Source organism: Cuculus canorus, chromosome 2 (genome assembly GCF_017976375.1).
Source record: "Cuculus canorus isolate bCucCan1 chromosome 2, bCucCan1.pri, whole genome shotgun sequence".
NCBI lineage: Eukaryota > Metazoa > Chordata > Aves > Cuculiformes > Cuculidae > Cuculus > Cuculus canorus.
In genome coordinates this window covers 107,143,914-107,265,809 of record NC_071402.1, presented here as the reverse complement: position 1 = coordinate 107,265,809, position 121,896 = coordinate 107,143,914, and the positions used below count along the sequence as shown (strand labels likewise).

Here is a 121,896-nt window from a genome sequence, read left to right as displayed (position 1 = left end):
TGCAATAGCTCAAATATCATGGCGAAACAGCCCTTGAGCTCACTGGAGCATTTCATTTATAAGGAATCAAAACAGCTTTCCTGCTCAGTGCAGTAAAGAAGGGATAAATGAACAATATACCCAAGATTGTGTATTAGCCACTGCAAATCAGCTGCTACAGAGAGAGGCAGTACTTCTTACAGGGGAAGCTTGACATATGCTGACTATTCTCTGCTCTGCAAAGCTCCTATGCTCTGTTATTTCATCTACTGCATGTTCATAAATAATCTATAGCATTTTTTTTTCTTCACCTGTCTGTATTATCACAATAGAATATTATTGCTGTTTTTGAGATCTGTCATTTTAATGAAAATTTTGCCTTCTGTAACCACGCAGAGTAAATGGTAGTATTTCTAAAACACTTAAAATGTTATTCCAGTACTGTATCTACACAGTTGATAAATAAAAATCACAGACTAGATTGCTAGACCAACTCAGACAGCTGCTCAGAGGATATAAAAAAAATACAATGAAATTACATAAAGTAGATATCCAGCTTTCTACGATATAGATTATTTATGTAGGAGTAAGGTCCAGGAGAACTTAGAGGTGTTTAATTTTTCCGGTTTTACAGGTACACTGCAGCATTACTAGAACGTTGTTTCAAAACTTATATTAACTACTTGCTTGAACCTTACAACTCGATGATGAAAGAATATATTTCTACTTTCAAGCTCCAGTTACTAATAAGAAGAAAAATGTCTTGGGAGTTACGGAAAATTACTTTTCTTAGGGAAAAGATGCTTATATAAACTTTCATCAAAGAACATTATAAAGAGATTACATTATTGTAAAGACATTCTGAAAGATCACCTCCTTTGGATTTCAACACAACACTGTTGGAATCGAAAATAAATATATTTTTTGTTAGCATCTAAATAGAGTTAATTTAGCTCTTGAATTGCTAAGGCCAATAGAAACTCCTGGAGATCTTACCTTTGAAAGGTCAGATGCTTTCTTTTTTTTCTGGTACTTAAAGTCATACACTAGAACCACAATTACAAATTAAGTGTGAAGACCTACTGCTAATATTTAACAATAAAGTTTCTAGATGAGCTTAACATGAGGAAATCCCACCTTAATCTACTGCAATGTGAAGAACAATTGATAAAATAAGCAGTTGATAACAAACTATGAATAAGTAACCATACAACCCAAGTAAATTGCCAATGTATGGAATTAACAGTTAACGACTTTGTTATTTTAATGTATGATTCAGCATAAGCCAGCTTCAAGTAGTGAGGGTGTCAGGCTCTTCATGGGTCTCAAGTTAAACAGTTCACTAACAGATTAAATCAGGACGAAAGTAGTTTGGTGAGCTGAATTCACAGTAAATCATCTTTCCTTACAATATATAACCATGAACCTGATATAGCTCCAAATGGTAAAGCACACCAGCTGGCACCAAGAACAAATCTACAAACTGTTTTTTTTTTAATTCCCATTTTATTTCTCTTTTCTGTTTCAGAGTTAAGTAACAAGCCGAGCAAAGGAACAGTGAAATACGAATTGCATAACAAAGACTTACGAGACAGATTTTCACATTTCCTCTTTCCCAATAATGCTCAACAACCTGGATAATTTATAGAAACCAGTTTTAAATCACAATCACAATTATATACAGAAATGATGACTAAGAGAAATTGCAGTGGGTCTGTATCATCCTAACAGAGTTGGTGTTGCAGACTAGCTTGGAGAACTAGGGGACTGCTACTTCTTCATCTCCAGGATCGCGCTTCCTGGCCCTCGGTGTTTGGCACTGCATATGTTGCAGAACTGGACAGGAGATACCTAAAAATTCAAAGAAAACAAGAGTCTCTCAGAGAGATGTACCCAGGTTAGAATGCAGGAAGATGAATGAGAAATGCCTTTCTTGATGGTAACAGTCAGGCTGTTCCCTATAGATGCTTTCATGGCTAGGTGCTGGAAGGAGACATAGCAGAACATGGTAAAGCAGGCTATTCTATACTCAGAGTGCAGTACACCGCACCACTCACTCCAGTTGTATTGCCACTACCCTCTGGTAAAGTGAGGTCAAGTTGCCTCCATAACAAAAAAGAAAAACACAGTCAAAAATATCACTGATTATCTTCATACATATGGAAGACAGTAAGTCACTTGGTTGTCTCCACTGAACACTAGATGTCTTGGACACAGCTCTGTCTTTGGATAGCACTCTACAAATCTCCAATGGCTAGGAATGCAGCCTGAAACTCTTCATTTGATATTAAATATGTGTTTATTGTTTATCTCTGTGCAATGCTTTATGTATGCACTCCTTTCCTTCCAGTATGTCACCAGTAACTAAATATCAGTAACAGATCTGGTTACCCAAGGCAAAGAAATACTGTAGCAGTGAAGAATTTGGCTCAGATATACACAGATACCTGTTTGCCCATACATACTATAGAATAACATCATGTAATATTGACGTCACATTTAGAAAATCCCATCTGATAAGTTAAGCTGTTCCACTCTTGCCCCAGCAAATTAAGAGTGCTAGATAAATCTTGGATTATTTGTGTATACATGCTGTACCATGTGGCTAAGAGCACTTTGCTTGGTTACTTGCAGATTACGTGATTCACCAAAGTTATTTTTCCATTAGATGTTCATTTTCAGAGATAGCTACTGAACCAGAAAAGCTTAAATTCCATTTTCTTTGTGATTTTGTTACTATTTTGATGCTCTCATTCCCAAATTTGAAACTGGCTATATTTAGAAGTTACTTTTTTGGTTTGTTTTCATTGGATGAGGGGAAGAATTCCCTGATGAAGAAAGAAACATATTCTGAGCATAAAGATAATTACAAAAATATTTAAATATGATATTTAAATATTCCCTCTGAAATGAGTGGGTTTTTTTTCTCCAGATCATAATAATTTAGTATGCTTCACTTCAGAAAATATCTTTATTTCTCTCTTTATTAAACATACTCAAAATGAGACCTGCAACAGAATAGAATTAATAATAAAATTAAATAGGTCACATTCTCTGTATGCCTCAAAGCCGCACTGCATATTCAAATTCCAGAAAGTGATAAAATATTTCTCAAAGAGTGGCAATTTCTTTCTAAATTAGATGTACTTTACTTGCAGGTGCCCTAAACGCTCTTTCCCTAGTCACATACTACTACGGGGTATTATCACAAATAATTACTGTAATCATATTGTAATTCCATGCCCTTCTCCACAGTCGATAAAAGGAAACAATTTGTCTTTTATCCTTGGCAAAGATGTCAGAGAGATTAAGCTAGTTTCTTACTGTGTTAGATACCGGCAGGCACTCTTTGTGAAACATATGTCTGCAGTGGAACACTACCACGTTGAACGACTTGGATGCATCTGGGAAAGAGAAAAGTAAATTCTTTACAACAGGTCGCTGAAACAGATGATTCAGTGGCTACAGCAATATAAGCTCGTATTCCATTATGCACAGAGACATAAAGTAATATCTTTCTATCAGATTAATTTCCAAATTATCCTTGTTCATTTATAGAAACTAAGCAGAGTGATGTTTTCAAGTAATGTATCCCAATGGTGGAGTTGCAAAACAACTTTATTCTGGGGCTTAAATACCGTATACCTTTTCAACAAAAATTTCTTCATGTCATTATATGCTAAATTTGGGGAGGGAGAGGAGTAAACTACCACCAAATACTTCAGCCATTTTGAAGAAAAGCTAGCAAAACAATTCGTGCGCTAGCGTGGAAAGAATCAGAACATTAAGCAGTTCTGGCGCCTACACTCCACACCACAATCTTGAAATTTGGCAAGAAGCTGCTAAGTACGCAACATGTCTTTTGATTCCCACATGAATATTTTGCCCAATTAAAAGCCTACATACAACAGCCACATATCCAAAGAATAATCATCTCACCCATCAGCATCATCCCAATTCAATTCCTTGGCTCCCTTTCCTTCAACACGCATACCTCAAGACGTTAAGACGTTCAGCTCTGCCAGGTTTTCTATCAACCATGTGACTGTTGTGCTCTGCATATCGGTACATGTAATTGTAATACGTCTGTCTATTTATTTCTTTATTTATTTGTGCAAAAAACCGGTAGAAACCAGATTAAAAAGCTGTATGAGAGTCTATTAGGCTACGCATACTCAGCAAACAAAAAAGTAGGTCCATACGTATACTTTCTTGCACATATTTTTGTTTGAAGAAGCCATGACAGATACTCATTTGGTAAAACTATTTCTTATTAAGATGTTGAGCAATTATATTGGCATTTCTGAACTATAGTTGCCTTGCAGAATGTACCTCTTCAAAACAATATCCAGAATTTCTAGTTTCAAGAGTAACTTCAGAAGATGTTTCAAGGTGACAGTTTGTTATAGGTTGTTTCAAATATGACAGCAGTGACCGAAGCTAAGTTTTCCAATACTCAGATAAAAGGTTTATTCCATAAATAATCTTTATAATCTACAGGTTCAGCCTAAACAACAAAGTTGGACATGATCTGGTGGCAACAGCTTAGTTTTGTGACTCCAATAATCTTTGGGAATACCTATACTGGTGGAATTAAAAGTTGTGATCCATTCCATGTATTTCAAAACAGAACCTAATAAAGTCAAAGATGAATAAAAGAGAAGAAAGAAAATTTGGGTTTACTGCAACAAAAAATGTTAAAATTAGACTCCACTCCCATGTCAGAATTCGTAAGCAAGCAGAGAAGACTGACATTTATACAGTGATTGCCAAGGGAGACTACCACACATTCCTATGAATAAAAGCAAACAGTAGTTCTTCTAAAAATAAAAATAAATAGACAACCTCTTTCTCTCCCAGAAAAGCATCCTACCTGAAGGAAGTATTGGAGACAGGCATGATTCACAAATATTCTCCTCTGGAAAAACAAAACAAAACAAACTTGTAACAGCTTTGTTAACAAACTCCATGTTTACTCTTTTATAAAGCAGGCATGAACATACTGCTGTTAAAGAAATGGAGCTTGGTCTTAAAGTATTCACTGAAGATGCCTAACAGCACCTATTAAAAATTGAAGAGCAATACTGAAGCAGCATTTCTATTAACAGCATAAGAAATGTTTAGATGTTCTGACTCTGATGATGGCAGAACTGCAGGAGTGAGGCTTTTTAGGGTCAGTGCTGCAGAGGCACTGAAAAGGCAAACTGAAAAAAAGGATCATAGGATGGGTACTTGATTTCTCTGCAGCATTTTGTAGTAGCAGCTCTGATCCTCTGTCCTTACTCCAGCTTTTGCCTCTTGGTATTAATATTTAGCTGGTGTGAATTACAGCACTGCCCACATGCACCATGAGCACCTTACAAAATACTATTTCTGAAAACTATCTTGTAGCTTTTGCCCTGGTTGCACATTATTGTTATCTGACTATCTGTGTTGGCACTGAACAGCACTTTCCACCTTTACAAACAAACTGCAGGACACAATATGTGGCTGGCTAATAAAAGACTGTTCAGGAGGAAAAGCTGCATGCTGGATCTTTTAGCTTCCGAGATGCAAGTGCTTCCTTTGCAAAGGGGAAAGCAGCTAGCATTCTACTACACTCTACAAATAGGGTATGATATTAAGGCTTTTGGGCAGTTTCCAAAATAGATCATCATATGGCTTGGCTCTATAAAACAAGCAAAAGACTTCAAAACCTTGACAGTCACCACATTTCCTCTGTACTCACCGTCTACCAGAACACCCCTCATCTGAGTTCGATGCATTTTCTTCAACAAAGAAAGAGAATCAGCAACAAGTATCTTCTTGCAACCCTCGCGCAGCAAGATCTGTTGTGCAAAGAACACAAAATACAGTGGTTGTTAAATAGATGGGCATATTAACTACCTTGACAAGACTCCACTAGGTTTGTGCTGCCATAGAGAGCACAAGGGACAATTTAACACTTGTCAAGCTATTCTAAAGGAGTGAAAGGAGGAAACTTCTGTTACCACCACATTTAAAAATCCACAAGATTAAAAAAAAGAAAAATCAACAAAGAACCCACTCCAAAAAAGCAAATTTTTTACAAATATTCTCCTGTAATAAATTATGATCTTCTTCCTATAAGCTTGTGTTCACAAAATACAATAGATAGGGATTTTTACAGTGTCCCTTAAAATCGCTTTCCAAACCATTTCAAAACTTCTTCCACCCATATCTTTCCTGTCTACTTTAGGAAAGGCATCTGATAATCATAAAACCTCAGTAAACACAGCAGCAGTCCAAATCTTTTCTTTTATTTTGTTCAAACATATTTCCTGCTGAGGTGTCATTTAGTAAGCAGTCCATGCAACTAATCAAAGATCCAGAGTTCATTCCTCTTTAGCAAAAGTCTCAGCCCTCTTTCTACTTATTTAATGTTTTCCATTAGACTGATGTGCCATTGACTGACAAGATCATGAAACAAAAAGGAGTACAAGGTGTCAAAATTATACATTCTTATTACACTTTAAGTAATGAAGCAAGTATGAAAATGTAAAAAACCCAAATAAGTGAAATTCTTCTTCTTCCTCCTAAACTGATGTTTGGAAATTCATTTTCCAAAACAACAACTCCTCTGAAAAGTGCTTTCAAAATAGGCTCTCAATCAATTTTAAGCTGACCAACTCTACCAAGAAAGTGCTAAAAAGAGGCAATGTCCATTCCTTTCTCCTGATTATTTGCATTACAGGAGATATTGTGCATTCTAAAATTCTCCAAGATGCAGCTTATGCAAATACCTAAAAAGAAATTTAATAACAGAGACTACAGACAGGTGAACGCTGTCCAAAACCCTATATTTTCACATACACATCCTGAAGTAATTAGGATGCACTGCCAAGAACGACATGCAGTTAAGATGGCGAATCTGAAATACATTAAAAAAAACCCCATAGAATAACACTTTAAACATTTCAAACCAGGCACAGCAGTGGGTAAATGACATTCTCCAGTATTAGACACATTGAGCAATAAAACATTTCAGAGCATCAGAAACCAAATGCAACTCAACAAGACAAACATTTTCATTTGTTATAATCTCAGGAACTATCTGACTATATTCTTCATCTTCCAACTTTATTCAAGAGAAACGGAGAATGATAAATTGTGTTTTAAATATAGAAAAATGTCACTAGTTTTGAAGACTTTACTATAAACTTTTATTTTTCAAGGAAAACACATCAGATTATCTTCAGAATGATTATTTGTCTGATTTGAAATATTCTTAATCAGAAAATTATATCCCAAAGATAGGTAAATAACTTAGAGCAGGTGAGGTCTTGTCTATACGCTGGAGTCTTTGCAGCCTAAGCAGATAAGAAATCCTACAAACATAAGTAAAAGGAACAAAGTAAACTTTGTTTACTTTTTAAATGAGAAGGGTAGAATAGCAATACAAGGGGAAGAAGTGAGCATAATACAAGATGCCACCCGCCCCTTTGTGCCTTCATGGTGTCTCAACAGCAGTTTATTCATGTTCAGGAGCAAAAGCCAACAATTTTTCCAGATGCTGCTCCAAGCAGCATTCATTAGTTTATCACTGGGGTCCATTAATTCATAACCTCTGTAATGAATGCATGGATGTGAATGCTCTGAGTGGATGAACCTCTGCTATCCATCAGAGTTACTGCAGGTTCAACTGAAGTTTAAACTAATAAGTCAACATACGAGTAAAATGGCTAATCTATAAAACCTAGAGGTAATGCAACTAAACAAATTGCTTTTATATTCTAAAGCTAGGGAAAAAATCTTAGAACGCCAAAATCTTTTGAAGTCCTCTAACAATTGTCATATAAGGGTGAGAAATTAGGTGTTTGTTTCTGAAATCAGGGAGGTATTTCAATCTCTTTTAAGCTGAAAAGACATCTATGTTTATACATTTGGAAAGTGTAATAGGCTCATAACTAACTCACAAGTGCACAAATAAGGCGATCATCCTATCAGACTTCTCTGTGAAATGTGTGATAGATACAATGCTTTTGAAACCTCGACCATGATCACATGATTTATTTAAGAAAGGCTCCCGCATTCCTCATTCATGAGTTAAGACCAGTGTGTAATCAGATCCCAGAAACTTAAACATTTGTGAACCTTTTTGTATTTTTTTCAATTTGTTTTCCAGATGACTGAATATAGAAGGCAAATACGAAGTTCAAGGGCACATTCCAGAAAGGCCTTTGTTAAGATCAAACCATTGTACAACTGCACAAAGAACTTGTATAAAAACATCAGCAGTAATAGTTTCACTGAAAAATATAATAGTTTGCATAGCAATACTACAATTTTCAAATAAGAGCATCACTGTCCTAATTGTGTCGACTAAGGGATTTGGGATTTTTTTTTTTAAGAATAACTACACTAGTGAACTTCTAATGGAAACGAAGTTCTGTCTAAGCCTCAGAGAATCAATGTTTACGTTGGAAACCAAATTCAAGTCACACGACCACTAACTTTTCAACTGTATGGATGTAAAGTTAAGTTTTGATTCTGTGTCTTTGATAATACTTTTAAAGGCAAGCAGTAAGGATGAAAACTATTAAAATTTTGTCAGGGTATCAATATGACTTGGCTCAATTTGGTTAGCCTGCCACAGATTGTAACTGTATTTAGTTATGTTGAGAACGTTGACTGAAGAATGGTGATTTATCTGCCATTAAATAAAAAAATGTGGTAGGAATGTGTCATTTCTAAAAAATAAGCAGGTTCCTCCTTGAGACAAAATATCTTCAGGAGCTTATAAATACAAAGGAAGCAGTTTGTGGTCTGCTTTATCCAAAAATTTATGACATTGAAGAACTAGATTTTGGGAGTTAGATATAAAATATAAAATAAAAGTTTTAGACTACACTCTCCTTGATATATATACTCCTGTTAAATTTCAGACAACTATAACTGTGTGTCTATATCTTCATAATTTTGTTGCCTATGAATGTCACTGTATAGTAACACTAAAAGCAGAATGATTTCAGCAGTAAATAAACTTTCATCACTACAACAAATCAATTATCCACTATGTTTTCAAAACATTAACTGAGATGATGACAAAGAGAAAACTTTATAATAAATGATTCTCAGGAGGGAAAAACCAAACACAACCATTCACTTGAAGTATTAATCTAATTTCAGAAAACCACTTAAATTAGTACTTAAATCTTTTCTTGTTTAGTAAAACTACTTAAGTGGCTCCTCAGCTTTAAGTTTACAGCAGAACTGCATTTCCTGAAGCTGGAAAATAAAAATGGGTATTCTCCAAGAATAATAAGGCAGCTTAATAGATCTCTACTCACAAAACAGAGCTGCAACATCAGAGCAAAGGTAAATTAGCAGTACTCAATTGAAGTTGTAGCCTAAGAATGAAGTCTCGTGAAATCTACATTTTATTTTTAGCCAACGGAATACCTAATCCTGTCTTAGTGCCACGTGTGGTTGGTGGCAAACAGACTAATCCCTTTTCAAAGGTAAAAGTTACTCGCCCAACTTCAAAGCTGAAGTGAGCTTAAAGTAGCACATACAACACTTGCAGTAGTTTGTCTAATGGGTGGCAATTTGTTAAAATGAAGCAATGAGTCTGCGATATGCCAACATTAACAGAAATTTAAATTATTCAGGGAAGATCCCAGATTAAAAAAAAAAAAAAAACCAACAATTTTTTTTTACATTAGTAGACTTCCTGGCTGGATTCGCTAATGCACACTGTAAGCCACATATGGCATGCTTTGGCAGCCACTCAATTTGATTCAGTTGGTTTTGATGGGACCTAAAAAATTGTTTTCAAAAAGATAAGTCTGTCAACGATGCTGCTTTTTAGCTCCTACCCATATTTTAAATCACATCTAATATAAAGTTTACTGCTATGGAAATTTTGGTGCATAACAGGAAATTTGCATCTACATACTTCCATAAGCATAAAACAATCTTATCAGCGGTTGGAAAAGGAGGCCACAATTAAATAATATAACAGCACAGCTGTAGTGCCTTTTTGAGACTCAATGCTCTGAAAAGATCAGCACAGTTTTTGTTTTAGGTAGTGACTTACAAGCCAAGCAACAGGTTCTAACTTCACTTGTATGCTTCCTTTGTGGATTTGGCACAAGATTTTCTTTTTTGCCTTTGAAAACAGTAACAATAAAATTTAACTGCATACAGCGCTTGAGATCTGAAGAGATAAAATTACAGAAAGTCCTTGCCAATGAAATCTGGATTTCTGCATGAGTTCAAGGTGTCTGGTACGTTAGGTGATACAAATCAGGAAGTTTTTTACCAAAATCCAAAGAGCTGTGCCAGGCCAGAATAAAGGACACAGACTTCTCACCCTGAAACTACAAAGTATGATGTGAAGGTGTAACCAAGTGTCACACAAACATACCAAAGCTAGCTTTCAAACAGCTAGTTTGAAGCAGCAGTGACGAAGCTACGGCAGAATTGCCCTCAGCAATGACTGACATTTACTTGAGGTCCCAGCCACATCCTGAAACAAATGGAGAATGCACAAACAGTCCCACTATAAAAAATTGAGCTTGCCAATCTAAGGCTACTTAGGTGAGTGCGCAAAAGCTGTGATCACATCTCTAAATCTCAGTGTAGACACACCATCTGTTCATAAACAGTGCATTTTACATTGCCTGTAACACTTCAGGAACAGCCTTATTTTAAGCTATGGCTTACATTTCTCTTAAGAAAAACAGTCCCCATTTTTTTCTATTACATTTTTTTTCTGTTGCACAAGCAAGCTAAGCACAAATTACATTAAGGTTCCCTAATTTCCGTTACTCCTACAGATCTAAATTTTAGCTCTAGAGCTATCCAAATCTACTTCAAAATGAATTAATTTGAAATGCATGAAGCATTTCAATGCTAACAGCAAATAATTTTAGATATCGCTCTGAAGGTTAAATACATCCTTTTAATCCCAAAGTAATTTTGTTAAAAGGTATTTGAAGACAAAATGATTCTTCTCTCCCCAAAACGTGACCACATGATGTCATCAGCTATGTCTGAAGCCACTCAATATACTTTGCATACGTGTAAAGCTGCAGCTATGTACACAGCACTTTCTCAGTCTGTCTACAGACACTCAAAAAAATTACTTTAGATTTCAATGGAATGCAGGAACCAGAGGATCAGCAGTGCAAGCAGCAGGGTACTGGCAGCAGCAAGATTAACATGCAACTGTTTAAATGCACCATGCTATTTAGTATTATTTTGGAAGGATATTAGTATCTCATGAAGTCAATTAAAAACTGGAAGTATTACAACATGCATTATAAGCAAACATGTAGCTGTTTATCTGAGGCTCCTCTTTGCACATAACAAGTATCAAGAGAATAAGGCACATAAAACGCTTCTTTGAATTACTGAAAGTCATAATTTAAAGCCCATATGATAATAAAATAAAGGAAAAACTTTGGATGGGCTTAAACCCTGACTTTTTAAAAGGCTTTCTGACATCGCTGAACACTAGCATATACAGACTTTATCTGGCCTGGTAAGAGACCAGCTGCGACCTTACTGAAAACTGTCAAGCCCATCTATTTGCTGCAGGTGTCCAAAGACTAATAGCAAGTGGGAAAAAAATGTTCATGAGCTTCCGAAAATTGGAGTTTCAGCTGCTTGCTAGGCTATGTTTTCTTGGACCCCACATACACACACCAGAGGCATTCTAACCACTTTGTATGCAATGTCTCTCAGTAGTAAGGCGCAGAGCAGTGTTCAATACAACTCAAGTTTGGGTCTCCTCTGGTAGAACAGAGCTTTTAAGTATGCAATGAAACTCCCTTTGTTGTTACTTTCAGGAACATAGAGGGATACACTGCTGCTAAATTCTTACAAACATGCATCAGTAACCAGCCATGTAGGGAACCGCACATATCTGTATAATTATGCTAGGATATGAACTCTCATAATCCAATAAGCAGTGCTTTTTTTTTTTTTTTTGTGCATAGATAGCAACACATTCTGCAAAAGAGACATGAATTTGCTTTTAAAAGTTTACCTTTATTTAGTACGACACTTTACATTCAGCTGTAATAAATACCTGGTGAATGTTTTAGCGAGTGAACACCATGTTCTGCCTCCTCATATATGAAACAGAATGAAAAGAGCTGGTCATAAGATTTTCCAACACTGGACAGTTGGGCAGTATAAAACAGTCTGAATCACCCAAGATCCTTCCAGTTCTACTCACCCACCAGGCTTATGACAGCATGAGAGAGATTTAGAAGTGCTAGAAGCCATCAAGAGAAGAGGCTATTTGTCTTGACAAATTTCTACCTTTTACTCATAGTATTGTACCAACTTACAGCGTCAATGACAAGATGTCTGAACAAAATCAACAAACCTTCATGTCAGCCATCCCTTGTGCTGTTTAGTAGCAAAGTGATTTTGCTGTCTCTCTGAAAATGAGTATCACAGGAAGAATGCAACATTTACCTGCAAGTTGTAGTCCTGAAGAATTTTCACTAGCGAATCTCTCAAATTAGGAATCTCCATGCCTTCCTTAATGCGGTGGATCAGAAGAATGGGATCCACATGGGTTCCAATATTGTTCAACAAACCAGTAATAAAAGCTGCGAAAATCAACAGGCAAGGAAATTAAGAAAACCAAAATCCAGCAAAATACCTGATTATGGGATGCTTTGGTGTCAAGCTACGGGCCTTGGCTGATTCTGTGACAGTTTGCCACTAAGAGATAACAATAAGCCTCTTTATATAGCCTTCTTATATCTCTTGCAACTCTATTTACTCCTATACAGGCCCTTGGGTAAGAGAAGATACAGTTTGGCAATTCATAGATCTTCTAGGATATGTAGAAAAGGGGTAACAGAGTATCCATCACAGAGCCACAAGTAAATAATGCAATTCAAGTCAATAGAAGGGCACTCAAGCAAACAGAGCCACAAAATTAACTGCATGATGCCACTATTCCATTTCCAGTTTCAGGGTTTATAAACAAATTTTCAAGCATTTAGCCTAACTGGGATGTTTTCCTAAAGGCTGGTGAGAGTGACACAAAAAATTCTTTAGCTTTTTGAATTGCACCTGGCTAAAAAAAATGCTAGAACCTCAAAGACGTATGCCTTCTTCAACCCTCAAGACTGAGCAATATCATGGGAGTTAGTTGCTCTGCATATGCGCAGCTGGACCTGAAAGAATTCTACATGCTTTGAATCCCATCTGCTATAAAGACGACGCTGGCTGTAGCATCTTCTTTAGTGATTAAATACATTGAAGTACGGGTAACTTGAGAATGCCATTCTTCTAAAGGAATAACAGATTTTGGTTGTTTCTTCCTGTCAGAATTAGTGGCCAAGAGATTAAAAGACATGTATTTTGACACTAATTCCACAGGATATTAAATCCTTTGGAAAAGAGATCCCAAGAGAAACTTGAAAGCCTTGATTTAAAGCTGCCAAAGAAGTTGCAAAACTAATGGAGTAGATAGTTAAAAAAATCTCTACTTTCTCAGTCATATGAAATTCTCTGATCTGCCTCCTGAACAAAACTGATGTTACTTATGAGACTGACAGTTTCGGATCCCATCTAAACTTTAAACTTGAGTAGCTCTTCATATAATGGATGAAAGGCAAAATGCAGTCATTCAGAGCCTACCTTTGTGGCACAGAAACAAAACTAATTACTTATTCTGCTGAGAGGCAGAAAGGCATAGGTTCTTCAATTTCAGAATTTTAAAGGGAAGCAACTGCAATAAGCACACTATACAGCATCCTCATCACGCCTGCAGACTCTGTTTTGAGGCTGTCTAAAACTAAAGCTTCATTCAGCCAAATTAAGATTATCATTCTCCCTTTAATTCGTCATTAAGGACATAACTACGCAAAGCTTAGTCACATGTTAAATCCCTCAGTACTCATTCTGTAGCATGCCCACTGGAAATTTATATGCACAGTAGGACAGCTATGTTGTGCTCCACAAACCTGAACACCTGCCTAGCCATCCATAAACACATTCTGTAACACACATGGGGATAATTCAATCCTTTAATTGCAACAGAATTCCACAAAAAATACACATACAAGGCTTCTGAGAAACTATCCTGCTTACGTGGTTTGTCAATGGAATATAAAATGAGGTCTTCCCAAAGTTCTCCATCATCTTGTTCCTTGGCAAATTCAATAGCTTTATCTACATCTTGCAATTCTTCCATAATCATCTTCAAGGCACTACGGCTATTTCCCATTCTGCCTAAAAGAAAAAAATAAGTAAAGAGATTATAAATCCTAAAAGTTTATAGATACTCAGTGTCTTAAGGAGCTCTTTCAATATGAATTTTGCAAGTGTGAAGTTGCCTCAGATGAATTCAACCAAGACCAAATCTAATCTACTTGAATGTAGGAATGCAAATCCCAGAGCAACTGGTATAACCTGAACACGTGCTTGGAGCACTTTGCTGGACTGGGACCAGGAGCCTTTCTTGAGGATATGCTGGTCATATTAGGGGTTCTGAACTGCAGCAACATCTTATGTAAGGGGAGTGTGTATATGTGTATGTATTTAAAATATGACATGAAACTCACTTTTAAAGCCCTCATGGACACTCTTAATTTGCAGTAAGCAGAGCACAGTTTACACCCAAGGAAAATTACAGGAAGACTAAAGAAATCATAGAAACATTGAACTACTCTTCAAATAAACCTGCAAGCTATTACTACTCTACTCTGAAACAGTTCACAAAACATTTTTCTTACTAAAACAAAGAATAACTAAAACCACTTTCTATCTCATTCATGACTAATACGTGAACATAAATAAAAATCTTAGTCTTACAATGCTTCCCATTCAGAGGTAAATTCCTTGGCCTGCTGAGGGACTTAATTTACAATTAATTTTACTAAAAATAAAAAAGAAAAAAAAAGAAAAAAAAGAAAAAAGAAGAAATAAAAGGAAAAAAAGAAAAAAAAAAGAGGCAACATAAGCAAATCTTCCACCCCAACAAAATATAATATTCTGAGATGTATTCTGAATAAAACTTTTATTTCCCCTCTCTCTTCAAACTGATAGTATTACTCTTCTCTTGATGGCTGTCTGAAAAATATCCCCCTACCCTAACCTGTACCTCACAGCCCTACAAAACCTCCAAACCCACAGGAAAATACTGAATCAGAAATGCAGTAACACAATATCTGGAGTTAAGATATCACTTGCATAACTCCAGTGCTTTTTTTTTTTTTTATTTCTAAATCACGTTATTTGGTCCTAGTGACTGTGTACCAACTTTGGCTCTGGGAAAGTGTGTTAAACAACATCAGACAATATATCATATATTTTCACAGCATGAACTCTGACAAGATTAAAAGCATGTTGTAATTTATCACACTGAGTGTTACTTACTCAGAAGGTAGACTGTTTCTTCCACAAAGTTCCTCTGTTGGCAGATCTCAAGAGCCTTGAATTTAAGGGAAGGAAGGAGGGAAAGAGAATACAGGGAACCATGTAACATGATATTGATCACAAATGCTGCAAGAGGCTTGAAGACACTTTTCCATGGCGTTGCATTACTCATTTTGACAGGAATACAGCTCCATTAATAGGCACTGTCAGGTCTTCTGGGATTAATTAAGAGGCAAAATTCTATGACTTTGTTTTTTATTTTTGTACAAGATTAAATAAGTCTGGGGATAGAACAGGTATTTCAGTTTGGATCATGCCAATCTCTACCCTTAAAATCTACTGGCAACTTCTTTCTCCCGCTTTAAAAAGTTGGTTAATCTGCTGCCAAGACTTGATTCCTGTGGGTGGGCTTACAAGGTCTCTAGTAACGGAGGTCTAATTGACATTCATTCATAAAGGCAGCATGTAGATCTCCTTGGGGTGAACAATTATATTGAGAGGTAAAGAGTGCCCTCCAAATTTTATAACAGTGACCTCTAAGAGGACAAGAAAAAAATAATCCAAACCAAGTATGAAAGAACGAGGAGGAAACATTTCTTGTAAATTTACTTTAAAGACTCAAAGGCTACATATCATGAGGAGTTACTGAATCTGTGTGTAGTTGATAAACACCGAGCAAAATTACTGAATTGATTACCAGTAAGTTTTTAGTAACAGAAGACTGGCAGGGCTGGTACGCCATAAACAATGCCATGCCTGTTTTCAATTTGGAAGCAGAAAGCAAACTCAAGATTCATGGCACTCCTGTGAAGAAAACAGTTCACCTATGAAGATTTTCACCCTTGGAAATCAAAACTATAAATGCATAAGATACAACTACAGCTAAAGGTGTAGGCAGGAATTAACTTTTCCTTCCATTCTCAAATCATTTCTGATGGGTTACTATGGAGATTAGAGATATGGACAATGAATTTCTGGGTAGAGATAAGTAACCAAATACTTCAGGGGAATGAAGGCATGCATAATCCAAATGAAATATAAACACAGCTGACAGCCTTTTTTCTCTCCACTTACAAGTTAAACTAAAAAGCACCAGGTATTCAGTATCTCTGGATGTTGCACATTTACTGACTGTCATGCTCCCTCTAGAGGAAAAAACGGAACATTCATTCCTCTTTCAGTTCATATAAAACATTTGCTAAACTGCACTTGAATTAAAAGTGGCCTACTTTTAAAGAACAAGAAATATTTCTTCCTGTCAGGTTTATAATTTCCTTAAAGCAATAATAAGGATGAATTTGTTCAAATATTTATTCAAATTTATACACTGCACTGGAATGTGCCTAACAGGAACTGAAAATACTGGTACCTGGGAAATTCTTGGTCCCCTTTTATTTCCTTAGAACAAAGATTTGCACATGGCAAAAAGTGTTATTATGTGATAAGTATGGTAAGAAATATAATTACAGAAGTAGAAGTGACAGTAAATTCAACTAAGTTTTATAAAGTGTTGGTATTTTTCCTATCTTGCTTAGCTTCCTACTGAAACACATTAACATTTTCCCACGGATGGAATGACACTTTTTCTAATGTCCTTTTCTCTCATTTTGGTGATTATTGGCACCACACCTTCCAAAAGCTCATGGCTCTCTGACATATTCTTGCTCACAGCCTATAACTTCTGCAAAGCAGCGCCAGCAATGGGTTTGCATCATTTATATAAAGCACTTTTCTACACTGCCCATCACTGAACACAGGCAGCACGATCTGCAATAACTAAAGCTAATTTGCAGGGCAGGTATGATTTTGTAGATTAAGCCATGATCACACAAATAGTAAGGCAATACTAAGAGAGAATCAGAGAGTTAAAACCAAATAAGCCACCATGGTAGAAAAAAATCTCTGGCTGGAAACCTCTCAGGCTCATTGCCTAAAAAAGACCGCTGAGACAACCCAGTTTCATGTGACAATTCCAACAAAGACCAAGTCTGCAACCCCAACAAAGTATTTCCCGGAGTTTCCTGCTGTTGCACAAAAATGTTGACAAATGCATGCAAAATAAGAGAGGTGCCAGGAACAATACTAGTTCTCTGCAGAATGTCAGCCATGTAAAATGCAATATTCAATATTACATTTAAAACTACTCCATTAGTGTCATCATGTAATTGCATACAAAGAAGCATCCTTTCACAGTCTGCTCTACTTGGTCACTAAAACAACAAATACAAATAATAAAACACTGACCTAACTAAAGAGAAAAACTTAAAATTTCCATGTGATTCACTTTAAGTCAATCAAGGGAAAACCCCAAGGCTGCCCTTTATTTATTTATTATTTTTTTAACAAGGAAGTGAAAGGTAACAAAAAGGTCAAAGAAAGTGGAAATAAGGTCCTCTGTAAAACCCCAAATACACTAGCAGAAGTACAAAGACAAAATACTTCTAGCTTTGCTAGTTGAGTAACCGTTATGTCGTGTATATTATTTGAAAATAATTTAGGACCTTAGAATACAAAGCTAGAAAAACTCCGGTTACAGCTACTCGTGGTTCAAGATCTAACAGTGACAAGTCCCAGATTAGGCAACATAATGTTGATTTCCTGCAACAACCACCTGCTGTTCAGTCAGACACTGATATGTCAATATGCTGTAGGTATGCATCAAATGTGAATTCAGAACTTCTGCAGTAGAAATCCCCACAGATTCCTGCCCCGTGAGCTGAGAGGAAGGTCTCAGTTGCCAGCCAGCTCTGCAAACCAAACTTCTGCAGGTGGTCACAAACTCGAAGGTTCTCTCTTTTTGGCAGTAGAGGGCAGTACCAGATATGGTTACAATTTCATAACCATACAAGCTACAGTCATAAAAATCGAGGACCTGTCATTAGATTTTGGGTGCTTACCTTCTCTAGTGGACAGTGCGTGCTGTCTCTGAGAAACGGTAGTAAATTTGGACGATCGTATTCAGCATAAAGGCTGATCTGTTTCTCATGATATCGCTGGCCTTTATGGTGGTCTCTTTTGAAAAGCTTGTGCAAATACTAGGGAACAAAAAAGAGCATATAAACTCAAATACACTTAGACGCTATTATTCATTATTCACTAAAAAAAAGCCCTAATTGTCTCAGGAATGTGCTGACACATACTAAAAGGCATAGAGATTAAATTCTGATACAAAAGATTAACTTTACATTTTTCTGAAGTACCGTCATCACAGCAATCTCCAAAACCAGCTCTGTAAAACAGTTTTTCAGCAACGCTTAAGTAACTGCCCTTTAACTTTAAAGGAAAGTATTGGATTTTGAATTTTATGAAAACTTTGGAAAAAGATATCAAATAAAACATTCTGGTTTACCTATATATGCTTGAACACTGTAGATAACTATAGATCAAATTTTACCACATGAAATGTTTAAACCAAAACACTGTCAAAGTATAGATACCGTGGCAAAGCTCCTTCCTCCTCTTCCTAGAGGAGCACAGAAAAGCCTTAAGAATAATCATGAGGGTCACTTTTATTCAAAGGGAAGGAGGCTTCACACTTTGAAAGTGGTGCATCCCTTCCATAAACTGACAGTCAGTCACCTTTACAAAGTTCTTGGTCTGTGGGCTGCACACTTCACAAAGCTGTTTCCTATAATCAGATCTCTAACACACAAACCTGCTCTCCACCAGATCGATGCCCTGAGCTTCACCTGTACACAGCAGCAAGTTAAACTTCCCCCTCTAATAGAGCCCAAGTCCATGGTTACACGTTATGTATTCCAATGACAGACATCCAAAGAGATGCTTTTGGAATAGCAATGTGGAGCCACAGCCTCAGTGATATTGTAATTCTGCACAACCAGAACAATCCTGCAGCATATGGAAGTTATAGCTCTAGAAAGACAAGCAGTTCACTATCTCTGTGGATTGGCAAAACATGCTTCTGAGCTGCACCCACCATCCAAGCCCATTTTTGTGTAGAGAAAGAGGAGGTACACAAGCAAGAAATAATTGACCAGAGAAGACAAGTGTCTGCAATGCCATAAGGAGCACCTGATGGTACATTAACAAGTAAGCAGTATGTTTTCAAGTTCTCACAGCAACACATTTTACTTTTATATCACTACTGCAAAAATGCTTTGGTCATGTTAGAATCACAGAAAGGTTTGAGTTGGAAGTGACCTTAAAGATCATATATTTCCTGCCACCCCCTGCCACGTTAAAAAATGGATTAGCAAAAGTAGCCACGTTGGCTCTGATGATTTATAACATTTTAGTGTCATGTTCACTTTGACAGGATAAACACATCTGTAAAGTGTGTGCCCAGCAAAGAGTTTATTCAGCTCAACCTGCAACCAAGAGATTACAGAAATATTTACCACATGCTGTAGCTCAGGCCTGTTTTCTAATTCTTCAACAACTCTGTCAATCTAAAAGAAAACAAATAAAATCCAACAGATTAGCAAACCTGTGATGAACATCACATTTACAGGACTGAAAGGACAGACAATACAAGGAAGCATTGGACTGTCATGTCACGAATTTGTTATACTCACAGAAATTTTATCTTCGTTATCCAAAAGCATGTCTACTGCTTTCTAAAATAAAGAAAGAGAAGACAGGTAAGAAACAGGTACACACATTTTCTCACACTCTTTATAGTATTATGCTTGTTCACTGATGTGTATCAGACATATATTGCAGAACTACTCTTTTCAACAACAGTAATTCAGAGAGCAGTTCGCATAACATCAGCATGTCTTGATAGCACAGCGTTACAAGAGAACACATCATGTATTCTTCCAGAATACTTTTCTTAAGTTTCCATGCTAATAGCAATCAATACTGCGCACTTATATTGCAGGTGAATTATGCCCATTGAATTGTGGGTCACAGAAAGCCACTGTCAAATGATGTAGAAATACTACTTGTCCCATTGCAAAAGGGAACTGCAGGGTGATGAATATATAGGGAACACATCACTCAACTTGCCTTACAACTGGATTCCTACAAACTATCTGCAGACTGATATAACACAAGCAGACAAGATCTTGTAAGCAGAGTAGCCACTGGGATTCTGGCTCTGCTTCCTCTTAGGAGAGCAAACTTCTCTTCACATTAAAAAAAACACAAAACCAGATTCCTGACACAATTTACTCAATTCAATAAAAATTCTTCCCCTCCCCCAGTTTAGAATGGGCATACCAGTGCTTAAACAAACAGTGCACTGAAAGAGCGGGTGTACTTGATTTCCCTCCCAAGAATCACACCAAAATTCATTTGCTGATATTTAATAGCCAGCTGGGAAGAAAGAAGACTGAATTCAGCCAAAACACATACTTCCTTTTTTTCTTTTAATTTAGGTTAATAACCTTGAAATCTTTCAGAAGCAAAACAATTTGTGAGCACAGGTTGTGTTTCCCTCAATTCTTCCTCTAATGAGGGGAGACTTTGGAAGAAAGAGAATGGCCCAGAATATCAAGACCTGACTCCAGGACTGATGCTTCCACCAAAAGTTTGGGTTTTTAAAACCATTGGAGAGCCTTCACGAGAGAAGGGATGCTGGGATTCACCAGTCCAAACAGGCAAAGCCTGTCTTTGGTTGTAAGGTGGCAGGACTGATGAAGAGAGCTTTAAGCTAGAATCGATGGGTTAAGGGGATACCAAAAGGATTGCAGTAGGTGAGCCAAGTGTTGGCATGGCATCCTCTGAGGGTGGTAATGCTCGTGGAAACACTTAAACTGCTCCTGGGAGCATGGAGAACTCAGGAGCACATCTGAAATGCTTGTGCATGCCCCCCTGCACTGTGTAAGAAACAAACAGGATTAACTGGAAGCTTTAGTGAGTTCACAGAGCTACTATGTCCCTAGTATTAGTAAGACCTGGTGGAATGAGTGCCATGACTGAAGTGCTGGAGGGCTAAAGGTTGTTCAGGAGTGACAGGCAGGGCAGGTGAGGTGGAAGCATCTCACTGTACATAAGGGAGAGGTTTGATTGTACAACCCTTACAGTTGGTAGTGATATGGTTGAGAGCCTTTGGTTGAGGATTCGGGGGCTGAAAAACAAAGGAGATGTTGTAGTGGGTGTCTACTATAGATTGCCCAGCCAGGATGTAAGCACTAATGCATTATTTGACAGGCAATTAGGAAAAAACTTCTGGATTGGTAGCCCTTGTCCTTACAGGAGATATCAACCTCCTAGACATGAACTGGGAATATCATACTGCTGTAACAAGGAAGTCTTGGAAATACATGAAGTTTGTTGGGGATAATTTCTTGTCACAGGTACTCAGTGAGGCAACCAGGAAAGATGACCTCCTTGACTTGCTGTTTATTAATAGAGAAGGACTCATGAGGGATGTGACGGTAGGTGGCTGCCTTGGCCACAGCGATCATTAAATGGTTGAGTTTAAAATTTTTAGTGTAATAAGAAAAAAGAACAGCAGAGTTGCTATCCTGTACTTCAGAAGAACAAACTTTAAGATGTTCAGGGAGCTATTTAGCAAAGGACCCTGGGAATCTGCTTAGAAATCCATGAGTGCCAGTCAGTGTTCAACAACCTTCATTTAGAAGCACAGGAAGCAGGCAACTCCACTGTGTCCTAAGTCAAGGAAAAGGGGCAGAAGACCAGCTTGGCTGAACAGTGAACTCCACTTGTAAGTCAGGAGGAAAAAGAAATTGTATGATCACTGGAAGCAAAGTCAAGCTTCGCAAGAAGAGTATAGAGCTGTGGTTTGTGTATACAGGGAGAAAACACAAAAGACCAGCTCATTTAAGGGTGGAAACTGGCCAGTGTTGTTTCGGACAACACGAAGGGCTTTCCTAAATATGTTAATAATTTCTAATATGTTAATAGCAAGAGGAGATATAAAAAAACATTGGATTGATACCTGTTGAATATGGTCAACTACTAATAGGGATGTGAAAAAGCAGAGGCATCCAAAGCATTTTTTGCATTAGTCTTCAATAATATTGACACATCTTGTGCTGCCTGCTCCCCTGAGTTGGAGGATGATGAGAGTGGAAACAGTGACTTTCCATTTGTGGACACTGTAATTGTAAAGGACCAGCTGAATGTCCACAAGTCCATGTGGCCTGATAGGATTCATCCCAAAGTACTGAAAGAGCTAGCAGATATTATGGCTGGACTCCTCTCAATCATCTACCAACGGTCTTGGGAGTCTGGAGAGGTTCTTTGCTGACTGGAAGCCAGTCAACATTATTCTAATCTTCAAAAAGCTCATGAGGGAAGACCCAGGCAAGATGCGTTAATCTATTTAATACAATACCTAGAAAAATTATGGAGATCATACCTGGTAGTATTAAAAGACTAATGCAATCATCAGCCACAGTCAACAAAGGCTCACAAAGCGAAAGTCCCGTTTAACCAATTTAATGTCCTTCTATACTAAGGTCACCCATCCAGTGGATGTAGGGAAGGTGGTGGTTATAGTTCCTCTGGATTTTATTAAGGCTTTTGATATTGTCCTTCAGAACACCCTGGATAGGTTGTCCAGCTGTGCAATGACAAGGTACACGGTGTGCTGGGTGAAGATCTGGCTGAAGGGCAGAGCACAAAGGATTGTAGAGAATGGGGCTACATCTGGCTGGTGGCCAGTCACCAATGGTGTTGCTCAGGGTTCAATTCTAGGGCCAGTTCTGCGGTATATATTTATCAACAATCTGTATTCTGGATGCATGGGGCGCATGTTTGCTGGTGACACTATACTAGAAACTGCAGTTGACTCCTTTGACGGACAAGAGGCCTTGCAGAGGGATTGGGACAGATTGGAGCATTGGACTATGAGTAATAGGATGAAACTGAACGAGTTGAAATGCTGGATTCTGTGCCTAGGAAAGAGTAATCCTGGACACAAGCCTAAACTGGAAAAGGAGTGACAGGAAAGCAGCCCTGCTGAAAGGCCTCTGGGGGTGCTGGTTTACAGGAGGCACAACAGGAGTCAGCAGTGTGCAAGGGCAGCCAAAAAGGGCAACCTGCATCCTGGGGTTTAAACACAACATAACCAGCCGGTCAAATGAGGTGATTATCATGCTGTATTTAGCATTGGTGCAGCCTTGCCTTGAGTATTTTACAGTTCTAGGCCCCACTATTCAAAAAGGATGTTAAGGTCCTTGAATGCATTCTGAGAAGGGCACCAACACTGGGGAAGGGCTGGAAGGCGTGTCCTCTGAGAACCTGCTGAGGACATGGGGTTTGTGTAGTTTGGAGAGAAGGAAGCTGAGGAGTGACCTCACCATTCTCTGCAGTTTCCTGAGCAGGGGCAAGGGAGAGGGAGGTGCTGATCTCTTCTCCCTTAGATCCAGAGCCAGATTGTGCAGGAATGGCTCAAAGCTGTGCCAAGGGATGTCCAGATGGGATGCTAGGAAGCATTTCTTAACTGAGGGAGTGGTCAAAACATTAGAACAGGCTTCCTGAAGAGATGTTTGATGCTTCAAGCCTGTCACTGTTTAAGAGGCATTTGGACAATGCCCTTAAAACCATGCTTTAACATGGTTAGCCCCGAGTTGGTCAAGCAGTTGGACTAGATGGTCATCATAGGTCCCTTCCGACTGAAAGTCTGGTCTAGTCTAGTCTATTAATTCACTGCAGCAAAAGAAAAGTGGCATGTACATTGAACATATGCCTCACAATAAATGTACTGCTTCCTTTATTTGGCTTATTAATAACACTATTTGATTAGAAATGAAGAAGTAATATGGTGAAAGTCTACTTGAGAATCACAACAATGATCTCTGATTTGGCACTGTAAGTGATACTCAAATTGAAACACAAAGGAAAAAGATCATCCTTGAGCCGATCATTTTGCAGTCTAGGCAAATATGTTCTTCCTTACCTCAGAATGTATGCATAAACAACAAACACACTCTGCCTCAATGCTGTCTGTAGCTCATTTAATTTTAATCTGCTAAAATATCTCTAGTGGAAAGCGAATATAAATCATTAAGATCACCATACCTCTGAATCAAAATCCATGAGCAGAACAATCTTGTCTCTGATAGAACTGAAAAGATTGTGCTTGTGGATCAACTGGAAGACGTCCTTATGCCTCAGAGTTAAGTAAATTTCTAGGGCTCTGCCATAGCGCTGGTCATAAGTATACCTGATAAAATATGATATAATACATGTGATCGTAGATATTGAAGTGTAGGAAAATTACCTATGTGGGAAAAATTATACTCTAGGATGTAAAGCCTGTTAGGATGTTACTTGATTTCATGAACATCTAAATGGCTGTGGTGGTGATTCACTTGTGGTAAAAGGAAATAAAACACTGGGCAACTCTGTTTATTTACATCAGTCATTGCATTTGTGTTCTGACCTCTGGTTCTCTGCATTTTCATTTTCCCATTTTCAAACGACAGGGGAAGCCACACAAAATGCTAGCTTTTCTATTTTTGGAAACTAATTGGAACTGTCTTCAGAGATTAAAAAAAACATTGTTCTCTTAAAATTTTGGGACAGACTGTAACATAGCAATAAACAGTAGCTCTGCTTTTTCAAAGCAGCAGTATGGAAAGAACTTAACACAGGAATCAGGCTGAGAAAACCAAAAGAGCTTTACGTCTGCATGAAGTAGCCTAGAACCAGATCAGTTCTGGCACATTCTCCAGTCAAATAAGTCCAGACAGACAGTAAACCTAAAAATACTACTTTTGAAATAGTGGGGGAAACCCAACATTTTGTTTTCCTGTGGGTAATTCTGAAATGCATACTTCACAAAAGAGGCTTCCTCTGACAGCATAAAGAGGAAAGCTAGCTGTTTGCTTTGTAAAGAGGAGCAGCAAATCCGGTCTTATACTAAAATCTCTGCTTTCACAATCAGCATACACTTCATAAGAAAGGGAAAAGAATGGCCAAGCTGTGCAGTCAGTAGAGAGGAAAGCAGAGAAATCCAATACTCTGTAAAATGCTGCAAAGAATATATTTCTGTTAAGAGAGTAAGGCAAATATTTATAAACTATATTACACTATTTCAAGCTTACTTTTTGTAACAGGAGATTAAAGTTGTACTCACAATTCTGCAAGTGTCTGTAGCAAAGTCCTGTTCTGTGGATCTTTCTTCAAGTGATCCACTACAGCTTGAACTATGATTGTGTTGTTGTAGAGATCTCCAGGCCACTCTTTTATCAGGGTTGCAAACCCCTAAAAGTATAAGAGATTGTAACAGAAATTGAAAGAACTGCCTAAGGAATGTTGCAAAACTTCAAAGCTTTGGCTAAGCCTCTGAGATGATACCTGCTGTGCTTCACCTCTAAGACACTTTCATGTGCCCGCAAACATAAAGAACATGGATTTTCCTTCTTAAGGCCATGTTATATCAATATTCATGAAGCACTCTTTCAGGTGCTGTAGGCTTTGTGCAGCACCTCAGCCACTTGTGCTACATTAAACAAACTAAAATATAACAGTATTTATAATCAGTAAGTGATCTCATGGTACCTGTGTGCTCTGAAGAACATTCTACCTATTCTATTAAAATCCAAACCCAAATTCACCTTCTTAATCTTTTCATTATCACTAAATTGTACATTGAAAATCTGTTGGAATACAACAGAAAACTCGCTATCACAATTCCATATTGCTATAGGTGTTTTGCTGGCAGTAATTATTACACAGGGGCACATCAGGCTGCAGTACCTCATAGTCACTCTCCAAAAACTCATGTAGGACCATTTCATAGATCAGAGGTTTCAAAACTGGATCCCGTCTGGGCAAGTAACGACTAATTGCCTATAGGAACAAAGAGAATAAAGCGTCAGAAGCGTAAAGACATATAATATCCTAGTACACTAGTGATAGAAAGAATTGTTGTGAAACGAAAAAAACAAAGCTACGTGCAAAATATGGTTCTTGATAAACACTGCAAGCACAGTATATTTGTATTTGTAACAGTATCCTAAAGTTATTTACGTTAAGATTGCACACATTGAAATTCTATTTCTTATCTGAAAGAATTTTCATTAGAAAGACAGTGGTAAGATACTAGTTAGAAAGGCAGAATCCACCAGTGCTCTTAGATCTCTAAGACTGAATATTTACTGCTAGTCGTTTAGAAAAAAAAAACCACAAAAGACCCCTGAGAAGAAGAAAGTTTTCAAAATCCATTTTCCAGTTTTCATCTTGTATGTTGTGAAAAGGTATAAGCATTCATTAGCTGAAAAATGTGTTCTTTTGATTTATGACTTACTGTGAATTCACTACAATTTATGAAGAATTCTGCTTTGCCAATTATTTTTATATATCCAAATGAAAATTAATTTGAAAATTCATCTCTCCATGAAAAGGGTGAAGGCATGTGATCTGTTGCTCTATACGAGGCATTAAGGAACCAGATTCTGGCAGGCAGGAGATGAGAACCTGCCAGACTCAATCCGCTCATACTCTGGAATTTCATCACAGCATCTTATTAACACTATTATTCCAAGCAACTAGAGGTCAAAGTTACTACTGCCTGCCAAAATAAACTCTACCATTGCCAGTTGTGTTGGGACTTTGGGGTTTGTAGCTGAAGGCCTAACACTGATGAAACTGCTCCGAACACTCAGAGAGGTTGCCTGTTGCCCAATCATGGCATACGGTGCAGTAGCATTTTGTTACTGAATTTGCATGAACAAAGCAGGAGAAATAACATATCACTACTTAATTTTTGTGCAGTTTTACAGAAAGCAATGACTATTCACAACAAATCCTCCCAGTATTTAAATCAAAACAATTGCATAAGTTACATATTCTATTAAAGTCTTCTACGTGTAGGTGAAAAAGGAGGTAAAAAGACCAATTACAAAAACCCCCATTGTTAATGACTTTGCAAAAATTAAAAGTTCATTGCTCACAGGAGACCTCTTCTACCCTCACACTGTTTGAGCTTGGCTAGTCTTTGAAATGTAGCGCACTGCCAACATCAGCTCCCACCGTCTGTCACAGCATTAACAACTAACTCAGGGCATGGCCTTGCCAGCTGCACTGGGGAACCACATTCCTGACTCCCCATCCTAAAAAAAGCCTCTTCCAAACATAAGAAAAGCAAGCTGTACATCAGCCAGAGACTCAAAGACAGAGGACATTCTCCAACAGCTGTTTTCATACAGCTTTCTACCTTCCTGCCAGCTCCTAGATGAACAGCCTTCCCTGACAGGCTATGCTGTAACTCTTGGCTGTGGTTTGCCCGCTCAACGCACTGTAGAGTGGTGCAGCTGCCTCCTTGCATGGGGGCCAGGCTGCCTTGGGAAGGAAATCTCTCCTGCTCCCAGTCCCACTACTTTGAAGGAAAAGCTCAACCACTTCCTGCACTTTGGGTCCTGGGCTCAGTATCCGAGTTATTTTTAAGCCTAGGCAGAAAGGTGAACTAAGACCCATGCTACAGGTTGCAAACTCTTCCTATTTTATTTTTAAGCAGTAGTTAAGCAGTGAAGTCAGACAAAAAAGGTCCAGAATCACAATGCCTTTGTATCAATTACAGAACCACACAGGGAAAGCAATTTTAAACGAAAAAAACGATATTATACAAAGAAGTATTTTCTTCCTTTGTTTCTCCTTAAGACCTGCTTTCAGACTTTAGATGAACAGATATAAGGACAGGGCATACAAAAAAAAGCCCATGTAAAAGTTGATATGAGATAGCCTAAAACATCTCACCAACAAGCCCAAACTACAATTATTTATTCATAAGAGGATACGATACCTATGAGATGAAAGAGGCTGTCTGGATAATGCTGCTCTACGCTATGTCCACCACAGTCAGGCGAAGTCTTTCATGTAGCTTCTAGCCAACATTTTGGTCATTAAAGCACTGCTGCCACCCGCACCCCCCTGCTGATCATCCTGCACCCCAGCTGAAAGTCATTGCTGTCAACAGAACAGAGGATATCCCTCATGCCACAATGGCCTCCACTCGCAGAGTTTGGCATCTTCCTTCAAATCCACCTTCCTCAGCTAAGACATTGGATCTTACAATAAAGTGACCTGAGCACAAGCACTTAATTCCACCAAACCACCACTGCTGGAGAGGAGAGGAGCAGATCATTGCAAGGCTCAAAAATCTTGAAACTGCCTAACAAGGTTTGATAAAGGACATTCAATGAAGACACAAGAGATGACAAGATACCCAAATGCAGCCTCTGGTAGCCAAAAGGGACCTTGAGCACAAGACACTCAAAAACACCCTCGGAAACGTCAGATTTCAGGCAACTGCTTATATGCAGTGCAAATTCTGTAAGAAAATCCCCTTTCAAAATATAATTTGTCTATAAATCTCAAAGAGATTCCCCTCATTAGGGCTTAAAGCCATTATAGCCCAGTTGCGCTATTGTGTTTAATACACACTAGTCAGGTAAATAGGTAAAAATTCCACATAGCATACACGTGAACCCAAGCATTTCAAGAATCGCTTCATTTAGATCTGGCTGAACTTAGTTAATCCTTTATGATATTCAGGTATCTTTAGGAACCTGAGACAAGTTATATGCAATTGAAATAGTAAAATAAGAAAAGCATCTTCTCAAACTGCAGCTTGAGGATGAGTAACGTAACAGACTACATCTTATGTTTTTCTAAGTCCTCTTTCTTTTCTTTTGGTTTGAAAACAACCAACTGTTTAGAAAGGCAGTAATTTAGCAGAGATGTTTTTGCAGCAAACCTGCAAATATTTTTATATTTTACAGTCTGTTGGATGACATAAGTGGAGACAAGAAAAACATCCATTCCAGACACTTGCATCTGAAAAACAAAATAAACCCAAGAGGACTAAGAAACTCAGTATCAAAATTTCACCTGTACTGGCACTCAGGTCCTTTATTGGATTGAAATAAAAAGACAGAAACATGACTTCTCATCTTTCAAGGTGACAGTGCACTGAAATACCAGGAACTCTTACAAAAGATAAGGCTGTTCTTGCACTGGCGTGGCTCTAAACCAAAAGCCAGACGCTTCTGAAAATTGTAATACTGAAACACTTTCGCTCGTTGAACAAAATTAAACAGCTTAAAACGAGGAACAGATTGCACACTGTGAGATCTTAATAATATGTCCTTTTTGGCTCATTGAGTATGAATAGGAAGACATAAAATTAAAAAACAAACGTACAGACATTACCAAAGGGAGTGTGCAATAACGTTTTCTACTGGTTTGGCAGTGACAGCACTATAGCCTTATGTCCTGGGCAATTTATTAACTGAGAATCTCACATTAAAAATGTTCTGTTATGGTAGCTAACCAGGGAAAACGCAAGACAGGGCAAACTGCTTCACTTTCTAGCACACTGCATAGATTTTTCCTGTCATTTTGCCATTTAACTATTCTTTGACACTTAAAGCAGTAGGTCTGTTGCAAGTGACTTGGACTTTGAGGAGAAGCTGGCACCTACAGAGGATATTTTCCTTAAAAGTAGGGGTAGGATATTTCAGGACATACTGGAATGGAGTGAAAAGTAAATGGGAAAGATGTACTTAATTGTGAGCATCTTTGAAAGCAAAGCCCTTGGGAGTGAGTCTGTTACTTGCAGGCTGTCAACAAGTTAAAAATAGGTAGCTGAGTACTTGGATGTGATATATCTTCAATTCTGTTTTGAAGGTTGTTAACATGCACACGTCAGTCTGAATGACAACTGTACAACTAGAGATCTAGTGTCAGAATTTCAAGTGCAGCGCTATGTCCTGCTCCCACACTAGTGTCATTAAATATCACCCTTTACATACTTGGTTAAAACATGCAGGAAATAATATAGCGTGCCAGTTACTTGAGTTCAGAGAATCAAATTAACTTACCTTAAGCTGACCTATTTCTTTAAACTTGTAAACTTCAAATTCCCAAAGTTCTGTGTTTTTGCCAAGAATTTTCTGGCACTTTCTGCAAGGAAGATCAAAGGAGAGAAAACAAAAGTAAGTATACAGAATAATACAAATGCGACAGCATTTACTGCAAGGATTCCTTTCTCCTTTTTTTCTCTCCATCAAGACACTTTCAAAGGTCACGTACTTTGGCAACTGTTGCTTCAAGCAGTGTATGCCAGGTACTCCCCCTTTCAGATCTTACAGTTTCTTTGCATCCAATAGGACTTGACTGCTTACTATGCATTCACCCTTATTGATTAGGGCCACATCAAATTTATGAATGAAATTTTTAAATCTTAGTTGAGTAAAAGTGAGCACTTAAAAGGATATGCTTACATACACACACACAAATACAAACTGTAGTTAATTTCTGATCCTTTAGATATCCAAATCTGACATTTTTGTTTACACCTAAGTAACTGCAATTTATTTTCCAATGGTTTTACATGTCATGACACACTAATAAACTTAAGATTATCTGCACCCATATCTAGTGTGACTGAAAGAAATCAAAGCTTAATTTAGAAAATACATATATCTCAATTCTACTTAAACTTTAGAAAGATTTCAGTAACTTTGAGGCCACTACAGGCAAGAAAATACAGAGCACAGCAACACATCTGCATGTTTTGAATCTTCAGAAACTCCAGAACACACAGAAAAATCAACATCACAAAATACTTCTGAATCAATTACTTGCTTTCACTTTTTCCTCACACAGATACATTTTAGCTAGCAAAGAAAATCTTTAATATGTTACCGAGCAGCCAGGTCATACTCTCCTTTCTCCACTAGGTGATTTATATAGGCTAAGCCAATGTCCTAAAGAAAATAAAAATAAGGAATTAGTTATAAATGTTTGCAAGTTAAATACTTGACTGCCACAATAACCATTATTCCAGCTATGTGCACCACTGTTAAGTCAAGCACCAGGCCCAAAGCGGATACCGTCAGTTCTCCTTTAGATGCAGGGTCCACATATCAGCAAACAAAAAAATACTTGCCTAGATCACTCATAGGTTCAAATTAAGATGCTCTCTTAGATAATTCTCATAACATTGACACTGGGAAGACGGTGCTACCTCTGCATACTACGGATTGTTCAAAACACACAGCTGATCAGTTAGTGCCTGCATTAGTTATCTCAAAAATAAAACCACTAGCCATTGTATGAGATACCTTCTTTGCCAACGCAAAGTTTGCAGGGCTGAAAAATGCTGAGGGAGAATATAAATCCTAGTGCTGCTCCATAACATAAAGGAATTACTGAGAATTTTGCAAGATTATTACATACTAAATTACCCTCTCCACAGGTCAGCTGTAAAATTATTTGGTAAGTATTCAATACACTAAAAATTGGTGAAACAATCATGCCTTCTGTATAATCTCAATGCAGGTGTCAAAGTATACACAGTCCAGTGTACCCACTGTGTAACTTAAGAAGCACACCACTAAAAGCACATTGTTTCCAGGAAAAAAAAAAAAGGATGTATAGTGGAAAAAAAAGTCTTTGCTTCTTACAAAAAGAAACCATTTGGGTCTTCAGAGGTACAACATAAAATTTTTGATCAAAATCAAGGCCAGCTCCCCAGTGAGCAACGCAGACAGTACACGGAAAGGAGCTCTATGTCTGTGGGTGTTTAGGACCCTTGCATTTTGCTCAAGAGGTGCAGAGGGGCAGTGATCATCACTGCAACCTAAAAAATCCGCAAGACTACTAAAATTATCAGGTAGTGTGAGTGGAGTATCGTTGGTCTGATTGCTGCTGGGCAGTGAGAGGATGAGTTATTTTAAATCCCTGTATAATCCTTCACTTAGAGCTTGATGTCAACATTTTTTCCCTCAACACATTCCATGGGTTTTGTGTTAGCGACTAAACACTCAACAGCTCTGCTTGTGTGTACCCCCACTGAATTTCATCCTAGTGGAGCAAATTTTTGAAAACCAAGAGAAAAGATTCTTTCCCTCCCTCTCCTCCCACCCCCTGCTTTTTTTTTGTCCTTTTGTATTGTCAGGACAAAAGAATTCTTTACATCTTTTGCAAGGGTCCCAGAGCAGCCATACTGATATACAGTGTGCATATTATAGCAGTAATCTGGCTAAAAATTAGCATTTTCTAATACTTAGTACTAAGATACAAACTTCCATTTAAAGCAGCAGCAGGTCTAATGAAATACCAAAGTATTCACACTGAGGTAAATTTAAACAAACAAAAGAGCTAAAACTAGCTATGCTTTTGTGGCTGTTACATTATGCCCCTTTTGTCTTAAACATCAATACGCTTTGTTGCTCTGTGTAGGGACTATAAATATGTGAAATACCTATACAGGAGAAAAGGAGCTTAACTATGTAAAATAATGAGCAAGCTAGATGTGAAACTGCAACTGAATTTCAACAGCATTTAGAAGGTCTTCCAACTGCACCTTTTAAGCTCCTGCCAAAACCCCATCACGTGTACAAGGTAATGTGTCACCCCCCACCCAATCTCTAATATTGTAATACTGTTTGTGACTTGAACAACAGAAAATTTAATACAAAAGTAAGACCAAACAAAAACACCAGAGAAGGGGAATTCTCTTCTTTTTAACGTCAATAGCACCTTCATAAAATCCAGCTTATTTCATATTTCACACACTATCATTCCTGTTCTGCAGCTGAAACCAAGAAATCGAATGCTAGTCGGAGAAGGCCTAATACATGTTGTCTGGTGCAATACAGAACAGAGAATATATTTGTAGCATCTCACAGCACTTTCAGAGGAATCAGAGACTTTGTTTTGAACAGAAGTTATGAGACTTACCAAAATCTTGTGCTTTTTTATGGTTTTTTGACTGATCTCAGCTGCCATCAAAGCTTCCTATATTCAAAAAGCAGAAAACAGAGATACTAGCCAAATACACAAACTTTCAATACAGAAAGTTCTAGAACTGCATAAATCAACTATTTTTCAGAGCAGGGTGTTTGAAGCACTAGAATTTTTAATGCCATGGTTGGATGAACAGCTTTGAATTCATACTCAAACAAAAGCAGTCAACCAAAGAGAAAACTACTTTTGTGTCCATCTGGGTTCACTCCACATTACTATATTAGGATCAAGTCACAAGATTACAATGAAACAGACAATGCAATCGCATTGGATCATTTTCAAATGAGAACCCTTCACTACCAAAACCCGTGAAACAATCATCAAGAAAGGGGGTGTGGGAAGGGCTACTTTTCCCTTCCCCAGCCCAAAAGTCATCTTCGGTCAGACTGATTTATATTTAAGTGTCATCTGGTGTCCTTCTACTTCTTTTAAATGTACAGAAACAAAGCTGGCACTTTTACAAACAAAATGAAACCTTTAACATATATCATAACACACAAGCCATCTACTACCTTGAATGGCTTTCATAAAGGCATACACACAGCTGTCACTTGCAAATTACTGGACTCTTCAGGGACCAAATGCTGTGATTTACATAAACTGCAAAACTGCACTCATCATTGGAGTTTGTTATTCAGATACAAATACATCCACAAGGATTTAAACAAATCTGCATAAGGAATATTATGACTGCATTAACAAAAGGAACGCGTGCTGAATAGCTTTCCCATGTTTTTTTTCTTATAACGGCTGTCCAACAAATAACACATAAATAAGAATTTGCAAGTTACTTTCTACATCATAGCAAGTGCTTTAAGTCATTAACTATGGGACATCAGAAGCCAGGGGTGCATGTTGAAATTGTCTGTAAGAACTTATTGCTTGAGATGTTTAGATATGCATGCTTAAACACAGCAGTATTTGCACAACCAAATACTGAGCTGCTTTTTTCCAGGGGAACTGTATACCCTTGTTTTTTAGTATTGTTTCTGCTTTTTTGTGAGTAACACTACTTTCAGCATCAATATCTAAAGTTTGAGCCCACGTGATTTTAGTTCTAAAAGCTTCAAAACTGAAGGTAAGTAACATGGAGCAAGGCACAGTACCCTAACACAACCTTTTTATTCTATAGTGGAAGCAATATAGAAGAGGAAAAATCTAATCTTGCCTACCAAGTCCACTTCCCTTTCCTCTTTAGTTGGGATATATCTAGAAAAATATCCATGTAGCTCATTAGTTAACTGTTCTGCTTCTTTAAAGCCAAACCCCAGATTTAATAATTTTCAGTGACAACTAATACATTTCAGATCTGATGCCGAAAGCAATATTCACAGCATCTAATTCAGCTACCTCACTTGGGTGCAATTCAGTTCAGTTGTTTCAGTAGGAAGATGATCTCTCCAGAGAGATGGAGAGATGTATAGTCAACTCCTACCCTTTACAAGCATTTAGTCAATGACTGTGGGAATAGAAACTATCCAATCCAAATCAATGAGTAAAGTTCATTGTCCCACCCAAATTTTTAACCAAGAAAGCCTGAAGGAAAGAATGTTGTAAGAATTACTTCGTATTTCTTCTTTTCAAGAAGCCAGTCAATGTGATCATCTTGGTCTCGCTCTTTAGCCACAACCACATCTCTTGGGCTGATGATATAAAAAAGCGATTCACCTTCCGAATACTCTGCAAATGCACACACAGTTTTATTATTATTATTTTTTCCTTAAGTAAAGCTCTGCTTTTTAGTACACCCTTGAGGGGAATTTAAAAAGAGGAGATGCAAGGAAGACAGCAAGGCTACTCCTGCAGAACATGCTTGTTTGGAAAGCTGTATTTTCCAATAAATTAAAACTGGTTTAAATGGCAAAATAGCTTTCAAAAAAAAAATCATTACAGCTTATTGCAAATTCTGATTCATCCACTATGTGTAAACTTTATGATGGTTTAGAACACATTATTATACTTTTAGAGGACTATTACACTACACAGCCTGCAATAAACTTATCCTCCCCATCAAGGTCAAGGCCATCAAGAGCATAAATGATAGATGCCATAACCCCTGGGGACACAGCACATCATTACAGCAATGCATTTGCAATGCTATAAGTTAAGGTTATATGTATAATGCATTTGCTTATACCATAAGCCTTTATTTTTGAGTAAGCTCGAAGTAAAAATGTACTTAAAGGTAAAATCAAACATAGAAGACGACAATTCAGAATAGTTATTATTTCCACAGAACCCATGAAGAAACACTATCAATATTTTGTAGGTGCAGGAAAAAAAAAATCCCTCATCCTTTATCTGTACCTATACACACATACAAATACATTTCTGAACTGCTAATTTACAATTCACACAATAATTCTTGTTGTAAAGCCATAAAAAAAATTAGACATGTCAGATTAACTAGAAATTCATTAAGCACAGAATTACAACTGTGGGCATCACCACTGTTCTGCTTAGGGACAGGTATAAAAAAATCCCAGTTCTGTTGATAGCTGCAGAGATGTTTTGGAGATCAGGAGGAGATATACTACATTTCTAGTGGCTTAAGTGCATTGATGTACACAAAGAGGCCCACCAAGCCTAAGATTTGAATCATGTTGCCAGAGATGATGCTTAAAAATCAGATTCATGGATTTTAAAAGCCAGAAGGCATGTTTCTGTATGACACAGCTATATAATCTTCACCAAGGAATTCTGCATCAACTTTGCGATACATCTTTCTGAACTACAATACATGTATCAGAAAACCATCCCATCTTATTTTAAAGAGTGGTATGTATTGTGCCAGGGCTTAATATCTCTCTGCCTGTTACATAATTAAACCTATCTACTACACTGAACTTGCTAAACTCCAGTTTGTATTCACTAAATTTTACTGTTCTGGGGTCTGTTCTATGCTGACAGCTCAGTCAGTACAGGGAAGCTAAATATCAGTGGCCCTTTTAAGTTGATCCAGGTGCATCTTGCTGTTGAAATGATATTTATTCCATTTTTGTCTCTAAGCAGCTTTTCCAGACACTGTATCACTCACTTTACTATTACTGAAGCTCTTGGGTGTCCAAAGAGACACAAGAGCTCCTAGGGATCACATCCTGAATATACCTCCATCAAAGATACTGCCTTCCATGATCCTGGATATTAAATGAGATCTATATTTCTGCCTTCCCCAGTATGTCGGACTAAATAGATGGCATTACAAATTATGGTGTTTAAAAATGCACATTTATTTTCTTTCATGAGACTCGTTCTTGTAGATTGCCATTTCACACTTCAGTGTCATAAGCAGTTATAGACAGTTATTCAAGGAGAACACATAAAACCAAAAAAGGACAGCGAGTCCTCCCAAATCAAGTCTGTTTTAACCAAGTTATGAAAATAAAACAAAACGGTATTAAGAACACCTACCTAAGTGATAATCTCTACATTCATTTTCCTGAAATCCTCGCACTGTTAGTGCATCAGAAGAGATCTCTTCACAGGACTCAGGTAGGGGTTGCACTATATCCAGTCTAGGCCTTGCACAACACTCCACTTCCTAGAAAAATGTAAACATCTTAGTTGCATCCTCCATGACTTACCTTAGCAATGCCAACTAATGGCCATTTACAAACAAGGCTGAAATTCAACAGCTGCAGACATTGTCAAAAGTCCAGTATGTTGCACTGGGTTGTGAAAAGTTGTGCTCCACAGAGTAGCTGTAACCTCATCTGAAACACAAAGGAAAGCTACTTCTGCTCTTGGCTTCCTTCCCCTGAATAGATCGGCACAGAGAAGGAGGTTTAGGCAAAACATGAGGTTTAGGCCTAACCCTTCCCCTGAGTTCATTCACTACTTCTCTGCTCTTGGTCACAGAAGTTTTCAGGGCTATTGCAAATGATCATGAATCATTGCACTCAACAAGCAACAGAATAATTTAAGACGTTCTCAGCTGGGCTCAGACCCTAAAGGACAGAACTGTATGAATCAATGATATTCTGGTACCTAGATGAACTTGGGTATTTTTTAGCTGGTGTTTAAGTCTGCACTTTTAAGTGTCCAGCAGCAGTAGGGAAAAAAAATAATCTAAGAATAATCTAAAAACCTTCCTGTGCATATAAACGTTCAAGTGCAATGCAGGTGGTTATGGTAAGACGACATCATGGATTTTCATTTTCTATCCAAAGGAAACTGCTGTCTTCAACTACCTGTACTTTTAATGAAGTCAAAGTCCAAGACAATCCCTTATTTTCTACTCATATCAAAATACTGAATGAAACAGTGAGGAGATATACAAAGTGGACTTATACAGCTCTATCCTACCCATTCAGCAGCAGCAACACTTGGGTTTTTTCTCAATTTAACTGTTCCAGTGCAAGTGGAAAAATAAAAGATAAAGAAAAGAAAAAATATCAAAACAAGTCATGAGTTCAATTCTGATCCAATTTGTAACAGGTAGGAAACTGTAGTTTGAAAGCTGTGAATTCAAGTGTAGGAAGAATAGTGTTCCTCAAAACCCAACAGCATTTGTAGCAAGCAGCATTTCTGTTTAAAGCTCAGCTCAGGCTCTGAAGTGTCAAGACACAAACAAAGGGGAATAATTCTGTTTCCTTACTAGAATTACCCAGAGGACTGAGAAGTTACCAAAGTCCAGCATTCAAAGTTTGTTTAAAAGGCTAATTAAAAGCAAATACATTAAAAAAAACCTCTTCCCTGTGTTTTATTACCACTATACCACCTGAAATTCTTTCATCTTTCTTTCCTGAAGCAGTCAGAACAACTTTATCAGTCACTTTCCAATGCTAATTCTTCATTAAGAGTGGCTTCCCAATTTCCTTGCTTCTTTGCATTTCAACCCATCTTTTCCTCCCCCTTCCTTATCCCATTTGTTCTTTCACTGATTCTCCTGCACTAGAGGACTACCAGCTCTCTTGGGAAACACTGCTGTGACAGTATTTTTCTCCTTAATATAAATAATAATCTTACATCCTGCAGCAGCGCTAAAAGCTAACCCTATTGATTGCAGCAGGCTTGAGCGTTTGTTTGAACCTACAGCATTTCATTGCCTAGCAACTTGTGCACCCAGTTGCTTAAGGTTACTATGGTGATGGTTTTCTGATGCAGACGTACTATCAAAGAGATGATCAAGAGCATCTGCCATTCTCACACTGCAACTTCAAGGATTTCCTCCATTGCCTCGCCTTTTATTTGGCAATATGAAATAAATGTCGGAGACAGACACAGCACTCACCCGTGTGCAGTAAAAACAGCTGACATGAATTCTAATTTCTACTCATCTACACACGTGCCTGGGTGTACACAACTAAAGGTCTTGGAAGCAAGGGAGAAAACGCCACTCGCTCGCAATCGTGCATCCCACCCCGCTCCTTTTAAGATGCAGTGTCATCAAGCCCCTCTTACAGCTTAAAAAGATTCTTTATTTCTTCTGTTGCAGAAGTAGCAGAAAGAGAGAGAGAAAAGAGAGAAAAAGAGAGAGGGGGACAAAAACAGAATTAGAAAGGAAAAAGAAAGACTATGTAAACCCTCCTCTGCTTCCTGCAAGAAAGAAAAGAACCCAGACAAGACTTCTGAAAGGTAAGTATATTAGTCTTCAACATCACCTTCACTAACCTTATTTTATAGGTCAGAGAAGTTTCAAGCACTGTTCACTACCAGCAGCCTGCAAATTTTTTAACAGATAATCAGATCTGTGTGTCTAGTTTAAGCCCCAGCTCACAGGGTAGTTTAGTGCTATGAGGAAACTGCAACATAAAAACAATTACCGTTTTTTCAGAAATCTCCTTTACGTATGAAAGTATAACAAGCTGGTCACAGAGAGGCGCAAGTCCACTGATATAGAATTCTGTGTCGAACTGGAAAACTGAAAAACAAGAAAGACAACAGATTGTTAAATAAATGAGTATGTACGAACTACTCCTTAAGAAAAACATGCAACTGATTTTCAGTGGCAATCAAGAGTGTGCTGTGGCACCTCAAAGAAATGAAGACTCAATACATATAACAAACCTATAGACTTCCCAGTTGGATTAGCGAGATGAAAAACTACATTTAACAGATTAAATTCTATTAAAGCTTGCAAGAAGAAATGCTTGTGCTCCAGGATGTGCTAGAGATGAAACATTTGAAATGAATGGTCAGTAATGACACTGAAAAAAAGGAAGCAAACTCAAAAAATTTAATAAAATATGTAATAAACAGAACATCCTCACTGCTTTCATATTTGCAGCAAGCTCATGTGGCCATAAGATAATCACAATTGTTACACCTATTGGTACGACACATGAAAATACAGGATCATTATTTATTTATCATCGGCTTAAACATCACAGGAAGATTTACAGATACTCTCATTACAAAGAAAACATATAATTAAATAGTCCCTTTTGTTGTTCATAAAAGTGGAAATGTAATTTCCTAAAACTAGTCTTGAAATCAGTTACATGGTGAGTATTTTGTGAAAGAAAAAGAAAGAGGGTGCTGAACTGTATTTACAAAAAAAAAGCTCATTAAAGCAGACCTCTGCTACAGAAATAGCTATTTAGTTTTATTCTGCTGGATTTACACTGCAGGCATTCAACGTCTCGGAAGCCTTTTTTGTGAGTCCCTCCCTCATGAGGCCCAACACACGAATCATACAAGTTGTTATATTAAAAAAGCTTTTACCTACATGCTTTAGCAAAAATATCAGATGCGTGACCATTTTCTCTCAAAACACAAGTAGGCAAAAAAAAAAGTTTCCTTGCTTACTGCTAGGCATGCTACATTACTAATATCCACTGTTTACTAAAATAGTTACTAATTATTTCAGCAAAGCAAACAGAAAATGTAGCATAATGACACTAAAAATAAAGCTAGTTTTCTTCAGCCAGGGTAATTAATAAGGAGCAGGAGAAATGATTGTCCTGCTTAAGGAGAGAAAAATGCTGCCAAATAAATTACAGATTTGTCACCTATCTCTCAATGAATAAACAAATACTGTCCTCACTTAATGACTGTTGACTCTTTGACATCACTGGAGGACCAATGCATGGCACAAGGCATTCAATCTCTTCTAGGAGAGAGGGTTCACAGTTGCAATCCTGTAGATAATTATTTTGTTCTAGTCTGCAAGACTGATGAGATCACTTTGACTGTGTCACATGTTGCTCTGAGTGATGATTTTAAATCACATCTACATAATATATTTCATTCCCAGTTTAAAATTTAGTATTTGGCATTTTAAAAGAATATGGAAGGTAGGAGAAAAAACATGGAAAAGAAAATACAAAGTTAAATCCATAATGCTGGCTAGAAGGACAAGCAAAGAAGCTTTTGTGTCAACTTTACAAAGTGACAAGAAAAGGCACATAGAATATTGTAGTTTGAATTTGCAGAGGAAAACAGTGTAGTGAATGGCACATTTATAAAGATTACGGCGACAGTTTTATAAAATCATGTGTATTTCTTTGACTTTCACTGGAACCTTAGTTCATCTGCCAATAAAAATGTTTGTAAAGTCATGTAATGGTGTATTTAGGATCAAGCAGTAGTACTGTTCTGTGAGACAGAAATAAATTAACAAGTAATAATAATCACTTCAAGTTTTGTTTTTAAATAGAGTTCAGTTTCCTTGGTCTCACTTTCAGCTTTCTCTCAGCTCATTCTCCTCAAGAGGCCTTACTGAAACACAATGCTCCGCTCTGCTGCTACAGACTTGAACAAAGAATAGCTGGCATAGGCAGTGCTTCTTGACCTGATAAAAACCTTTGATGCAGCTAATCAAAAATGTTTTACTGAAAAAAATTATAGAAGTTACAGCTGCACAGAACACTAATAGATTAATTTGTCTTGGTCTCTGGACACTTTTTTGTGATCAAGGGCAAAACCCCCAGAAAATCCAACACAAAGGTATTGCAGAAATGCTGTTAATTTGAAAAGTATCTAAAACAATTAAAACAAATGCAGTATTGAAGTAAATGGGAATGACCAAAGTACAGCCACGTGTCACATGTGTTTATGCCTGTCATAAGAGAAGACAAAAGACAGGCTGACAGTGGACCTACTCTCTGTTCAGCATCTATGTACAGCTGTCAAACAAATTACCACGAAGCAAAAAGAAGCCTGTAAATCATTTCTTGTTGTTCATTAAATGAAATGGATGACACACACCACATTACAGAAATAAAACCATATATACTATATTATTTACCCAAACCCTACAAAGCAACTTTCTCTGGAATTTAAAGATCCACACACATGTAGTGGATGAAACTAAAAGAAGTTTATTTTGTTTAATCAAATCTGACAAAAACACCCCTCATTCCCCTTCTTTTCCACTAAAAATTAAAAGAGTGAAATTCTAGTTACAGCCAGAGGCTTTTGCCACTGATTTCAATGGGGTCAAGGTTTCAACAGTGCCTTCTGAGAAAGCAAGCACGAAGCTGAACCAGAATGCAGTGAATTAAAGTGAAACTTAGCGTACAGAGAAAAATAATTTTTTTTCTGTTTTTTTAATTCCATATGATTTTATGAAAGACATGAAAAAGCCAATGCACAAGCTAATTTTTAGGTAGCCTACTCGTATATCAGCAGCAGCAGAGCCACAAAGCATCATGAACTGGCTCTGCTTACCTAGAACTCTGGTGCACTGTTAGCTGTTGGGATGATGCCATTACACATTCAAAAATTACCTTTTAACCAGCTACTTCAGGTGCACCTGCAAGATTTGCAGTCATTGCTGTACGTCACAGTACAACATACCCTTAACTGTTTTCAATATGGTATGTCCTCGATCAGTGCTTTTACTCAGCTAGGTTATTTACGCAGAAAAACCTCAGTATACCTTAGTATACATCATAGTTATGATCACATTCATGCAGCTGCATTTGATATAAAACAGAAAAAGACTTTTTTTTTCTTTTTGCTCACAGTATGCACATTCAGTTCCAGCTAGAGGACCAAAAAGTCCCATACAAGTACCACTTAAACTGTCTTTAGATGGATAGAAGCAAATCACAAAGCATAGATGTATACAGATAGTATATTTTTGTTGAAATGAAAGAAGATTCATATTTTTGGATGTACTATCCAACATAATCCTTGAAGAAAATACAAATCTCATTTTTTTTAACATTTGTATTTTTCTCTTAAATCCATCATGTACAAATATCTGTCCCAGCAGTTAAGTATCTCCTTACAAATGGTTTCTATCTCCCACAAGACTCCAAAAACAGCCTTCATACATTCGGCTTTCCAGGGCAGACCTACCTCTGCCAGAGCCCAAGCAGAAAGCTCAGGATCTGCCCACTTACAGAAATGTCAACCATGACTCAGAAGGAACTGTAAACTTCTGGGGAGGAGTGTGAAGTAACCCACATGAAGGTCCTTTACTTGGGCTCAAATATCCTTAGAACTATCTGCAAATTTTCTGCCTGTACTACTATCTGTGAAATCAATCAACCATCTACCTGATCACATACACTTCACGATGGCATTTTAATGGACTATTTTTCCTTGAATTTCAGTAGGAAGAGAAGTAGGTCAAGACTAAAATCAATGGCAGGTCCTATACATCAATGACTAGCAAAACTTGATGCTTCGAACTTGGAATTCACACACTCTACCATTTATTTATAATGAAAATGGTTGGAAAAGTCATATTTAAATTTAATTTTGTTCAAATGTTGAAGGTTCAGAAAAGCTTCAGAGAAAATTTTGCAACCACTAATCAACCATTCTATGTATAATATCAAATGCCACACAGCGAAGGGTATGAGCCTTTTCATTAAAGCAAAGCTGGGGAATGAAACTGATACTGTTAACTGACATAATCACTGAATAAAAATCCCCAGCTAGACTTAAACCCAAAACTCTGCAAAGCCTCTGTCACTGACAGCTATTGTCTAAATAATTGCTCCCAGTAACGAATGGAAAAGAGCAAGAATTTTGCAACAAAACAATTTATCTCACTTACAGTATCACACTAATCAGAAACACTAGGAAAAAAGCCCGCTACCTCATCATAGCAGCAATCACCCACCTCGTGAGGTCTAGTCTTTCAATTAAATTAGAAAAATGTTTTACCTACTGTAAGCACTGTTACAGTTTGCTATTCTACCTGCAGTCAAGTTGTGTAAAATATGTTACCGTGATGCTGAAATCATCCTACCCGTGTGCCATCTCACATAGCAATAAAAATCATCTTTAGAAACATGGAAATTGCCTTTCCAACTCTGTAGCTACAGACACACGCAACCATTAGAGAAATCCTGTGCAATCCTGATGACACCTGGAAAGTCATGAGCTTAAGTTTCAAGCTTCAAAGCTGATTTTCTGAAAAACTCTTTTGTCCATTACCAAGAACTAAGAGAAGTTTGATAACCAACAGTGAAAATATTCAGGAGCCAGATAGTCTTCACTAACTTTAGTAAGAAATTTTAAATGATTGGTTTGGCTTGTGGTAAAACAGGGTGAGCAAAAGTCTAAGCAGAATCAGCTATATAAATAAGCTGGATTTTTTCCTTTTTTTTTTTTTTCTGGCAATTTGCTTCTCAGAGCGTAGCAGGCTTGCTTCACTGAAATGGTTGCATAAATCAGCATATGAAGTTGATGATACTTAGTCACACAATTTCCTGCTCATCACATTCATTAATTAAACTTTAAGTTCTGTATATATAAAGAGAAAAATGCTGTTATGGTAGATTCCAGTATCATAATTTACCAAACAACAACAAAAAATATTCCCATGTTCTCTTTTTAGATCAAAATATGTACTCTCAATGCTTGATGGTAACTTGCCATGCAGTTATACAGCTATACCCTCGCAAAACAGACAGATGTGTTGTTAGAAGCTTATCCTCAAAACCATGTAATTATTAAACTGGAATTCTAATTTGTGGGCAATTGAGAGGAAAGCAGAGGAGAGACTAGAGCTCAAGAAGGATTGCCGGCTGGTTGGTTCCAGAAATTAAGCTGAGATTCCTCAGATAAAATTTGGGCTAAAATAAATCAAATAGGAAGTCTGTAATTGACATCAAGTCTTTTACTGACTTCCAGTGTTAGTCTTTATTTTCCACTATCATTAACAATTTGAGTGATGGAGGCAGAGATAAAGTACTTCTCCACGGAAGTACATAAAATCCCAAGCCACTGGACAAGACAACTGAAGACTAGATGACCCATTTCACCTTGAAAAGACAACGAGCAAATTTGTTCATTAGGAACCTGCCTTCTCTCAGGCTCCCATTTAGGAAGAGTTTCCTGTTCAGACCAGAAGTTGTCCGGCACTACAGCTTTGTGCATGCATCAGGAGTGAGCACAGAGGTCAAGCACTCTTTAAGAAGGATCACAATGGCATTTAGTCCATGTTAAGCCTGTAATTCAATACCAATACTTTCTAATCAATACACTACTTCACAGCAGTAGCTGACAGAGCTGAACTGATAGGATCTGCTCAGCTAACATACATTTAAACCTAAATAGAAACATTTCTCTGGAGTTTATCTTCAACACTGAATGAAGACCCACAGAGGCAATGAACTGTAACACACAGCCAGAGACAATGGAAAAAATTACCGAAGAAAAGCATCATTAACCTACTGAAAGATGTTAATAAAACTAGCAATGCCATACAGCTCTCAGTGCATGAGACCTGTATACTTCATCTGATTTCTCTTTCAGATACTCACAGCATTATCTTCTTTAAAATAAAACAGCTAGACACATTCCAGTGGCATAACTTTCCAATATTATAGGCTGTCTGGTTTAGCATAATGGTAGAAAAGGTAAATAAAAGTATTTATTTCCTGTCTCACAGTAAGTATAGCTATGCGTCAAGACAGAATCAGAAGATGAGTAGGACAGTGTTACACAGGATCCTATGTATCTAACTTGCAAGGCAGGAAATTCGCTGTTCCCTTATTCACTGGGCTGCAAACCACTAAAGAAACATTTATGATACAGTAATGCCATCACAGTTTACTATATAATACTGTGGGACTTTGAGGCCCTCAGAAGGGCTCTAAAAGAGCATAAAGCTGACACTGTTGAGACATGAGAAAACACTGTATTATCACAGACTACATGTGTATTACCCTGATGAGCAGAGAAGCCAGTATGAAGTTTCCTGCTCCACTCCTGGTTTGTTTTTTTTTTCTGGGTTCAGAAAGAAAAATCTCAAGCATGTCATTAACATTTTAAGTGAGATAAAACGCCAGTCATCAAGAGTAATGAGAAGATTTTAGCCTAAAAACTGTGAGATGAAAAAGTTACTTCCACAAAAATCTCTAACCTTCAGGTCTGCATCTAAATTATGTGATGATAGCTTTTTTTTTGTTTTCAAATGAAGTTCCAACAGACAGTTATGTGAGACTAGCTCCCTCCACGGAGACACATTATAACTGAACTAGAAGTTGCCTCTGTTCACTTGTCACACCATTTAATTATTTTCTGAAAGCTACTTACAGGTACAGACAAGATTATACAGAAGATCTGAGGCTAAAATTCAAGACTGAACTTCTTCTTGACAAAATTCTATAAAATATCATAGAATTCCACAGCTAATTATTCTAGTAGGGGCTACATAATCTTAAACAACAAATAGCTTTCAGGTCTCAGTTAACTGTCAGGCATGCCACAGTCTCTCAATATCCAGACACAGTTTAACAAGTCTCCTAGTTGATTTTCAGAAGCTATTTAAAAACAGTTCTTTTCTGAAATCAAAAGGCAGAGTACACACCTATGCCATGCACCTTCCTAATCTGACTTGAGTCAGTCAAAGCAGTCAGAATGTAAGCACCAAAGTTTACAGACGGTTGATGACTCTGGTCTGCAGCACCCTAAGAGGGTCTGTTTCTCTTCCCAGCACTATCTCTTCATAGGTATTTCCTTTCCCCAGAAGAAGCTTCTGGGGTCAACTGTGACGTTTTGCTTAGACCCCCCCCTCTTCCCTCCAAATTTCCTCTGAATCTCACTTTACTCTTTACTTAATACATGAGTTTTGTCAAGATATTTACTATTAATCAGCAATACCAAAATATATTCACACTACCTAAACTGATTATGAAAGCAAAAGAGAACAAAACATAAAGAAGCAAAAAAGGCAACAAAAAAAAATTCAAATCAATTTTTAGCACTATACCAAAGCGATAATTTTAAAAATAAAATAAATAAGAGTTATGAGCAGTGTAGTCAAACAACACATAATCGAATAAAGTAGCATCCATTTTCTCCTTACTACTGCACCAATCTTCATTTAGCCAAGATGAAAAAACAAGTTCTCTGTAGGAAACTGAGTGAAAGGAAAGTTAAGACACCTGTTCACACGAGGTTCTCTTATTTTAAATGATCACAGAATTGAAGACTCCCTAAAAACACAGTCCCCTCCCTGACAGCCTACGCAGGAGGACATCCTTACAACCTCATCAACTAAAAAGGTGGAAACTTTTCTATCATGAGTACATGTTGCCTTTGATCTGTAATAGTCTTTTCAGGCTAGAAAGCGAAAACAGACCTCTAAAGCTTATTTTATACTGAAGAAAAGCGCATTCATACAATCATACCTATTTCCACATAGCGGTTTGGAAGATCACGCATTTCACTGGCATGCCGTTCTTTTACCGAGCAAATCTAGGAAACAGAAATTTGGATCATTATGATGAAAAAAATGTAATTCATCCAATGAAACTAACTTTTACCAGAAACTCCTTTTTGAGTTGAGGCATTCTCAACACGCATTTCTGTATTTCGAAAACACAGGCTGTAAAACAGTGATGATGCATCACTGAAGAAGAAAAACAGACAGGGAAGTTCTAACTGTAGTCCACAGCCTTATAAATATGCTGGGAGAGGAGAAAGAAGACGGACCACAAGAGAGAAATCTGAAAACGTCTGCCCATCAGGATTTCTTCAGAGTAGCATATTTGTGAATTCAGTTTTGGTATTGTCTCATACTTTGTGTCTCATCATGTCACAATTTCAGTAAGAATACACTATTGCAACTCTCGGCAGCAGGAGGAGAGTATGTACATATAAAGAAATGCAAATACCAAATGTTGTGAAGGATACATAATACAAGGGGGAAGACAGATGCCAAACTTAGGACCAACATCTTCATTTGTAAAACTCTAAGTTTAATGCTCCAAAAGCTTTTTATGCTTCACCTACCTCACTTTATCCTCCCTTTCCATCTGCTCCTACAGAGCACTTTTAATTTCCCACTGTGCAGTGAGCAGTCTGTTATTAGAAAACAACTAACAGGTTTGTAACAAACTCATGTCAGGTGTTGGTATGATCAAATCAGTCAGTCTGCAGCACACAACTCAGAAATGCCAGTTCCCTGCTGAAAGCAGAAAAAAAACCCCCAAGAAGCTTGTCTCCCCACCCCTTTTCTTCCCATGGTTGACTGAAATAATCATGTCACAAGTTTCTCAGCCCCTCCAAAAATACCTCACAGTAAATTGTTCTTCCTTAATATTAATCAAAAGAAATGAATTCAAGAGCCCACTAAAAGCTTTCAAAAGAGGAAATCTCTCCAAGGCACAGAGGAGAAAAGTGTCCCTGAGGATTACATTCGCTGCATGCTCACACACAGAGATCTGTCTGACCGCTGGGTGTCTATCACTCCTCCTCCTCATGAGGGTCAGTCCAATGACATTTCTATGGCAGCAGGAGTTCTGCACACTGTAGTCAAACCAAATTCTATTTTTTTCGATTGTCTTTGCTTTTCAGAAATAATCCTCTGTTTGTCTGTGATAACAGCAAGCATTTATTACAAAGACAGGTAATTGCACCTTTACTGAATTTCCCCAGCCAATAATCAGCGTTAAGTTATCCTTCCAGCAAAGGCTGCAGGGATACATATCTGGGCGAAGGCTTATGTCGTCTCGAGGCACATTGGTAATTCTTTGCTTGGAGATCATGTCAAGTATCTTCACGCCCTGAAAGTTTAAACACAAGAGAACTTTATTCAGTTGACAAACTCCTACTCACTACATCTCACATTATTTTGTATGCCAAGGCAGCCATAGCAGCTTATGGCATATGTTTCAGGGTAGGACTGGGCGTGCCAACAGAAAAAGCTTTTGATATAAAGACCCATCTATAACCCAGGAGGTGACAGACGGAATGTAGGATTTAGAGTAAGTTAGATAATTTAAATTCATATGCCAAATGAAAGATAGAATAAGGTAATGAGTGACAGATTAGCAACTCCAGTCATGAACAAGTTCATCTGGTTGGGCTGGTGCTGCTGGAGAAATGAAAAAATCTCAGCTTTTCCATAAAAGCCCCTGTAGACAAGCAGAAATTTCCATCCTGGGAAAAGAACAGATGAAAAGCAACAGTTCATTAAGATAAATGAAGCCAACTTGTACTACTCCAGAAATGTATTTCTACTCATACACTGCAACAGAAAAGCAAGCATATTTAAATGATGTTTGGCTTTGCATGTTGTGATTTTTCACTGCCTCCACTAGATATCTCCTAAACTAACAGAATAAGAAGTTTAAAGTAAGGAAGATTAAAGTCATTTTTGAGGGAAAAAAAAAAAAAGCTATTAGTTTTCTGTGCCATTTAGAAAAGGTGAGCTATAACCTTTCCAATACCAAAATGGAGATTAATTTCATGTTAAGTAATGACTTGTTCTTAGTGATTTAAAACCAAAACTCCTCAAAAAAAAAAAAAAAGCATTTTAGTAGGTATTCCTTTGAGCTTAGTGAGCAGCAAAGGTAACTCTCATAATCACAGAAAAGGGGATGGAAGGGACCTTGAAAGGTCCAGGATGCCATTCCATGTTAAGATTTTTCTAGTGACACAACTGATTTAAAAGATTGTCCTGCCTGTTTCTGTTCCCCCCCCACTGTGAGTTTCTATGTCCCCAGCTGCACAGATTCAACTGTTTTAAAGTAAGAAAGTCTAAACACGGGGATCATGATCTAAGCCTTTTTTACTCCTTTTTTTTTTTTTAAAAATCACAAGGAGCTGTAAGTGATATAGGGGTGGGCTGGGATTTTTTTTTAGTGATCTTCGTCACTAAAGATCTATAAGCATGGAACACAATCCTACTGGCACGTCTCAGGTTAACAGCCATCAATGTTTCAGAAAAAACTTGCACCCAGCACCTGTAACTTACCCAGAACTCAGGGTAACATAAACAAGGAGGTTATGCTTATGTTTGCTATGCTCATCTGATAAAATTTGCAATCTTGCTTGAACTGCTTTTTTTAAAAAGTTGTCTTTTGTTAATCTACCATTTTGTCTTCGGGGATGATTTTGAGATAAAAGCGTCCTCCATCACACCTTCTGTTTTTCTACAATGTGGCAAATCCTATATGGGATAAACTAGCTTACGTTTAAAGCGCCTTTCAAAACAATAGAGTAGGATCCTCTATAATTAAAACTATTCCATTTGATTCATGAACCGAAACAACTTTCAGAGTCAACTCCCTATAATGAAGGAGCTTAAAACCTGTTCAGATGGGAGTTAGGCAGCCTGATGCCTCTAAGGATTTGGTTCTCAGGTGTCTCAGTTCATAAAACTTAATTCTTGGCCATGGAGGAAGAACAGGGCACACACCAAACATGGATTACCAGAGCATCAGACAAGCAGAATTAGACCTTGCCTAAACAACCTGAAGCCCATCTCAGGATGACATCCAGTGCCTAACAAGCTCACATACATTACGCCAAAAAACAAGTCATAAGAATAAGAGCTAGGTAGCCATGCACAGACAGTAAGGAAAAAGGCTATAAAAGATTTTCCTTGACTTTGAAAGAAAGAAAATGCAACACAAAGCCTTGCTAGAGGATGGAGAAATTTTTAAAAAGGTAAAGCGGGAAGGGAAAGGCCAATAACCAAATATATTAATCTTTTGGAGGGCAAGTGTCATTTCATTTTTCATTGAAAGATAGGCCCTGATCATGGCTTTTTGTCTCTGACAGATGGCTCTCAACATTTTATTAGTATTCTGTGTTCTGAAGTGGCACATGATCTCCAGGGATATCTCTCCTCAACTGTCCTATCTATTCCCAGCAGATTCACCTAGAATATATATTTTAATTGTATGGCTCTGAAAAGAACAAAGCCTTCAAAACAGGTAATGTTATGACAATCAAGCATTTGTTGAAGTTTCAATTCTAATGCAGTTATTAAAGGGTAGCAAAATAAACAGAAGTCTACCTCTAGCGATTTTATATCAAACTGGTTTTGAAAGGAATAGAAGAACAATGGCTTTAAAAATATGCTTCCCTTCAGGAGGCAAAAACAACAGAAGGAAAGGAGCTAATGTTTCAGAAGTTCTTTCACCACATTTTAAAAGACGACTTTGGAATTTAGACATGATACACGCTTAAAAAATATCCCTCACTGCTGAGCCTTAAAACATAGACCTTGACCTATGAATTAGATATACAGAGATAGGTGAAATGCAACACTCAGCATGAAAGCAACGGTTCCCTTTAAAATATGAATTACACTTAGAGTTAAAGGGCCTATTTTCTCCTAAGTCTAGCCTTTTCTAATGGTGTACTAAAATGAGAAATTATTACCACCATTTTTTACAATCTGCATCATTAGAAGTAAATATGATAATGTCACTTCAGAACAAATTACAAAATCCAGACAACTTTCATTTTTTTTCTGAGGGGGTAGTGGTTATGTTCTATTTTTTTCATACAAAGAAGAATTACATTGGCATTTCTTCCTCAGACAGTTTGCTTCAATAAATTAGACTGGTCAGAACTCTGCTATACAACAGTACACTGTAGTGACCACTCCCAATAGTCTTATATAGGGCTACTTTTCTTAATATATTAATTAATATATTAATTAATTAATACTTTTCTTAATATATTAATATTTCTTATATATATTATATTTCTCAATATATAAAAGTGGCAATTGCATGCAGAATGCTGACTGGCCAGCAGGAAACAGCAGAAGAAACATTTACGAAGAAATGGGATATAAACCACTGTTTTTCAATGCCTTTTGTACTCAATTCTTTAAATGTACCATTTTTCAACTCAATGTTTTGGAAATTAACATTTAAACATATAATGTATCAGTATAACGCAGCAGTATTTTTGTTTATTTAACAGAAGTGATAAGTACTTACCATATTATTGGCCCAAGCAATTAAATGTCCTCTCCATTTTACATTTCTGATATTTCCTTCCCCTTCATGTAAAACTGAAGGCTTCCATCTATTCATCCAGCCTCTTTCATATAACAGTAACTATGAAGAAGTACAAAAGAAATACTTCTGTCAAACAGTACTGCATGTAAACATGGGAGGTAGTTTTTCTTCATTATCAAGGGCAATTAAAAATACACACCTATCACAAAACACAAGCAAATAGAATCAAACATTTGTATATCATACATATACATTAAGAATACTGCATACTACAGAATTCAAGCTATTTAATTATAATATTAATAAGCAGCCCTTCCATCAAGTTTTTCCAGAGAACAGCAAGTATAATAATTTCCATTTTAAGGATAAAGTAATTAAGACATTTGAGAACCTAAGCCTACAGCACTAGTGATAACACTTCAGAAAACTGGTGAAGAAACCAGGCTACTTCACACCTATCCTGATCTGGCGATAGGCTCCTTCCCCCCAAAAAACAAGAGATAGGAAAAAGCATCCCATAGGCCTTGTGTTCCCAAAGAAAATTACCAAAAACTCCCAAGTCTTTGGTCTTTTGCTTTGTGCCATGTGGAACTACATGGTCTTCTACAGAGCTCTAGAGATGCTGCGTGTGAGTCCTATGTGCGTAAACTGCACTGTACCACAAGTGCTTCTGATGGTAATACTTGTGGGAATCTCAGGTTCTGCAAACAGATATTTCACAATATTTAAATGCATAGGAGATGTTACGAAACAGTTTGCAGCAACAAAGAAAAAACCAACTACATGCAGACAGTTTGCATGACATTCCAGCTCTTTTATCGCTTCCTGTATGGGCTTAGGAAGTTATTTAACAGCATTTTAACATGGAATCACTTTGAGCGAGATACAAAGTGCAGCGCTTAGAGGAACACCTAAGAAGCTGAAGCATCTACAAAGACCATAGTCCAAGGTTCCAGTTCTGCCAGTGCTTACATGACAACATCCACATACAGATACATGCACAATTTGAACTTGAGCTTACATGAGTGCACGATGACTGTTAGGAGGTGTAAAACTGCTCCCTGCAGACTTTTACCATACTAAAACTTAAATCGAAGCACCTATATTGCTAATATTTCCTAAGATCCAGCTGTATATGCTTTTTATTCATGTTTTCCTCCTCCCTGTATTTGCATAAACACATAAAATGCTAAGACTCTAATAGTTTTAAAAAAGCCGTCTAACAAAAGAATGGTATTTTAACATCAAAGCTGCTTCTCTCTCCTGAAGCCACAAGATGGCACCAAATGACAAGTATTTTCTCAAAAAAACTGAAAGCAGTTGCTATGTAGGATGGTTTGACGGAAACTTTCGCATGAAGTGCGCTCCAGATATCAAACTTTTCACTCAAGCATATCTTTCCACTTTAACCCCACCCAGAATGACTCTGTCCTTCACGAAGTTCACATAAGCGCCCACCTTTTAAATAGCTTAGGTTTAGCCTAAGCCTAGGTTTTTTTTTTCCACATATGGAAAGGCTATTCGACAAATCACGTAAAAACTATGTCATTAAAAACTAAGTGCTTTGCTGATCCAGACTTGAATTTTTTTTCCTAGTTCACAAATTCCTAAGGAGAGGCTTGATGGAAAGAGAACTGTCACTTGGATGCTTCTTTCAATACCATCCAATAAAGACAGTAGCATAATACATAGTATTTGAATGTACACTTAACTGGACAAGGCTGCAAAAACTGATGAGAAATGCTAAGACTGGCTGATGTCAATTATATTAACTGAACATTGAATCTTTTCTGTTTGTGACTGAATTGTGATTTCAGTTTATTTATTACACACGAGATACTGAGTGAGTTCGGAGTGAGGCTTGGCAGCTACTTTGTTACTGTTCATGGTTGGTGAACATCATGCTTTTTCATGACCCCCTACCTGCATAAGAAAATAAATGACCTGAGAAAGAACAAAAAAAAAAAAAAAAAATCTTGCTTCAGTCTATGCTCAACTCTAAGCACATGCTTAATTAAATTTTCAGACCAAAGCAGCAGAAGCAGCCTGTAATAAAGATGGAAAGTGAATCTGAATCACTGCAGCACTCAGAATTCCCCATTTCATATCAGCAACCACAACAGGTCTAACATTGAAGCCAAAGGACATTCAACATTATGGCTTCAAAACAAATTATTTTTTTCAAAATGTACTTTACTTATTTATCTACGATGCAATTATCCGCATTTTATTGATGTACATAATGTGATATATTTATTATTTCTTAGAGCAATGACACCTGGAAACTGAATTACTGAACCCAGAACTTAGCTGTGTGTTTTGGAACTACTATCCACTGAATGCATCTCTCTCCAAATAAGCAGCCTAATTTATTTCTCAGTCTTCCTTTATATCTTCACATTGAAATGTTTATCGCACCAGAAAGCCATTTACAACTTGAAGAGAAGTTAGACACATAACAAAAATCTGGAGAGGTTCCTCCCACCACCTCCCTCTCTCTTTTTCGTAGGGGAAAAATATTTTAGGGCTTTATTCCCCATAAATCCCACATTTTGGCAGTCAGCATTCACAGTACTTATATTTCAACAGCAATCACAGAAAACACTTCCTTGCCTTCTCTGCAATACACTTTGTATTTTCTCCTTTTTGATTTCCTTTGGTAAATCTTTCTAGTCCTTTGTTACAATACAGTTCTGCTTAAAACATGCTTCCAGCATCTCTTGCGTGTACTGTAACATGATAATATAGCTGAAATACAATAAAATTAAAATTAATTTGACTTCGAGGATCTCCAGTCACACTTCTTCATACTACACTGCAATCCGCTGATATTTCACTGCTTACTATTTTGCGAGTCTTCTTAACTGCTTATGCTTGTCCACTGGATCATTAAGAATAAAGACACACTGAAATGTGTGAGACAAGATGACAGTGCAGGACACTTTTTGTTTTTATAAACAAGTGGATATAATTCTCTTGGATTAGTAAATACATCTCTGAGTATCTTTCACTACCAGGAGATTAACCTCCTCCAAAAAGAGCTATTTTAGAGTGCATCCAATAAAGAGAATAGACTAGTACTTGGATTTAATGGACCCTATCATGCAATTAGCATTAACACTAATTACATGTAATCCCAGTCTTTAAACTGTGTACAGGAATTCTCAATCCTATGAACAAAGAGGCCAGTGATTGCAGCTTTGGTATTGTCAATATGGTGAAGAGATTCAATTCAGTTTAACCCCACTACTAAATACCACCTTCCAAACACTGAAATAAAAGATGTCTATTCTCACACAGGGAAAAGTTTTCAAAGGAAACACACTATTACTGAAGCATAGGGTCCTCACTATGTTTCAACATAGTATCTTCTCTGTAAAGACCCCCAGGAGTTTTACAGAAGAAAAAGGCTGTAGTTTGTAACTAGACTTCAGTTTGTAACTGAAGAGTCACCCTTCCCTACCCTACTGCAGTACTGTTGGATTAGTTTTTATTTCACAAAATAAAAGTTACAAAAGAAAACCCTCCCTGTATTTTTCTTGTCCTGTTCTTTGTTTGCCTGAATGTGAAGATGTGCCTACCTGTGACATTTGTTCTGGGTTTTTGCACCTTTGTCACCAATTCTCTCCTCATCCAGGTAAGATCACAAAAACCTAAAATGCTACTGCCATGGTTACAAGTGATCACTAAAGACAGTTATTGTTTTCAGCATAAAAACAACATTTACAGGCACAGCCAAGATTAACAGATATCTGAAAGTAACACAGAACAGCATGCCACATGAAGACTTACTGTTTAATCCTGCATCCCTAGGAAAATACATAGCAACAATAAAAAATTATCACTTCTGTTTGAAAAAGCAAAGGACTGGATGAGCTCAAACGAGGCAGAGAGTAATGTAAGCCTCAAGTTTTTAACTGAAGATGAGTTTTCAAAATACTATCACAAAACGCTGTTGTTTAAGGAGCTGGGGAGTGGCTGGAGGGGAGGGCAGGAGGTGCAGTCAAGGGAAATCAAGCAAGGAAGCAGTGGCAGGCAAGAACAGCACTGGGAGGTAAGTGATGGCAACGGTGAGATACAAAATAAAAGCTGCTGCTGAAGTTCATAGACAGAGAAGCTAGAAATTTGGAGAAGTTGAATCCAAACAAATGTCATAGGACTTTCACTAGGCTGTATTTTTAACAACTCAACTGCTGGATTCCAGTTGTCGCCTATTCACAAATAGCTACGGAATTAACACCTTGGAAAGCAAGTCCTGCAGTCTTGCAGGCAGAAACACAAGCTCTTACACATTTAATACATTTAGATCCTCTTTGCTTCCCACCTCAGGCAATGAAAAAAGTTTTCTACAGAGACATTTGCAAAAGACACAACTACAGATTACACACTATGATTTATTCTGTCTTTACAAAACCCAAATTTGTTTGGTACAGCAGAAGGAGAATGTTTTGTTTTTCAGGATAAAGATGAAATGCACATCCAAATAATAATAAAGAAGAAATGTAAGCCAAATAATCTGCTTATTAAGCAAAGACCACATCACTACATATCAAAGTCTCATCTAGTCAATAATATGGGCTACATCCAGGCATTATATATTGTGGCAAGCAAATTGCAGACCTGTACTCCTCGCTGCTACAGTTTGTTTCCTGCTTATGGTAAATTATTGAATGCATGGACAGAAATTGCCACAGTATTTACTCTTTCTTCACTTAAACCAGACCTTTGAGTATTTACTGACTGACATTTTATAGCTTACAAAGCAATCTGCCTTTCTTCTCTGGTACTCTTCTATCCAATGTAATGCCAAACAGCTGACTATCTGCTTTCTAAAAATGGACTGTGCTGCAAATAGCATCCTGACAATTTAATAATTTGTCAAAGTAGTCCAACCAGTTATTATGAAGTACATATCATGGGGTTCAGAGGTAAAGGTCATCTACTTACTCACAAAGCGGAGTGCATCTGCTGACACTAAAAAGCAGACAATTAAAAAAAAAATCTGAGATGTTCGCTGGCAGACTTGAGTTTAACATACAAATTCCACTACCCATTACAGCAGCTGCAGGTCCCCAAGAATGCTATTTATCTTCCTGCTTGTGCACTGTTCACAATTACTATCCTCTGCATATGACAATGTTCCATCTGGAGTGGAAAGGAATTTAGATTGACTTGTTTCATGTCTCCAGCAGGAGACACCATGGTCCAGCCCAGGACTCTGAAATTGTATTCTAGATTTTTTTTTCATATGTAATAATAAATTTGCCCCAGGTGACACTAAGTTCTCTCTGCTTTCATGGCATAGGCAAAGAGATGAAACTCTAATGTTTATGCATGGACACTGATATGCTCAGATGCTAATTCTGTGAGGATAAATAGGACAAACACATTTACACACATCTGTTTCAGAAAACCAGTTTTATTAGTGTATCTTCTTCAGCAGAAGAAATACTGACCCCATTAAAAATATGTTTCTATATCTTTTTCCACCATATAGATATATATAAGTATATTAAGTAGATATAGACAAAGATAGATATAAAGATGTGACTACAGCCAGTAGGTTTTCAGTTATATCTTGGTTCTCTAACCCTTAAAATGTTTCAGATTGGATACTCAAATCAAGACTTATTATACAAAATGTATGTCCTAGGCAAATGAGGAGCCAATTACTTTAAGATACTGAATATCTTACTCTATACTGGCTTCAGAAGTTATTTGCTGAAGTGTGCTGGGTCTCCACTACCATGCTGGGTAGAGAACCCCCTCAAAAAACCTTAATTACTACACACACAGCAATGATTCAATCAGTTCAGAGGATTCATTCTCCTAGGAATTTTACTACAAAAACCTTTGTGTCTGGTTACTGGCGTTAATCAAAACATGAAATAGGGAGTCTCATCAATGTCTCTGCCAGGAAAGAAACTTCAGGTTGTCCTGCTCTCCTAATTTATCTTTACATGAAATACAGTAGCTGATACCTTGACTTTGGAATGGAAATATCGTTCAGTCTGATCTTTTTGTTATTTCTGCCTCCTTACCGTTCAGGATACAATGGATACTCTAACTTTGCAATAACGTTCATTTAGTCAATGTGTTGAGAAAGACCAGTACTCTAATGGTTAAATAAAGAATACCTTGTTTTCAGCTTTACCACCCTCATTTAGTTGGCTTTTACTCTGTTATTTTTTAAGATTAGACCCTTTTTTAAAAGGTAGAAGGTTATGGCCTTCAATAGCACAGTAGTTGTCTTTTCCATTGCTTTGAAGCTCTACTCTCTGCTCTGGACAGGAATGCCCTGTTATTTACAATATATGGTATTATTATTTCAGGGTTACCATCATCTGCCAAGTCATCACAATGGTGCTGTAGTTAATTGCAGAGATAAGGGGAGGGGAACAGGGAAGTGCCTCTGTTTAGTGTGGTATCTATTGCTTCTCACTGCGATCCTGTCAATGTTTCCACAGTACCTGACTCATTTCTAGACATAGATAACATTCATTCATTGAAAAAGAAGGGGATTAAAAAACACTTTTCCACCCCAAAAAAAGAAGGCAATGATATTATCTGAAGTTCTTTGGTTTTAAAAACTAGTGCTTTAGTAAGCAAACAATTTAAACCCGTTAATACTCATAATACAATTTAGAGAAAACCACTCTTCAAGGACTCCAACATGCCTAGTTAATCAACTGTACAACCATATACATGGCAGAACTAAGGCTCCAACAATCTGCAATGATTTAAAAATTTACCCCAGGGAGCACTGCTCTTAAGTCAGCTTTAGGTGAGGCTGAGCTTCTAAGACGTGGCAAATCCTAGCTTCACACAGCAAAACTCACCCAAGTTCCAAACATCCACCTGTGTCGGGAACTGAGGACTCGCACCACACATGCCTGAAGCATGTCACTCAACCTTTTTCCCTCCCTTTCTATAGACTTTTCTTTTTTTTTTTTAAAGAGATTGCTACTCATCTTGAACATTTGCAGAATGTTCTGTGGTGGGTCTTTGAACTGAAAAGTGTATTTTTTACATATTTTATATTGTTATGAAGAACTGTATTCTCAAAAAACTAAGGAGGTGGTAATTTACAGTTAAAGCTCCCTCACTCAATCATAAAGGATCCTACTGAGGCTGAGGCTTGGAAATAAAATCAGTAAATTTAAGCAGATATTTTTGAGATGAGAAAAAATGGAGTGTTAAGGTCGAGGGGCAAGTTCTTGCTTCCTGTATGAGGTGTGGTGTCTCTATTTCACCGTAAACCAACATCAGCAAGAAATTCAAGTAGGAAATCACAAACATCTTTCTCATATTCTGAGACAACAAGTTCATAATGCAACTAGAAGGGTTTGAGGAAGCGACCAAATTTCTTTCTAGGTCCTTTTATCTGCTCAAATTATCTTAGTAAATAATTTTAAAAAAAACCCCAACACTTAAAATGCTAATTTTACATTATGTCACCATCTCACAGAACAATAATAACCAAAGACAGACCACGCAACCCTTTGGGTGAAGAGTTCATACACTTCACACTAAGCACCTCAGGCAGGGAGCATAGCATGAGGGCCTAAAGCAAAGCCTCTCTCTTAAGCTTGATTCATAATGAGGATAGCCTTACCTCCATCACTACTGGTATCCCTGCCTTGGTGCAGGTGGGGAAGACAGACAGCATACCTACCGCCACTGCCAGCTATCAGCTATGAAGTCACCGTGTCCACACAAAGGCTATAAGAGACCTCAGGAGTCACAGGATGTCCCATCCCCTTCTCTGAAGGGGCTCACCCAACTACACAACCCTCAGACACAAGGTGAGAGACATGGTGAGCTTCAGCCTCCTTCTTGCTCTCATAGACCAGCTCCCCATCGCTTGCTGCCCTCATACAGCTCTTTGGCTTTATACATAAGGAGAGCTGTAAATAAAAATCAGCTGTGTTTTTCAAGATCTTTTTCTTCTCAGGAAAAAAAAAAAGATAATTAAGTGGGTGGAATTTAACTTTTGGAATTTTCACAAAGCATTTTGTTGCTGCCTTTATACAGGTACACACACTCCTTTCAGAAAAAAGGAGGAAAGGGGAAAGATTTCTACCATGAGGCGAAGAGGTTTTATTTGTTGGTTTTATGTATCAATAAAATCAAATTATAGGTATCGAGGGACATTTATTTCAATGTTAAATACCTTATGTTAAGATGCCAATTAAAGTTTTCCTGAAAAGTAAAGTTCTTCAGCAAAAAATGAATGCATTAAGAGCGCGTATACCATTCCCCAGAGGACAGAATATAAAACAACCTGTCAAGTAATCAAAGATAACCAAAGAGAATGTGTTAACTCCCTGATGTTTTTTTCTGTTCGGCATCAGGTGAATGCAAGCTCTTTTACCACCTGACGGAGCCCTGTTCTATTAATTCCCTGTTTCTCTCTTCCCATACCACTTTCATCAGTACTAAAAAGCTTCACAAACTGGTGGCTGACAAAGACGTACACTGACTGTGCATTATTTTAAGGACAACACCCACTCCAACGAGCCAGCAAAAGCTGTCAAGCATACACACCATTTAAAAAGCAAAATAAAACACAACTATGCTTCAAAACATATTGAACCGCTAATGAAAATTAAGTTGTATTCAGCACTAGAAGCCTGCAATTCTTACATGCTGGTAACAGTCAGGGAATTCGGTTTGATGCATCTATAAGTGAGGATTGTTCATCCTTAATTCATAAGAAAAGGCAACAGGAAAATTCCATGAATTCAAGAAACTGTTCCAAATCAAACTTTTCGTATTTTGACTGAAAATATGCAATATGATATAAAATACTTGTAGGACCTGGAAGCATCCCTAATTTTGAAGTCAGAATTGCACCCTACATCAATAAGACATTGTAACCCACATCTAAAATAACAACTGCCCCTAGCAGAAGACTAAATACACAGATACAAGAACTTGAAAAAGAGAGAGCTTTACTCTACCAAGAGCTCCCCTAAATTACTTCAAAAACAAATCAAAACACCCCACGCCATGAACAAGAACTATCGAAGATATCTGCATTTGTTTAATTAAAAAAGAAACCTATAACAAAAAAAAAATCACCCAAAGATAAAGCAAAAGAAAAATCTCAAACATCAAGACAAACACACATTACCAAAGACCAGTGTTAATGTCTAAGTTCTGCTCTCACTTCAATAAATCAAAATGAATGGAAAAATTTGGCCTAGAAAATGCAAATGACATTTTTTTCCAGACTATGTCGACAAAAGTATTTCTACTTTGAAGCTCAACTTGTTGCAACATGTTTCTAGTACTAAAAGTGCATTTCGCCCCTCCAGAATTAGTCTTAATTAGGAGTGTTCTGGAACGCAATGCATAAGGACAAGGAAAAAGCAGAATTCATTGTTCTAGGTGTTAAAAATCACATTTTAAAAATCTATTTAAAAATCTGTTTAAAGGTAGCCTAAGTTCATTACACGATGATCGCTTACCTTTTTCCCTCCAGTTACAAATTGCTTGAAGTGGGATCTTACAAAATGAGGATGAACAGCAACAATCTGAGTTTGGGTCAGGAAGGTGAGGGAGAAGAAAAAAAACAAAGATTGTGGCTTAAATAAGGAGCATGACATCACTTGTTAAACTAGATAACTCAGTTGTAATACTTCATATTTGGCAAAAGGCTCTTCCTCTGAAGCAGAGCCTAGATCTTTCAGACATCTCAGGGATTTTTTTTCCTAGAAAAGAAGAAAATTCTGCATATTGTAAGGCACACAAGAAGTCCCACACCTGACACTGAGAGCCTTGCTACACCAAATAACTACTTTTTTTTTGCACAGACAGCAGCAGAATTAGGACTGTGCAGCATTGGACTGCTGTGAGCACGGGTTACTCTGAGTAAGTCTTGTTTGGGACCTGCCTAGAGGGCACACACACCTCAGCCCTGCTGCAGAACAACCTCATTAGCATCAACACACCTTTAACAGCCTCTTTGCCTTACGTGTTACATGCTAAGTGTAGCAGATCCAGCTGTAAGAATAGTAAAGAACAAGGAGCCAAGAGCGTTGCATCTGATGTGTGACTTAAAATGGAAAAGCAAAGCTTAATGAGTTTATTCCTTCCTCTCCCTCTTAGAGGAGCTGCAACATGGAAGGCCCCAAGCAGCAAAATGCAATCATGTGCCCACACCACATCTCCTCCTGCATGAAATATTTCTGTTAAAAAAGCAAGATCTTCCCATATGCCTACTAGAGGCCCTTTTTTAAGAGCTGGGCAGCCCCCAGGTCTCTCAAGCAGAGTATAACCAAAGTTTTCCCTTCAGACAGGATACCTCAGCATTGCCACCCATTGCCCTATCCCGAGATGGGTTTAACAGATCTGAATTGGTTGCAAAATATTGACACCACAGTTAGCAGAAACCTCAGAATTTATATCAAATACAAAGAAATACAAAGAAATATGTTGAGACAGGTAACAGCTGAAACAGGACAATTTCTCTTTCACTTTGCGTTTTGTATTTGAAAAACTCAATAATACTTCTTACAAAACCAAGATCAGCTTTCTTCCTGACTAACCAGATCAAAAGCTTTTATATTGAGAGAGATAACTATTTTCTTGTGACATAAATACATTTCAAGGAAGTGGTGTTCCTCTCTCTCATTTAGATTCAATGTGACCTTTGTATCATTAAAGACAACAACAACACAATTACTAAAGATTAAAACAAGCACTTACTTTAATAGGACAGTCAAACGTTTCATGAAACTCTTCTGCTGAATACAACCCAAACACCTGCACCTAAAGAAGTATATAAAAACAAAAAAAAATATTTACTGAATAACCACTTGACGAAGTTCAATGTAAATTGTTAATGACTACAAGATTAATTTCAATGCTACCACTTACATACTTTTCCTAGAGAAAAGTCATATTTAAGAGCTCAGAGTTAACTGAGACATCTTGGGCTTCTGTTGTGGCATATCGCTAAGTATTTGCAGCAGCGCAAAAGTACTTAAGTGAATCTTTTTCTCTTTTTTTTTTTTTTTTTTTTGGTATAAACACAGCAAAACCGACAAGTTCCTTTTGCTTTAGGCAGATCAAATCGGTTTAACAGATACTGATCTAAGTAAGGTAAGAGCAACATAATAACATTCAGGGAAGATAAATTAAAAACCCTTCCTTTCTGAGAAAGAACTGTAGGAATTTTTCCCCTCCAAGCAATACAGGGTTTACATAAGAAAAAAAGAAACAAAACAAAACCAGTCTGAAAACCACATCCTATATGTTTCTTGGCATCCTTTCCTCCTCCCAAGCGCATTCAGTGCTATTTTGTTTTGTTCCATGACCACTGGAAATATCTTTCTCTGAAGATTCAGCCCTTTTCACCTATGTTGATGTCTCAGTACATTTAATAGTCAGCACTGAAGTTGTAACCATAGGCTGTCAGAATATCAAAATTAATTAATCCAAAGAAGACTCAACATTAAAAAACAATCCCCCCCAAATCAAAACACCAACAAAACATGTTACTACCATCGAGAGAATTAACATATCTAAAAGTTTTCTTCACTTACAAAACTGGCACAGAGGTATTAAGTGTGAAAGAAGTATTATTAGACTTAGATGCTATGACTACAGAATAGGGTTTCTCAAGCTTTTCCTAAGTACAATCCACTTTGGGGTTCATGTCTCTTCATTCAATATGCAACATTCCCTTCCCAGTTCTCAGATGAGACAGTTGACAATTCAGTTCATGCAGAACTTAGGAGTAAAATAGTGCCAAAGACTTATGGCCAAGAACTAGTAATTGATATACTAATTATGACTTTCACAAATAATAACTGGTTTGCTTTTTCATTATGATTTAAAGAGGTTTCCACTCACTGCCAGAAGCTGTTGGAACAAAATCACCCCAGCAGGGATGGACACTTATGGTGTGAGAAGGGACAGAAGAGACCATTCTGTGGAGCAGTCAGTGGAAAACACTATCTGACAGCAAATCTACTTAACAAGGTTCTCAGACAAATTTAGTCATTCATCTTTATTTTCTGGAAAAGGCAATCCCTTCAGTAATCCTGTATTGGACTCAAAGATCTAAAAGACCATTTAACCTTATTTCCTTCTCTCTCTCCCCCATCTCTACCATGATCCTTCAGGGGGAAAACTAAAAAATAATCATAATATAAAATAAAAAAAAATAGACAAAGATCTGCAGAACAGAGCCAGAAAATACCAGTAATGGGCCACAAAGAAAAAGAAGCTTGATGGCTCTGAAAAGATCAGTTCAGAGGACAAGATGCCCCACAATTCCTGCAGACAGTCAAGCAGACAGAAAAAAAATTAGACTTCAGGTAAACTACATGAGAGACTAGCAATCGCTGAGGAACTAAGCCATCCTCAGAGTGGCTCAAAGTTCAGCAGTCTCAGTGAAGTCAAAAACATCTTAAACCACCTCATCTCCCTTTCAAGCTTGTCTCCTGGATACATCTCCTAAGCAGCATTATCAGCTCTGTCCATTACTCATTAGCGAATATACTGCCTCTAACAACACGCTTTCAAAATACTGCTGCATGCACTGTGTAGGGCTGAGCTACTGCTCCAAAGGATTGGAAAATCAATATTTGGAGACAGTGAGATGCATCACAAAGCTGTGATTATGTAAGCTAACCAAAGGGTTTTATTCGAGTTGGGCCTGGCTGTAAGCCTAGAAAACCTTCAGGCTGATGTCTAGAGGATTTTGTTTTCTGCATTTTTGTTTTCATCAGCTGGCACAGCATATCAAATGTAACAGACTAAATAAAATAAGAAACAGAGGAAAGAGAAAATAAAGCAGAGAGAAGAAAGGAGGAAGAAAAAGGATAGGCATTAAAATACAACATAGCAAATTCCAGAGGCAAAATCCTCAAAGATGACAGAACACCCCTCTTAAGCTAAAACTAATTAATCAAAATTAACATTACCAACAGTGCCTTCAACATTTTCATAATACTGCATTTAACATGGCAATATGATATTCCTTTAAGAGTATGAAAACAAAATGGAACCAGTTAACTAAAGAGGAGAAAGCAACTCAGCATAAAATACATGTCGTCATGTTTATTCTAGGGACATCGTGTAACAGTTTATTACTTCTTAATGTCTTTTATTCTTCAGAGAGAAAGTGATTTTTTGATATTACTAACCTATATTGGATTTATGTATTTCTACTTTCTGTTCCCACTCAGCTTATAATGGTTTAGGGGAGCCAGAAAAAGGATTTCATGAGGACAGTCCTCTACCTTTTGTGAATCCTCTCCGATTTTAAGCATCCAGAATCCACCACTCTACTACATCCAGACTTAGCTGTTTCTTTGTTTCCAAGTGCGGAAAAAGCAGACAGCCTTACAGTGATCAAAAGGCAGTAAAACAAACACATTTTTGCTACAAGCCACATCTCTTGAAAAACAATCAAGGTAATACTTCATGGATATTCTTGACATAAACATTGTTGCAGGCATTAAACATGACACAAAAACATGTTAAGCACATGGCTTTTCAACATAATTTCTATTTTTTCATATAAGAAAGCTACAAGCTAAAAAATGTGCAAGTTATATTGTTGTTATGTTTTGACATTAAAGAGCTTTAGCAAAATTGGAAGTCAGATCCTATTTTTTTCAAGATAGCATATAAGCTAGCAAAAAGTAACTTAAAAGAACTCCACAATTCTGAAACTGCAAGCCTGCTTCCCCTTCTATGTATTTCAGCACCAAAATTCTTCTCTACCTTAGAATTCCAACACCCAGCTATTTTCCCCAGCCAGTGGCCAATCTAGAGTGGTGGTGGTATTTTTGATTTCTGCTCCTTTCCATGGCAGTGGTGTCCAGCTGCAGCTGAGTCTATCGGCGAGGAAGATTTTTTCAAAGAATCAAATGTGCAGTACAGAATAGCTGCAAGTGGCTCCCAAAGCACTCATTGGCCTTGTATGATGTCCAGGTGCCAGGTTTTGACATTTAGTCTGGATGCTGCCCGACACAAGGAGTGTCAGAATTGCCCTGTGCGGCTATGCCCCTCTCCCAGCCAACATAGCTAGTCCAAATCTAGTTTCAGAGTATCAAAAGAAAGAAAAAAGTAGTACAATAAAGTACATCAGACAGCTGAACAGATATGAAGAGGGGGTTCTCATCATAAGGCCTTCCATTAAGAAGACAAATGGTTTCCATCCCCTCATACTGGATTCACTTTGATATGGGAAAATGCACTCCTTACCTATTGTCTAGAGGACATACCTTCACTAATTGGCAGAAAATACTTGCATCAACCCAGTGGGCTCAAAATTTACTGGTCCTTTTACTATACCCATTTTTTTGTTTACAACTGATTTAAGAAAACTAAGCTGTTTCACTTTTTTCTTTCTACAAAAAAAAAGACAAACAAAAAACTAAGTAAAAATACTGAAATCTATCTGAGTTAATGATGACCTCGCAACCACCTGCAGAAGCATTTAACTTCTTACAATGTGAACGTTCCCACTGTGGTAAGGGAAGACTTATATGGAATGTAAAGTTACGCTTATTTTATAATTCAGAACATGGAAATGCTACATTATCAGGGAGGAATTTTGTGTCATTTTCTTATACAGTGGCACAACATAGAAATATGTGTTTTCACCCATTTTAGAGGTGGATTCTCTCACAGAGACACTACTTTCTGTGTCAAGTGGAAAGTCTAACTTCTAACCCATGCAGATCTTTCAAATCTCCAGTGAGCTTATAAATGCAGAAGATGGTGATGCATTAATGCCCCTGGAATATATGAATGCAAATATAGTGAATATTGTACTCGTGATACTCCAGCCCCACGTCAAAAGCATTACCAGAATTAACCATGTCTTGGAGACCACACTATGGACTGACTTGTATAGCACATCACCTATTGGCGATGTCACTAAATGAAGACAGATTCACCATTTAAAGTATTGGAATCTACTCAGATACAGCCATACTAGTATAGGGATTATGGATTTTCAAAGATTTCTGAAATAAAGTATATATTTTAATATTAATTTAATATATGAAAAATGTGCGTGGCTTATAGTCTCACACGGCTACATTCGTATTTTAAGTCAGCAACCCAGTCACATCTGAGGAGCCCTTACAGCAACTGCTTGCTTCCCCCCGCAATTCAAAACACCCAAACCAACAATGCTAGCTCAACGTTTTTATTACCTTACACAATTACTGACCCTTTCCTTATCTTGCTTAGACAATTAGGACACTCTTGCTGTGTTTCTCACAGGCTATAAAATTCTACAACCCACTCTGATAGTCACTAGTATCCCAATTACTGTGTCAAGATACTGACATCAAGATATCTCTGTGAAACAAAAGGCTTGGATACATAAACTGGCTGCCTGCCTGTTGAGGAAAAAGACCACCTATTTGGAAGGTAAAAACCCAAGCCCACATAGTCTAAAGGAGTTGCTTCCCCACTCCTACTGCAAAATCTAATTTTAATTTATAGACCTTCTATGCATTCATTAGGATCACAGACATTCCTCCTCCTCTCAAGTCTGCTCTGTAAGAAATGTTCTCCTCGGTAAGTCAGGTGGGTATTGAGAAATTATTTAAATTATTTTTAATGCACTGCATTTGTATATGAGCATTATATTAAAAAAGAAGCTTAAATACACCCTGTGCATTAGAATTTTATCATTGCAAACCAACATTAGGAAAGCTTGCCATTGACTTAAAAACAAAAAAGACATTCTTATAAGTGGAAAATCAATCACCAAAACCACTAAATGTCACAGCTCAACATTCCAGAGAAGCACTGATAATTGTTTGTTATACACTGCACAAATGATATATGTCCTCAGTCAAGGAAGTAGGTGCCAGTTTTTTAGGAAACTGTACATATATTGATTTTACATTTATTTAATGTGGCTGTTGTAAGACACTTTATTCTTCTGATAAACTATGATTGCTTATCAAAAGATTCTATAATTCAAGAGAAACATTCATAACGTGTGTGAAAATGAAAACCACCAGCCCACAGAAATCATGCCCACAAAATCCAATTTTGTGGATTTATAGCAGAAAAGCATTAAACTACTGTCTTGCAGGAACAGAGAGTAGTCACTGAAGTATAACTGGCACAGCAGTAATGATTAAGGTGACATGTCCTCCTGCCACAGCTGTTAATCAGCTTAATACCAGATACATTATTGACATTCTCGTAATTACTTTTCCTACGGCACATTTGTACAAAATATATTTGCCTTTAATTTTGAATATTCAAAGGTGAGTCCAGTTCTCAAAATGGATGGTCAAAGTGGCGGTGCTAAATGCAGGAATTAACTCCACAGGTATCACAATTATCTCAAATATAATACTGAGGATTACCTGCTACCTCATTAAATATACAAATGGATTTGTTGTACCTTGCCATCTTCTGAGCAGACACCCATGTGTTCTCCACTTTCATCCAGGCTGATCTGATTTATCTTCACTGGGCTCTACAGAGAGGAGAGAAATGAAAGAAGAAAGACTTCTAAAGTTGACTTTAAAGTTTATCACCAATCACATGCTTTCATGCCTCCACTTTGTGAGACTGACGTGTTAAGTTGCACAAATTGATCCCCCACCCCAGAATAGGTATTTCTATGACAGTGCCCAAAGATACCCTTCTTTCTAGCCTTCCGCCTATCCCAGAAATTTGACCTTTTTTGCAGTTACACACCTTGAGGCTCTGGAGCTCTCATGACATGCCAGATTCTCAGATTTTGAGCACCTGTGCACCACAGCTATTCATTAAGAACTACTCCTGCTATCAAAACTCAGCATAAAACACAATGACCACACAAGCATTAAGACAACTAAAAATTCTTCTGGTTTGGTCTCATGGCTATACTGGTAAGTATTTCTCCTTTCAAATCCCTTCTTTTGCTTTCATTTCCACCTCTAACAGTGTTCTCAGAAGTGAGTATTAGAAGTTATTAAAGTGCAACATAGGTGTGCTTGCTCTTAGACAAATACTGAATAAAGCCTGAAGACTGCCCCAATGTAACAAATTTTCCTTTCCCTATCCAGATCGACTACTGGTTCTCATCTACAGGGTATAAAGCATCTGTCACTGTTCCCTTCAGCTTATACATCTATCCTTACCTTAACTACTGAGTACTAACTTATAACATCATTTGGGTAATGCAATGCATATTCTCTTGCATATAAAACCCCATTCAATTATATTGAAGTACCATGAACCTTCTTATGTATCATGATCTTGATTTCACCTCCCGTAACAAATAGCTCATCATTCCAACCATCACTGAAGGATCTTCACCCAAGTAAGTTTCTCTTACACATTTAAGAACAACTTTTCTTACTTTCATAAAATTATGAACAGACTGAACCACAAAACAGATCGCTTCTGTGTCTCTGAGCATGGTTAAAGAGAAATTCAACGCATGTTTGTGTGAAAAGTGTCACTGGAATAGCATTGGAGTCATGGGCTCACATTAGATATTATGCAACTGTGTCTAAAATATCACAGGTCCTTATAAATGCTATGGCAGTTGGAATTACATAAAAAATACATCATAAAAAGTTACATAAAAACATACCATCCAAATGGATGATCTACAGGAGATTAACTGAGGTCTTCTCATAGCCTTTGGAAAGCTTTTCTCCATAATCTCTCACAGACAAAAAAATTCCAGCTCAGGGAAATGAAGTTTTCCTCTCTCTTGCCTTAAAAAGAACATATGCCCAAACCACATTTCATTTTCTAGAAGCTTCTTTCTAATCAAGGTTGAACAACTGAGCCCTGCACTGCAACAGTTGTCTGAGGAGTTGGGAAAAGCATGCTGCCAGCCAGCCCTTTTCTTTCCTGCTTTTTTGCATGCAGGAGAAACCACTCTTTGTCTCACTTTGTGTCTCTGCAAAACACCACATGGACATATTTATATAATATTTTATAATTGCTGCCTATCACAAAGTGGTCCTTCTGCTGTGCGTTGTTTGCCAAGAAGTGCACTGATGAGAAAGAACTCAAACTAACTTTCCTTTACTTATGCACTCCAGAAGTATTTTCATTCCCCACAAAGTGGTTACACTAACTTGCTGCATTTCAAAGCCAGCAAGTGCAGGCAGTTGGTGTACATTCCCTAGCTGTGTTACTCCAGACACATTTGCAAGTGTCAGATGAAGATCACAGCTCAAACCCTGAGCTTGGTGGCATGGTCAACATCCTCATGAAAGCTCTGATTCTCAGAGGCTACATACACAGCTGGTTCTTTCCAGGTCTGGAGGATGCCAAGTAAGGCAAGAAATGTCAGTTGTCAGACTAATTTTCTAGAAGCTTCATAAAAATTGCTAGCATCACTTTTATTCCTGCCTTACCCTGAAAATGCCTTTCTAAACTTCCAGTTTGCTCAACAAGGTGCAAGAGAAGATTTTGACAAACAAAAACCCCACATCTCCACTGTTCCCTCTGCAATAAGAAACAACTCCAGCCCTCTGGAAGGACAAGCATAGCACAGAAGGTTCAACTGAGTTCATCATGGAAGACGCAGGATTTTTCATTCTAGGCTGCATCTAAGTTGCCACTGCCACAACTTTTACACAAAGTTTCTTCTATTATTAGTCTGCAACTGGAAAGGCAAAAAGTCCATCTTCATTAGCCCCACCTTGACACAAGGTCATATGCTAAGGTACAATGTTCAATTGGCCATGTTCTTCTCATCTTTCCAGCACCTACACCTGCCACCAGGGCTGACATGATAGCAACAGCAGATCTAGCAGCACTCCTGTGCGATGGGCCTTCTTGGACACTACTGCAACAAAGCCCAAGACAAAAGAAACAAAACAGGACACACCAGAAGAGTTAACAGCTCAGTCCTATAACCTGCACTGTTCCCATTTTGCTGCCAAAATGCTTTGGTAAAGTCTGATTTTGGAAAAGTGAAGTGCAGGAAGTAGGCAATGTAGACTATGTAAGTTATCCTCACTTAATGAGTTGAAGACGACGAGCAGGATGATGAAATTTATCTGTCAGGCTGTGGTTTGAAAACCACATGGCATACTTTGGAGATTAAAGGTGTAATTGCATTCAAGTAACAAAACAGTTACTAGCAAAGAAAAACCTCTCCTTATATACATGCAGAACATTGTCAGTGGGCAAAAGGTGATTCCACGGTATTCACATTTTTCCCACATTCAAAATCGCACACAATACTTCAGAAGTATTTCCTAAGAAGAAATTTGATGATAAAGTATTTCACAACACTGTATATAACCGGCAACTTGTTACATGCCTTCTACACGCCCAACACCTCCATCAGTTGCTTTTAACTTTTCCTTTCTCCAATTCCTTTTTCCTGTTACCTGCACCATATATTATAAAGGGAAGACAAATAAATTCAAAGCAAAAACAGAGTAACCTTTTGTTCAGCACTCAAGTTGAATTGGCACTATTCACTACTACCCTACTCACTGACTTTTCCAGACAGAACTTTCTACAGAGCTCAGAAAGTGATGACAGGCTATGAACTTAAAAACAATTAAGGGTGAATATTAAATGTATTTTAAAATAAAGTTCCAGCAAGAATATCTAATGCAAGGATCTTCTTGTTCATATCTGAGTAATAGTCAAGCCTACCATTTCCAGAAATACATTTCACTGAAAAGCTGTTTTAAGATTTGTATCTAAAACTATTCAGGAAATCAGAAATAGAAGACCATAGATAAAATGGGTACATGTGTTATCTAAACCAGTGTTTCTTCTAGAATCAGCTCCAGTAATCTTCTCATATCGATTAGTTTTATAAATATATTGCTACACCAGTTAGGAAAGTTAGTTACCTTTTTAAATTTAGTTTCCTTTGCATCCTGAGAAGACCCTGTGGATAATTTAGATATTTCAGAAAAGAAGTTTTTCTAAACTTTATTCCAGCTAACCCACTGAAGAGTTTAGTTTGCCTGCCAAAAAAATCCCAGGTTTGGAGTTTTACAACACAGAGGATGAACGCCCTTCCTGGAACATCCACCTCTACAGGTCAACAAAAGATAAAGAATCATTCAAGGTTAAAGAGGACATAGGCAGTCACTAATTCGTCACAATCTGGAGGACAGATCATTTGATACATTTGGGACTAGGACATACTCTGGGGTTTGGTAAGTTGACTGTTGTGATGACATTTCAAATGGGTGGGGAAATTTACAGGCATTATATTTAAAAAAAAAAATTAAGAATTACAACAGCCATCTGAGCTCAAAGTGTCAATCTTAAAAATTAGGAACATATCATCCATGCAAGTATTGCTCAATTAAGAGACTATCTGACCTTAAACTCTATGCCAAAAACCCACAAGTAGCTGCATATACAACGTTGAGGAAATTACTAATAATGACTTAATTAGCACTACATTGGATAGCCTTTTTTTAACCTTATCAGGACCCCTTGCTTTAGGGCAAACAATTAAAAACACACAATTTCTTTGTGGTCACAATGATACTTGCAGTACTTTATAAATATTAGTAACGAACATAGTATTTCTAAAGCAACATAATTCAAACCTGGCATCAAGGAGGATTCTGTTAGTTGGGGAGGGAAATACACTGAAATGATTAACCTGGGAGCAGCTTCAGAATTTTATAAAGTGTGGAAGTTGTGGCAAGGAAGGAAGAAATGCCTTCAGCTGAATTTCCATTAGCTGCAGTTTTCTTTCTGATGGAGACATGTTTGGAATTCTGGACAACATAAGTAAGTTTGACTGTTCAAAATCAATAATGTCAAGCTGACACTACAGAACAAAAAAAATGTTACCTTAATGGAAGAAAGAAAAGTTTAGGGAGAGGGAGAAAAAGCTAGCAGGCATCTTGCACATAAAGATCTAAACACAGGGTTTTGCAAAATCCTAAATTTAAAGGAAAATCAAGTATCTACCAACAAATGTACCTCATGTGATAATCAATTGCCTAATAAAAAATGCTTGAAATAAATGCACTTAGTATGGATTATGTCAGCTTTTCAATTAGGAGTAAATTCACGGCCACTCAGAAAGCTTCTTTTAATTGTGTTCTTTGTGGCAACTCCTTCTCCCTTGACGCTCATCATCAACCCACCTTATACTACCAGTCCCTCAATGGTGAGCCCGAGAAATCAATCTGCTAATGTATAATTTGTAAAGCTCCTCTGACTAACAAATGGATAATTGATTCTTTCACAAATGCTGCATCCCTATGGATATGAAGTGGATGAACAAGAAACATAAGACAGGATTTCACTCCAATTCTGTGAGAAATGCAATATTTACAAGCTAGGAAACTAAACGTTTTAATAGTTGCCTATGACTTCATGCCTTTTAGCCACGGTTAGCAGGCAAGTAACACACACATTAGGAGTGTGAAAAGCAAAGCAGTGTTCGATCATACTTACAGCAAAGCTCATTTTACTTTGAGAGGTTCCCATCACTAATACAACCCACTTAAGCAGGGTTTTCATCCAGTCTTTAAGAAGAACTTTCAGAAACTTTTCCTAAATTAACCCATTTTTATTTGTGTATCTATCTATACATACGCTTATATATGCATACCCAAAGAAGGAAAACATCCATAGAAGGAAAACATCCAATTTAAATCGTATATATAGAGAGTTTGAACTGTAATGAAAATAAAAAAATTCTCTCCCCTACTAGTGCCTATTTTTCATTCATTCATGCGTTTCTACCTACCTGAAATTCACACGAACAAGCATGTGAAACTCCAACATACAGCAATATGACCAATAAACCTACTACTCACACATTTACCTCACTGCAGTCAGGACTACCATTTTAATCTTTGTGTTATTACTAGCATGGTGGAAGGATCCAACTGCAAAATAATAAACTGGAAACAAACTGCCTCAGTTATTGTCATAATTAAGCTAATCCTCTCAAAATACAAGACTTGCTTTAAGTAGGAATAAGAACTTGCTTTGACTAGAGCCCCAACTCTTCAGCTTTTCATCTGTAAATTAGACTCTCCACACCCAACAATATCAATGAATTATGACAAACAGACAATGCCTTTAAGACAACTAGGAAAAGAACGAACCTAAGCAAAGCACTGAACATTCTTTCTTCAAGGGTGTTGTTCCAAGCCAAAATGATATCCACAGCCCATCTAGAAGAAAGCCTAATTTACCTAACTTGTCAAAAAAGGAGTTTTACTTTTCAGGGCCTTTTAGTTATTGTAAGTGATAGGAAGTGACAGCAAATAAATCAGACAGTAAGATAGTAAGAGTCTTCAACTATTAAAAAAGAAAGAACGGAAAAAAAAAACACCAAAGCACAAGTGTACTATGTGTTGTTTCTCCCATCTCTTTAGACTTCAGAATATTGATGCCCAGAGATCTGTTATACCGAGGAACTACCTTTAAAAGGAAGAAACTGGATGAGGTTACATCGGGCTGGTGATCAGTCACTACTGTGGTTTCGCACGGGTCCATCTTAGGGCCAGTATTCCTTATTATCTTAATAAATGACCTGGATGCAGGACTCAAAGGTTTACTAATCAAGTTTGCTGATAGTACAAAATTAGGGTGAGCTGTTGACACTCTTGAGGGTAAAGAGGCCCTGCAGAGGGATCTGGACAAATTGCAGACCTGGGCAATCAGCAACCACATGAAGTTTAACAAGGGCAAGCACCGGACTTTGCACCTGGGAAACAGCAACCCTGGATATATACATACAAACTGAGGAGCAAGAGGCTGGAGAGTAGGTGCAGAAACAGATCTGGGTGTTGTGGAAGAAAGCAAGTTGAACATGAGCCAAAAGTGTGCCCTGTCAGCCTATAGGGCCAACCGTGTCCTGGGGTGCAACAAGCACAGCACTGCTAGCCAGTCGAGGTAGGTGATTGTCCTGCTCTACTTCGCACTGCTGTGGCCCCACCTCGAGCATTATGTGCAATTTCAGGCAGTAAAAAAGGATATAAAGCTACCAGAGGGTGTCCAGAGGAGGGCCACAGAGTTGATGAAGGGGCTAGAGGAGAAGTCATATGAGGAGCAACTAAAGTCACTTGGTCTGTTCAGCCTGGACGAGACTGAGGGGAGACCTTATAGCAATTTAGTGCTTCTTCACAAGGGAATGAGGAGGAGCAGGTGCTGATCTCTTCTCTCTGGTGACCAATGATAGGACCTGAGGGAATGGCAGGAAGATGTGCTGGGGAGGTTTAGGTTGGATATTAGGAAAAGGTTCTTCACTCAGAGGGTGGTGGAGCACTGGAACAGGCTATTCAGGGAAGCAGTCATGGCGCCAAGCCTAACACTATTCAAGAAACAATTGGACAATGCAATCGGACACATGGTGTGAATGTTGGGGTTGTCCTGTGCAGGGACAGGAGTTGGATTCAAATGATCCTTGTGAATGAGATCACACTCAGGTCATTCTATGATAATGAGAGTCAATTTCTGTGATAACTAGAGTCAGCTGCATTTCATAAACTGAACCCACACACTTTTCTTGACCTAGATGCTGCAGTGCTGCACTGACTTATGCATATTTTGTATACTTGTAGAGTTTTACTGATACAATAGAGGGAAAAGCAACTCAGAAAAGCAAATTCTGATGCTGTATCGTGATTTACCTATAACAAGGTAGAAGTACATACATACCTATGTGTTTATACACAACTGAGAAATATAATGCAGTAAGACAAAGGTTTAAATTGAGAAGGCAGTTTGAAAGTTACAAAATAAGCTGTTCACCACTGACTGTAACAGAATCAGTACACTTTCAATTTACAACACGTAAAATTTCATTGGATGAAAATTTACTAATATGCACACCAAAGAATTTTTGTTCTACCATATTGATTACGAAATTATGGCAAGCAAGGATTCCTGCTCCAGTGCTCTTCCTACGACACTCCTGAATCTGCCATTCTCCAAATGAAAAACGGAAGATTACATTGGTTAGAAGAAAAGGGAGACGGGAAAGCTGGGGAGAGTGATGAGGTCTGGGACACAGAACATCAAGGACATTAACTTTTATTTTGACTGCAGGAAGGCAGACCTTCCCTACAAAAAATGAAAGGTCTCAAAAGCTTGTCTAAAACTAAGGGAACATGAGGAAAAGAAGTCTCTCACATATGGTCTGACACAGTGAGAAAGACCAAAGACCAAATAGTGATTTCAATATTTTCCACATCAGTGAATCCCTTAATCTTGTTTGTCAACTACAGGGATTAAGGAAAAAAACAAACCAAACATTCAAGGAGAAAAAAAAAATTAACAAGGGATCTCCCTACATCTGTAGTAGTTGCTAGATAATCGGAATGCTTGTCTAGGAATGATATAACTATTACTGAAAACAAATTGATATTGAAAGTCTACACTGCCTCCTACCAGAGTTTAACTGTTAGCTAACTCCTGATGGATCCAAACCAGAATCTCTTTTCTATTAAAACACTGGTGTGTGAGCAGATATCCTCCAGGGAGCTCTGTGCCAAAGTAAACAAATTACTCTCGTTTCCTCTCTCCCCAGGTCTGCTTTGCCATCCACTGTGTAACTGTAGGGCTTCAATATCGGTATGTCCTAAAACTGCCTCTACTTCTTTGTTGCTATCTGTGTATTAAAGCCACCTGAGAATATGAAGCAATATTCCTTATCACACCAATAGGGAGGGCTGAAGTGCAGGTGGGGGGCTAAGGAAGGGCTGCAGGCAATGACTACACACACCTTTTTCGGAAGACCCATCACGGCATGTGAGAAGACTGTACTAGGCAATCTGGAGGTTCACCTCTCAATGATTTCTCTAACTGCTTCCTCTGCAGAACAACTCTCCAGGCACAATGAACTTTGTGAATTCATCATTGAGCATTAACTTTCTACTCAGGCTACTGAATTATAAATCAGGCTTTGAAGAACAATCTAAAAACCGTACCTAAACCTCTGAGGATGAAACTTACTTTGGTGCTTTCATAGCTTGTTTCTAACAGAATACCATCACCAATGTCATCAATGCAAAGGATTTTGCAGAATTCTGCCCCCTTAAGTAGAAAGTATAACTTTTTTCTCCATTTCTTGATAAGCCACATTGCAGAGACCAACAAGGTCATACAATATAAGTTCCTGTCAGGACAGGTTTTATTTATTATTTGATTGGTGCTTTGACAAAACAACTTTTAAAGAAACAAAAAGCTCTTGACTATTCTTCTCAGGGGTCATGCATCTTTGTGCCAACATAATTTCCAGGATGGTCCTCATAATGGCCATGACGCTCATCCCCCTCCATGACCTAACACACAGTATAGAGGACACGACCGCATGGAGCCTAGTATCCCTGCTTCTCCATACATTAAATTATGTAGCCATTATTTTCTCCACAACTACACAGTTTTCTTCCTTCTACCAGCTCCTGCCATGAAAAACTTCACTAAATATTTTTTCCAGTTAGTTTAGCCTGTCAACCGTTCCACTACAGACAATTATCCCAACTCAATGGCTACTGAAATCAGTGAAAACATCTCTCACTGATGGAATCAGACAGAAGCAGAAATATTGTAAGGGAAGGAACTCCTTTTCCTGGCTGAAAACATTGCAACTGGTCATATTCCTGGTATAGTTAAATATTGCAGTAGGTGATGAAAGATGAAGTTCAGCCAATAGCTAGAACTAAAGCCATTTTCCATGTAAACATTCAGTTATCAACGCTGGTACAGACTGGCATAAGTCAGTGCTATATGAAATAACAAATACATGCCCTGCTTACAAAAGCACTGTATTCTCTTTGGAAACCAACTCTGGAACTCCCTTTATTTGCAATTATATTATCTGGGAAAGTCACACAAACCCACTGGAGATACTCAACAATGATCAATGTTGGGTGTCTGAAAGATGGGAGGAGAGTACTCACACAAGCAGAAACTATGGATCACAAAGTGCTGTACCCTCGCTGTGATGGTAAAACAGGTAAAACTAAATGTGAAGATGAATTGATCCTGTACAACTTCCTCAATGCATTTACAAAGAGGCTCTATTTCAATACCAGCAAAGTGTAGGCGTGATTGCTTACAACAAACTTTAAATAAAGTAGATCAAAAAAGCAAACTAACAGATTCATTCATTTCTCCATCTTTACATTGCTAACATTTCACAGCTCAAAACTGCCAAGACCTGCTGCAACTACAGACTTCAACTAGCAGCCAGTTTATGGTTAGAGTGGTGAACCTTCCAACACCAAAATACTGATTTCTGAAATTTCTTGTACTTTTATTTCGCTGTGTCACAGGACACTGAGCGGAGCTGGCTGCCTCACAGCAGCATCACAGTGGAGATGGTCAGCCTGAAAGTAGCTACTTTTGTCAGCAGCCACTCTGAGACATTAACACCCAAGACTGGTCAAATCTGGACTCTCCACATTTAGCACTCCGCCAGGAGTGCAACACAAAATTGCTATACAAACTGTCATGTCTTTTAAAACAAATAAGTCTCATCCTTCAGAAAGGAATCTTTTTTAGATTTACAAAGTTCATTATCAATAATATCTTAATCCCTTTGGGAAAAAATACTTAGTTTTGCCTTCATGTTTTGTTCATCATATTATGCCCCTGTTATGTCATTTTGTGTTTTTAATAGTGCTGCATTTTTATTGTTAATGGAAACAAAGGGCTGTAGCTCTGTCATTAATGTCAACTTGTATAAAAAACACTGTCCTCCAGAACTTGGTTGCTTTGGACTTTCTAACTAGGAAAACATTTTCTAATGCAAATAATATTTTATTAATGCCAGAACTCTGAATAATTCTGACAAGCAAACTGCTATTATTTTGTATATGTGCACGCAAGTGCCTGCCTTCCATACACAGGAAAATGCCATCCAGGTATAATTTGCCATTTGAAAGGAAAACAGCTCTAGGAATCAGCAGTATACAAGCTTCCTAGGAATCAAATCTTTCCAAACTCTCCCTATGCTTTTCAAGACGGTTAGGGTTTCGAAAATGCACATCTATGTAATCATTCTTTTATAAAAAGGCTTCCTCAGGGCTACCTGAAACTAGCTTTTTCATTGCTGCTAACAAAAAGTCTAGAGCAACTTGGCCCAGTGGTCCAGCTATGTATCAGCAACGAGCATTTAGGGAGTATAAGAGACAGATGTGGCACAATATGCTCCCAAGATGACTGGAAGAAGGAAGCAGTGAATGACTGAACATATGTCTGTGCCAGTCAACATCTCCTGGACAAACCAGAAAGTTCCCAGCAGGGCAGAGACATCCCTGATGGTGAGAATCTACGATTCTTTGAATACCAATCAGTAGTAAAGACAGAACAACCTAGCAGCATCTAATCTTTCCTGTCAGGGACTAAGCCCCTGAAAGGCACAGAAAAGTATGTTCCATATTTTATAGCTGTTTGAAATTTGCTTGGACTCTTTGGGGGCTTTATTTTAAGAGCCAACTACATTCTAGAAAAAGTAATCTTTTGCTTAAATTAGAGATGAAAACATATCATTGTCCATGATTGTCTAATATGTCTTTGAAATTAGAAACTATGTTCCTGTGTTTTTCTTAAAAGCAAATAAACTTTGTTGACTAATATTGCCAAATTATGGTGCATAGGGCAATATTTTAGAGAAAAGGTCAGTAATAGTTCCAAACACAAATTACAGTCTCTAAATAATCACAAGATGTAGCATGCATTCGAACAACAAATGTTACCAAACCTGGATGGTGAAAGAGCTAGAAGGAAAAAAAAAAAAAAGTTGTTTTGATGATTTTGATGCTTCTGCATAATGTCACAAATAATTTTGTTCAAAAATGTTTGCAAATGCCACATGTAAAGTCACTTAGTAGAATCACAGTAAGGTCCTCCATTTGATCTTTCATAAAAATAGACAGAGTCCGTACAAGGTCTGGTGAAAAAAAAAACAAACAAAACACTGGAAACTTTGCCCTTTCGTAGACCAACAAAGCTGTACTAAGTATTATAGTAGTAATGTCCTTCATGTTTTGCATTCTCCAATCACGAGATACTCATCCCTCTAGAATTTTCCAGATTTCAATTTTTTTTGAGAAACACACAGAATATGACAGGATCCTACTAAGTTAAAAGAAACGGAACTATTTGCTGTGTCTAGATGATTGAAACAAAACAGTGTTTAGTCACAGTGCTACACCTCATTAAGAGGTGACATGAACAAACTCAATGAAATCAGAGATATTGAAGAGCGCTGCTAAGGTACCTAGCACCTTTAGAGTTGGTCATGAAATGCAACTGATGGACTGATACTAGTGAACAAAAAGGAAACTTCTTCCTACACTTCTATGTCAAAAAATAAAGGAAAAACAACACGCATTTGGAGACTAACGAAGTTGTAGAAAGATACTCAGTCTAAGGATGGACATCCTTCTCAAAAGAAGGTACATGGGCAACACACTAGCTAGTGAAAAGTTCAAATGAGAAGGAAGAAACAATTGCAGTCCCAGACACAGCTGAGAAAATACTTAAGCTTTATAGTTGAAATGAAATTAATTTAATCTACAGCATACATGTTGTTGTTTCTGACTGCACAACCATGTTGGACTTGTATGAGCTAACAGCATTGACAAAATAAACATCTCAACCATACAAGAGCTCCTGTAGCTGAAAACATACTTCCAACTAAACTTTTTACATTTCTCTGCGCTAAGCTACAGAGCTTGTGCAAGGTACAAGCTTCAAAGAATAACTGAACGAAATGGTCATGCCCTCCTCAGTTTTGAGCTTATAAAAATGAATCATGCGTGATACTACAATTGTTTAAAACTCCCATATTTCTTCCATGCTCCAAACATTTTTAGTAATAACAAATGCCTACAACATCCACCCGATCTCTTTGTTTAAGTAAAAACTTAAGCAATGCTCCCTTTGAAGGAAAGTTAGATACAGTGGATACAAAGATGATGTGCAAAACATCTGAGAGTCGTGTCAGACAAGAAACTTGTCTAGATCTACAGAATAACAGCTCTGACACCACAATTTTTGCTGGTCTAGGCAAGCTACCTCACTTCTCACCCGGAGACATCCAGATACACCATCATTCTTGCTAAGGAACGGCCCTAATCTTCTATAGCTCCACAGCTCCCACTGCAAACACTTCATATCACAAACAACCGAACAAACACTGAACAAACATCATTAGACATACTTCTCAAGCCTTTATAAAATCCAAAATGCCAAACTCAAATGGCCACCTGAGTTACTCCCACAACTACTGTAAAAACCTCTGGATTTCCAAATCATTGGCAGTTAAAATGAAAAGACAGGCAGAGAGAAGCACAAGAAACGCTATTAAATTGGGTGTAGACATCCAAGTCATAAGAGCAAAATCCTGAAGGACATAACTTTTCCCCAGTTCTTCCACTGGGCAGAGCAAGGGGTTAACTTAAAGCATTTAAGCTGTAGGACTGGACAATCCATTTAGGTGGCAACTGCCACAGAGAGGAAGAAAGCCTGTTCCCCGTCTAGACACTCACTCTTATTAAAACCTTAATTTTTGGGTTTTGGAGACTACCTTTACAGCTGCATGCCTGGTTTTGTACAAAACAGAGGATTTCAGCTTCAAAGTCAACAGGTGCAGTGACACCCTGCAAACACTAACACACAGCTACCCAGATCTTTACTCTAAATTCTGTTGCTTCATTTCATTTCCTGACTAAGTCTTCTTTCATAGTCTGACAGTGACAACTAAAATGATGTAGTTAAAGTAATAAACAGGGAATTTTAAGTAGCCTGTCAAAATAAGTGACATTTATATCATCTTAAACTCTCACGCAAAATTCCATTCAAAGTAACTTCATTATACAATCAAATGCTAAAAGTTACCTCTCCCATTGAAAGATGCTGCGTTATCTCTCTCAGCAGTCAGCGGGCTCTGCATCATTTCCAGAAACAGTGTTTAGTACTTAACAACATCTGCTTCTTCATTAGGAAACACGCTTTTCTTGTTAAATTAAACTCTCTCAAAAGCACATCAAGTCCACAGAAATCTCTGACATTTTTTACCATGTGCTGAGGTATCAGCAAAACCAACAGGGCACTGACCTTCAAGCAAGCAACACACTTGCTCCAGAAGCTGGCAAGTGCTGTAACTTTAACAGATCTAAGGACAACAGTACCATCGTAGAAGGAACTCCCCTTTAATTTTTCAAGGTAGCGGAGATGACCTAGTGATTTTGGATTTCTGCCACTCCAATTAAAACAAAATAAAGAAAAGTTTAATACTACACAATGTGAGACAATCAGAAAAAAGTGGTGAGGCAAGGAAAGAAATAACTGGCAAAAAGAAATGCTACCAGGAGGGGCCTCTACTTAAAGTTTCATTCTTTCTGAAATTCCAGCAGTCTTGAAGAGTTTACAAATGTTGCATGCTAAAAGGACTTCAATTTCTTTGCACTAATAGAAGCTTTAAAACACTATTTGCATGATTTTCTAGGCTCATGCATCACCTCTGAAACACTCCTGATGCATTAAACATTTAAATCCCCCGCTACTTGTAAAATAGGTGATGTTTCCCCTTCTCGTAGAATATCACTGGTACCAGTCAAGACTTCTGACCATTTTTGCTTTAAGCTTGATGTTTATTAGAAGACCAGAATGGGGGCAGGTTTTCTTGCTCTTTGAAAGGTTTTTGATTTGTTACTTAACTAAACATGTTTGTACAGCTTTCTCCATATCTACAAGTCCTTAATCCACAAGATGTCAGTTGAAGCAATAATTATATTAATAAATTGTAGACAGTCTAAGAAGAAAAGAAAGATGGAGAGGCATTTCAAATTAACATGCTGTGAATCAGTCCTGCATCATCCTTTGTCAGTGGCATTAGCAGCTTGCTTTTCCCCCCTTCTTCTTGCCTTTTAGTAATAATTTTCAGTGCGTTTGACACATTTCATCTCACTCAATGCACTGAACCCTAATATAAGAGAACATCAGTTTGTCAAACATGTGTTATTTGAGGATGCATATCAGTTAATCTAAGGCGGCTGACATTGTCAAAGACAGCCACACTGGCAAGAGCTAAAAACACGCTAGGCAAGGAGGAAAGGAGGATCATGCAAGAGCACAAGTGTGGCTCCTGAGATACCACACCACTCAAAGCCAAAGCTCCCCAATTCCTGTCTTTCCATTCTCCCCAAACCAAAAAGTCTCCTGCATCAGTTTCAAGGCACACATTTTCACTCAGTTATGTAGTTCAAGAGCATATGATTAAGTGTTTCCAGCACTAGGATGAATATTTGCGATTTAGGATACCCGCACTGCTTTGCTGCTATGGACATTACAGAGTGAAGTCCTAAGAGATTTTTTTTTTGTTTTTAAAAACAAACAAAACCCCATGTCAGAATAGCAAAACTTCTAGGGATGCCATAACATTTTAGTGTTTCTTACAGCTGCTTTGAGCAATTTAATATGTTAAATGCATTCAGCCTTCAAGAGAAGGGCCAACATTAAAAAACTGGCCATTCTGGAGACTATGCAGCTATGCAATATAAATGTGAGTTTTCTCCCTCAAAGTTAACAGGAGCTGAAGACATGATCAAGTAATTATGCTGCAAATCCACTGAGATCAGTCTCCATTTCTGTTTTACAATTTGGTTAAAATCCAGATGTGAGCCAATAGGAAAAATAAATGAGTTATTATAAAATCAAAATTATTTCTTCAATTTATAAGACCATTTATATTATGTCGTATACTTACCTGAGATTAGTAAAGATAATGGAAATCAAGAGGACTACAGTAGCAGTAAAGGTATTTTCTACATATATTTAATATGAACTGGCTGTTAGAAGAAATTTTACAAAAAGGTGAAAATAAACACTCCTCTACCCATTCGGTTTTACATATGAACACTATTAAGATCTAGTGACTTTTAAAGTTTTCTGCGTATATCTTTTTTTTCTGCTTACAAATTTGATAGACTTACAGGTAATTAAAAAAAAAACAATTAGTTTTTTTATTCCCCAACTTGGCTTCAAAAAAACCCTAAATTCTTAAAAATACAGATAAAGACTCATATGTAGAATGATCTCTTGAACTACATAACTGATTTCTTCCAGAGAAAAGGCTTCACATTATTACCCTTATTATTCATTTCTGCCCATCTCATAAGACAGAAAATATCTGCTGAGAAGACTCTTTCAAAAAGAAAAATACGTAAAATTCTTTCCCCGGGAACATTGTTTACTGCAAATAATATCAAGATTTCAGTAGTAAAATTGCTTGCTCTTTAATGAGAGACTACTTCATTTACTTTGAACAATTTTTATACACTACGAATTTCCAGAAATTAGCAACAACAGATCTTTCTCCTATTTACAATTTCAAGGTAGAGCCACATCTGCTAGTCTACCAGTGGAAATGCTTCTCAGAAGGGATTTGCTCATTTTGGACCTAACAGAGAACCAGAGAAAATACTACTATAGAAAATACTCTTTGCCCCAGCACATTTACAAAGAATGCTTTGCATCTCTAGGCCTTCAGGAAGCAGCTCACTCTCTTTTCAAGAAAGGTTAAAGTTTTCTTGGGACTTACAATACAGCAATGCACTAATGCAAATCCTCCAAAAGAGAAGACAGTAAACAAGCGCTGACAGAACAGAAGGAAGACCCCACCGTACATTTTGATAGCAATACCTCTAGTCTGCAGTCCAAGATCTCAAAAAGTTCAGGTTAGAAGGAAAATATTCTGACATACAGGAGCCAATTCAGAATAAACTGTCCATGGGTTCAACAGCTGACAACATTCATTCAGAAAACGTCTCTGTTTAAGCAGCCAAGGATATCACAGAGCTGTTTTATTTCTCACATTGGCAGCCCCTTCTGTTCTACAACACTTACTAGTTCCTTGGAAAACTTTTCTTCTAAAGGCAAGTGGTCCTAAAGCAAAATATTTTTTCTTCAAACTACAAAAAAACAAAAAAAAGAAGCACCCTTTCCACCTGATCCATGATATAATTTATCTGTTGCACTGGAGACATATCCGTTACCAAACAGACAGAAACATTAAGAATAAAATCCAAGAAATATTTCTTTTTCCTGTTCTCCACCTCAAAAAAAGTTTGTCAAACAGAAGGTTAAAAAGAAATCATTGTAATCTCTATAATAAAACACATCACAAAAATTGTCATCCTGAGTCAGGTGAAGTTGGAAAAAGTAAGCACTGTAGAGCAGAAGGTGGCTTATGTAGCCCAAACTTAACTTCATCATAAGAAACCACTCTCTCAGCAGACACCAGGAGGACTCTTTATTAAAGAAAAGAAAAGCAAAGAATAGCTGATTTGCATTGTTGGGTATAAAGAGGATGCAGGGGTTTTGTTCTACAGTCTTCAGTAGACAACAGGTCCCTTTCGTTGTTTTGCACCAAGGCATTACCCTAAGTCTTTGCAGAAAGACGGGGATTTCACTGTTTAGAACCAGTGTGGGAGAACAGGGCATTGGTGATAAGCTTAGAGAAAAAAAGGCAGTTCCACAAATGAACTCTTCCAAGTACCTAACACAGAGTGGAATGAATACAAACCTAGGACATTTAATGCCTGACTCAGTGGAAAATCTCCATTTCATTTGAGTGAGTATTTGAGTCAGTCTTTTAATGCACAGAGGGAAGAGATGAATTCAGGTACACTTTAATCTGGACTGTCCCAAATAGATTATTTCAGGGAGAAAGAAACTGCATCTTTAGCAAGTAGCATATCTATAAAGTAATCAGAAGTGTAAGGGGGACACCAAAAGTGTTTCCTCTACTGAAACACAGCCAGCATTTCCTCTGTGGACCTGATGAACATACAGAGTTAAAAGTGGAAGAACACAGTTAGCTCAACTTCCATTAACACTCAGTGTGGTAATTGTCAATCTGACCAAAGCTATACATAAAATTTCCTCCAAATGTGGTTCCTAGGAGACTAGGTTTTGCCTATGACTTGCTCTCCTGCTTGCACAATCGCATAATTAGATTTTTAAAAAATATAAACAAAACCTTTCACCCCTCCCATGCAGCTAGCTGTGTCAGCTTTAGAACATACGTTCGGTTTGCAAACATGCCAACATCTTGTGATGGATACTCTGACAAGTGCTGACACTGCTATGAAAAACTGATCCTTGGCTACTAGATTTTGTGACAATGCCAGGAGAAAAAAAAAAAATTGCTAAGTCTCTACCTCCCATGGAAGACAGGGAATTTGAAAATGAGATATTAAAAAACAAACAAAAAATCAACAAATATCCACAATTAAAAGGAACCCCAAATACTCCAGAATAGAGCTTTAAATTTTGCATTTCATTCATCCTCTAATATCAGGAACCACAATAAGGAAAATGCCTGCTTCTTCTCCTTCAATCAATAATATCCCTTTAGAGTCCAAGCTTCAAACATTCACATAAAATATTAGTGTTATATATTTGCAGTAGATAAACTGAACCAGCAAGGCAATCAATCAATTTTCAATTACTTGTGGCAACTAGATAAGATGATAGTGTACACACTAACAACTGACAATGGTCACCTAATGAGCAGGCTCCTGCCTTATAGTAGTCATGAGCCTCTAGGGTACATAATTAATAATAGCCATTTGCAGTCATAAATACATATTTCCACTTCTCTCTTCACAAAGAAAGTTTATTATATGTAAACTGAGATGTGCTCATGACAAAACCATCCAGGGTAACTTGTTTTTGCAAGGACCAGAAATGGTTTCTTTTGTTACGGGATGGGAGTTCAGGAAATGCTTTAGTAAAATTACAGGTGTAGCAAGATTTCTTTATTACTTAGTATATCACAGCGTTTTTACATCCCAGTAGATGTGTTCTGAATAACATCATACTTACAACATCAAACTTCTGTGTGATGTTCCCCTGGACATCAAGTAAATAAACTTTGCCATAATGTGTTCCCAGTGCCAAGAACTGTAAAAGAAAGAGGGATTACACAAACACAAAGACACCACAACCAAAAGAACAGCGATCCTAAATGTTTAGTGGAATAATGATTAGGAATACTGAACAAAAAAAACCTCAGTCCCTCTACGGACAGAGCTCATTTTAACTGCACCTAAAGAATAAAACAGGCCTTCAAGCCCATATTACTGTGATAGTCCAAGTTAGCTGTCAGAATGAGTCATGAGGACCCACATCCACTGACAACTAATGGTGTGTCTGCAGTCCGTACACACTGCCTGATGGACTGTGGCAGCAAATTAAAAATGCAGCATGAAAGAAAGGACCAACATAGACCTGAAATAGTTCCTGGATCATTTCTGCAGCTTTGTTCCAATCATAATGGTTTCCTTTGGGTTTTATTTTAAATTCTCCTTCATCAACATAAAACCAAAACATTCAGACACAGCAGAAGGCCACCAGTAAGCCACGGGTAAAATCCTGCTGAATTATGGAAGGTCTCTGACAGTGCATTTGAGCACACAGATAACCACTGGGTTTGCTTTCCTTCACGCAGCAACACTCTTACATTGAACACATGCAAGAGGAAAATACTTCTTCGGAAATCTCAGCAGTTTCATTGTAAAAAAAAAAAGTAGCAAAATAAAGAAATCTCCACACAAATACATGCTATCAGAAACTTATTTTGATACGAACAAGAAGGAAATTGATTTTGAGAGATCTGCTGTTAATTGAACCATGTGAACTACACCCAAACAGAAAAGGAAGAACTTCGGTTCTACTTGATTTATGACAGAGGTTTCTTTTATTCCCCCCTCCCTTCAGCATTACTCAAATAGTCTGGGCTCCTCAATTCTCTGTATTTCACTGCATGTGAGCATGCTTCATTGCAACCTATAATGAAATGCTCAAATTTACAGGCACTGCTAAGCGTGTCAGTCAGGCAGCACAATCTTTAAAAAATAACCTTACAGAAAGTCAAGGTTTAAAAGGATTTATCAAAATGGAATTGCTTAAAATGAAATTTCAGTTCAGGCACTTAAAATATGAAGCTACATTAAAAGGAGTCAAAAAAGGGGAAGAAGGGGTTCATTAGAAATTCATCCCCTGCAATGCCTTTCACTCCTGCAAGGTTGCCTTTTTTCAGGAAGAAAAAAGTCCCCCGGGTAAAAAAATCAATACTGGTTAATAAAACATCAGGTGTGCAGACATAACTAGGTATGACTATTCCACTGCACAGGCCTGCTTGAATGCACCAGGTGCCATGACGATTAGTCATCCAGTGCAGACAGCAAGCCTGGTGAAAATATGATGCTTTAGCAGCGCAAAGGAAAAAAAAAATAATTCTGGAAGGAAATTAATCTGAATACAGAAGCCAGATTTTCAGGATTCCCAGCAAAGTTAAATTGCTTTAATCAGAGGCATATTTTACATAGTACTGTATAATTTTGCCAATGATGACTCTTAAGCAGGGCTCTTCCTGCTCTTGCAGGGGCCAAAAAAAAAAAACCAAGAAAAAAACAAACAACAACCAAGCCAGAACACACCCTCACAAAACCTACAACCCAGTTTAATTTTCAACCTCTCTGTTGTAAGAGACCTATTCCTAAAAGACTTCAGTACCTGGTTTCTAACAATATTGATCCTTCTCATGCACAGTGCATCCAGTTTTATGGAAAACTAAAAGTGCTGGGATATTTAAACAGCTGTCCTGCATCTTCCCTATTCACGACACTATAGTACTAAAGCTCTATCCGTGCACATCCTTACAGAAAAATCCTGTTCATCTCTCAGCTTCCAAAATTTACCTGAGGCTCAGGAAAAACATGTAACATAAACAGGGCACAGACCAGTACGAAATGCTTGCCCATTTTCCAAATATCTGTGCAATTCTAAGTTGTCAAAAAGCATTTTAAAAAGACTTATTGTTTTCATTCACACGGTTAAAATACAAGCTTCATCTTAAGAGTCTCTTGAGCCATGGCAACAGTCCTTTGAGTAAAAAACACAGCACAAGTCAATCTAAAAATACAGCCAAATAATAGAGATAGATCCCTCAACAGTAACTGTTAAGGAGCTATTACCAGCCGTGAAAAATTATACATTCAGAAAACAGCTCTTATGTTTTAGCTAATAGTTACTTGACAAAGCATTAACTTGTATTTTCAGATGCTTCAGCATTCCTCAATATTTTAAAACGTTCTTCAGTATTAACGAAAGAGAAGAAAACTCAGAAAATAAAAAGCAATTGCTTAAAGAAACATATGAAGTTTCTTTCTTGTAAGAACAAAGGAATATTCTTTGTAAAGTTTCTTTACTTTGAATTTCCCATCACTTTCTCCTTTTATTGTCTTGTATATGTCAAATCTAACCAGTACTAGAGCACATGCATTTCCTTCTTGTTTTGAAATCAGAGAACAGCTAAATGATATCCCCTCCAAAGAAACAGCCAAAACAAAGGAATATTGTAAAAACATTCCTTTACACCGTACTAATAGAAATGTAGCTGTCTTCCAGACCTGAATATATGCTAAGTTGGCCCCTAGCACGATCAAGTCCACCTTCAGTGATTAAGGCTGTACAAATAAGCACAGAATGTGCCAATTTCCTTTCTGAATAAAAGAAGGTTGGATCTGTATCCCAATTCTAGTTCATAATATTGTCCATAATTAAAATTGAGTGAGCATTTTCCAAACAGCTTATGTAAAAGCCTCATCTAACAAATTATCAAATGACTGCGCCTTGAATTCTCACCTCATTTTCTCACTAAGTGTGACTATCCAACACAGGTTTACCATGAGTTTTGCTTATATTAGTGTTGGCTTGTACTGCACCTCTAGATTCGGCAGCATTTCTCACAGAAATACACCAATGCATTATAAGCACAGTTAAACATATAAAATCAAGCAGAAGTTCTGCCACACTCAAGTAATACCTTTTCATGCACCGTCATGCAGCTGGCTGCATCCTTCTGGAGAATTTCAGTCACTCCATTAGAAAGCCGTTCATATTTCAGCTTAGGTTCTTCCTCACTCTCATCTTCCTAAATTTTTATGAGTGTAAGGAGAAGGGTGCAAGAGAAAAAACAAACATTTAGAAGTTTATTTCAAATAAAAAAATAAATACCCCAAAACTATCACACAGCAACAAGCAAAGATGGATCACTGCTATCTCTTAACAGCCATCACAATCAAAAGCCAAACTTTCACATTTTTATCACTGGAGGGAGCCTGGGTTGTGCTTTTTTTGCTATTGATTTCTGGTTTTACTCCAAAATTCTGAGTGCAAACAAAGACTGTGTAACAGCATATTAATTCAGCTGCAAGAGGCACTTAGTTGATATCTAAAAAGCAGGAAAACATGTACATGTGTACTTTGTTACATAAAGTTAGTCATTCCCAATTTAGAAGAAAAATATAAAGAGGATGGACATGAAAAAACGGATGATGATAAAATAAAGTGCCACTGTAGCCACAATTAACTTTAAGCTGAAGCATGCAGGTTACAAGAAACTTCGAAACCTTCACAAGATGCTGCACCTCTGTAGGAAGGATAGAGGCAAAATGCTGTGAAAAATAAAAAGAATCCACTAGCAAAAAGTTAATTGTATAAACCCTACCAATGGGTTTATGTTAAAAAAAAATAAAATAGTATAAATATGTTGCTGTAAAACTATTTGCGAAAAGGATCTGGACGCAGCATATTCCTATGGATCACCTATATCATCTGGATGTTAGTAACTCTCTCTGGTAAATGCCAAAGCTTTCCTCAGATTTTCTTTTCAAGCACGTTAGGTACTATCACCCAATCACTACTTAAATGCAAAGGATGCATCAAGAGCACAGAGTGAAGAAAAAGGAGATTGAGCTAAGAAACACAAGCAAGGAATTTGACTAAAGAACACAGAACATGTTTATCTCTTCGAAAAAAAAAATCCAAGGTGCAAAACAGTTCTCTGGTCATAGGCATCTATCCGTAACGGCTGGTCTACTGAAGTACAAGAGATTTCACAAGCTTCAGTAAGCCTCAGCTAATACTCTACATGCATAGACATACACAAACCCATACGTATTCCTTGGTCTTCACTGGGAAACCGTACACCTGCAATAGCAGTCTTCTACACTCACTATTACTTTTTGTGAACACATCAAGTGTTTTCAACATAAATAGTCTTTCATTTCTAAGCAACCAGGATACGCCAGTGCAGTGCTCTAGTAAAGGACCTTCCCACCAAACACTACTCTCTAATCCCTAGAGTAGAAAATAAAAGCACACAGTATCAACCAATGGCAGAAGAAGTATATTTGTGCAACATTTTCTTGTAGCTAATTATACGAAAGAAAAATTTGGTAGAGAGAAACATGAACAGAACATATTTTGTTTAACCTCCTTTTGGAGCACTAAAACCAGTCTTTCCTGAGTTAAATATTACAGCCATTTACCATGCACGCCACCATCACATATGATAATATGTATATACCTTCATATAAAGCACATAAAAGCAATGCGGGACCTATGGAAACTTCCAATATTTAGCCCCATGCCTATACAAGTACACTGCAAAGAAAGGCCTTTCTAAAATGTTATTTGAGAGTTTTATGACAGAATACAAATGAGATTAATATAGGGATGTCAACAGTCCATGACGTAGCAGTCTGAAGTGAGGTGTCAAAATGTCCACAAAGAAACAATTTTATTCAGTAAATCTAACACCGAAAAAAGTTGTTACTAGACAGAATGACAATGTCAAATTACAGACCTGTATATAAATCAGCCAAATTCCCTGTGCCTACAGGCCCTTAATAACTGACTAGAGGGTAGAGGGAGGAGTTAAAGTCAAAGAAAAAAATGCACATGTGATGGAAAAAGGGCATAAGGAAGCATGCATTTATTTTACAGCAATTAATACATTACTGCATTTTATGCATTGCTTACAAAGATTACACTTGAAATGCATGGGCAATCATTGAATAAATTCATAAAACTAAAAATTGAACTCTAGTCATCTAGTTTTTATAAGATCCCACATGTTGCAGGAGTCCGGACATCAAATGTGCAACCAACGTGAAAAGTTAATTCTGGTCTCTTGAGTAGTTTGCATAAAAGCATTCATCCATGGACCATTAGATAAAGTTACTGTAAATAAGTTTTGCCTGTGTTATTTAAGAGTGAAAACTAAATAATTTTTTCCTGCACATGCATATACAAAATATATATACTTTCCAGAGTCAGTGCACAGAAGCATTCTGCCAGGCTTGAGAAAAAGTAAATAAAATGAAAACTTCAAGTATTAGGCACAATGATGTACCCATTTCACGCTTTCTTGAGATCTATCTTTTATGTTAAGTAAAAGTCAAGCTAAAAGACGAAATGGGGTGGGGGAACCTTGTTGAAAACAAAATTAAATGAAAAAGGTGATTTGCAAAAACACAAGATTTCTCTACTGCTTCAGATTGCCTTCACATATTAAATTCATTTGATGATCGCTTATTCAGAGTATCAGAGTTTAATCATTTTAAAGGTATTTTTCTAGCAGGAAAACCTTTTATGCCATCTGAACTTCTAAAGTAAACAGAAGCCAGCGTTAATAAAAAGCAAATCAATAATTTTTGTTAAATTTTAATAATCCTGAAAACCTACAAATAAAACCATCAGCAATCTGAGTCGAAATGACAGTTAGCTGCGTTTCTATGACAACCTAGAGGAACAGTACAAGTCCTGACTTGCAGTAAAGCTAAGATATAAACAGAGTGACATTTACCCCATACAAGAAAACTCACAGCTTTCCTTTTTTAAGGTGGGGGGGGAGAAATCAATTTCTCAACAAACATGGATTTTTACTAAGCGTATGGCACTTTTAATTAAAGACAAGTCCTTTAAAATATCCTAGAGGATTCAAAACATTTGAAAATAAATTTTTTATTACTGCTTCTTGTCCCACCGCTTAGTAATTCTTCTGTATTTTCTGCCTTTAAAAAAAAAGGCAAACCAAAACAAGCCAAACACTGAATTTCAAAATTCTTGACAAATATATTAACACAAAAAGAAATATATACTGCATAAAATGTGTAAAGCGGTCCACACATGGCAGCAATAAATTCTGAAAGGGAAGAGACTCACAGAGCTGACTGGACAAAGTTACCTCTGTGGTAGTGCAAAACAAATAATGACCATTTTTCAATCACAGGGATGCTAAACTGAAACTAAATCATCATTTAGTCTCAATATTCCATATAGTCTTAGTCTTTAGTACTTGCCTTTTACTCCTGAAGCCAAGACTCAAATTGCAGGAAAGAACAGGTTGCCATAAACACTTCCTCTGAAAGCACATTTCCAATTGAACAAAGTACTCTAATTAACTAGTCAGACTTGTACAAATTCCCTCAAAATAAAAGCTCTTCTATTTGTCATTGCTGAACTTATGAATTGAAAGCAAATTCTTGTTCGCACACCTAACGTGTAGTGGGTCCGAAGCTTGGTACCAACACTTCTTCTGGAGCAGGTTTACAAAACTAACGTGACCTGTAAATGTGCATTACGCTCTCAAAAGGCCAGTGCCACTGCGGGGGCTGCTTATCTGCCTTTCTGGACGCAGGTTTGCAACTTTCTTCAGATATTTTGTCTTGTCTTCCTCAGCTTTGCCTACAGGAACAACCGCAGTGGAATTGCAAGAAGAACCTAAAATCAGTCCTTGAGAAGAAAATTTCCAGAAGGTATCCACGGGTAGGATCCATGGAGTTATTCCATTAGCCCACATTTGCTCCTGCAGCAGAGGATCTGCCCACAGGACAGTCTGTCAGATGAACTACATCGTCTACTGATTGTGGATACTCTAATTATGTTACGGGCACCGACAGCTAAGTGTCATCCTTCCTGCACGATTTACCCTCCAAGTTTTTCAAAGCCTTTATGGAAATAAATGGCGCATACATTACAAGGCAAGTGCCCTTTCTCTTTACTGCACATCTTCTGTCCAGTCCCAGCTAGAATTCCAATTACTACAGGTCGCCATTCCAACCTTGTTTATGCCTGGATGCTTTGACCCTGCAAAGCATTTAAACTTGAATGTAAAGATAGTTGAGGTCCATCACTCAAGCAATTTCAAAGGAGCTATACTCACAATCCACTGCAACAAGGCGCTGGTGTCATAGGCTTTCCTAAAAGGTCATGTCTTGAAAAAAAGATGACACAACAACCAACCAACCATAGCTAATTTCCTTTTTTCTTCCATGCTTTCTTGATTTCAGAGATTATAACAAAAATGTTAAATTAGCTCATTTCCTCCTAACTTAAAGGCCATTAAAAGTGCTCTGCCTCTCTGTACTTTACTAGATAATGTTCAGGACATTCTGAAATCTTATCAACAAAAAAAAAAAAAAAAAAAAGAGAAAGACCCCCCCCACTCTCCTGCCTTGTTACTGCTAAAAAGTGAAAAAAAAAAAAAAGGCTACTTAGTGATTTGAAAGAACAACTTCTGACATTTAATACAGGCCAGATCTTTGGAAACCCATGTACTAGCTTCTAGAAAATCACCATTTTTATTTATCTAAACAGTCGTCACTATCATACAGAAGAAAAAAAAATAAACTAACTAGTTAGAGCTTCAGAGTTATTCATTTACAAACTACATAAAAATCTCCAGTAGAACCAAAAGCAAGTCCATTTGGTTCCGAGTTAACATACAGGTTCACAGAACATCCTGTTATGCAAAAACAAACATCTCTAGTGCTCTGCTGGGGGCAGCTTCACTTATTACAAAAAAAAATCAACAATAAACATAATAAATTAAAAACATAAAAAGCCCTCAGGCCCCAGAATGCAGTGTCCAGAGAGAATTATTTCTCTTCTTTATGTACAGAAACTCAAAGTAAAGCAAAATACTCAGCAGAACTCGGTTGCCAAGATCACATATTACTTTTTTAGTCTTGACTTGATCAAAAGTATAACCACCTCCAACTGTCATTTTTTTATCGAAATGATGTCTTAATCAGGGGGATGGATTGGTTGTCTTGGGTTTGGGAGCCTGTGGGACAGTGGGTTGGGAAGAATTTTTTCTCTACAAATCCTCTAATTGACATAGGAGCAATGAGTACTTATCCAAGCATCTGGTACCCCACTGAGAAGCAGAATAGTTGACTTCCAATCACACTGCTATGAAATATGCATATTCTATGGGGACTTATAAAGCTGCCTGATGCTTAGGAAGCGTTTGCAGATGGCCTAGAATTCTCCCCAAATTCTTCAGAGAAAAAGTCTGGAGGATATATCGTTAGCTTTGTAAAAGATCTGATAAAGTCCTGTAGAACACTTGCAGGACAGTGCAAAAGAGCACAGGCTTTGAACCCCATACAAACACATGTTTTGTGAGAATTAATATAGTTTAGAATAAATGTTACAATTGTTTGGAATAAGTACTAAAAACCTATTTGGGTTTCCAGCCTGTACAAGAATTAGTTTCTCTTCTGCAGCTATTGCTACACAAGACAACAAAAAGCAGGAAGATGGAAATTTCTAAACCATGAAAATATATTTGTGACATGCTGCTGAAAATATTTTGCCCTAATTCTATGGTAAAAATATAGTAATGCTAGTTCAGTGAAGGAAGAGAAGTGAATAATCTCTCATCCAGTTCCTTTATGATTCCTCAAAAGGCAAATCACCAATACTTTTCCAGCATATGGCTGTAAAATTGGCAAATATGGATTAAGATGGTAAAATTTCACACAGCAGTTTTCTGTTCTCCTCATGCATTTTCTGCAGGGATTTATTTAATACCTTGACTTCTTTGGGAAAATGCAGATACATGCCAGGCGCAAGGAATTAATATGATATAGCTGTCTGTGAATATGTATCAAAATGGGCTGCATTCACAGAATGAAATGACACACAGATGAAAGGCAAAGGAGAAGGCATTTTATTTCTTTGCAAAACTGTTGCGGTGCACAGAATGTCACACTATATCTGTGGAACACCAATTGAAGATTCACTTCTACAGGTTTGAGGGAGCTAGGGACCAGCCAAGTTGTAAAGCAGAAGTAAGGCAAAGATGCACAAAAGCAATCAACATAAGAGGCATGTTAAAAAAAAAACAAGAAGTCCACATAGTACAATTTGGTTTCACTTTGACTTCCATCAATTTGTATCATTTTACTGGTTGTTTTGGCATGGCAAAGCACACCTGAAAACTTTCAAACCCATTTCAACATTCAAAAGCACAGGATCAGTCCGTCCACATCAAGTGCACTACACAGGGGCAGCACAAGATAGGTCGTTTTATCTTCCATGTCCAAATCCAATTCCAACACTAAAAAAACCAAACAGTTCAAATCTCAATGAAACTACACATTTGTACTTCTGTTTTCCTTTTGCTGAGTAAGGAACTTGGGCAAACATTTGTTTCCCCTGTGAACACTACTCAAGCAGCCTGGTTGCCACCTTGTGATGTACTGCATAAGAAAACTCTACAGTGCAGTTTTGGGAACAGTAGTTTTTAAATTTCATCCACTCAATACAGTGGAAGAGCTAGATGATAAACAAATGGATTTCCCTGCTACCCTCCTTCTTCCAGCCCAGAGAGTTATTCCATCGAAAGGAATAGATTTAGTATTTCGGAAAAGCCACATACTCTGTTAGCACACTAGGTTTGCAATTGCATTTAATTTATGTAGCATGCACAGCAGCATTTTTACTTTTATGTATTCCACCACGCACAGACAGAACAGCACTCCTGGTTAATATTAATAGCTCATTAAATTAAGTACACACTTTTTACCCAAAACCAGAAGATATTAAAAGAATATAGCAATAATCCATTTTTCCTCCAAGTCAATCCTCTGATGATGTACATTACAATGTTGGTTACTAGTGTCTGCAAACTTGTTTTTCAAATTAATGTATGATAAGACTTCACTTAAACTTGAATAAATAATTTACTATGCTCATCCTACTGACTCAAATTGATAAATTACTTGCATGATACATTTTCTCATTAATAAGGAGAACTTTCTATTTGGAATTTACATATCTTTTCCTTCCACTCTCCCTATTTAAGAGGCCAATTTCACTTAAAGCCATGCAGGGGGAAGCAATCTCTTGCTACTTTTCTCAGGTATGTGAAACAGAACATGCTTTTTAAGTATTTTTCTCCCATTTTATATTTTTAAAACTATTAGAAGAGAAAAAAATGGCAATCTAGTGTAAAGCTATTCAATAATAAGGAAAAGAGACATGATGAAAAGAAGTACTTTGCAAAAGGTCAGACAGGAGACACAAAACAGCAAGTTGGACTAAGGTACAAAAGCCAAATCTACTTCTCAACCATCCATTTTTTGTTGCAGTGGTGACGGCCCTTCAAAAGCTACTCGGCACAGCAGAACTCACCTCTTCCAGCCCAATGCTCCACACTATGTTAAGAGAACATTTTGATGGAAACAGAGTATGACAAGGAGCCTTTTTTACCAGATGCTTTATTTACTTGAAATGATTTAATTGCTTTGACCTAATACAGACCCAACCTACAAGACTAAGGTTTGGAATGCACTGAAAAGGAAAAGAAAGCATGAAGGATTTTTAGTTGCATCTTTTTAAGGCTTACACATTTACTGTGCTCCTGCTCCAATCAGTTTTCAAAACCTTAAAGAACAAAACCACTACTTATTTCAGTAGTAAAACTGTATCAGTTAGGGATATTTCTAAACCACTACAGATTCTTTGAGCATTGGGTTAACCAAGATTTTCTACAATACCTTCCTGTCTACAAGCTCTCATAGAATTTATTAATATAGTGTTTAAATAACTAATCAATAAACATATACCTTTCACGGAGTATCAGTGATTAAAGATCGGAAAACAGGCTACAAAAAAAAATTAAAAGCAGGACACATAAAAATGGAAGTGCTAGAACGGAAACGTATGCAACACAGATGACTAACACACACAAGTACCTAGTAAGAAAACCCAGCAATGCACATAACAATGCAATGCACATAACAATGCAACTTCTCTAAAAAAAAAATATTATTTCTAATAACTTTTTGCAGAAAATTAACATATGCACCCACCTGCCTTTTCTTTCTGTTATTTCCTTTAATAGTACAAATAAATGAAAAATTACCCTGTAGTGTAGCACCTACAAGAAAATGAGTGAAACTTCTTACATAGTTAGAGGATAATTTCATGGGACATAGAACTCAGTTTATGATTCCAGTGACACTTGTTCTTGATAAGGTGATCCCTGTAAAGAAGCCATGTACTAGAGCTGGGCAATCTGCTCATTGCCTCAACAGTAAATTAGAAAGGAGAAAACAGCTTTAACAAATAACTTAGTCAATTCCAAGATTATTACTTAGCTTTGATACCTCACCAAGTTAGAAAGTTCTGGGTTTTGATACATTACTGCTTTAATTTTATCAGTAGCTCACAATCACAAATGGGGCTTGAAAGCCTGCCTTTACTTCTCAGACTAGGAAATTATTGCCCCATTTTATGGGAGGAGAGAGGGTAGGGCACAGAGGCACACAGGCAAGAAACAAACAAAGTATAATTAACCTGTATATGAAAACTGAGATTGAGACAGAAGCTTTATGTTGGACCCCGAGGCAGGGTTCCAAACATTTTTCTGTTACATGCAGGTTACTTGAGATAGCTGCTACTAATTTATGCAGACCAGCCATTTTCCAGGGTGCAATACATGCTTTTATCAATACAAATTAAGTCACACTGGGAATGTTTTGTACACTACCTATACAGTGAAAACATAAATAACATTCCCATGACCTCGCAAGATTTCACAGTGTACAGGACAAATGGTGACTGCCACACTGTGCAACTACAACACACTGTAAACAAACGCACTCTTTAGCCACATGGTATAGAGCAGCATGGAGGTTCAGGGAGACAAGTTAACTCTTAAACAAGCTTTCTTTTGAACTAATAGATACAAAACCAGTTCCTTCACAGAATGCAAGTGATTTATGCATGCACTATATTCTAACTTTTCCTTGTCTTAAATTAAAAAAGAAAACTTGTTTTAAATTAAAACAAAAATTTGTTTAAATTACTCAACAATAGTCCATTAGGTAATATAACAAGATTCTCTTATTAAAAGCAAAACTTTCAAAGACAAAATTACAAGCCCATCAGCAACGTCAACTTAAATGCAAGAAAAATACCATTGTGCATCTCGCCTTACCGTCAGGTTGCACTGCTACTGAAGAAAGCTTTAGTATGTACTTATACATTTATTAGTGTTATCTTTTGCTAATTAGTCCACAAAATATAAGTATGTGCTTGACAGCAAACAGCTCAACTGAGAAAAGCAAGATTTTACAGGAACAGACATATCGCAGGAAAGAAAATTAATTTGAAAATAGGAATTGCAATTCAGGTTGTACATAATTTATGCAGATTTTTTTTTCCTCCACCACTTGCAAACAGTCAAAAGTCATGTTACTTTGTTGTCTATTTTTAACATATCATCAAATACGACAATCCAAACATGCAGCTCCCAGTGCTGTAAAATAAAATTAAATAAGCCAATGAAATCAGATTATACTAGGAGTTTTCAACCAAACAAACCTGCTAAGGCTCAGCCCCAAACGCAGCATATTTGATGATCAGACAGGACTGGGAGAAGGAAATCAAATATACTTCACAAACATAATTAAAAGACAAAGAAGCAAAACAAAATAATCAAAACCAGAAGATAAAGAAAATAATTGTGCTTCAGGACTGCAGAAGAATTACCTAACAAACAGGTAGTTTTTTCTCTTGAGAATTCAAGTGTGGTGTTAGATAAACTACTCCTTCATCATAATATAACATACAGCAGCCTGTCTAGGCTATAGCATATCTAAGGATAGGAAATAAAAGTATAAGTTGTCCTGTAGGTACCAGAAAAGATCTATTACATTTCTACAAGTGCTCATACAAGTACTTACCGCTATCTCCACACTGAAAGGTCTGCTTAACACCTGAACATTTGTACCATCACTGTTAATTAACACCTTTAAATCAGAATGTGTAAAATTCAAACATCTGAAAAGTATTAAACACTTAAGCAACCTTAGGAACTCAATTTCCTGGGAAGCAAGAATTGGAACCAAGCTTACAATGAAGGGCTCTCAGCTGATGTACATTCAAGACAGTCAGTTTTTGCAAATTCCCATATTTGACACATATTATAAAGTTCTAACACCAACTCTGTGCGAATAAGCATCCTGTATTTGTTAAAAAACCTGTCATTCAAAACAAACCAAGCAGGCAGCAAGTTAGAACTAGCATCTTACTTACTAGGAGCTACTAAAGGAATAATACTAAAAGAGTTGCTGCACAGAAGAGAATCACTGTGTGCTTGATTCTTTACTAAAATAATGGCACAGCACTCTAAGAAATACAGGAAAAAAAAATTAATCCATATTTTATTTACACATCCAGTTCAGAAAGAGACGTTATTTACTCAAAAACAGGAATTGAAAAATTACCTTCTCCCATAATAAAAGACTTCTATAGAGTAACTTGTCACGCGCCCTCTCAAACCATTAGTAATAATTTTCAGTTTTATAGCAAAAATTTAAATTAAATTAAGTGCAAGACCAATTGTATATGCAAAAATCTTTATTACTATGATGATACGATGTCTAGAAGTCCATACCATGAATATTCTATATTTAATCAGTAAAACAGGACATAGAGCTGGGGTTGTTTAGCCTGGAGAACAGGAGGCTGAGGGGAGACCTTATTACTCTCTACAACTACCTGAAAGGAGGTTGTGGAGAGGAGGGAGCTGGCCTCTTCTCCCAAGTGACAGAGGACAGGACAAGAGGGAATGGCCTGAAGCTCCGTCAGGGGAGGTTCAGGTTGGATATCAGAAAAAAATTCTTCACAGTAAGAGTCATTGGGTACTGGAACAGGCTGCCCAGGGAGGTGGTCGAGTCGCCTTCCCTGGAGGTATTTAAGGAACGGGTGGATGAAGTGCTGAGGGACATGGTTTAGGGAGTGTTAGGAATGGTTGGACTCGATGATCCAATGGGTCCTTTCCAACCTTATGATTCTGTGATGAGTCTCTCAGTACTGCCAACATAATAAACAACTCTGAGTACTCAAACTACCAGCCACGCAAAAGAAAACATACTATTTTATGACCTCAAGAGCTTAGTGTGAAGCCATCAGTTGAATCCTACCCCTGTCTATACTTCAAATAATACAAGCAAACATTGAAAACATTTAGACTTTGCAGTTCTACTCTTACTTTTGGTTTCTACCTGAATGATCATTAGAAATAGCCTGAGTGATGTAAACACTAAGATTGTGAAAACTGTTCACTATTTCCCTTAAGTACTTTTTAACATGGTTTCACTTCATCAGCTACCTGTGTAGTGCCAAGAAACTAAAGAACGGACTTAGTATTCAAAGACAACTCATCTACATTCTGGATATGAAAATTTCCTTTTCACTTCTCTACACATGTGAAATTAACATTGAAAACAGACATCAACTTCAACAAAGGTCTTGTTGAAATTGTATGGCTTCCAGGTTTGTGAAAGCTGAATGATGCCTATTTTTACTTAAGGTGAAAACAAACAAAACCCTGACAAACTGGAACCTATTTATGAGTAATTCTGCTGTAAATACTTTTTTAATATGGGCTGATATGTTGAAAGGCCATTAAAAAGGCCACTAAAACAAGTTCTCACTTGCAATAGGCTTTAAAGGAAAAAAAACCCAAACATCTCAGCAGGTAACTATTTGTGTTCCCTATCCTGTAAATGTCAATTCTTGACAAGATTACTATCGTACTAAATACTCAGTTATTGCTCAGTCATTATGTGCATTTTACATCACAAACCAACATCCAGAATAAAACAGGGCAAAAAATGTCTGGGCCAGGCAGCTGTTCCACAGAGCAATTTTAAAGGGCCAAAGAAAACTCTGCTTCTCACCGGGAATGCCCTACAGTACCACTGCAGGCAGCCACCCATGAAAGGCAGAGGGAAAAAAGTTATCCCACAAGGAACTCATTTTTTCAAAAGCCACCACCCCGGTACTCAGTGTCTTGCAAAGCAGTATTTCTGCCTGATTTGTGCTTAAACTCCGATCCCAAGCATGAAGATTAGTCCCTAGGTAAAGAACAGAAAATCTTCCTAACACCAAGTCCATTAAAGTTCTGGAAGCCTAGGAACCACCTTCAATTACATAGGTAATGAGTTAAAGCACTCTTGTCAAGGCAATACTGTGTCTGTATCATCTGTCCTTGCCAGTGGCCACAAATGAAGCCACTCGACCATCCTTATTTCTTCCTTCCCGTGGCCATCCCAGACCACACTAAAACCAAGTATTTCTTTCCAGATCTCTCATGGTTCCTTCAAGGATGCCAAGTTTGGAGTTAGTATACTGCTGTTGAGGGACAAATTCTTGAACCTTCTGTAGCTCCCCTTCTCTCCTTAATCCTGCTTCGCTTTTTCTGGCATCTACAGCAGGGTAGGCAGACCTCTCCAGAACACGAGAAAATTTTTGACAAAATGTCATCTCAAGAATGAAGACTCTACAGAACATGATTAACTCTAAACCATGAAGTCATTAAAATAACACAATAATTACTTGACTGTAGTATTACTGCATATATAATTATACTGACAATTAAATTTTCATTTGATCAAAATAGATGTGCATGCACTTGAATTTGTCTCTCTATGTTTATTTTACTATAATGGGGCAATTGAGGGGCTGTTCTAAATATAAAAAAGCTTCTAGTAGCAAATCACAGCACCTTTTTAATAATTTAAACTGAGATAAACATTTCTTGCTACACAGTACCAGCAAAACTTCCAAAAGTAAACTATGAGGTTTGGTTTTTTTTACCCCATGCTGACAAGTAACTAGTACAGATTTGGGCGTGAAGCATTTTAGGTGGGCTTACCTCAGATTCATCTGTTGATTCCTCATTGGACCTGGTTTCCTGAAAATGACATGAAGAACAAAGGGAAAATTAGCTAAGTACATATATAATTGAGAAGTACTTCTATTTTTATAAAACTTTTAAAACCTTTTTTAAGAAACAGAAGACAAAGTGGGAGTGACTCAAAGTTCAGCTTCCAGCCTTTCCATTCATACCCAGTTTGTGCTGGCACTGGTAATCTAGTGTCACACTGACACTCAAGTGGCACCAGATGACTGTGATACTATTGTCAGTTACCCTAAAAGTTAGAGTGATTGGATCATCTGAAAAACCTGTCCCTGTGAAAGCATCCCTCCTTCCAGAAGTGGCAGCAAGTTTTGCAAAACAACTTCCAAGGCATAATAGGATTCTCAAGTAATCCACAAACCAGCTTTAGTATTCAACTACTCAAATGCTAACAGACTTATTTTAAACTTAAATAATTTCCATCTATTTTCCACAGAAATCCAGCATGTATTGACTTTCCCCTTCCCATCCCCATGTCAATGTAAGCTGTGTGGCTTTTTCTTGCCTGTGAAGCAACTGTACCTTTAAAACATCTCTCTCGGTAAGACAATGATTCTTACTGTCCTACAAAAAAATTCTGTAAGTCAACTCCTGCTAATCTCTCACCTGTCCACAGAGAAAATCTGCTGATGCAATGCCTCCTCAAAGAGGTCAGCAAAATGAAGATTTACTTAACGTATTTATCGTTATCAATAGCAATAAAAGCTTACAACTAATACGCTGACAGTGAATGTAAGCATTTTAACAACAAAAAATGATATAAGCAAAGAACAAGGAAGAGACAAGGCAGCATTTCAAATCTTATGAAGTAGCATTTGGACAGTAAGATAAATACATACAGAATTTCACCAGAGAAGGGAATAAAAAAAAAAAAAAAAAAAAAAAGAGAGAGAGAGAAAGAAAGACAGACGGTTACCAACAGTTTAAAGAGAAATGGAAAGGGAACAAAATATAATGCACTGAAAACTGGTGTCATTCTTAGTTTGTCACATTTATTTATCTTCTGTGTTTATAATATGCACTGATTATGACCTCTAGGCAAAAAGCAAATGCCTCTTTTTTATTAGTGGAAGTTCATCTTTAGTGACCACAGTGACCACCACAGCAGATGGGGCAGAAGAAGAGCAGCATTTCTGCTCGCTACTTGAATCTCATTACAAAGTGTTACCATGATTATTGTCATCTGTTTCTCACCAGGTCCACACATATGGTAGAAAGGCTATCTGTGTTGTCTATAATTACAACATGAGTTGGGAAATTGCAAGTAGAAAGAACATGGAAGTCAAGGGAAAATGGAAAGATAGAAATCCTGGCACCCTTCCAAGATTAAGTTTGACTTTGCAAGTACAACTGTTTGCCCGTTAGTCTCATGAGCTCTACTCACAAGATGCATTTACCTTTCAGGAAATAATAATCTTGTTACATATAAACTTTGTGCATCTTAAATTGTACTTAACAATAACCAAATGAGGAGAGACCTAAAATACTGCCAGTGCCACACGGCCAGCCAATGGGACAAGACTGAGTAACATAAAAAGTCCAATGCAAGATATCAAAATACATTAGATTCGTAATAAAAAAACTTGCCTTTCTCTACTGAACACCAAGAGTTGCATACTCAATGCTTTAATAAATCAAAACTCCTAGTGCTACCATTTAGATATTTTGATCAGTTCACATATTTTGCATCAACAGGAGCATCAAAGAAAAAATCATCTGGTCTCCCAAGCAGATTAAGCAATTACAGCAAGTGACATTTCTGCTGGTACACGAGACTTCCTAGTGCAATTATACTGCTTACATTCTCCCTACTGGTTTTAATTGCTTTGGTTATGCAGATGAACACAGCTATAGGGAAAGCCAGTGACAATAATTTTCAGGATAAGCCCACTACGTAACACCACACAGACAGACTCACACACGTGCAGGGTGGAGTAACAGCACACTTGCTGTTACCGCAGCTGATCCTTAGAGCCACCTGAGTCACTTAGGATAGATTAAACTGAGTAGCAAGCTGTCACGTGCAAGGGCATCCCTGAAAAATATTGGCCTACAAAATCAGGGCACACCAGAAGCTGATTCAAATAATCACTCAGTTTTACTTTAGGACACATACACACCCTGGTATCCCTACTGCATTCACAAGCCACTGCAACTGCAGCTACTAAATTTCACAAATGGGAAACAAATTCAGGCAAATGCCTCATGGCTTTTATATTCTAGTGAAGAAAATAACATGCAAAAATTCCAAAGGAGTCTTGGTTTAGGAAAGAAATGCAGAAACTGTATTTGTTCCCTGATAAGAACTTATCTGAAGGTGCTTAGAATTGACACTTACCTACTAAATCACTTCACTAGCAACTTACTATGGAAAGCTTTTTACCCAAGTTCCCACTGATACAAGCAAACTGGAAGAGTAAACTGCAGTTATGACTGCCACGGGGTTTTGTTAGGTTCCCCTCCTCTCCCTCCAAACACATGAACAGAGTAAATTATCCCCTACTTCTATCTTTTAGTAGCTGTGTAACCGTGAAAAGGAAATCTTTCAACAGGGATTTGTAGATGACCAGAATATGAAATCATGTAGGAATAGCTGTCAGTGGTAGTTCTGAGACTCTAGGGGAAAATCAGCAGTACACCTCAACCAGGTGGTAAATGCTGGTGCTTAAGTAGACTAAGAACAGAGAAAAGGAACATGGATGAAGAACTCGCAGAAATGTGAAGTAATTTCTCACCATTATAATCTCTCACTCAGCGGATCCAACTCAGCAAACACTTAAGCTGGCTTTCCAATGTGATGAATACAGGGTTTGCCCTTCCCTGCCTTTACAAACATCACGTGCCGCCCACTATATATATACAGGCCCATAACTTAAAGCTGCAGGGAGGGGAAAACCATGAAACTTGGGCTTCAGCAAAACCTACAAGCACAAAATACACATCCCTTTCACTAGGGGTGTGCATGCTTCCCAGGGGAAATAAACAGAAATTAACAAGGTAACTTTTCTATGGTAGTCCAAAGAGAGCAAAACACAGATTATTTTAATGTCTTATATTATTATTAAAGAAGATGAGATGACTTTGTCAAAGTTGGTTTTATCCTGATTTTTTTCAAATGCTGCCAGTTAAAAAACTCCCCAAACCAGGGGATGAAGCCTCCCTGGAATAAACCAGCCCTTCTCAACAAAACCCCTGACAAGAGGGAAGGAAGAAACCAGACTCCAATCTCTGATTAAGGAGACTAATTGAGATCATTCTAAGACTCTCCCACCTTTACAAATTTAAGGTGGACAAGCACCACACAGCTTAGCTCTGTGTCACAGAGTCCTGGCTCGTCAAAGAAACAGTGAGAAAGTCTCTGGAAGGACTGGGAACTCCACTATATTCTTCCCTCAGGCAGGAGAAGTCGAGACAGAAAGACTTCAGAATCATAGAATGGTTTGGGTTGGAAGGGACCTTAAATCATCTATTTCCAAGGCCCCTGCCATGGGCAGGGGCACCTCCTACGGAATGAAGTTGGTCCAAGCCTCATCCAACTTGGCTTTGAAGACCTCCAGGGATGGGGCATCCACAACTTTCCTGGGCAACCTTCCCTGGCTGGAAGAGACCTCCAGTCCCAACACCTCCCACTGGATCAGGCTGTTCAAAGCTTCGTCTGGTTTGGCCTTGAACATCTCCAGAGAAGGGGCATGCACCAATTCTCTGAGCAATCTGCGCCAGGGACTCACCAACCTCACAGTCAAAAAATTCTTAGAATCATAGAATAGTTTGGGTTGGAAGGGACCTTAAAGATCATCTAGTTCCAACCCCCCTGCCGTGGGCAGGGACATTCCACTGGGTCAGGTTGCTTCAAGCCTCATCCAACATGGCCTTAAGCACCTCCAGGGATGGGGCATCCACAGCTACCCTGGGCAACCTGTGCCAGTGCCTCACCACTCTCATAGTGAAGAATACCCTCCTAATAGCCAATCTAAACCTTCCCCCTTCTAATAAGCCATTCCCATCACTCCCTGCCCTTGTACAGAGGCGCCCCTCGCCCCCGCTCAGCCCCGCCAGGTTCACCCCTTTTCCCGCGCCCCCACCCCCGGGGTCCGGCCGGCGCGCGCCCCGCGGGCAGTACCTGCGGCTCCGCTTCCGCCATGGCGCGGCCGAAGCCGTCACGGGGCGGAGGGGCAGGAAGGCGGCTGGCGAGGCACTCTGGGAAATGTAGTTTGGAAAGGGGGTTGTCCTCCTTCCGCCTTAGACTCATAGAATCACTAGGTTGGAAAAGACCTCTTGGATCATTGAGTCCAACCATTCCAATCTGCCACTAAACCATGTCCCTGAGCACCTCGTCTACCCATCTACCAAGGACAAACCCCTCCCTGGGCAGCCTGTTCCAGTGTCCAATGACCCTTTCTGTGAAAAATTGTTTCCTAATATCCAGTCTGAACCTCCCCAGGCACAGCTTGAGGCCATTCCCCCTCGTCCCGTCCCCTGTCACTTGGGAGAAGAGCCAATAGAGGTTGACCCGCCACTGAGTGATGAGGAGCCAGTGGAGGTCAACTCATCACTCAGTGGCGATGAGCCCATGGAGGTCGATGCGCCGTCACTGCCAGCAAGCCCAGGTAGGTCAACCCACCACTGTGTGGCGAGGAGCCCCCGGATCCACCTGCAGAGAAGGAAGAGCCCATGCAGGTGGATCCAGTTCCTGTGGTCCTGATGGAGCGTTGTACCACTATGCTCAGGGTGCCTCCAGGGTCACACAAGCACACCTGGAGCTCACAAAGTCATCTGGAGAGCCATCTCCCATCAAGCAGCACCACATCACCAGCGTATGGCAGCGAAAACAGCAGCACCCTCACCACTACCCCAAAGAAGCATCAGGAGCACCACCTCTGTTGTTTTGTACATATTATTATTATTGTTGTTGTTCTTGTTGTTGATGTTGTTGTTATTATTACTATTACATAGAAGTATCAAGAGTAGGAGTAGTAGAATCATCATTCTTTTTTTATTGTGTTAATAAAACTGTTGTTATTTTACCCCATGGGTTTTCCTTTCCTGGTGCAGGGTGGGGGTGGAAGAGGGGCTGCCTAGAGTTTAGCTGCTGGCTAAGGGCTCAACAGTGCTCACGTGCTGATTCAAGAAAGCAAACAGATCCATGAGTTCCACATGCAACCAACCTGATCCCTGAAGTCACTCCCCAGGAATTAATACATTATGCCAATGAGGAATTGCCCCCTTCTCTTTAAACCTGATAGAAGCATCAGCAAGAACTATGGACATGTGAAGCATTTTTCCAGCTAGGATCCTCTATCATTTGTAGCTTAAAACACAGAAAATAGAAATGCAACCCCCATTTCATTTCAAAAGTATAACTTAGTGCAAAGTGCTAAAACCAAAGTAAAAATGACCCACACACCCCCCCAAAAGGTAAATAACAATGAAGGTAAAGAAGAACATGGTTAAAAATGTCGCATTACAGGAGTTACTTATTCTTATCCTCTGACCGAACGACATCCACTTTAGCATGCTGGAAGGCCAGGCACTGCTGTAGAAACCAAAAGAAAGGGTCACACCTACAGGGAGGAGTGGACAGGACAGGTGACCTCAAACTGACCAATAGAGTATTCCACCCCATGCATGTCATACTCAGGATAACCAGCTGCCGGATTATGAGGGTCAAGTTTTCTTCTTTGATAGCCAGCATGCAGTGAGGACCTTGTCTGTCTTTTCCTTTATCCTGGATCTCCGCGTTCCTCAACCCAATTCCTGAGTGCAGCCTGGGACCTTTTCGAGAGAGCTTTGCCCTTGTGATCCTGAAGTTTTATCCCAAGTATGAAGTGTATGGAAAGGAATACTCTGTTGGTCAGTTTGGGGTCACCTGTGCTCCCCCCTCCCTGCCAGCGCAACTCTTTCTCGCCCCTTTCACTTACAGCATTCCATCAGCTCGAGGATGGACTTGGTTTCTACAGGAATAAGTGTGAGCAGTGGCCGTTCTGCATACCAGTGCCCCGCTTTATCGCTGCTGGAAACAGAAAAACAAGCGCTTAACATTCAGAAAGTGGAGTTGCTTAGATGAGGCTTAGCTGAAAACCTGGAAACCTAATTCTACATCAGCCCAGAACAGAACATAAGCTAAGCAGTTCCTTTTGAGTTTTACTTCAATTAAAGAGGTAGGAGCTCTTTGAGAAGGCTGAACTCCTGTGATCGCCCCTCCTCACACCTCAAGCCCAGCAAGGCCAGACCAATACTCTCAATCCCTGTTACCCCTGACCAGGAAGCAACTCAATCTGTCTTTTAAGTGCTCTTTCACCTGTATTTCCTTAACACAAATACAGAAAAGCATTACTGTTAAAATATTAAGATCTATTATAGAATAAAATTCTTTCAACGCACGGTCAAATCTTGCCAGTCAAGAGAGAGAACAAGAACACTGATAAAGTCACAACAGCGCTACCAGTGCCCATGTCACTATGGTGAATATGAATCTCTAAACAGATACGTTCACAGCTTAGGGGAAGTACGCCTGCCATTGTTGGTTTTCTGTACTACAAAGGCTTTCAGAAGGCTGGTTAGCAAAGTACCATGGGAGACAGTCCTTAAGAGCAAGGGAGCCCACGAGTGCTGGGTGCTCTTCAAAAATGAAATCCTAGCAGCTCAGGAGCAAGCCATTCCCATGTTCCGGAAAAGGAGCCGGCAGGGATAAAAAACAGCTTGGTTGAGTAGGGAGATCTTGAGAGATATCAAAAAGAAGAAGAATGTCTATGAGCTTTGGAAGAAGAGACAGGCATCTTGGGTAGACTACAGGAAGGAAGTGAGATCGTGCAGGGAAAAAATCAGGAGGGCTAAGGCCCAACTAGAAATTAAACTGGCTATGTCTGTGAAAGATGATAAAAAATCTTTCTAAGTATACATTAACAGGAAAAGGAGGACTAGGGAGAATATTCAGTCCCTATTGGGTGCAGAAGGAACAACAGCGATAAGGGATGAAGACAAGGCTGAGGTACTTAATACCTTCTTTGCCTCAGTCTTCAGTAGTAAGGGAAGTTGTTCCACCTGTGTACAAACCCAGGAGTTAGAGGAGCAGAATGTGGCTCCCATGATCCAAGAGAAGCTGGTTAGAGACTTGCTTGCCCAGCTAGACACCCACAAGTCTATGGGGCTGGATGGGATCCACCCAAGAGTATTAAAGGAGCTGGCGGATGTCCTTTCCAAATCCCTTTCAATCATCTTCCAGTGGTCCTGGCTGACTGGGGAAGTTCCACTGGACTGGAGGCTCGCTGATGTTGTGCCAATCTACAAGAAGGATTGCAGGCAGGAGCCAGGGAACTTGGCACTTGGCACTGGTGAGACCAGTGGTTGAGTCACCATCCCATGAGGTATTTAAAAGACAGGCAGATGAAGTGCTCAGGGACATGGTTTAGTGGCAGATAGGAATGATCCGACTCGATGATCCAAGGTGACTCAACCACCTCCCTGGGCAGCCTGTTCCAGTGCCCAATGACCCTTTCAATGAAAATTTTTTTCCCGATGTCCGGCCTGAACCTCCTCTGGTGGAGCTTGAGGCCATTCCCCCTTGTCCTGTCCCCTGTCACTTGGGAGAAGAGGCCAGCTCCCTCCTCTCCACAACCTCCTTTCAGGTAGTTGTAGAGAGCAATAAGGTCTCCCCTTAGCCTTCTCTTCTCCAGGCTAGACAACCCCAACTCTCTCAGCCGCTCCTCATAAGACTTGTTCTCCAGCCCCTTCACCAGCTTTGTTGCTCTTCTCTGGACACGCTCCAGAGCATTAATATCCTTCTTGTGGTGAGGGGCCCAGAACTGAATACTGTATTCAAGGTGTGGTCTCACCAGTGCCAAGTACAGATGGAGAATAACCTCCCTGGACCTGCTGGTCATACTGTTTCTGATACAAGCCAAGATGCCATTGGCCTTCTTGGCCACTTGGGCACACTGCTGGCTCATGTTCAGTCAGCTGTCAACCAACAGCCCCAGGTCCTTCTCTTCTAGGCAGCTTTGTAGCCAGACTTCTCCTAGTCTGTAGCACTGCATAGGGTTGTTATGCCCCAAGTGCAGGACCCAGCATTTGGCCTTGTTAAACCTTATGCCATTGGTCTCAGACCAGCGGTCCAGCCTGTTCAGATCCCTTTGCAGAGTCTCCAGGAGATCCACGCTTCCTCCCAGCTTAGTGTCATCTGCAAACTTGCTAAGGATGGACTCAATGCCTTTACATAGGTCATTGATAAAGACGTTGAACAGGGCTGGACCCAGTACCGAGCCGTGAGGAAACCCACTTGTAACTGGCCTCCAGCTGGAGTTAACTCCATTGACCACCACTCTCTGGGCCCGGCCATCCAACCAGTTTTCAACTCAGGAGAATGTGCACGTGTCCAGCCCAGAGGCAGACAGTTTCTGAAGCAGAATGCAGTGAGAGACTGTGTCAAAGGCTTTACTGAAGTCCAAGAAGACTACATCCACAGCCTTTCCCCCATCCAGTAGTCGAGTGATTTTGTCATAGAAGGTGATCAGGTTAGTTTGGCAAGATCTGCCTTTTGTAAACCCATGTTGACTGGGCCTGATCACCCAGTTCTCTTGCATGTGCTTCATGATAGCACTCAAGATCACCTGTTCCATGACTTTCTCCAGCACTGAGGTCAGACTGACAGGCCTGTAGTTCCCTGGATCTTCCCTGCAACCCTTCTTGTAGATGGGGACTAGTTCTAGTAGCTGCTCTATTTTCCCTTCTAAAACTTCAAAATCAAGACTTGAATTCTTTAATTGCACCCAAATTGCTTTCTTTATATATTAAAAGTATAACCAAAAATAAAAGGCAATAGGCAGCATTTTTTATCACTTGGGTTTTGCCATGTGAGTAACTGCTGCCTAACATGAAATCACTTCTTCATTATTTGAGTTAAATAGAAAGATTACACTAATTGTTTAACAAAAGATGTTTTACATCCTTCAAGTAATTTTCGTGACTGTTGTCTGCTACACCTCCAGTCTGTTACCATCTTTCTTAATTTGTGCCTAGTGGTACATGACTCTATTTATGTTAAACTAATGCAAGATACTTACCATTCTTACATCTATTTTATTATTGTGAATAGCTTTACCAATTCCAGCTGTCATTCCATTTTTAGGATTACTTCTTCTTCCTAATTGAATTAAAACATGGCTTTAATTCTTCTAACATTGACTTCTTTTTTTCCTGTTTCCTATAGTATGTACTTTTATGATTCCTACATTTTAATGTGCAGTTACTGCCACTGATTTTTTTCTCTTTCAAACAAAATATATAAATGAAAGTATATAGATATAAAAGTATAATGGATGCTTTCATGTCTTCCTCAGGATATTTTGTGTTTTGTGGTCTTGTTGTAGAATCCTCACTATTCTTTTAAATTAATATTGATAAGAAAATATTAAAACATATACAGATAAATAAAATTGACTTCACCAAGTACTATACATCTCCACTGATGCTGCAGAGCAGGCATGGGGAAAGATCCTGGACTAGACACAGTGGCAGATGGAGCTGGACTCAGGAACTGGATTCGGCAGTGCACACATCTGGGATCACTGGGCAGAAAGACAAAATACTTACTGAATGCCAGCTGTCAAAGAAGAGGAATTGACCCTTGTGATCCATCAGCTTTATACAGAGTATGACGTATATGGGATGGAATACTCTGGTAGTCAGTTTGGGGTCACCTGCCCTGTCCGCTCAGCCCCATAGATATGACCCTTTCTCGCTACTTTCACTTATGGCATTTCACCAACTTTCGACTATGGCCTTGGTCTCCATAGGGATAAATATAAACAATAGCCTTTCTACATATCAATGCCCTGTGTTATTACTTCTAGAGACAAACGCTGTCTGAAAAACATGCAGTTAGCTCTCAGAAAATGAAGTTACTTAGGCAAGGCTTAGCTGTAAAGTTAGATAAATGGTTCTATTTTAGCTCAAAGGAGAACAGTGGTTATTCATTAGTTTCATCTTTTTAAAGCAGCATTAGTATTTGTTTCTATTAAGAGCCATATTCCATTGTCAAACATAAATATTATTTGAGTAATGAGCATTTTCATTAAACATTCGGATTTGATCCGATTTTACATTAACACATAATGGTAAGAGTAGTATTAAAATACTGTTTAGTCCAAGAGTCTCAAGAACAAGCTTAAATTTAATCCCCATGTTCATATTTATGTTTTCTTAGCTTTTAGTAATTATTCTTGCTTCATATGTATTGAGAGCTGCTGTCTATCTTCATAAGTGAGATCAATTCTTAAAAGAAAATATGTTTAAGTAGGGCCTCAAATCTTGACTCTAAGATTTTACAGTTTAATTAACATTTCTGGAATCTGAAATTCAAACTCCAGAATCCCAATTTCTTAAACTTCAGTCTAGGTTAAGATATTTTTTACAAAATATCTATCTTACAATGAGACTTAACTGTTTAGCATGTACATTACTGGTGTAATGAAGTCCTGGTCATTATTGAATTATTGAGACACTTCTGTCTATATTTTTGTTACAAGTTGCATCAGCAAGAGAATCCTCATTCCCAAGGTGATTGGTGCAGACACATCTTGAGGCATTGCTTTCTTGTGAATTTCCAATTTTAAGTACCTGAAATCATGTGAAGATAGGTTTTTTCTGCCTGTCAAGTGAGTATCTTGCATTGTGCTGAGATTTTTCATGTCCAGGAAGGAGACACAAAGGAACATGCAGAGGCATAAAGCCTTCTGAGATAGCACTGGAGGATTGTCTCAAGAGGATAGAGCCACACTCTCTGGAGTCTACCCACACCATCATAGAGGGCATCAGTTTCCTCACTACAGAGCAGAGGCTGGATGTGAACAGCCACATGCAGTTTTGGTGATAGGGGCAATAGGGCACTGGAAATAAAGAGTGACCCAAGCTGGCAGTATGGACCCACACCAAGAAAAATTTTATGCTCCAGTGGTCTATCTATAGACAGGTGATATTACCCAGCTATTTTGCTCTTAGGAGCTGGAATTTGTATGTATCATCTCAGTAATAATACTGTTGATTTCAGTTACACCTGCCACAGCTGCTTCCAGATCTTGATCATGCGTAACCAGAAGATGACGTCGTAACAAGTTTCTCAGCAGCTCTATGCAGTGTGTTTACTTTTGAAGAAGACCACTTATTTGAAAAGCATTTTTCCAAATGGCTTACCTAAACTGATACAGCTGAAAAGTATCTCATTTCCAAATCTTAGTGCCATTCTTCTATATACACTATATTAAAGTGATACACAGGCATACCTTGGATATAATTGGTCTACTTCTATTCTAATCTAAAGAAAAGGGAAGTTTCAGAATACAATATCAAAAAAGAACAGAATATAAGACATTCTTCTTTTAATCTTAAATTTTGTGTCTGATGAAGGTCTTTCCATTGTCAGTTAAGAGGCATTCATTGAAAAGGTCAGAAGTTCAAGTACATTAGAGAAGAGTTTTGCAAAAACAGTGAAGGAATGGATTGCTACCTAAATAACAACATTTTCATCAAATACAGTCACGAAGAAAATGTAATGTGGTATATTTTTATATGTAGAGGATAAATGAGTTATCACTGGTATACGAAACTTCTCTGTATTTGGTTTGGGCTACCTCACTGTCTTGTGAAGACATAGAAAATCAGTTTATCTTCTCACTGTTAAAGATAGAATCATAGAATCATAGAATCATGGAATGGCTTAGGCTTGAAGGGACCTTAAAGAGCATCTAGATCCCACAACCCTGCCGTAGGCAGGGATGCCTTCCACTAGATGAGGTTGCTGAAATCCCCATCCAGCCTTGAACACCTCCAGAGATGGGGCAACCACAGCTTTTCTGGGCAACCTGATCCAGGGCTCCACCACCCTCACAGTAAAAAATTTCTTCGTAATATTTAATCTCTCTTCTTTTAGCTTAAAACCGTTACCCCTTGTCCTACCTCTGCACTCCCTGATAAAAGAGCCCCTCTCCAGCTTTCCTGTGGGCCTCCTTCAGGTACTGGAAAGTTGCTATAAGGTCTCCCTGGAGCCTTCTCTTCTCCAGGCTGAACAACCCCAAGTCTCTCAGTCTGTCCTCTTATGGGAGGTGCTCCAGCCCTCTGATCATCTCCATGGCCCTCCTCTGGAGTCATTCTTACAGGTCCATGTCCTTCCTTTTGGAAGTCTTTTCCGCCAGAAATAAAAGCAATATTCTTTTTGAACTTGTCATATTTTGTGTGATTTCAAGGTGAAAAAACTATAGATTACAAGTATTTTCAAAACAAGCCTCTCTCTCCACATGCCACACGAAAAGCCCCTATAACGTAATATTTTCAGAATTAGCTGCTTATCCCTGCTGCCAGTGAAGCCGATAGGAGTTTTATTATTGATTTCATTAGGGAAAGGTTTAGATCAACATTTTATGCTTTTAAAAATATCCGCAATTATTCTTCAAATAATTAATATGAAAGAAATAAATGTTTTAAATATTGCCATATAGATACTGAAAGTTCCATTTTCTTTACAGCCGTGTTGTATCTTGCCTTTCACTCTCAGGAGTCAAATCACCAAGGCCTCGTAAACCTCTCTCCTATTCCTTTTCTTCACAAGTGCTATTTCTGATAATTATTTTCCCTCACTTCTTCTGATCTGCTCTGTTACTGAAAGATTTTAATGGAGTCAATGTTAAATAGATCATTGGAAAATCTATTTTGTATTTACAGTGAAAAACACTTTTCTTCTTCTTCTTCTTGACATACACTTAACCTCAAGGAAAAATACTTAGCTTTCCACTTACTTAAATAGTGTATATAACGTCCAGGAAATGATTGATGAGGTTTCAGAGTTCCTACCTCAGGAATACTGTATGTTTTCCATGCATAATATTCTGGTTAGAAACATGGAGCACATTACACTTACATTCTAAAGTGAATTTTTAACTTTACCATCTTTGTGTATTTATATATTTATACACTGCTTAATGGGGATCTGGAGAGTGAAAGGAAGGAAAGAACTAAAAATGTGAAAAGGAAGGAGAAGGAACAAAATATTATGTATTAAATCACAATAAGACTTCTGCAAAGCAGATAGCTACTGATACTGCCGTTTGACAGGTGTGGCATGAAATTCTGGTTCCACTAAAATGAATAAGAGTTTTGGTGTTCATTAAAAAGGGATTAAGACTTCACCCAAATATTCCAAATTCCCTGTTAAACTGAGGATTCAAACATTCAATAGGTAGGAACACATGGAATTAGAAGTAAATAGCTGGATGCAAGAGAAAATAATAAAATATCCATTTATTTTCTGATAATGTAAGCCTTTGTTCCCAGTTATTACAGCATAACTGAACCACCTTAATTCGGGTGTAGGACTGAAATTTTGTTCACAAGAGAAGTCAAATTAACTTTCCTGCAGCCCAAAATGTTGAATGAAATCTGTCACAAGTCTGTACAGTCCCTCTAACTAGTGCTACCACCACACAAAGATGCTACACTGTTTGAGAAGAGGTGCAGAATGGATCCTGGTCAACATAGTAAGCCCTTGATTGTCTCAATGAACACCCCTTTCTTACCAGTTGTCTGTGACATACATACAAATAATAATTTACATTTCAGTCCCTTTTTACACTCACGGGAAACAAACAAAAAAACAACTGACCAACCAACCAACGAACCAACCAAAAAAAGCTTCAGTGTAACTGAGAATCAGGCCGTCTCTTTGTTGCCATTAGGCCTTTTAATCACAAGTTCCTGTACACAAACTCTCCATTAACTGAAAGCAAAATCCTCAGTGTGTGTTCTCTTTTTTTTTTGATGCTCTAATCATAATCTAGTTTAGAAAAAAACTCTTAAAACCAGTTCTTTCTTTCATTACTTCTTTTGCTGCGTTTATCTACTCACTTCTTTGCACAGCTATATTTTCTTTGCCATCTTTTCCCATCCTCTTACATGCCCTCAGGTGTTGACCCTTGACCACATAGCTGAAATCTTACAGTTCACCCTGGGACAATCCTTGATTATGAAGCAATGTCAGAGTCAAAATCCATGTCTCTGGGGTGCAGCGTGGTGCCAGTGAGTGATACCTGAGGTAATATGCAGACTATTTATCTCCTCTTACTTCCCTCTATTTTGGAGTGAAATGCCTTTATAGTTAAATACATTTACAGCGAATTTTATTTTGATTTGGGAAACATATCTAGATCTGGTAATGTGTCAGCAGATTTCAGGAAATTCAAATGTATGACTGCTGATGTTATGTTATCCAAAGTCTACAGATTTAACAAAATGCCATACAGTCCACTGACCTTTGACACAGAAACAAAACTAATGAAACATTAACAGTGCTGCTGAAGTCAATGGATTCTACTAAGGAAGTGATTCGCCTCCAAAGGTTTTAATAGATATGAGTATTTCACAAGAAAAAGGCCACACAGGTTTTATACCTAGTACATAGCATTGCTACACGGCATTCCTACAGCATGTATTTATAGCATATGAATGTTAACGAGATCATTGCTGTTGACAGTCAATGTGGATAAATACAGCTGCCATATGGCAATAAAAGGATAATATCCTCCCCCAAAGCCTTTTGTTTTTTTGAATTTGAAATAAATTATTTCCATTCTTCTCATTCTTTAACTTCCAAAAAGGTATTTTGTGGAGAATAAAATTTTTTCCGAGCTGTTGGGTTGGGTATTGAGAGGCTGTACCCCTTGCGTGCTAAGCAGCAGAATGCTAGTCCTCACCTTCCTACTTAATTTAAGTAGATTTTTAATACGGTACTAAGAAGCAGCTTCAGGTTTATCTGTGCCTGTATTGCTGTCAGCAGTGATGGTGACAGGTCACCAGCAACAATTCTCCAGAGTATTCACTGCCAGGCCAGAGAATACCCATAGTGCTTCAAAGCTGTTATCATCTGTGTACTTCATGCAGAATCCAGGAGGAGCAACTTCCCATTTTTGAAGTGAGGAGAATGAGGCAAAAAAGCAACGCTAACTCATTTTAAACAATTCAAAAGGAAAATGCCTTTTTCCTGATTCCCAGTCTACAGGACAGCCCTTCCATCCTTGATGGCCTGCCTCAAGTATTGTCTTTTTCCATTAAGCAAATATTGATTTTGTTCTCCTGCTTGAAAACAGAAGAGAAATTAACATGTCTCTTTTTGGTTACTTCATTGTTTGTGAATCACTTGGGAGTAGTATTTATTAGTTAACTGCTGTTGCTCATCCAGTAGGCACTCACAACCATTTTTTCCCATGGTATGTGTTAAACAGCAGCTATTAAGGATGCTCCTCCATGACAAAGAGCCAGGCTTCTCTTTTTTTAACATCATGCAGACAGTCCAGCCCCCAACATATAAAACAGATGATGCCATTTAGAAGAAACAGGACAGGGGCATTCAAAGATCTTTTTATTTATTTTATTAGCATCCGACTCCTTGTTGTAATTAGCCATTTAATATTGTGGTGGTGATGATAGCGTGCTACTTATTTTTGAACATAGATGAGAGGATACAATTTCTGTCTGAAAGAACAGACTTCTAAATCAACACAGGATCTCATTTGAATTCTGTCTAATCCCTTGAAGTAGCTGGGATTAGTAAGAGATGGGGAGGATCAAAGGGTGATAGGAAAAGATGCAAGTGAACTGCCACAGCAAGAGTTGGTGGTGGCAGGCACAGCACACTGGGATTTTGGAGGTTTTCTAATACATGTAGCACTAGTCCTGGGGGATCAGGATACAGATGTCCTCTGTCAAGTGATACATAACATGTTACTTCAGAGTTTAGGCAGAAGGGCAGCAAAATTACTTGAGTAACAAGCCTATTATTTCCTAAGGCAATCTTTGTGAGAAATCTTGATTGAGATGGCAGAAAGGGAAAGTCATGGGAGCTGACTGCTACCCTGTGATGTGCCACAGATTCACTAAAAGACAGGGGGAGAATTGTTTCACTGTTCAATACCTCAGTTTCCCCATCAATGAAACAGAAGTAATGAAATGTACTGATTGTTGTGAAGTATTTTGAAAACTAGAGATGAAAAGTCCTAAGAACTGGCGGCTCAATCCAAACCCTTTTGAAGTCCTCAGAAGGCCCTTGATTCAGTTATCTTAATTTGCATTTGCCTTAGTCTGCAAGTCACCCACTAGTCTCCTGAAATTTGGAAATGTACAACCCAATGCATTTTTCGAAGATGGAAAAATATATTCTTGAGTAATCATTATCATTATCTTTGACTATTTGACTATTCAGTTTGAATTTACAAATCAGCGATGCAATATATACATTTGGATTATTTGTAATATTTCACAAGATCAAGGTGGAAACTTAGAAAAAGGAGAAGGAAAAAAACCCAGCGTGTTTCTCTGACACCAAAGAACAAACTCTGACAGAAACAAGCTTTTTTTTTTTTTTTTATCTTTCTTCTCTGAAGATAGATGAAAAAGATCAGGAGAAACTATGTCTCATTAGAAGTAAATGCAGTCTGTTGTAATCTGTACTAAATTTACCAGGTCATATCTTCTAAGACGGTATTAGGCACCAAAGGGCAGGTAGTCAGATTGAAAAAAAAAACCCACTAAAAGTATTTAAAAGTTGGTGTTTAGTCTTTTTCAAGATAATAAATGAAGTGGCACGGACTTTCCAGAAGAATTTTAAATCTTCCAGTGTGATAGGTAAGGTGAGAGAAGGTTGTAAGACGAATGACAGTTTTGCTCATTATTCAACAAAGCTCACAACAAATGAAATGGATGCCTTCAGAACATACTTGATTTTCTTCTTTTCTGGAGTCTAAGCAGCTCCTTTTTGCTAAAAGAGAAATATTATCTTTATGAAGAAAATATTTTTCCTAATCAATATTTTTTTAACCTCTGGGTTATTACTTCCTCAAATATCTTTTTAATTTTTTTCTCAAGACTGGTCTATGTACTTTAATGAAAAATCTGCAGAACAGACACATGCTATTGTTCACATTAAAGCTTTCAAAGGTTATTAACTGTGATGGGGCATTACTTGTCTTCAGCACATTTTTCTGTAACGTATCACATTCTTAGGATGTATGTGTGTGTATCTATATAATTGGGAACGGAAAGAATTAGCTGTTGGCAAAGCAGAAATATCCACACACTGGTTACAGTCAAAGATCCAGGACATACACATTCTGTTCTTGCTATGCCACATATTCCCTGCATCTTGCGTATGCTACTTAGCTTCTTTCTGCTTAGCTCAGGTATCTGTTAAATGTGGTTAATACCATGGTGACATTTATGTATCTTTTATAACCACTTCAGAAGTGGCCTAGTGTTTTATGGAAACTTTTACACTTATTTTTATGACACTTCCTGTGATGAAAAATAATGTAACTCCTGAATTTTCTTTCTTTTTTTTTCACTTTTAGAATAGAAAATATGGAAAGATTATCTGAAGAGATTTACGTCCAAAAAACATTATGCCAGCTGGCCATTCTCCAGAATTGTCTTTCCTCTTCTTCTGCCAGGTTGTTATTTTGCATCACAAAGCAGCTTAAATTCTCAGGAGTACAAAACTCCAGTTTACTTCCATCAGGACTTTGGCTGTGAGAAAATTGTTTGAGTTAGCCCAACACTATTACTTCTGGAGCCCTCCTTCCAGATCTAATACTAGTCAAGGGGTTTGAATGTATACCCTTTAACCAGATGTAGACCATACATCAAAACAGAGCCTTAGATGTTTTATTATTTTTTGAGCTCTGGCCAGAACAGGATGATGAACACTGTGTTTGAAACTGCTGATGCTGTTGAAAAAACCCACAATAAAGTATTTCTTGCTATCTTTTGTACCTGACTACCAAGCTGAAAGCAAGATTTTGTAATAAATGGCAAATCATGATCACTTTCTTTTCTATGTCTGTCACCTATCTTATTTGGAGAAACTTAGACAACTATTGCTTGATTATTGGGCTCAATTCCAGTGTGCTTGTAAAATTTCAGTGTTCTCTCTCACCCCGCTCCCCTGTTATCAAAGTTCTCTGTGCACTCTTCCCTGGCCTCTCAGTTCTCTTACAAGCTTCACTGTCTATCCCACATTAGTTTGGGTGTACAATTTTAATTAAGCCTATATCACAAAATTGATAACTTGTGTAAAAGTAGGTAGAAGATCAGTTCTTACCTTGCTTATAAATACTTTTGAATTAGAGTCATGTCTTTAACTGTGCTGAGCCAACTTTTAATTACTAACCAAGCTAAGTCCAGAAAACTGGTTGCACTAAATTAAAGTTGAATTTATAATTGGGAATATATGACATAGGAGTATGTGATATCATGAGGCTGGACTTGATCCTAGACATCCTTTCCTCGTCTATCTGCTATGCAAACATGAGGGTTTTTCTTCTTCTCCTGTTTAATTTTCTTTTTTAATTTAATGTGCTTGGGGACTTTTCCAAAGAGAAAATTCTCACTTTAAATGTACGCATAAATGATATAAAGGTGCATTCCTTTTTGTGAGATCTTAGCTGACAGAAGTACCTGGGGAAGTTGGTGGCACTGCAGGGGAGAATGTAACATTCCAACTTTATAACCAAACTCTTCTGCAAGCTGAGGCTGTTGAGACTAGGGACGAACATTCTCTGCTTCAAATTCTTGTATAAGAATTTTTTGTATGTAAGGTTTTGGCATTTTTTGTTACGTTTCAGAGCATGATCCAATGCTGTTGAAAGTACTAGAACATTCCCATCAGTTTCAACTATTTTGCATCAGAACAAAAGATAGTAAAGTACTCAGTGGATTAATTTTTCACTCTATAGGTCTTTAAAGTTACTTTATTTTTTAGAACTTGAATAAATCATCAGGGAGAAAAAAAGCATCTCTAATGTTAATGTTAGGGGCAGAATAACTTTGTTAGCAAAATGTGCGGTATCATTCTTGTTCATGATATGTTGAACACATCATTGGACTGAGCAAAGGAAAACTGATAATGTCAGATCTTGTTTTCTAAATATATAATTGAATCTGTAGAGGAATAGATTCTCCCAGGCAAGTAAATGGATGAGAAAACATTTCATGTAGACATCAACAGATATCTTCAGGAACTTCATGGCCCTAAAATTTACAAAAAAATTATTATTCCAGAATCCTTCATATCATGCTTTCAGTGTCACATGCTAGATTCACTTGTCTGCAATACTGACAAAACAAGTCATGTACATCATGGTTAATGGAACAAAAATTAAGTTTCTGATCGTGTAATAACATTGTGAAAGTTAAAGCTCCCACAGCACTGTGCAGCACTACCCTAGCAAGCCCTGTTTTCTTTTTCTAGTATGTGCTTCTTACCCTTCCATTTGTACTGCATCGGCTGCAAACGTATGGTTATGTTAGCCAGGTGGGAACAGCTTCCATTATAGCCACAGTCATAACTATCTTTTTTTCCTGTTTTCCTGCTGCATCCTGCTTGCTTTATTTTCGCTCATGTAAATACTACTACTTCTAACATCATACTGATCACATTGATGCGTAATAAACACCACTATTATCCTTTGTAAGTTTTCTTCTAAAGCACAAAATCGTGTCTACTAGTGATGAATACCTAAAATACAAGCTTACTGAGATTAGCATCTATGTTTTCTTCTAAGACTTCTCTTCAAGCAAAACAGTGTACAAAGTACCTTCCAAGGTCAAGTTCAATAGCAGGAAATCTCCAGCCGACAGAGGTGTATAGGATAACTGATACAGGCACATGCTGGAGAATGAGAATGGGCAATGAGTGAACATCCACCTGCAGCTTTTCCCTCTGAAACGTTAATACAGGACCACAGGAAGCTTCTGTTGTTTCAGCTTCTCAGAAATTACAGGCTGTTTCTGCGTCTTGGTGGTACATTAAACAGAGACTGAGCAATGCAGATGCATATGAAGAGCCTCCTTCCTGCATGCTGAGCAGTTAAGGGACATTGG

General features: G+C 37.9%; 1 protein-coding gene across 1 annotated transcript; it reads right to left on the bottom strand.

Moving 5' to 3' along the window:
- Window positions 1-1,457: 1,457 nt before the first annotated feature.
- Window positions 1,458-106,191, bottom strand: VPS41 (VPS41 subunit of HOPS complex). The gene is made up of 29 exons (XM_009568485.2): window positions 106,103-106,191; window positions 101,938-101,976; window positions 88,957-89,064; window positions 85,953-86,030; window positions 67,558-67,632; window positions 61,872-61,934; window positions 60,632-60,697; window positions 51,138-51,257; window positions 47,814-47,960; window positions 46,584-46,650; window positions 38,808-38,905; window positions 36,454-36,583; window positions 34,607-34,722; window positions 32,977-33,033; window positions 30,937-30,998; window positions 30,111-30,192; window positions 25,987-26,079; window positions 25,364-25,491; window positions 24,304-24,448; window positions 19,884-19,925; window positions 19,707-19,757; window positions 18,246-18,383; window positions 15,349-15,403; window positions 14,062-14,202; window positions 12,430-12,566; window positions 5,708-5,807; window positions 4,853-4,897; window positions 3,304-3,383; window positions 1,458-1,830 (listed from the first exon to the last, which is right to left on the bottom strand). Exons 1-29 carry the CDS (start codon window positions 106,121-106,123, stop codon window positions 1,750-1,752), a joined length of 2,565 nt encoding a protein of 854 aa, XP_009566780.2. The 5' UTR covers window positions 106,124-106,191; the 3' UTR covers window positions 1,458-1,749.
- Between the last annotated feature and the right edge of the window lie 15,705 nt (window positions 106,192-121,896).

What these genes read in the sequence shown, in the direction of transcription:
- VPS41 (XM_009568485.2), bottom strand. Translation starts at nt 106,123, where the DNA reads ATGGCGGAAGCGGAGCCGCAG. An exon ending in GAGTATGACCTGGCTGCTCG is followed by an intron (nt 30,193 to 30,936) that starts GTAACATATTAA and finishes TCTTCCTTGCAG; the next exon opens with AAAGTGCCAGAAAATTCTTG. An exon ending in GTCTCCAATACTTCCTTCAG is followed by an intron (nt 3,384 to 4,852) that starts GTAGGATGCTTT and finishes TCTCTTTCCCAG; the next exon opens with ATGCATCCAAGTCGTTCAAC.